The 144179-nt window shown below is 29.5% G+C and overlaps 14 protein-coding genes and 1 long non-coding RNA gene across 23 annotated transcripts in view; 9 read left to right on the forward strand and 6 right to left on the reverse strand.

Moving 5' to 3' along the window:
- Window positions 1-1642: 1642 nt before the first annotated feature.
- On the reverse strand, window positions 1643-40215 carry LOC108568137 (sodium-dependent serotonin transporter). Of its 5 annotated transcripts, none has more exons than XM_017929072.1 (11): window positions 34634-35572; window positions 17582-18852; window positions 4616-5061; window positions 4218-4558; window positions 3935-4157; window positions 3715-3872; window positions 3058-3312; window positions 2770-3000; window positions 2508-2708; window positions 2408-2428; window positions 1643-2349 (listed from the first exon to the last, which is right to left on the reverse strand). In XM_017929072.1, the coding sequence occupies exons 2-11, from the start codon at window positions 18844-18846 to the stop codon at window positions 1717-1719; spliced, it is 3774 nt and encodes a 1257-aa protein (XP_017784561.1). In that variant the 5' UTR covers window positions 18847-18852; window positions 34634-35572; the 3' UTR covers window positions 1643-1716. The 5 variants fall into 5 exon arrangements, with proteins under 5 accessions (XP_017784561.1, XP_017784558.1, XP_017784560.1 ...); XM_017929069.1 differs by lacking the exon at window positions 34634-35572 and adding an exon at window positions 22066-22187; XM_017929071.1 differs by lacking the exon at window positions 34634-35572 and adding an exon at window positions 18912-18935.
- Window positions 9743-12762, forward strand: LOC108568138 (early nodulin-75-like). Of its 2 annotated transcripts, none has more exons than XM_017929074.1 (2): window positions 9743-9961; window positions 11714-12762. In XM_017929074.1, the coding sequence occupies exons 1-2, from the start codon at window positions 9889-9891 to the stop codon at window positions 12235-12237; spliced, it is 597 nt and encodes a 198-aa protein (XP_017784563.1). In that variant the 5' UTR covers window positions 9743-9888; the 3' UTR covers window positions 12238-12762. The 2 variants fall into 2 exon arrangements, with proteins under 2 accessions (XP_017784563.1, XP_017784564.1); XM_017929075.1 differs by lacking the exon at window positions 9743-9961 and adding an exon at window positions 11561-11670 and having other exon boundaries at window positions 11722-12762.
- Window positions 13021-27616, forward strand: LOC108568140. Its single transcript, XR_001891285.1, has 3 exons — window positions 13021-13108; window positions 20519-20578; window positions 27399-27616. It is a non-coding gene; the product is annotated as an uncharacterized LOC108568140 (long non-coding RNA).
- A 4136-nt stretch (window positions 40216-44351) lies between the features above and the next one.
- On the reverse strand, window positions 44352-47287 carry LOC108568143 (acetyl-CoA acetyltransferase, mitochondrial). 2 transcript variants are annotated; one of them, XM_017929079.1, is made up of 3 exons: window positions 47095-47287; window positions 45457-46667; window positions 44352-44667 (listed from the first exon to the last, which is right to left on the reverse strand). In XM_017929079.1, exons 1-3 carry the CDS (start codon window positions 47119-47121, stop codon window positions 44379-44381), a joined length of 1527 nt encoding a protein of 508 aa, XP_017784568.1. In that variant the 5' UTR covers window positions 47122-47287; the 3' UTR covers window positions 44352-44378. The 2 variants fall into 2 exon arrangements, with proteins under 2 accessions (XP_017784568.1, XP_017784569.1); XM_017929080.1 differs by lacking the exon at window positions 44352-44667 and having other exon boundaries at window positions 45310-46667; window positions 47095-47284.
- Window positions 47288-49844: 2557 nt separating this feature from the next.
- On the forward strand, window positions 49845-50343 carry LOC108568149. The gene is made up of 2 exons (XM_017929088.1): window positions 49845-50160; window positions 50233-50343. Exons 1-2 carry the CDS (start codon window positions 49931-49933, stop codon window positions 50327-50329), a joined length of 327 nt encoding a protein of 108 aa, XP_017784577.1. The 5' UTR covers window positions 49845-49930; the 3' UTR covers window positions 50330-50343.
- An 86-nt stretch (window positions 50344-50429) lies between these two features.
- LOC108568147 (baculoviral IAP repeat-containing protein 7-B-like) lies at window positions 50430-54511 on the forward strand. Its single transcript, XM_017929087.1, has 3 exons — window positions 50430-50516; window positions 50619-51535; window positions 53827-54511. The coding sequence occupies exons 2-3, from the start codon at window positions 50627-50629 to the stop codon at window positions 54358-54360; spliced, it is 1443 nt and encodes a 480-aa protein (XP_017784576.1). The 5' UTR covers window positions 50430-50516; window positions 50619-50626; the 3' UTR covers window positions 54361-54511.
- Window positions 54512-86904: 32393 nt separating this feature from the next.
- Window positions 86905-94252, forward strand: LOC108568142 (putative inhibitor of apoptosis). 2 transcript variants are annotated; one of them, XM_017929078.1, is made up of 2 exons: window positions 86905-86988; window positions 92867-94252. In XM_017929078.1, exon 2 carries the CDS (start codon window positions 92919-92921, stop codon window positions 93966-93968), a length of 1050 nt encoding a protein of 349 aa, XP_017784567.1. In that variant the 5' UTR covers window positions 86905-86988; window positions 92867-92918; the 3' UTR covers window positions 93969-94252. The 2 variants fall into 2 exon arrangements, with proteins under 2 accessions (XP_017784567.1, XP_017784566.1); XM_017929077.1 differs by lacking the exon at window positions 86905-86988 and adding an exon at window positions 91494-91721.
- A 1949-nt stretch (window positions 94253-96201) lies between these two features.
- On the reverse strand, window positions 96202-96951 carry LOC108568136 (putative SERF-like protein). The gene is made up of 2 exons (XM_017929068.1): window positions 96805-96951; window positions 96202-96461 (listed from the first exon to the last, which is right to left on the reverse strand). Exon 2 carries the CDS (start codon window positions 96454-96456, stop codon window positions 96268-96270), a length of 189 nt encoding a protein of 62 aa, XP_017784557.1. The 5' UTR covers window positions 96457-96461; window positions 96805-96951; the 3' UTR covers window positions 96202-96267.
- Window positions 96468-100514, forward strand: LOC108568133 (protein inturned). The gene is made up of 7 exons (XM_017929066.1): window positions 96468-96752; window positions 97583-98858; window positions 98911-99186; window positions 99237-99758; window positions 99816-100085; window positions 100138-100277; window positions 100329-100514. The coding sequence occupies exons 1-7, from the start codon at window positions 96619-96621 to the stop codon at window positions 100441-100443; spliced, it is 2733 nt and encodes a 910-aa protein (XP_017784555.1). The 5' UTR covers window positions 96468-96618; the 3' UTR covers window positions 100444-100514.
- A 450-nt stretch (window positions 100515-100964) lies between these two features.
- LOC108568135 (F-box only protein 6-like) lies at window positions 100965-102312 on the reverse strand. The gene is made up of 3 exons (XM_017929067.1): window positions 102157-102312; window positions 101256-102000; window positions 100965-101199 (listed from the first exon to the last, which is right to left on the reverse strand). Exons 2-3 carry the CDS (start codon window positions 101988-101990, stop codon window positions 101035-101037), a joined length of 900 nt encoding a protein of 299 aa, XP_017784556.1. The 5' UTR covers window positions 101991-102000; window positions 102157-102312; the 3' UTR covers window positions 100965-101034.
- Window positions 102313-103558: 1246 nt separating this feature from the next.
- Window positions 103559-106813, reverse strand: LOC108568150 (DNA repair and recombination protein RAD54-like). Its single transcript, XM_017929089.1, has 9 exons — window positions 106613-106813; window positions 106372-106542; window positions 106118-106311; window positions 106002-106068; window positions 105728-105946; window positions 105442-105665; window positions 105225-105385; window positions 104391-105172; window positions 103559-104314 (listed from the first exon to the last, which is right to left on the reverse strand). The coding sequence occupies exons 1-9, from the start codon at window positions 106613-106615 to the stop codon at window positions 103898-103900; spliced, it is 2238 nt and encodes a 745-aa protein (XP_017784578.1). The 5' UTR covers window positions 106616-106813; the 3' UTR covers window positions 103559-103897.
- Window positions 106814-107427: 614 nt separating this feature from the next.
- Window positions 107428-108520, forward strand: LOC108568116 (dnaJ homolog subfamily C member 25 homolog). Its single transcript, XM_017929042.1, has one exon. It carries the CDS (start codon window positions 107516-107518, stop codon window positions 108518-108520), a length of 1005 nt encoding a protein of 334 aa, XP_017784531.1. The 5' UTR covers window positions 107428-107515.
- A 56-nt stretch (window positions 108521-108576) lies between these two features.
- LOC108568121 (EP300-interacting inhibitor of differentiation 3) lies at window positions 108577-109862 on the reverse strand. The gene is made up of 5 exons (XM_017929049.1): window positions 109619-109862; window positions 109328-109560; window positions 108859-109276; window positions 108692-108807; window positions 108577-108641 (listed from the first exon to the last, which is right to left on the reverse strand). The coding sequence occupies exons 1-5, from the start codon at window positions 109719-109721 to the stop codon at window positions 108591-108593; spliced, it is 921 nt and encodes a 306-aa protein (XP_017784538.1). The 5' UTR covers window positions 109722-109862; the 3' UTR covers window positions 108577-108590.
- Window positions 109863-110172: 310 nt separating this feature from the next.
- On the forward strand, window positions 110173-111743 carry LOC108568119 (DALR anticodon-binding domain-containing protein 3). 2 transcript variants are annotated; one of them, XM_017929047.1, is made up of 6 exons: window positions 110490-110571; window positions 110637-110914; window positions 110973-111151; window positions 111208-111341; window positions 111394-111561; window positions 111612-111743. In XM_017929047.1, exons 1-6 carry the CDS (start codon window positions 110569-110571, stop codon window positions 111729-111731), a joined length of 882 nt encoding a protein of 293 aa, XP_017784536.1. In that variant the 5' UTR covers window positions 110490-110568; the 3' UTR covers window positions 111732-111743. The 2 variants fall into 2 exon arrangements, with proteins under 2 accessions (XP_017784535.1, XP_017784536.1); XM_017929046.1 differs by having other exon boundaries at window positions 110173-110914.
- Window positions 111744-125377: 13634 nt separating this feature from the next.
- Window positions 125378-144179, forward strand: part of LOC108568128 (max dimerization protein 1-like) — a 181175-nt gene continuing 162373 nt past the window's right edge. Inside the window, exons 1-3 of the mRNA XM_017929060.1 lie at window positions 125378-125641; window positions 125872-125965; window positions 126301-126330. Of these exons, the coding sequence (XP_017784549.1) occupies window positions 125575-125641; window positions 125872-125965; window positions 126301-126330 (191 nt within the window). The 5' untranslated portion in view covers window positions 125378-125574. The remainder of the gene's footprint in view (window positions 125642-125871; window positions 125966-126300; window positions 126331-144179) is intronic.

Consider the following 144179-nt stretch of genomic DNA (forward strand, 5'->3'; position numbering starts at 1 on the left):
TGGCCAAAGGATAACAATTATAATAAATTTGACCTTTCCAAGAAGTTGTAAGCATGGCAAACCCAGATTACTGGAACATTTCGTTGGTTACTTGTATATGTTTCTAAATGGAAAGATAAATGCGATGTCCTATGCATTATAACAAAATATCAATATTATAAAATTGCAAAACTGTATTTTCATATCTCTAACAATGTCTGCATATGCAATCATAATTTTTTTCATTTTTTTTGTCACAATCACACTTGAATCTATAGTCCGCGGTACATTTAACCAATTATTATGATTTGGACTTTATTGTATTTATTTGCCATATTGATTATTAATCTATTCGATATAACATTTAGAAAATCAGTTCGCTTTTGACACTAGAAACTTGCTTCTCAATGGCAGCGTTCCTTTTGTATCATTTTATTTTTTGAAGATCCAATGGCTTGAAACGCTTCAATCTTATTGTTGTGAAGCTGTTATCCAAAAGGTTGACCGCCAACACATTCACATGCGAATCAAGCCTGTCCGTGAATTTCTTGGAGAAATTTTTGGCAACTTATTCCACTATATTTATTCCAAAGTCTTGATGCAGTTTCCTATTAGTGATGTACACCTACAATTTTTCTAGATAAAATTTTATTTGTTTCATCTGTATTAAAGATAAAAAAATTATGATATTGAAATAAAATAAAGAGAAATGAAAAAAGTTTCAAACATACTACATGGGTATGGTAGTAAATGATAACTTTTGTTTTTTTTTTTCGAGGCGCCCCAACTTAAATTAGTTTATCTCAGAACGAACTTTATGTTAATATATCAGAATATTCGCGGTGCTCTTCTAGTACAGCTACGGTGCACAATTTGGAAACCCTTGTATTAAGTGAGTATTTTAAAGTTAAAAATAATTTAAAATAAATCATCAGAGATGTGTACATATTCGACAGGCGGGCGAATAGTTACGTATTCATTTACTACGAGTTCCACGCAATGTTTAACTGTCTTCAAATTTGTATTTATATATTTCAATACATTATATAAATACAATATGTATACAGTGAAAACTTACTTAACGTGCACCTTGCATAGCGAGCATTCCTCTTAACGAGCAAAATGAATTGTAAGAAAAATGACTCGCTTAACGAGCGACATTTCGGATAACGATGAGAACAGAAGTCCCGGATTGCGCGCTCGCTACATCAGTTTTAAAACTTATGTATACATATGTGGATTTTTTAATATGTTTCACTATACAAGTATTTCACTATAAGAGTAAAAATCCGGAAATTTTGGAACGGATTAAACTTGTTAAGCGAGGTTCCACTGTATTTGTATCATGATTTAAATACATTATAACGTGTTTGGTTGCCTACATCGTACATCTTTGAACTTGAATATTTGTAATATATCGTAGAAATGATACATTACGATACGGTTTCAGTTAATCATGTCATTTGACTCTTGATGTTTACTTGAAACATTACACTATAATATAAATATGAGATGAGATCCATGAAATGTTAATTAAAATATTAATTACTTATGGGTGATTTATATTTATTTATAAAATCAGTTCTTTAAAAAAAATATATACACATAACATAATGAATAAACAATGATATAAAGCACTTAACATATGGTTTACAATGTATATGTACATAAATATAAGAAATAAATAGAATTCTATTTATAGTTCTTTTGGTTACATAAGTAAAGATAACTTAGGAACTATATCACAGTTGAAACGTTATTATCTTTATTGTCTCCTAAGTTAAGTACCAAGGAAGTTTCTCCGATCGGCGCTGCAGAGTCAACCAGATTCTCTGCACTTAGGGAACTTAATGTTTGGTCGTTTGTTAAAGGGCGTCGTACTGTGCTTCGGCGGAAGCTGCTGCGAAGAATACAAGCTACATCGGCGGCTGTAAGACCCGTACTGGAAGTGGCTATAGTGGCCAGTTCTCTTTGGAGCGTACTTGGGCACGCGTCAGGTACAGTAATTGCAACATCTCGTTGATTCTGATTCATTTCAACAAGTACATCATTGTAATCTGGCGGCGGCGGCTGTTGGCTTTCAACTTGTGAACTCGTTGTCGGCCTCGTCCTCGAACCACTACTCTCACCCAAAGCATTTGCAATCCTTCTCACACTGCGCCTTATACTTTGCCTCAAGAGCTTTGCAATCCTGGCCCCTGTTGCTGTTGTATAAGATGGTGGAGGTGTATACTTTGGGGGAGGATCTTCTGCTGGGATAGTTCCCAGATTGCTGTTGCCATTGTTGTTCAGAGATGCCGCCGCAGCTTCCTGTATAGCAATGTCATCCATGTGCTCTCCAAGAGGTGGTCGATACAACAACTGGATGCGCTGTGAAATTAACATCTATGAATCATGCCCTAACAAAACGGAATTCGTTAATACTAACATAATGGTCTTGCTCGTAATCCTCAATTAAGAAAGCAATATCAAAGTAAAAATTTCAAATTAAATTTTAGGATTGGAGCAACAATGAATCAATTACTTACTTCTAAGATATCGTTCGGACCGTTATTCAAATATCTGTAGCTCTGAATGACGGCTATAAAGGGAACTGCCAGAATAGGAAGTAGCTGCAGCAAAGAACCAATTTGACGAGCCCACAGGGGCCAATATTCCAAAACCAGACCGTGATGCCAAACGAAAAGTTCTCTGAAGTTACCGTTCTTGAAAAATGTTATGCACCAAACCTATAACATATTGTTCTAAGTTATACTACTGCTATTTGTTTATTAAAATTTAATAACATACCATTAGAATTACAGGAAGAATTACATTCCAAGTGAACGAGAGCAAAGCCGGAGCCCATCCCATTAGGCAGCTAGCGGTATTCGAGTTGAATATGGCAGTGACTATGGTGTCTCCGCTATACGGACGACCACGCACCATGAAAACAGCTAAAATTTGTAGTAAGATTATCAGAATGAGCCACCAAACACCACCAACGGTTAAATCCAGGAAATAAACAACGTATATTCCAAACTGAAATAAAAATATTATTAAAATAATGCAAACTATATGCTAATCTGACTTTATTACCTCTGTGGTCATAGGTAAGCCAAGCACAAACCCACAAGCGCAGCTGAAGAAAGTTATTGTGGTCTCCCACGACTTAAGTACTTTCGCCTTAATAGCCATAATTCCAGTAATAACGCAGTGCCAAATGGCCAGCTGTTGTGCAATTCCGAACAGAATCAGAATGAAGTAGAATAGAACAGTCCAAAATGGAGAAATCTTTTCGGCACCCAAAATCGCGAAAGTTGCTGGAATCAATTCTGTTGCAAAACGCAATACCTGAAATTGGACATAAAAAATTAGATAACAAAATAATTCAAAATATTTGTAAATATATAGTTATACAGATACTATTTATTTTTATGAACAGGTACCTAGAATATACCACTAATATGATAACATAAAAATAAATTAAATAGCAAAATATAACATTATATCCTCTTGTATGTAAATAAAAAAGTTAAGACAATATTAATTAACTACAATAGTTTAAATAATATATCTCAAACTCAAAGACATATATTTTCAATTATTTGTAAGAGTTGTCTAATATTGGACAACAAGCATTTGACTAGAAGGATTAACATTTATTCTATCCATTTCGATTTTCTTAAAAAATAAAAGTGATCCAAATTTGGCATTTTCTATATTTGAAAATTTAAATTGAAAGACAATAATGACCTGATATCCACTTTCTGCGGAAGGATCAACCCCGGGTCTCGTTACTCTGTCCCCAACGATAAACGAGTTATGCACCATGTATTTAACTGGAGTGGCGGCTAAGTTAGGCGGTAATGGATCCTTGGCATGTCTCAGGAATGTATACGTGTTTATCCCTTCTGAGGAATCGAATGCGGAATTAAAGTATAAATCCTTCTTCTGCAATCCAACTCAAACTTACCGAAAGAATCTGGATGATACGTGTATCCATTCGCTTTGAGTATTTGAACACATGTATTGGCTAGAAACGCGACTAACAATAAAATTGTTATAGTTATAACAGCTATAAGACTAGAATCCCGTTGTAACAGGTGTTTATTCTTGTTGTGCGACGCTATTTGCATGACGGCAGCACCCAGAAGACCCCAAGTCAAAAACACTTCCTGGCACGCAGCCATCCAACTCTGAAATCATAATATTACCATCGTTGAAACCATTACACCGACAAATATTGATACACGCACCTTCGAGTTTACGAAAAATTCGTTCCAGGAAGTTTCTGGAAAGATGATATTCATCAAGTCCGGCGGCATCATTCCAAGAAGCTTTGCAGCAAGGACAAACATTCCGAAGATCGGAAGCAGAGTAAAGACGTAAATCACTTTGCCATAAGATCGTAATCCCTTGCTGAGAGAAACGAAGACAATCATCCATACAACCGCAAGGTTGAACGCCGGTTGGAATTTTATCGTTCCAGTCGGATTGCCAGATGCCAAATAGTGTCTCTGAAGAACGATCCCCGATAAATAATCCGGAACGGTTTCCGATAATTTGTATGTACCGTTCAGTAATAAATGCGAATTCGCTGCAAGAAATCATAGAAATTATAAATTATGCATTAATGGTTGACAGTTGCATTTACCATTTCTGTAGAAATTTACGGGCTCTGCCCATCTGTATCGTTCGAATTTTGTGATGAATGAGTCTCTGAAGTAAACGAACATCCAGCTAACGCCGATGATGCTGTAGACACCGCTCAGGATGTTAAAAAATAGTAGGGAAACGCCAACCCCTTGGAACATCGGCGAAATCTTCCACATGTCTATGACACCAGATCCGAGCTGCTGGCCTAGGCATAATTGCAGTGTAAACAGTGGCAATCCGATGAATAGACTGACTATGAGGAACTGGAAAATGAAATTCGCCCCAAAGTGGATTGACAGCGTTGCGAAACGTGAAATATTGAAGATTCCCAAAGTGCAACCCACGTAGGCTAATGTAGAACTCAAACTATGGGGCCACTGTCCTAAAGGACTCTCAACCTCTGGCATTTCGTTGCTACTTGTACGCTGCACTCTCTCACATGATCTGAAAAAATATACAATTTCAAATTAAATATGTATTCTACTACCAGCATATTTCATTTTAGAAATTCACAAATAATAACTGTATGTCGTATTAAGGTGACATTTCTATTAATAATACGATTGTAATACGAAGTGTCTTATACAAAATGCTTTAAATATATTTTTACAATTTCTAAATCAAATAACAATAAATTAAAATTTACAAATATTAATTATATTACAGTTATTTATTATGATGACATAACTATAAACAATATGATTGCATAATTTACGAAATTAAATTTATTTTTGCTTAATTGTGCATTTTTTTTTCAATTTCTTTGGATTTTCCACACTTAATGGCCTATTGAAATGACAGATCTTAGAAGTACAATAGATGGAAACTCTCACTTAAATTGTTGTCACTTCAGTAACAATAGTCAAAATTTCATTTCGGAAATACCTGCAAAAGTTTCTCAGAGCCATTAAGGAATAATAAAGATGTCGTTTTGTAACGATTTGGTATTAATTTGCTGGTTTTTCGTTCCAATGTGGAACAATTTTTTGTTTACTCTTTGGTCACGTAATATGGTTATTATTTTTGTGTATAACTATTTTATATGAGTTTACACAAGGTTTTCGATATAACAAATAACGTTAAACTAGGAATGAACACACTTTACATATTTCTTATTTAGTTTTATTATAAAAATAAAAGAAGATAAATTATCAAAATTTTCCTATATAATTTTGATAATTAATTCGTTAACTCTGGAATTCAGAAATATGATTGTTTTGTAGAATATAAAATAAATTTACTTTTAATAAATATATAAAAACACTTATAAAATATATCAAATAAATCTTATTTAATAAAATTGTTTTAGTAAATAAATTAATATTATTACAAACATAAATTTGATTTGTCAAAACAAAAATATTTTTAAATACAGATATAATAGTAGATAGAAAATTATCTTGTGTTATATTATTAAATCAAGGTAAACTGAAAATTTGATATTGAAGCAATTTGACGAATGTTCTATTAATGTATTTAGCAATCTAAAGAAATAAAAAACGTTCAGTTTGAATTTAGTACAGTGAAAATATAATCGCATATTATAATTGAAACTATAATCGAAATATTGCCGAAAACGGACGTCAAATAAAAAATGACTGGGCATCTTAATTATCTTAGTTCTACTTGACCTTGTACTTTTTTATGATTGAATTGAATACAGTTACGTAAAAAAGCATATATAATTAATGTAAGAACGTAAAGGAAAAAGTACTCTGATGTGTGTAGAAGTATAACGGAATTTTTTAGCATTTTTTTTTTCACGAAACAATAATTGCGGAGTTTCCTGACACGTCTGAATATCCGATTGTTAAATCACCATCTTACAATAAATGAATTGGATAATTATATTAGTTACATTATGGATTAATATTAAATTATATTACTTAAAGTATTCATATTTATTTTTAAGATTATTTTCTTTTATGAACAAAAAACTCAAATTTTTCACAGAACGTAAAACGCATTTATTTAAGGATGCAATTTGCATATTGTAAAACCTTCGCTTAGTCATTGAACGTACTCAATTCATAAACGTTGTTCATTTTCTTGCGACTAATTAGGACGTTGTTTAAGTGATTATATTGTTAATTAAAACGCAGCTGAGTAAAAATAAAAACTACTTTCATCAACTTCTAAAACTTAATCGAGATTGAACTTTCCGTGAGCAATTTTCCGGATTGGCAGAGCACGAAGATTTTTTTTTTGAATTACCTGGAAACAATTACAGGAGAGAGAAAAAAGGTGGCATGCCGGGAATATTAATTTTGCACGTTGTTCGGGCAATATGAATACAAACATTGGCCAGTACTAATCAATACGTTTTTGTTGCTCTTATCACACGGAATTGCGTGTCGAAACACATAAAAGAATAAAAAAGTAAATACTTAATGTGGTTTTAAATACATGTATATTCCTACTCATATGTTCTGGGTTTCGTGTACACAAAATGCATGTTAAATCTGTGTATCGAGTGAGTTATATGTTGAATAAATTATTTAAAGCATTGAACTTGAGTTGAATTCGTAGTTAACTTACATATTAGTATTTGAAAGAATCCAATTTGTACGCCCTTCGGATCGTTTATAGAAATAAAATTGTGTTCACTATATGTTCTTAGTAGGAATAGTTTGCGCACTTGATGTTCACCGGTTCAGACGGTCTAGTATAGTGTCATCGCCAAGAACTTGAAGATCACCGGCTCCGGCTGGTTGCCCCAGAAGAGAAGGAAACTCAGCGTAACCGTTACCATTCAGATCGGTGACCTAACAACTACTAACAGCAACTCCTCATAACTACAATGTACCCTTAATATTACTATTTTATTGATCCCCAAAGGTTTTTTTAAACAAAAAATTATAATAATATATTTATTTGTCACAAATTCGACTAAAGAACTATCGACCTAAGTCTTTCTGCCCGATAATTATATTTTGAAAAAATAAAACTAAATTGTTGCTCTAAACATAAAGAAATATTTATAAATCAATAAATAAAATAATTATGTTATCATAAATATCATTCAATTTAATATGAAATATACTCATGTATAACCTCAACTGCTATCACCCATTATACTATAGTCAACTATATATATTGTTTAATTTTCATAATTTGTCTGGCGTTAATTTAAGTAATTTATTATATTTTCAAAAGGATTTTAACTTCGATAATGTTAATTGATCATAATTAAAAATAAATTCTAACAAAATACTATACAATATTACTTTTCGTTAAATGATCTGTTTTTGCTATTATATAGTCAAGTTCCTTTTTTGTGCTGTTTAATTTGTATCTAGTCCCTCGATTAATCCGGTTTCAAAAAGTCCGGGATATTGGCGAAACTGATTACTCAAACTATGCGAGGTATTGTTGTAAAATTTGTCACATTCTCATTGTTATTAAATTTCAAAATCAGCAAATAATTTAGCAACAATAAATAAAATAATAACATGTAAATATTACATATCACTATATTTTTATACATATCAATAGTTTATAGATTTCTATTTTCTTGTAAATTAATGCATTCATATTTTTTCTATCAAACCAACTGATAAATAATATATCAGAAATTAAATCTGACAAATTATCGTTGTACACATTTTGGAGTTCACAATATAGTGCTTAATACTCGCATTGTACATTCATGTGTTTTTATTAATAATGTTTATAAAACTACCTTAAAAAACGACTTTGGACCAATGGTTGATAAACTCCATGAAAGCGTATGGGTCGTAGATTATAAAACACCTCGTAGTCATACATTTTTGTGGAGCTTAAATATTTACGATTTGTAAACCTGATAGATATTGCTTTTAAAAAAATGCAGCACCTTCACGAACTGGCTCATGTATGTAGACGGATATAGCTTATTTATTTCCCTTTTTATCAGTGTTTTCCTTTTTAATGCTAATGAGCTGCGCAGAGTGGGTGCATGCATATGTATAAAAATAAATAAGTTTAACAACATACACGCGAATCTTATGAATAAAAACTAAATTCTTACTTTAAAATTCATAATAGATGTGACTGTTATATTGCACTGTTGTTCTCATAAAATAATACTAACTACTAATTACATTTCACAATTTTGGATTATCAATTAATTGCAAAAAATAACATCAAATCATTAGATTTTGCTTTGTTGAAGGTTAACAATTTGGAACGATGACGCACAGGCTGCAAAACAATTCACATTGACGTAAAAGTGTTAATTTATTGTTTCAATGATATTTTTTAAGCATGCTAAACTTATTTCTAAGAAGATTTTCTCTTAATAATGACAGTTATTGTTTTACTTATTCAAGTCTTTATTTTCTTTAACTAAAGTATAGAATAAAAAGTATGAAATAATAATAGGTTTAGTTAACATTAGGCTAGGGTCGTAAAATGAAACCCTTGATATGATAGTTGTTCCTCCCATAACAACCAACGATGAATAAAAACTTTCAACTTCTCAAATTGAGACCTACAAGAGGATAAATATTCTTAAGTACAATAGTATTTATGTTATCTATTGGATACAAACTTTCTAAAAAAATCAAAAACGAAGTAAAATAACAATTTTTGTTACTCTTACATTTCTCATTTAAAATGTATATATTAAATTACTATTAAGATATGTTGTAGTTAACTTTGCAGTTAAACTTATGACTTAGTAACTAATTTAATTAGAAACATGTCAAAAAAAGGTAAATATCGAAGAAGGTAAACAGAAAGCATTCTCTCAAAAAAGTAAATAAACTATAAGTAAAAAAACGTTTCGTGATCTCCCTGAATTTCAATGAGAGTAGTACATATTTCAAAATTATACATATTTTCTTTGAATGATATTAAATAACAATTTAAATACTTATTTTATTATATATTGACGATTTGGCACGATTTTTACCTTGCAGTTTCCATAACTGCAATATCATTATATAACTTTACGCGATTTTCTCGTGCAATTGCGAGCATAGAATAAATTGGATAAGATGCAATCTGTCAATTTGACATAAAGTGATCTTTGAACTTTTAGCATTTACATAAAAAATACACTGCGCACCTTAGAATCGGTTACATAAGTCAAAGCTCGTGCGCTTGCAGTAATTTCTTTAGGATCAGTATGTGTAACGTTTACGGTTGAGCTACCAATTACTTCGTACACATGAGAGAGCATTAATTTATCGATTGAAGTACGAAACCGAAAACTCATACATTATAAATATTTTATAAATATTTATTTAACTTTTCCAATTTAATCAAGTAGAAAACTGTACGTGGTAAATGCACGTATTTAATAGTGCAACGCTGCATTGGATATTAGAAAGGGATTTGCGAAAACCGTTTTCCTTGTATGGTAAGTAAAGGACGATCGCATAAAATCAGATCGAAAATGTCTGATGCATATGTAATACGTACAACTTCCATCCAGGTTTTTTGTGTTTTTACCTCCAGCAAATGTTAATTCACTATCTCGGATACGCAAAGAAACGGAGTATGTACAAGGAGGAAATGCGTGTTGCAGATTTCAATTAACGTTAGGTTTCCTTTTGCAGCTATTCTTTTACGTTTTGTTTGATACTCTTTTTTCCTTGTATTTCTTCAGTCATTGAAGTTCAATTAACATTATCATCCTGTTGTTTTCCGCGTACCTATTTTCTTTTATGGTTATGGCGAAAATAGCTGAAACTAAGTGCCGTATATCCTTTGATAAATATGTAGTATTCAGTGTACAGTATAATATGTGCACTCGTGTACTAAGATTAAACAAATAAATGAAGAAACAGTAATTTCCTTAGGGTACATATAATGTACATAGATGACACGTATCGTATTACTCTTTAACGACTCTAAATTACATTGCATAATGCAGCCAACTTGTAATTAGCTTAATTGCAATTCGTTTCATTAACATTATTAATAGTGATTTATTTTATATGTATATTAGATTGTATATTACATTTGTTCAAAGATCGACAAGCAGACTATTCAACCACATGCAAATAGTCATAATTATAGTATAATGTTATTTGATATTCGATATATTGTATTTAGTTAATCAAATGGAAATTAAGTATAATTCTAACTAAATAGTTCTTTAATAATATCTATATATATATTTATATTGTTTTGTTTAGCAATTTAACATTATGTTAATTGTTATTTTATATTTTGATCAAGAAATGACTATGATAAGCGAGTTGACACTATTCTACCCAAATGACAAATAATGAAAATATTTGTAAACATTTTGTAACGTGGTAAAGTAGACAACGCTGCAACTACGTTCCACGGTGCAACTATGCTTCCAAAATTTTGGGGAGACCGAATCGAACCGCGAAGGAAGACGGGTCGAGGTCTCCAGTTGAGAAGATATATATTTGTGTGCTCCAAAAGGATGGTGTTGGTGCTCTAGAGGAGCCAAGGCCCACAATCGGAGAAGAAGTTTGATGATCATAAGGAAGCAGTTATCAGAGTTCTTCCTCTCAATAAAAGGAAGTAGAAGATTTGTTAATTTGTATTTCGTACACGAATCACCCGTCGTATTAGAATTTCGAAGAATATAAATATTGTATTTTGTATTCGGTCAAATCTAGAGTTTTTCTATAATCAACGCTCTTCTGGTTCTAATGAATTAACTATATTAGAAAATAAATATTATGTTAGAAAATAAAAATTAATAATCCATAATACAAGCATATATTTGAATCATGACTAAAAGCAATTTAGATGATTCATAAATATGACATTATTTGACATTTTAAATTATCATGTGTACTAATCATCATATTATGACATCATGTTTTAAAATTCTGTATGAGCATTTTTCATAAAGTATCTAAATATAAATATATAAATTACTAATGTTCTATCTGATTATGCTGATGCAAAATTAATTTAATCCATGTTTTCTAATTTTTTCATACTCTATTTGAGATTATTGGATCGTTTTTGTTTTAATAAATTGTTAAGTTGGTGACATTGAAAAACAAATGCATTTTTTACTGAATTGTCAATGCAATGGCGGCGCTTCCACCCCCGTTAAATGTGAATCCAGTAATTAAGGTATGATACAAATGATAAATTATGAACAATTCGTGTATTTTAGAGTTTCAGTTAGCCAGATGGACTCTGCTTTTATGGGGTATACATCGTGGTTCCAAGAGACAGAGGAAACTCGCAAAGAAGGAAGTGAAAATAAGAGAAGCGTATTTAAAGAAGAAGAAGATCCGAGATGAGCAAATGGCGATTCAAAAGAGCATTAGCTCAGCAAGGGATATTGCCTTGTTGGCGGCGCTGGCGGAACCACCGATTGATTACATGCGCTACTATTCACCACCAGGCAGTACCGCACCTAAGGCTGCACCTCCACCTGAACACCACCCGCAGCATGAAGTTATACATGAAGTTGTGCCAAAACCTGTTGAAGCACCACCAACCAAAGAAGATTCTCACGATGAACATGCTGCTCAACATTCTGATGAACATGTTGATGAAGAGGATGCCCATGATTTCGAAGTAATTGAAGAAAATATTCGAGAAGACGAACAGGAACATGAACATGCACCTGTTCATGAGCATGGAGACGAGCATAAAAAACCACCTTGCAAGCCCAAGAACAAGGAAGATTAATCCTTTTGTCTGTTTATTCTTTTGCCAATAATAACTTTCATCACCATCAAAATGCAAATGATTCACTTTGACTTGAACGCGTTACGCAAGAAGAAGTAAAGTATAAAATGTATAAACGCGTGCAGGGCAGACAAAATCCGAATTTGCTCCACTTGGTTGATTTCCGTAATCACCGGCCTGTGTTTCCGGCCCACTTAGCTGTGCCGTACTTTCCACGTGGCACATCTAATAACGCAAAGATTTCCCTTTTCTCCTTCTAACCATTTTTCTTTGGCCCATTGGGATTTTGTTTTTAGGTGATCATTTACTTGTTAATAGTGCTCTCGACCCAGATTCCATCTGTTTACGTAACGCTACCAGACGGTATGGGAACCAGGGATTCGTAAAAAGGAAAGTATAATGGTATTGTGTTCTGGATTATTTCTTTAGTTGATTAATGACGACTCATTGAGGAAATAATTATCGCACGGTGTTTTAATGGATTGCTATTTATGCGACCTCGTCGAATATCAATATTTGTGAGAAATGCCAACAACATGCAACGAGAAAAATGTAGTTGTTATGTCAAATGTTAGTTGCTTAGGTTAATTAACTTGTAGTTTGTATACACATATTTAATATTTAAAGTTTAAAAACCTAAACCACCAACGTAACTAAATAATATGTAATTTGTAATTTTTATCAACACAAATAGCTTAAAGAGAGTTATCACCAATCTTATAAGGCAAAATAGAAGCAATTTTATTGACATGTCAAAAAAGTTATGCAACATACATAGCTTATGTATTGGTTGGTCGACTACCTTTTGAAAATGTAGAACAAATAGAATGGTACTTCCATATAACTGATATTTGAGGAAAAATCTTAGCTCGTAAGTAGTAAGAAATACAGATACCTTAATAATCAGACTCAAATATTCATGACCTTACAAATTGCAACTATATCACATCGTAACAAATGCAATAAGTACCAACAATACTGATATCAACAGGTTAGATATTTAAAATCTTAATTAACTTTGTGTAACATAAAAATCTGTATTACGTCGTAATTATCTACTTGAACCAGACGTAGTGACATAAACTTTGATTGCTACATATATCAGTCCATCTGTTCCTTAAAGAAAATAATATTTACTTGCAATAAAAAAGTCAGTACGTATCTTTTGTCTTCACTTACAATACAAATGCATCTACCACTTCACTTCTACTATCAGTGACCTCTACAAGATAATTATTAACTACATGATCACGTGAGTAGTGCTGTTGACTCATCTTCTATAACTACTTAATTCAGAATTTAATAGCGGCTTCGCATTTTTGACTTAATATAATTGCACCTTTATTTCTATTATTGGACAAATAATTTATAAATATATTTAATAAGTACAAAAATTAACAAATTCACTTATTTGATGTAGTTGCACCCATTATATGAATAATTTGAAGAAAAAAAATAATAGTTTTTTTTTATTAACAAAATTATAAACAAAAAACTGTAATAATAATACTAAAGATGTGATAAAAACGTTAATCTGATGTAAATTTAAATATTAATTAACTTTCATTTCTCAGGAAAAAAGCGGTGAGGCCATCATCGTCTTAAATAAAACAAAAAAAAAGTTAGAGAACGGTACTTGATGGTATGAATACTTTCAACGAGTATATATTAAGAATATGGTAAAATGTATGAGCACAGAATTAATTATACATCATAACAAGCCTTGTAAATACTGATGTGATCTTTTTACTTGAATATATGAAAATTTCAAAATAAGAATAAATATTTATTGAAACAATTAATAAAAAATAAAAGATATTTATATAATTATAACCAAATAAATAAAGTAATTAACTGCCCTTGAAAAATATAATCCAAATATTTCTCATTTTCTTATACGTATTATACGAAAAGTTTACTTCTCATTATATCTACTATATATAATGTGAGTTTATATTCGATTACTGTTATAAACAATATGATTTTCTATTAACACTAAATAGAGCAAAATGCTATTGAACTAGGCCTTTCCATCAATACAATTATCCTATATAACTACACTTTAAGTAGAAAAACTATATGTATTTATCAAAACTTTCATTGTTTTAATGGCATTTCGGTGGAATAATTATATAAACATATAATAAATATATAATAATACCTACAAATAAAAAAATCCTTATATGAAAATTATGTATAATTTAATGAAGAAATACCACAATAATAAAATATTAATTGCTTGTACAAATAAAGCATTAAATTAATTTGGAATGAAATCACAGAATATAATTACGTTCTACTAATTGAATGAAGGTTCGTATCTAAAGTATTTATTAACTACATCATGCTTTAACCTTTTTTTCTTAGTGATAGATCGATAAAGAGTAAGCACGATTAAAGGAGAATGAACAAAAAAAATACTGCTGTGAATGTCTAGGGTCAACACAAATATTTGCGTGTTTAACAGTGGCACAAATTAAGGCCACCCTTATTTTTAGAATCTCTTGCATGACTAACACTTCTCTTCCAAGAAATTATTTATTCTTACAAAATATAATTATATCTTATAGATTTGACTTATTAAACTTATAACTTATCTAAATTGAAATTAAATAGGATAATAAAATATATTTTTATATTTTCTGCTGGTTTCATTTATCTTATGGATTGTTTGTAAAGGTACAAGAAAGAACCTTTAACGACATTCTCATTGTTAAGAGTACAATACAATCTTGTAAGGATCAAAATCTTACAAATGGAATACATTAGGGTCAAGAGATTAGTAAAGGGTGAACACGAAAGTACATTTCATATAAGAGGACAAATAACAATAAGAAAATATTTTGTTAGAACATACATGTTTCTTTTTATATAGTTTTTAATAAAAATAAGTAGGTCTAATTAATATAATATTGATAGATATTATAATAAATAATAAATATATTTTCAAAATTGTATTAAAAACGTAGACAAATATTTGACTAGTCTGAAGTATTTGTAACCTTTAAATAATGAATCATGAAATGCCAATTTACTTTAATATCACTTGAAAGTGGATTTTAACAAATTATTACATCATAATTAACAATTGCAATGCTAAAGAGTTTAATGAATTTAATTTCTCCTTGCAATAGCGCTTGTTTTAACTAACATCAGTTATTGTAATTAACAGGATTTCTTGAAGTGCTAAAACAATGATTTAATGTTAAAGCGACTAGCGCACCTTGTTCCGTGCAGACCATAAAAAATAAATGTGAAGGACTTTGATTTTGCACATAAACGATATAAATTTAGGTAGGTTCGCTTTTTTTTCTATTACTTTCGAACTTAATTTCAACAATTATATACTATTCAAATTGCAATTAAATTCACCCAAAATCTGTATCAAATTTAATTTAAATTAATCTGACATTGTTTTTTTTAGTGTTTTAAAATTTGCTACATTTTTTTCGTAAGTCCTTGGATTACCTATAACCATTCAGTGTAACATTTTAATTGGTCATACGGTCAAGGATTTGCTATAAGATTAGCACATATTTCGGTAAACAATAATATTGTTTTGCTATTTATAAAACTTGACTATTTACATCTACTTATAATATAAAAACCGCTTTATGTAGAAACACTCTTCCCTATCCAATTTCATTCTTTTTATAACGTAAATAGATTTTCTTTTTAAAAATTAAATGAAAGGTTAAATCAAAAATATCTATTGATATAATAGATTACTAAATGAATTTTGTTTGAAAATAGTTACATTATTAAACTTTCAAACTAATTTTTTATACATGCTATTTTTAGATTAATTGATTAAATAAATAATAAATCAATTAAGATAATTCTATTTCATTAAGAACTTGGATATTTATAAGTTTTAAAACGTAAATACATTATATAATTTCAGTTTTAATTGCAAATTAGATTTTTGTGACTTCTAGACCACTGTTTCTCAACCTTTTGACCCGCTCGATCAAATATTGTTTAGAGTTTTAGAGTAATGCGACTTATAGTTTATAAAATATAATTTGATGCTTTGAATCTAAATGACAAAATGTCTTTTTGTGACCCATTAAACATAGCTTCAGAAACTTTTCAAGACTAGATGTACATTATAAATTAATATTTAAAGCTATTTAATCTAATATAGAATTCACAATATAGTATTTCAATCATTTGTCCAGATATATAATTATTTTCCCGAAATAACTATTTACTAACCGTGACGTGAGACATAAATCGATATATACTATGTACATATTTAGCAAATTGTGCTGTATCAGATAGCATGATAACAAATTATAGTTAGTTCGCTTGTTAAGACATTTATGTATTAGTGTATATGCATAATTACAAAATGTTTTGTCTCGTTTGGACTGTTCATAGATTTGCTATTAGGTCAATTGTATTCCTTCGAAATGTTGAACTAATTTGAATATATGCAAAATTAATGCTTTTCCAGCGACAACGATATATCGACCCGAACGAATTTAACATAACAATGCTATTCTTACTGTAAAAGTTACGCGCAAACGTTTTATATTATCTATTCAGTGCACAGTGTACATTTTATCTTTCTATTACATTTATTCTAAAATGTAATTTTATATGAGGTGGAATGAAAACAAAGCCTTTGAGGGTTGGGTATCCGCCTGCTTGAGTACATGGCTTCGGAAATACACACCATGGATAAATCTATGTAATCCATACACTTAGACTGTTGTATCATTTATATACATCTGTTATTAATAGCTTTATATTATGCTTGAAGAAAACCATTTTAGTTTTGTTCAATTAATACTAAAAATTCTGCTATTATCTTTTAATCCTTGTATAACAATTTTATGAATCTTCGAATTTATATTAGGTAAAACAATTTTAACATAAATGTATGTAGCTACTATTTGTTTGCGTGTTGTATTTTTTACCGTGAAATAAAAACGCCAATAAAAATCATAATTATAAATATCTTTTCTGGTGAGTGGCATTCATAATTAATATATAATATTTTTATTATGAAATATGGAGAAATCTATAACAATTTGGATAGAATATTAAGAATACATTGATGGAAATCATATTAAACAGGATAAGATCCGTTCGTAACAACCGCGTTATAAGTGAGGTAACTGTAGAATTGAATGTAAGGATATTAACCTCATCCAAGGGTAAGTGCAAACTAAAATTTGCATTCAGTATAATACCAAAATAGATTTACTATGATTTATTCATTTCGCATCTGCTATTTAAATCATGTTTAAATTAATTGTAATGCGATGTTTTTGCGTACTATTATCTAATGCATATTATTAAATTTTGTATAGTTAAATATTTTAATAAGACATACCTTCTAGGGTTGTTGTTGTTGGTCTCATCCTGATTGTTATTATAATTGGATGTCGGTGTTGGAGTGTAACTAGGTGTCGTATCTACACTGGAGGGAATGCTAGAAACGCTGCTCGATAAACTTCTGGGTCTTCGAGATCTGGAGGAAGCAGAGCTGCTTCGAGCGCGACCCGTTGGATCTCTGGAGGTCCGATCTGTGGACCGAGACCTCGTTACTTGTCCAGAAGATATCCTTGATGGTGCGCTAATAGGTCTCGAAGAGCCTGAAGTAGTCACATTTAGGAAGTGAACGTCTTCCGGTTCGAGATTGTCCATCGCGGACGTTTGTGGTGCATCTTCTGTCGGAGGGTCGCTGCTGGAATTGGAGGGTATCGCGAATGGTTGAAGGCGTCGCATCGACCTGCGCAACCACGTGGGTCGTTTGGTGTCCTCAACTCCCGTTGCCATGCCTTCCTCGACCACAACAACTGCAGGTGGACTTTCGACGACAACTCTTTCAGCGTTTTCAACTTCGTTCAGCCAACTCCAGTCGATGGCTTCGTCGCCATCTGCCGCGGATGTCCGGTCGTTACTGCTGGGGTTGTCGACACATCCAGATGGGTGCAATACCGGTGCTCTTTCCTCACCACCGCTGAACTTAATTGCTCCAATTGTAGCTCTGCACGCATGGTTTCTAGTTAGACCAACGGCCCGTGACCCGCATGAAGACAATGGCCTTCTCGTATCACTTTCCGTCTTATTCAATTCGTTGCTTATGTAACCCAGATTGCAGTACGACAAAGGTGTCTTCTGCAATGCTCCGCGCCCAAGGTCGTTGCCTATCAAAGGCAGATGCGGGGTTGAAAAACTGTTGTTTCCCAAACTCAAACTCCTCCCATGTAAGTCGAACTCCATCAGCGAAGTGTTGCTTCCAAAGGAATCGTCGAAAGTCTTCAAATACTCGTCCAGATCATTCAAGCATTCCTCCACGCTCAAAGATTCATTTCTACCCTCCAATTCCTCCAAGCTTATTTGCCTGCTCAGTCTATACCCGTCGTTATTCTTCGTTACAAAATCGTCACTGAATCCACTATTATTATTAAATCTAGATTCACAATCACTATCATCTCCGCTCTCCTTCAAGCACTCGTTCAACACCTCGTCCAACTTCAAAAGCACATTCAAAGCCTCCACATTATCAGTACTATCACATCTTTGCAAACTTCCTTCCCCATTCCAGCAAATCAAATCAATCCCCTCGGCGCCTACATCTTCCGGGCTTGCCATCTTACCCTGCAAACAAGGAAACAAATTAAAGCATTTTGTTATTGAATCTTATGAATAATTAATACCCGACACATGTAATTCAACCTTGATGCAAGAGATATTAAATAGTTATAGAACGTGAATATGAAAGTAAAATACATTCATGAGCGTCGGTTTAAAATTTAACGGCACATGCGCATTGCTTTTGCTCCTCCAAATAGTTTAGCAAATTGCTTGCAATCGTGAATTATTGTTTTATTACTATTTTCATATCGGCACGTTTCGCATTGCTGCAATTCAAATTTCACAAGATTTGTTGTTTCCACTTGGATTCAAACGATTTCAATTAAATACTGCCACCTCGTGTATAGAATGCATGTATTAAATAGAATAATCATGATGTCATTTTTCTATAGAAACGACATTTCTTTGAAGTTATGTAAGTTGTAATATAATATTTGATAATAATTATTATCGAATGGTTAAATTAATACACTTTCATTCATATCTTAACTCAATACAAAATTCATTAAAAAAATATAAATAAAATATTAGAAACTATTATTAATTTAAAAAATCAGGCAACTTATTTCTATATATGTGCTAATAAAGATGTTTATTTATTTATTCTTTTAAATATTAATGGCAATATTTGCAGCGAAAGTGTTATTGCATTTGATGCGTGCAAAAATATTCGTTTCTAATTAACAAGTCCAACAACTCTTGTAGAGTAACCAGTTTAATTGTGAGCATTAAAAATACATCACTAATTACTAGAAAAGCACCTTCCATAATTGTAAAATAAAAAATAAACATTCTTGCGTTTCTACGATGCTTGGAAAAGTCGTGTTCCTTGCAATATTTTGTTTGGTTTTGCACCCGTGGGTGAGAGTACAGGAAAATGAAGAATGGAAACGGCATGAAAGCTTCGAGTTTTGCATGATGCACATCAGAACAATACTGGGAGAGGTCGTATTGTCTCTTATTGTTTCCGGATAAGGCTACAGTTTATGTGGGTCAAACTCACGTACGGACGCGTTTCTGAAATGGTCCGAAACGGGGGAAAGGTCTATCATACAGTTTCAATAAGTTTGTATCGTTCTATTATTTGATTTTACAAAATACATGACAAATCTGAACGAATATAATTTAAGAAATGAAGACTATTATTATAGATAATTAAAAAACAATTGCATAGTTAAATTTAAATGCTCTCTGCAATTGAATATAATTGAAGTAATTTTTTTTTATGAAAGTAGGTGGCCTTATTCTCAAACCTTGGTATACATTTTTTTCTCTTCGTTATTTATCGTATATTTTTTAAATCCGCAGCATTCAAAACCCTTTAAATTATGTCTATCTGCGACATTAATATATAGTGTAAATTATGTTGCATTTATTCAAGTAAATTCTATATAAAAAAAACTATAAATACATTATTTTTAATCTATATCTATAAAATTTATAAAATGCATAATTATAATGACGATGATAAATATAAAAAATGAATGAAGCGATAGAAGTTAATTTATAGTGTTATAGTATATTCTGTGAATATACTAATAATCAGTTAAATGAAATGACTTCGTTAAATACACTTTATAAGCATCACTGTTGTAATAAATTAACACGTTTTATCGAAGTACTAACATTGTATTTATTATGAGACCTAATTATATTCTACTTTTTGCAGCAAACAAGTCATCTTCAATATAACTCTACTTAATTGTGCATTAACGGATCTGTAATAAAGGTAAGTTGTTAACATCGCATTATTTCACTTAATGCGATCTACATTATGTTTTTAATATAAACATCTGATACATTTAATATAATTTATTTTATATTTTCACAAACAAAATACACAAAAATAACTACAGTTTAGAAATACAGTTTTTCTTAAAAGGTTTTACTTGTAATTGACTAGCAAATCTAATGTATTTGATGTTAGGACTTGTTATTCTACTAGAGTTTACTATTTTTCGTGGTAAAGTATACTCGTCCTGGTAATAGTTGTATAAATATTTTATTTTTATTTACTTTTACACATTACTCAACTAGCTTGAACATCTTAAAAGTCGTTAATAATTATTATTCATCTATAGATGCATGAATAATCGACCATCAAGAAGAATATTCAATATTTCTAGATTTTCACTAATTCTTATTTTCTTATTTTAATGAATGGATTAGGAAATTGAACTTTTGAATAAACCAAACGAAATCTAACATCTTGATTTTCTTTTGAATTAAGAATAGTATGCTGCTTAAAATAGCTTTCCGGTTTTTTTTTATATATTTTTCTTTTGTTATTTCTACAAAGATAATATATAATATATCCATTCAATATAGCCGTATAAGTTTTCCCATACATTTATATGTACTTCTATATATGTTAAAACCGGTTATTACCGGTACTGGAAACAACGGTCATGTGGTTTTGAAAAAAGTTGCGTTACTTTATATCAGTGAGAAACATTTAACTTGTTTCAAAAGGAATAATATAAATATGTATTTGAATATTATGTATTTATGATGCAACTCGGCGTGTTCCAAATGTAATTACTGGCATAGGGTAACAGTAAACATTGCTCTCCTTAGGTCTGGAATTAACATGAAACTTCGATTGGAAGCAGCGAACTGGAGTATGTTTACGATGTAAAATGTTCGCGGAGATACCGAAGAATGCCGCAAACCGAACGGATATAACTGGCCCATAACATACTTAAGTTTGATTTATATCCTACATGCATTGCATGCAGATTAAGCTAGTAGCTGAAGCGAATTATAGCTGCATCTAAGCCGACGTTGTATCCTTTTATATTTTTTTTGTACTTATACCACTTTTTCTGCATTGAAAGCTAATGTAAATCAGGCCACGGCATTACCGATATCATTAATAACAGTACACTCCATTGACAAATGTGAGCTACTCAATCCTCAAAGATATACTTAAAAAAGCATTACCGAACTTGGACCGATGTGAAGAATAAAGACTTATCATCTTATTTTGTGCAATAAAAAAGTAGGGTTTCAATTTTATCATCAAAAAAATCGAAAACCGTTTTCTAAATTATTAAAACAATATTTCAATTCCGACAAGAAAAAAAAACCTTTTTCCTTATCTAACAAATCTATTACAAAGATAATAAACAACACATAATCCCTGATCATTGCTGTTTCAACTAAGATAATTATTAGGTGTGTACAAGGAACTAAAATTATTAATAATTAAATCACCTTGAATAAATGCGCAATTGCATCCATTACCTAATAAGGCAAAGGTTTCAATACGTGCACTTTACTTGTTTTGTATGTTGTTGTTGTGTACGTACTGATTTCTGTGTGCACGATTCTGAAAGGCTGCAGATAAACAGAGACGATTGTCTAATACAAGCACGTTGCTGCGCTATTATTAAAAGCTATAGTTATGAATTATTGATACTACTGTTGCAGTTTCCGGAAGTGCGCACTGAGCTCTTTGTTTCCACTGACGCTTCCTGTTTCTCGGTTGCTTCTAATCCGACAACTCGAAACTTACAATTAGAATTCAGATGGAGGATATTATGCAACGTTAAAAATATTATTAATATCACATTTTTTTGCCTTTCTTCTATTTTAAGTTGAGCGTGAGTTGAAGGCTACTGTTAATGTTTATTTTTGTATTTTAATGAATGCGGATTACATTTAGAGTAGGATTTACGCATATTGCAACATACAGGAAGAAATATGAATATATTATATGTCGCATAACAAACATAAATAAAATGTAACTCTTTTTTTTATCTTCCGCTCACTATCAATGCAGGAAGCAGCCTTTTGTTGAAATGATTTCAATGAACATTTATATCAGAGTTATAGAATTTATTTTGTGAAATTATCCGACATCACTTGTATATCCTTTTGAGTTATGAGTTTAAGGAGTTCGTGACGCGAATTTGAAAGAGTCATTGGGGAAACCTTACAACATGACAAATCGATACTATGAATTATAAATTCTTAGGGGAACACTTATGAATTTGAGTTAATTGACATTATATATCATTTATTTTATGTTATATTTTAAATTAATTTATACTTACATGGAAATTATAAGATATATAATATGTTTTTCTTCAATTAAAAAAGATATTTTTGACTAGAACATTTTCATCAACTGACCTCGTTTAACAGTCATGAACCATAAAGTAGACAAATTTCTACATTAAAAAAACAAATATAAAAACAATATTTATATAACTATTATTCAATATAAACCTATACAGAGATGCTTTACATGTTTCGTAGCTTTTGTTTTGAAAAATCTGGCTTACTTCTTGACTCTCAATCGACATCATCGCTAAACTGTTTAATCTATCCTGAGTCATTGTCGATCTTAGATAGTTTTTTACAAGTTTTTATCTAGAATCTCCCTCGAGAAGCAACGCTTAGTAGAATTGTTAAATATATTCGAATGGCAATAAATAGGTTTGGAAATGCTGTAGTTCTGTTCTTTTCAGATAAAAATTGAATCATTTTAAAAGATCGTTGGAAATATTTTCAGCTTTTTATTTTGAAATTCCGTAGATATTTATAAATGTTCTGTGAGTGTTTTTGCCTGAACTAAAATTTGTTTAAATTCAGTGTTTCTGTATTTGGTCAACCAACTCACAAGTTTATTAAATGACAAAAGTGCTAATATGAATTACTTTAAAGTTCCTTGCTTACAAAATTAAAAAGTAAATCATACCAAAAAACCCAAGACACTAAAAATTTTATAATCCTTCTTAAGTTAAGTTTTCAATTGATTCTGCTTCACTTTTTTTGTGGATCTTTGGAGATATTTATTTTTGTAACATTGTATGTACTATTTTTAAATATATAAATCTTGATGTGCTACGGAGCCCCTTCATGAGCTCAGGTGCAATCGCTCAAATCAGCTCAAATCCGGCCCTGACTATATGAAAAAATATATAAACTAAGCAGTGCAAATGAAATTACTATACAACTAAAATATACTTAATATTTCATACTTTTATTTATATTCATAAAATGAGTTACTTATATATAATATATATTTCCGACTGTTTGTTTATAATTATGATAATCTTATTTGGTTGTATGAAAAGAAATGAAATGAAAAGAACGAGTAGTGTACACGTTAATTAAGTTGATTACTTTAGAATCTGCAAGTCACGTTATTCACGTTATTATGGAGTATTATATAATAATATATAAGCATTGGAGAAAGTAGCTTACAGATATTCCATTTGTTTTATATTGATTACAGTCACATTAAAACATATTTCTTAAGAATTCAATTAATATTCAATTATTATTAAGACTTTAAAATTTTCTTAATCAACATATAATACTATTAAAAAAGTGTTTAGATAATAAATTAATCAGAACGTAAAAAAATATAGAATAACATGAAAATGTTTCCATAATATACAAATATAATCTAAATTTTCTTAGTCAATTGTACACTTTTGTTAGTACATATATGTTGCAACTTATATAATAAATTTGTTATTATGTTTAGGATATTTTTTATGATTGTAAAGCGAAACTCAAGTATTGAGTGAATACAAAGATTTAATATAAAAAATAGATCATAAAAGCTCAAAGGCACGTTATAAAAAAAGGATACATAAGTATCTCCGAATAGAGACAATAGAAGAAAGTATGAAAAGAAACAGTAGCAGGTACTAAGAGAGGCTTGAATTCCACGCCTTTTTTTGTATCTATAAATCTACATTTGCTTTTAAAACTACTTCAAAAACCCAACGACTGAAACGTTTTGAACAACTCGATCCAATCTTTCAAAATTGATTAACACAACCTGTATACTTACAATGACACTAAAGATAATTTAATAAATACTTATCTAAAAATAAATTTAAAATTTTATTTAACAAAACAAAACACTCTCACTTGAATGTCGATTTTCTTTGCATTGTCATGTATATACTACAAATATAATTATTTGATTTAATCAAATCCATTATTATATATTTTTGTCATATTTTTTCATATTTATTTTTCAATTTAAATAATTTTTTTTTTTGCTGAAAAATGTTTATTTAAAATAATTATTAGTTACAGAAATACCTTGCGTTATGCAGATGATCGTTTCCGCTAATTTCCCGCACTGTTTTAATCCGGATTAGTCATACATACAAAAATAATCCGTACAAAAAGAAACTTGACTGTATAAAGCGAAAACACCGATTATTTATGTATAAAATATGAATAGTTCTATGTTTTTAGAATATAATATTTTTCTCTATTTAATTAATTTAGTTTGTTTTGAAATATTCAAGTCTTTCCGTATTGAACGATTCCACACTATGCGAGTTGTTGATGTATACATCATTTTATATTGAATGTAGTCTGTGTAAAATACTTATTTTCAATATATTTCATCAACAGTTTCATTGAAAAAAAAAAACAAATGTATATATGTTTTTAATTATACAGTGGAACCTCGCATAACGAGCATTTCGCTAAACGAGCAAAATAAATTGTAAGAAAAATGACGCATTATCTTATATTAGTTTATATGAGAAAAATTATTGGAACGGCTTATGCTCATTAATTTATATAAGGCATTTGTGTGTAAACAATAATAAAATGCATGATCAATTATTAACAAAGTGTTATATAACATACGGTGTTCATTACAGAAATTTCTTTATAAAGATTTTGACGTAAATGTAAATGTCGTATCGTAAAACGAGAATTTTATCATGAAAGCAGAATTTATTGCGTAAATATTTTACGTTCAGAATTCGCGCTCTTGCACGCATGAACAATCGATGATTCTATCGTCCACCTTACACATCCAACGCGATAAAAATCGAACCGAAGTCAGGTATTTATAAATAATTGATTATTAAATGGTTGTTTTCCATATATTTAATACTCGTAAAGTGAAAATACTTTATTTTGTAAATAATTAATTAGCCCATAGTCATTATATTAATGTGGCATTTCTACACAATGAAATAATGGAGATTTGTAAGTCTATTAGTTGTAACTATAAATAAGTATCTGTTGAAATATCTAAATAAAATCTAAGCAATCGACGTTTAATTACGAAGTACCAAATTTTTACGTGGTAAAAAATAAACTACGTAAAATCAAACAATTTCATAATATTTGTTGATTTAAATACTTTAAATTTACTAAATACTTGTATACAAATAATTTTATAGCTTAAAATCAAACTAAAATTGGGATATTGTAATGTCTGGGATATTGTTATTCTCTGGTTTTTTTTTCGGATTTTTCGTAGGTTTATTTCGTGTAACTATAATAATCATTTATTAACAAATTGAACAGTGACTGTACATTATATAAAACAAATATATTTTTTAATATCTCTAAAGAAATAATTCACTTTCTTTAGTTATTTATATTTTTTAAAACCAAATAAGCGTTGATAGAATCTACTAAGAACTGCTTTCATTCCACATGATTTTTTTCTTCTTATTTTGTAATTTAAACATATCTGAAACGGTCTATTTATATAAATGTACAGTGTTTGGCATGTGTCTGATGGTTCTTACACATTTAGTTAATTGCAGGCCTCCATCTCCGCATGGGGCCAAAAAAGATTTATAAATATTTAGAACACAAATTTAGTATGCATACGAAGACATAAATCATGCAATTCAAACACTCATGTTGTCGGTATTTTTTTTATTTATCTCTTTTTCATTCCAAGATAAATTTACATCTGGTTTAGATCATTAAGAAGCTAATACGATGAAGGATAACTTCACCGAAAATGGATACACGCGTTGGATTTCATCCGTGTTCATGCATCGCTGCAATTTTTCCCATAACAAAAAAAAACTAACAAACTTTTCAGATAATCCAATGATAGACAATGATAACCTTGTGTAAATATTGCACAGCAATTATCTGGTAATTGCACACGCATCAAGTCCACTGGGAATATTATATAAATGTAGCTTAGTATGTCACAGTAATACAATTAAATTTGAATTGAACACACGATTGATTGACAAATTGTCTTAACGTGCAATGCATTAAATGCATTTCGATCTAATTTAAAAGAAATAACATCTACATAATTAATCATAGCATTATAATTTCATATAATTATAATTGACTGAAATCAATTCAATTATTCTAAATAAGCATACACAATTTATTTGAATGGAGATACTTCAATGATTTACAAACTATAACATTATTAATGATTGCATTATAATTACATATTTATAATTGACTTTATTAATCTAAGAAATAAACAGAAGTGATTTGAATTGAGAGACTCGTTGTATTAAACATCATGATCTTAATATATGCGTGTTATGTCCATCATTTTACTGCTATAGTTTAAACTATAATTTACAATTACGAGTGACCACATGATTAATACTTTAATCGATTTCAATAATGTATTTTCATTCAAATTAAAATCTAATCATTATTTTACAAACATGATTTACTTATTAGATAAACAAATTTTATAATCTGAAATAAAGAATTAATTGACTGAAACACATTTTTTACTGTTTTGAAAATAATTTTTTTTATGTGTTATTATTAACTTACAGATATCTTGGGATAACACCATTTTATTAGTCTCAAAATGATGATGCATCTGACCTTGTGCGACCAAGAATAACCTGAACACGTATACATGACCAAAAAAACTTTAAGAATTTCCGTTATGAGTCGACTCTGCAATTGGCATAATTACCACTACCTGATAGGAAAACCAATTTCAACAGAAATAAGATCAGCATTAAGTTTGTCTTTGAAGTTAAAAATTGAACAGACACAATTATAATATGATTACATAGAGAAACTTTTCTACAGCAAGAAAACTTGATTCATATTTCTGTAGTAAGGAAGAAAGAAATATGAATAATAAATGTATAATATGAATTATTAGATTTAAATATATTAATGTAATTTAATTGTATAATCAAAATAAAATAAGTTATGAATTTTCAGTAAAACATGTAATATTTCTCTATTGTAGCAAATTTATTTCAAAACTTGTAAATATAAATTATTTTTAGGTGTTGGTGGATATCTATAATATATTTATAGAACTATAAGGAAAAAACATTTGCATATTTTCAATGATTGTTATTGTTGTAGATATGTTGCAATTTTTATTTCACCATAAACACTTGTAACTGTAAACAAAACTATGAGTCACATGTACAATTAAATTCGATATACTCGGTTTAATTTAAAATTTTCGTGCATTAAAATTTTCAACTTGTTTTCAGTTTTATATATCATAAAGCCTTATCACAATTCTTTTCTGAGTGTAAATATTGCAAGAATTACTTTTTTAATTAATGAGAATGTGGAAACGTCTACAAATGAAATTATTCATTTCTTTCATTAAGAAATAAACTTCACTTCATAAGAATTGAATAATTTCGTCATCTATAACAGGGGTAGATCGCGATTAATTGGAAAGGTCGATTACAAGAACAAACAAGTTGGCCACTCCTGTTCTATAAGAACTAAATTTACTTGAAGCATGAATTAAGAAATGTCAAATTGAAGTAAACCAACTAAAACCAATACATTTTTACTTTTACATAAAGCAGGATTCTTGTCCAATAATTAAACTTAACAACCAATAATCAATCAAGTGAGATATTTAAGTATACAATTAGATAGAAGATTAACCTTGAAGAAGTATGCAGACAAAAACCCGAAGAACTGGAAATACAATTTAAAATAATGTATTGGATTCTACATGAAAACCAACAATATATTTTAGGTTAAGGCTTAGGTTAAGCCGATAGGCTTATAAATTGCATCCTTTGCCAATCTGGATCAAATTTGACCAGATCCAAATATGCTTAATATAACAACTATAATAACGAAATTTATAAATAAATGGTGTCAAGTTTTAAAAATGATTGCATTCAGTATCCTTGATAGAAATAATACTAACCATAAAACAAACCAATAATAATGTTCATCTATTGTGAACTTTTATTGTTTCCATTCTACTGTAATAATTAAAACCTATTACTGTAACATTTTATATAGAAAAAATAGCAATTACTCAATAAATTGTGTATAGAAAGCTTCTTTCACTTAAAACAATAAAGTTTAGCAATCATCATCATCGGTATATTAATAGCCATTCTATTCTGCCTCACCACATCTTTTAAATATTTTATTTTATATCAATTTATAAAAAAACAATTTATGAAATAATAACTTTGTTAAAACTTTTCGAAAATACAATTTTTATTATCCAAAATGTGTATGTTTGGATGACTAAAATCATATACTTCCAGTAAAAAAAGGTAAACATGTAAATAAAGTCATTAAAGACGAATTCGTAATCGCTCAGAAATTACACATCGTTGCTTTTTTCAGTGAAACACGCTTCCTTGAATTTTAATTGATCGTTATATTTCAAGAATCTCCGTTCTCACGCCCAATATAGAACGGCTTTATTTTCATTGAGCGCTTACAAAAATATAGGTATATATTTTTTTACGATCGGATAAAACCATTACGAATTCAAACGGGATCGAAAACTTAGAAATTGAAATAGTCGTTTTTATTAAAGCTTAAAAATAAATGACCAATTACCCCACTTTATTTAAAAGTCTCCAAACACGAACTCGAAACCGACATTGAAACCTTCAATATTTGAAAGTATCAGTACGCATTGACGCCAATAAAAAAAAATCAAGTTATTGTTGGCTTCGAAATGACATCACCGTCTCAAGAGATTAGACTTGAAATCTCCTTATTGCACACAGCGGCATTGCGTAACATTTCATGTTCATTTCTATCCTAATGCAAGTTGACGACATTTACATTTATGAAAATGTTATTTTATGCTATATATACGATTCTATGAATTATTCGGAGGAAAAACATATTTTGCTTGATACCTTTTTTTATTGCAATATGTTTTTTGTATGAAAACATTTTTGGTATATAAATAAAGTATTGATTGTTTTTCAAGTTTCGATTTGTTCGCGGTTTTGTAATAATCTCTTAAATTAAGCGTTAAGAAATCATGAATTATTCATTGAAAATTCTGTAATCCGTACGACGTGCTTTCACAAGAAATTTCTGGATGTGTTTGTCTATATTACAAAGGCAAATCCAGTAAAACTTATTCTCAAATTTTAATCCATGGTTTATTTTAAATAGAACGTTAAGTTGTTCATAGAATTAAATATTATATGTTAAATAAATAAAAAATATTTAATAAGTAATAATCAGTAAACTTATAAAATGTAAAACTGAAAAAAATAAGTGAATCTAAACAGAATACAAATTTTAATTTACAGTATTATTTTCAGACATGGTTACTTATTAATTGTAAGTTAAATAGAATTTTAAGATTTTTAAGAATAATTAAGCTATGTGTTATATGTCTTCATTTTTAAGTGAATTTCTAGACAGGTTAATGGAAAGTCCGAAAAAATATATGTGTGTGTGATACTCGGAAGATAATATCAACATATTTTGAATGGAAAGTCCAACAAACTTAGTCAAAGATTGAAAATAATATTTAGTATTGATAATTTATGAATCATTTTCGAATACAAACTTTAAGAAACACTTTTATATTTATTCATCATTCTTTAGAATACAAAAAATGATTTCAACTAATTTTTTTAAATAATTATTGATCAATGATTAAATGTCAATTTCTTATTCGTAAATTATGTTGAATATGAAGTGAATAGTTGAAGTTTTTTCAGAAGGAAAAAATAATTTACGAGCTAATTGCAAGAATAAAAACAGTAATTTGAACTATCTATCAAACTCATGTGAATGAATGAATCCAGTGACACGTATTTCTTGCGAATATACTATTTGTATATACGTGTGTTACTTCACGTTGCGTAATTTAAATGAAACGTTGCTAATGCTGTGATGAAAGCGCTCACATATGTACACATAAGACACTGACTGGAGATAAATGGGCATCTTTGACCGTCCCCAGGAAATATATTAAGTCCGTAAAAACTTTCCTTAATGAAAACTAATTTGGTCTGATTAAAAATGTAGGTTATGAATAAACTGGATGAGTCAATAGGCACATTTAGACAGTTCACTATGACACAAATAACATGAAACCACTTGGGATCAGCGCAACCGTGACAAATTTAATTAGCTCAAGAAATCTAGTTAAATAAAATGCTTTTGCAGATAACAGTAATTACTATGATTGAGTAACACATTCCCATTGTTTATTTTCGAAATGCTCTCAATGAATCTTAAGACAGGTTTTTTTTCTCACGATAAAACTGGAACTTCGAATGCGGAAATTCTAATCTTGACCTCTCCAAGTTCCGGTCCAACTTTCACGCAAAATTTCTACTCCGCTTTGGAAATTATTCCGCGATTTTCTTTCACGTAGTAAACGCATACTCAATTCTCATTCGAATTTAATTATTGAACTCGTAGGACTCGCTCAAGGATTTTGCGTTATTGTAGTCTAATAATTATTAATTAACGAATTACAATTTTTAAAACAGAAAAAAATGCATTCACCTTGAGCTTATGGAAAACCAATCGTGGACTACTTTGTGTGTCCGGACGAAATTGCATTAATTAGTACGTTTGTGTTCGATTGTGTTAACATTTTTTTTTCTGTTTATTCGTTAAAGTGGTGTTTGCTAACAATACTCACTTTTCAACAGTCGAAGCATAAGTGTTTTCATTTTCAGGCATTCGATAAAAGGTTCGAGATTTGAGTAAAGTGGATGGAACATTGATATTTTCGTTACATCTGCTTTCGGTCATTTCTTTTTTACTTTGTAGTTGTTTACATTCTGGCCTGTCAAGAACATGCACATTCGCTCAAGTATTTCTCCAATTTGCAAACTAATTGCAACTTCCTCACGGTGTTTACAGTTGATGTGTGAATTCAATTACTGTGCATTTATTAGAGCTATTTATACCTTGTCAACAAATTTCCCGTTCAATAAAATAAGCAGTATGACTAACACTAATCAAACTGGATATATTTTTTAATTCATTTTATTTTTGAAAGAAATAAAATATATTATAAATTTACTAATTTTAAATTACAACACTCGTAATTTTTTTTTACTTTCTTGATACAAAAGAATTACATTAGATTAGTTGTAAATTTGATAAACAAATTTATTGGAAAACTAACGCATCAGAGATAATTAACACACCGACGTGAGGCAACGAATATAAACAAATTGAGAAAGAGTAACGACAAAACAAATATTTGCTGACTGCATATAAACATAATGTAATAGACGTGTGATATAATACTTTAGCAAACCTTTAGCAAAATCGATAAGAGCCAACAGTTTATGCAATAGCACTTTATATTACACATTTTCAAATAAAAATAAAAAATTAAAAACAGAATGCGGTTAAAGTAGACCATTGAACATTGAACAATTTTAAAATATATTTTTTTTACAAATTTGAAGGGTCCCCAAATTGACAATTATTTTTTTGAGAAATTTCTAAAGAAAATAAAATATTCTTTATGAAGAAAACTAAAATCACAGCTATTTTTTAGAAATGTATTATAACCTGTATATAACCTGTATTGCGTCTCTAAAAGAAAACTGGTCCATTTAGGGTGACTGCTTTGAAAAGACGTTGAAACTTCAGGAATGATGATATTAAGATTTTAAATATATACAATGTTTCTAAAAAAATATTATAAACTATTTTTTTGTTTATATACTTTAATTGCAAAAGTTAATGAAACAAAAGTTATTTATATTTATTAGAGTAGAAATTAGTTCTCACTTTACAAATTTAAAAAAAATAGCAAAAACATTTATTTGTAAATAGAATATCTCATGAGCAATATAACTTTTATATTTATTATTATTTTAATTTGAATCAATAATTATGTAATCTAAAATATTAATTAAGTCAGAAAAAGCTAGTTCATTGACACATCCGTATTCATTAATTATTTTTGTATATTGTATATTTTTATAAAAAAATGTTCTGTATATATTCACATTGTTTAAATAGTCATATGCAATTCTTATCTGTTTTGTCACTATTCGTACTGCGCTGAAATCCACTAAAAACAAAATTGTTATTGCATGAATTTTTCAGCCTCAATTCTATTTATAGTTCTATGAAAATATTTTGAAAGCTTTAACAATTTCCGCAAATCACCAATAACAAACGTCACCACAAAATATGTCAACAAAAATTAAACTGCGAACTAAAAATATTATTTAAAGTATTTTATTGTTTTACATGTTCAAAAAAAACGAGATATATTTATTTTTAATATTCAATTATTTATATTATCAAAATTTAGGGAAAAAACAATGTCAAATATGATCATTCAATTTATAGATTTATATTTAGTTAACTTTCAAATAACAATGACACAAAAACAAACGTCACCACATAATATGTTAACAAATTAACAACAAAATTTTGTTTTTGAAAAATCACTAACCAAAAATATATTTTGCAATGGCTAACGATCAACAAGTTGTTGGTAAATTGAATAAAATGAATAACGATAAATATGATCCAGGCAACATAACATTTCGTTTGATATAAAATGAGTCAATGAGTACGTTAAATAGTTTGTTTACGCTTAGTTTATCAATGCAGTGTGTATTGCAATTATAATTTCACCTAGTTTCATACAATGCTGTTGCGATAAAACGTGTCGCTGCTAAATTGCGATTATATATGTTGCGAAAATTATAATGATAGTATCTAATTATTTGTGTGTAACATTACTATTAACTGAATATTATTTTCATTGGATAAATAGCTAAAAAATAAAAGTAATTATTTACTTCCACGTGTTAAATAAAATATTAAAAGTTAATAAATCACAGTTAAATGAAAATAATAGTATTCAATACCGATGTAATAATTCAATTTTTATTTTTTTTTAACTGTAATTGCTTTCGTAATATTAGTTTTATTATTAGAGTGTAATTATTTGAATGTTTTTGTTAAATGAAGATTTGAATAAATAGGTAAAAATAAAAATCATCTATTACATTTTATTTCTTTCACATAATAAACAAAGATTTAATTTTAATACCATTTATTTTCAACATAATGTAATACATACAAAGTAAGTGTATAATAAAAGTTTTATTTTTATAAATTTTATTATTTCAACATAGATTGCATAAGGCTGGAAATTATTTGATTTTAGTTTATTGTCCAATGCTAGAAACTTAAGTTAAAGTATGTAAACAATGCAACTTATATTGTTATAAAAATAGTTATTACTGCTTTATGCAACATTTTGCAATAAATATTATTATTGCTATACATAAAAATTACAATTATTTATATTGCGTAAATAGGTGAGTGTCACATTAAAGCTAAAATCATATTTTTTTTATTAATGTTATTTATATGATAAGTGTTTATAGTTGTAAATGAGAAACTCCTGTTTTGATTATTTGTGGTACGTGTAAATTCAAATAATTGTATCTAATTGTAGACTGAAGCATAATGTTGGTAATTTGCGACTATTTGTGTTGCATAATTAGGTGAAAAAAAAGTAAATAATTATTTTGTCTGTGACATTTAAACTAAAATCATATTTTTATTGTATTTTTATAATGCGTGCGTATTGGTTTAAACTAAGAACGTTCACTGTAATAGTACGGTTATTTGTTTTTGATAATTAGGTGAAAATAAAAGTAAATAATTATTTGTGTATGTGACATTTGAACTAAAATCATATTGTTATTGTAGTTATTTGTATGATACGTGCTTATTGTTGTAAACGAGAAACGATAAAGAAATAAGTATAAATAATGTAAATAAGTATGCGAGTAGTTACCTGTCTTTCGTAAATAATATGTTTACTTTATTTTCCTATTTTTTTCTTCTTCAAGGCATGTTATATTTATTATGCAGGCTTCGATTGATCCAAGAAGTGTATCCTAGCAACACAATCCACGGAACAACAAACACCAAACAGTTTTATTCGAATATTGAATGTTAACCACTGGATTTCCGTATGAAACACTGGACACGAGAACTAATTAAAACTGATGAAACTGCGGGACACGAAGAGGAGGAGGACTAAGGCATGAGTGCCGGAGTGCTGGAGTGCGCGCGAGGAAAGATAAAATGCATGGCCGTGGTGTGCTGCTTTGCTTGCTTGTATGTTGTAAGAGAGTATGGTTGGTGTCTACGGTGCTGCGTTTAAACGGGTATGTAGAATACATGTGGAGTGAGTGAACTAGCTGCTAGCCTGGGTAGCTGGTTTGGTCAAGTATTGTTATTGAAAGTATGCTCAGGACTGGCTGGGGATATCGGTTTGTACCTGTGTGTGTAGGTATACGTACACGTATATATGTATATTCGTATTTAAGTGTGTAAGCGTTTGCGTGTATCTGTGTTGGTCGAGAGAACCGCCGCTTGCTTGCTTGTCCGCCCAAGACAGCGTCCATGAACCTCTCCCATATGCCCCTAGGTGATTTATTTATACTCACCATCGAGACCCATCGGGGAGGAGGCTGCAGCTAAGGGCATTCCACTTGTTGTAAAAACACACTCTAGCATCTCTCGGTTTAGCGCTGAAGGCCCAACGCAGACGTCTCGTGCCAGATTTACCTGCCAGCCCTATTCTAGGAACTACCATGAGCATCCCTCTCAAAATAAAAGCATCCAAAGTCGCAGCGAAATTAACCACTTCTAATACGTTCTTAATTGCCGCAATTACATTAGCTTACAAGTATTTAGCCTAAATGTAACGTCTAGACAGGTATATAGAATTTCTCCAAAGTTACCAGATGAAAACGGAGTTTTTTTTTTGCTTATGACAAATATTAAATTCTAGAATTTGCTCAAACATCTATGAAATTGAACAATGTTAGATTATTAACATAAACATAATCTAACCATTTCAATACATTAGTATATTATAATTGTTTATTTATATAATAAAATTAGCAGTTTTTTTATTTGTTAAGAATTATAATAAATATTGTTATAAATTTGAAACTATTTTTTTGTCATCAATAAATCTTAATAATAAAATAATTAATTGCAATAATTCGTTTTTATGTCATACTTATATCAGTATTCTTTTATGTAATTTTAAAGTTGTTCCAATAAATATAGTTGTTAATAGTATTTAATAGAGTAATTTAAAATTGCTTCATACAAATTTGTTTACTGAAAATTTACTTTATATGTAATGTAACTATTACAATAAATGTTATTATTAGACAAGCAAAGTACTGGTACAAAAAGACTTTGGTCAATAGCATTTTGTCCCCAATAAAATTAAAATAAACTATAATAAAATAATAATTAAAAAGTAATAATGTTTTCAAGGAAATAGCATTAGCCTAAATCCAATGTCTAGACGGGTGAAAAGAATACCTCCAAAGCTACCAGTTGAAAATGAAGAAACAATTTAGCGCAAGCCTCATTAATTTAGTTTTATTGGACGTTGCACAAACAATTATGAAACTGGTTCCGAGTGAATCCAATCATGATAATTAAAGGATCTATGTTTCTCCTTTTTTTTTCTTTCATTGTAATTAATTTTAACAATCTAGTGAATGATGAATAAAATTAATATTCTTTATTCTGTGAATTTTATATAATTCATATTGTTAAAATTAGACTTACGCATTACTCTTTTACTATTTTTACATAATATATTATTGTTATAAATATGTCAAGATATTTGTTCTTGATTTAATTTAAAAACAATACTTTCAAAGCAATATATTAACTAAAATTTATGCATCTATATAATTTAAAAAACATCTAGATAATTACTCGCAAATTCTTCATACATTAAGAATCATTAAAAAATCAACATACTTATAATTTGTCCATTTTTTTCAAAATAAAAAAGACAGTACAATTATGTAAATACATTCATTTCTGATTTCATACTTTGTACCTTATTATTCATACTGTTAAAATTAGAATCATTTATTCTATTTTTTTTAATAAAGTTATTTTTATGTACAGGAAAAATGTCAACAAATAAATTTACCTCGTGAATATGAAATCATATTATTTTTATTTAATAAAGAGTATGATTTTCTAAACACAAAAGAATTTATTTGAATCAAAATTAAATGTAAAGTAAACCATATAATTTGAATAATCTAGAAAGTTAAGAATATTAGATTAATTCTACGTTATTTATATGCGTAAAACTAGAAACGTACGGATTATTCTGTTACTATAATAATGTTATCTTTATAAACAGGATATCTCAAATGTGTCAACAAATACGTTTTTAAATTCTCTGAAAAATAATATTTTCGTATAAATATTGAGAACTAAATATTTATTTTATTCCAAATTTATAAGTAAGTGTGATTTGTTCAAAAGGTAATTGACTACTAAAATTATTACAAATAAATAAATCACTCTAACTACTAATTATTAATATTATATAAATAAGTATCTCATATTTATTTATATTAAATAGGAAACAAATATATGGACTATTCATGTTGGTATATAATTTGTATTCACTATAGTCCGGTTAGAAAATTTCAAAAACAAACCAAATAGCAAAATGAAACTAAATTTAAAAAATATGATCGGCTTTTTCCTTTATACAATTAGTCTCATTTTGTACGGTCTATTTTTATAGGTTTCAAATAGTCCAGGAGTCCATAGTTTTGGAGAAACCTTTTATCCACACTATAAGACATGTTGAGCATATATGCATGATTTTTAATAACGAGAAAGTATAAAACTAAAATGAACCGAAAATTTTATTGTATATATATAATATAAAACTTATAATGAAATTTAACTATAGGAGATGTAAAAACCGCTAAGAATGAAATAATTTAAATATAAATGTTTGAAAAACACAAGATGATATATTTTTTGTGATAATAATATACAACAAAACTTGTCAGTTAACAACGTTGAGGAAGTTATCGCAAACTTTATCCACGTAATATATTATACTATAGGTTCAAAAGCTTATAACTGCTGATTTTTGATACTTACTTTTAACAAGAGGTTATAATTTATAATTCCCAATGTAAAAAAAGTAATATGAATTTATTTAAAAAGAATAAAATAATATAAATAAAACTAATAATAATGAATTGGCGGAAAGACTTAGGTCGATAGCCCTTTGGTTGCATTACAACTAATAAATATTATTATTATTATTAATGCTATTGACTCGAAGAGTATATTTATCGCAATCACGTGGAAACAGAAGCAAACATTTCAGGTGGAACAATAAGGAAACAAACCAGACATAATAAATTAATAAAAGCAAGACAATGCAAAAATAACAAAATTAAACAAATAAAGTGATTGTAAAAAATACTCGTCTATATGAAAATATCTATGGAAATGTAAATAACATCATTATTTATTTAATTTTAAATATTTGCGTAGATAATTGAAAAATAACTATAACATTGAAATATCATCTTTCCCGTTTATAAAAGTTGTGTTAAATAAAAACTGTATATATTTTTTATTTCTTAATAAATTCCCGTTTTACCAATTACTAATTTTTCGAATTCGTCACTATAATGTTGATATATTAAAGTCCTATATTAATTCTTTAATAATACTAAATAAAATTTATTTTATAATAATATTTTTTTATTATTTTATTTAGGAATTTACAAAGGTTTCCTAAAAACTTCTGTTTTGATAAATATTACAAAAAGAAATGTTAAAAACTTGTTTTAAAACATCTAATTAATTTTAAACAGTTAGTTTCAATGAAAATACAAGTTTTAATATAAAGTTGCAAAAGTACATAACCAGTTTTTTAATTCCGCGAATATGATGATTTTGTTACCAATTTCTCTAAAACATTTTATTTGTACTTCTACTTTTTTAATAATAATGCAAGTTTTCACTTCATCTAAAATTAAAGACGACCTGCATCAAGATAACAAAATCAAGTTTTTACAGGATAGAATCTACTAAATTCTAGTCACATTAAATCCACTATGACTAGTTGTTTATTCGAAGATTTAGTGAATAATATACATATACTTATGGCTGTAAATTATTTAGGTTGGTACACCTATCAGAACAGCTGATTGTATTTTTTAACAATATTTATTTGTAATAATATATTTATTTTTCTCATTTTACATGTTTTTTCAAATAATAAATTGTAAATATAGCTTTTAATTATTATGATTACGAGTAATTTCTGCTTATTCACTTGTAATTCACTTTCTATTTGACCTATAGATCAAACTCACAACTTTTGTATATGATTTGGTTATCCAGCAACTGTATAAACTATTGTTGTTATTTCAGTTTGTCAATGTCATCTGATACCACAATTACCAACTACATGTCATTGATGATATGTAGTTGGTACCACAATTGAAGTAGTTGTCAAATAGAAAATACTTCGATTATTAAGCATAGTATGGATAAATCATTCGAATATTTTATTTTAGTGAGCAAACAATTGCAATTAAACAGAGATAGCATATAATAACATTATTATAAATAGTAAAATCATTTACTGAAAATATAATTAATTATATTTAGATTATAAAATATTTGATTAATAATTAGTTATTCTAACTGGATATATGTACACAATTTTTGTAACATTTAAATTAATTATAATACAGGTAATCATTATTATTAGTTATTAATAACTTTAAATAATGGTTCATATATCACAAATCGAAACTATAAAACCAAATATAGAACATGTTATCGTTTGCAATGATTAATATTTAGTTATCGTAATACAGTTGTAAGAATGTTATCTACACTTTTCAAACTAGTTTTTTAACAAATTCGCCTTTTATGTTACGTGTAATACGTGCAACACGGCACGTTAGAAATAAAAGATTCTCTGAAATCTTTCCACATGTGTTTTTTTCTTAATTTAACGGCGGTTTTCAAAAATCTTTCAAGCTGTATTTATAGATGCAATTTAATACAATATTACAAAATTTTACATTATATAATTTAAAATCATAAATACCTAAAGAGACAAATCTGTTTTATCTAATAAAAAAAATAGTATTTCGTTGTTAACTTCAATATAACTTCAATATAACCATTTTTCGGATATTTCAGTGTAGAATTGTCTGTAAAGAAAATACACAGCAAAAAGTAATAGCAAATAAATGAAAACTGAACTTTTGTATGCCTAAATATTAGGTTATAAAAATAAAAGTATATTAATATTATAACTCATAAAATATGTAAACAAATAGTTGTATTGATAGTTATTATCAATTTTTTGGTTAAATAATGCGAATGTTAGTTCATAAATTATAAGTGTGGGTTTTATATATTTTTTGTGAAAGTAACGATTTTTTAGTAGTGGGCGTAAATATAATCATAGACTTATACCTTGCACCTACCTGAAATTGAGAATCCGCACATGGTCGGACTCTTTGATTCATAGAAGCGAGAACACGAGTATACGAAAATAAACGTTAGACGAGAATAACAATTGCCGGGTTTCCTCTTCGGTTGATTTAGAATGAAGGAAATAAGGCGCGACACATCCTGTTCCGAGTTCAGATCCGAAAATAGGTATTTCGCTTTTGAAGGCATCTAATGGAAATCATTTACAGGATGTTGTTTCTTGTGAATTCTTACAGCTGCATGCGATGAATTCGAAAAGAAGTATAGAGAGAACAAAAAAAATGTGATTCACTATTGCGCAGAACGACGACAGTCTGTTACCATCCGCGTGCGTCAGGTCAAAGACCCATTTGCTTTTAACACTTTGCATGGGCTTGGTGACCACCTCTGAGGACGTAATCGAACAGAAAAATACATATTTTAGCAGGCGTGACCACTAAAACGCTTCATTATTTTTGTTACCGTAAACATAATCGTTGTATTCATGCTTTGTTGCTATCATATAGTTTAAAATGTAGCAGGTTTAAACCAATATTTACTTTTTTACTTGCAAATTTAGAGATAATGATTTTAGTTTTTCTAATTAGTGGTGTAATTTTACCAAAAAAATCCTTTACTTTTGAATGATAAGACCAAGTATTGGGGGGAACATTTTATGAGATTAGTTTTAGGGAAACAAATATATAAAGGACGCAGTAGCGTAGCAATGTGATAATCACGAGCCAAATGAGTAAACTGTATATGAAGTACTGAAACGTTATCCTGTAGATAAAAAGGACAATAGAAAATTTTCATAAAGTTATTATTGTAGTAATTAATATCAAAATTCAATACAGCAGATTAGACAACAAAATATCTAAAAACTTCACAGGAATCGCATTTTCGTACGTTTGTAACATTTCTTTATAATAGTAATGAAATATCTTCTGCTTAACTGCCACTCCTTTCTAAATTCATATTTAATTATGGCTTCCAAATGTAATTTTCAGAAAAAGGTTGTTTCCGTTTTTCGGGAACAGTCTGAAAAAAATAGAAAATAAGGATTTTCTACTTAACTGCCATTCCTTTCAAAATGGAAATATGCTTTCAAATTTAAATTTTCAGAAAATTATTTTATTTGCTAGAAAAATCTAAGAATTTCCCAGGCTTTGCATCGCTTGTTCCATTTCTTGATAATACTTAAAAAAATCCGTCTTCCATCAATTTGATGATACATTAATATATATTTATATTCACTCCGTCACTCATGTTGCGCTATGTATGACTATCTAGACATTTTCAGCAGGGCTCTTTGCTCCAAGAAGGTCGATCTCTAGTTTAAATGAATCTTTTGGGTATTTTTTTTTAGTGATGGAATTAGGACAAAAAAATAAGAACTGTCGTTGATATTCAATACTATTATAATTTCATTTTTTATGGCAACTTTTATGTAAAATATTTTTATTATAGTATAATATGGCATGGTTAACGCAAAAAAACATGAGGGCCATAGTATGCGCAAAATAGCAAAAAGATCTTCAACATTTGTTTATGTAAATGTGATTTTGTTTACAATTTTTGATCTTACCAAAAATTAAATCCTTTTATTTTGACTTTTTAATAAATTAAACCTATAGAATAAACAATTAAACGTGCCGGACTTATAGTTTTATTTTTTTTAACAGAAAGAACAAATGTGCTTTTGTCTGTAATTATTTATGTAATTTTACAGACATTAGAATTAATATTTTGTTTGACCAAATAGTGAATATATACACTAGACGACAACATCAACAATCTTTCGGAAGAAAAAAACACCTAACTAATACAAAATACTTACATTCTTCTGACGAAAGTTGATCCATAAATTGTTCTCATTACTGTGCAGGGCTACGCAAACGATTTCAGTAAGTGTGCCACATTCGATTTACTAAGGACATTTCAAGGTTGCTATCATCTGCAGAAAAATCCTGAGGTCAAACATTTTATTACACATCTTAAATCATTTTAAATCTCCTTAAACCCCAAGTTTTTTTTTGCTGGATTGAAATCGTCGTAAACAATTTTCTTTATTTACCAACAAATTATTGAGTTTGTATATATGTTTATATTATTTTACAAATAAAAGTACGTTTTTATTATTATACACAAAATTGTAGCAAAATTGACAAAATAAAACAATATTTTTTCCAATAATGATATTTTAAATTATTTTTTGCATAGAGTAACGTAATTTTATATTTAAAATACAAAAAAAGATACTAATAGAGAGAAATCATATTATTATCATAATGGAATCTGGTTTGTTAAAAATCTGGTTTAGTCAAAAACTGATTAAAAAAAATATTTTGAAAATAAATCTTAGCAAGTTTGAAATATTGTAATTGTTTTCATTATAAAATAAATAAATATATCATAGATTTTTATAAATTCTTCATCTAACTATTATTTATATAAGATTATTATATATATTTTATATAAATTAACAATTTTTTTATTTTTTTTTATTTTATTAACAAGTATATTATATCTTTTAAATTTATTTAATAAACCTTTTTTTGTATAAACTTTTATATGTGACTTATAATATAACAATTTTGGGAGAAAAGGCTCTTCCACTTAAAGTAATTTATTTATTTCAGAAAATTAATAATCTAAATTAAAATAGACCAAAGTTTCATTAAAACATTTAATTAATTGTATGTATGAATATTTATATTTTTTGGTGTATTTGAATCATCAAAACACGACGGAGTCTGACGAAATTGTTCAATGCATGAGTTAAGTATTTAGTTATAAACTTAACCCTACGTGCATCATGTGCGTAAGATGAGAAAAATGTTATTTATCTTACCTTGTATATATGAACAACATTTCAGATAAAAAGATATAAATATGGACAATAATATTGAAGTAATTCACAATTTTATTTATATGCAAAATTATATAACAAAAAATATGAACCAAAAACATGAGAAAAGATTACCAAAGGTTACCATAATTAGTATTTTCTCATGTTATTGATTAAAAGAAATCTTTGAACTCATTAATGTTTGTATAAAAAAATAATTTATATAAAAACTGAACATAGACACATTCATTTTAGAATAAACAAATGTAAACTCATATTTTACCGATAATTTTCTAAAATTATCTTGCTCTAAAGAAAAAAATGTTCTGTTCATTTTATTTTAGTTATTACTAATATATTTTTCAAATGAACTCAGTTTCTGAAAGAAATGTTTCATCGAATTCTCAAAAATAATCTTATTTTATTTTTTTTATTTCCAATCATGAGAAAATACCGCAGACCTTGCACCAAAATATGCCGACAGCCTTCCAACATACTTGGCGTTTATAATTTAACGTAATCAACAATAAAAAAAAATGGCAAAAGTATACGTGCGAATGATCATGTTGAAATTCATCTACCTTCATTAATAAAGCGTACGTGCTTAATAGTGCTTTGCAAAAGTACAATATCATTAAGGATATTGCAAATGTTGTTTCAAAATTAGCATTAATAATGAAATCAACTTATGATATAGATTTTTTTTATAAAAATTTAGTTTCAATTACTTATTAGATTTCAAAATTTCGTCAATTAAATTAAAGTAAATACTATATTATACAGTGGAACTTAACGAGCGCCTCTCATAACGAGCAAAATAAATTGTAACAAAATTGACTCGCTTAAAGAGCGGCGTTCCACATGATGTGTGACGAGAAGAAAATATGTACCGGAGTGTGCGCCTGCTATATCATTTACCAAACTTATGTTCAAATATATTATGTGTTTAATAACTTTTGCAAAAATGTCACCGAAGAAAAAAACGCAAGAAGACAGCTATAAAAGAATAAAAAAGTGTAACAATCTTATTAACTGTAAACAAATTTAACAAATAAAATTATATAAATTGGATTATCGCCTATGCTAATAACAAAAATGCAATAACAAAAACAATAACAACACGAACATGAATCCACACATCGCAATTAGCATAAAATACAAAGTATTTATTTAAAAAATACATTTTGCTGAATAGTGATATTTTTTCTAATAGAATATCTTGGTAATATTCGAATGAATAATTATTACACTTATTAAAGTATAAAAATATGAAATTTTCTTATACATTTTTACAAAATGTTATTATAATTTTAATATATAATAAATTTAAAATTCATTCTTCAACGTATTTAAAGGCTCAACCAGGATATGATACATTCAAGTCTTATTGCTGCATTCCTCTGTACTTCTCAATGTCATTCAACGATTTTACCAGAAGCTCTTCATTGAGACGATGTTTGCAAAGGAACTGTCCATTCAAAAACACCACTGGAATCTCATACCGGTACAGGCGGAGGTAACGTACGTTTTCTTTCTTAGAAATATCCACTGTCTCGAAATTGAATCGGTCCCAATAAGGTTGCAGCTGCATTTTCAACTCGTCGCAAAGAGGACACGGATCTCTCGTATACAATGTTAATTTCGGTTTTTCATCCTTACCAAGAGTCTCTTCTCTGAAATAATGAATTAAAAATAATTTTTATAATTACATATCATATATGTTCAATTGTAGTGATAATACAAAACAATGCTATAAGAATAAACATTTCAACGTAAGAAATTGTATAATTGCAAATACTGACACAGTGAACAATATTAAAAATTATAGAAAATTGATAAAGACAAGATTTTTCAAATTATGTAATGCAAGTTATAAACTTCAAAATCGAGTTATTAAATATTATTGTATTAAATTTTATAAGTACTTTTTATAAATAATACAGAAAATAAGCAATTATAATGTTATTTTAGAAAACGAATGAATCAAATGAATAAATTAATTAGAACTTTTTGTTGTTTATGTTTAATCAAATGTCTGTGTATAAAGCATTTTAAATCTTGTTATGCAAATATTAGTTTACTGTGTACTTTCGGTTGCATAAGTTATTTACTAAATATTTATATAAAATTTGAAAGTCACATTTTCAGATAGGAATTATATGATAATCATTGTTTATTTAAATCAGTAAAGTTGTTTTCATAAATACAAAACAAGATCTGGCGTGACTTATAATCAGGAGAAGGTCATGGATATCTTACATAATAAATTATGAGTTTCAAGCAAAATGACTTAGCCAGAAAATAGTTTGCAATGATTTCGCTATAGATAAAAACAGATTTATTTGTACATATTTAAAATAGATTGGGCATTAGACTTGACATTGACATATAGTGTAATATATAATATTATTAATATATAATATTAATCACGTAACAAATTGCAGGTGGATTAGAGCACTTACAATTTTTCAATCATGATGGACGAAGCTCCACCACCTCCGTTGCAGATCGAAGCTACACCCTTTTGACCGGGCTTAAGGGCATGCACCAAGTGAGCAACGATTCTAGCACCAGACATACCAATGGGGTGGCCCAAACTGACAGCACCACCATGAATATTTACTTTGCTTGGGTCGATGTCGAGGACTTTTTGGTTAGCCAAGACGACAACGCTGAAAGCTTCGTTGATTTCCCACATAGCAACATCATCTTTATTTACTCCAGCTTTCTGCAGGAGGGTTGGAATTCCCTTAGCTGGCGCAATTGGGAAATCAATTGGTTCGGTGGCGGAGTCTTGGAATCCGACGATGCGAGCCAAAGGTTTGGCATTCAACCTTTGGGCATGTTCTGGAGTAGTCATGATCAAAGCACATGCACCATCGTTCAACGTCGATGCGTTTCCGGCGGTAACGGTGCCGTTTTCCCTTTGGAATACGGTAGCCAGTTTTGAGAATTTGGAAAAATCGATCCTCTTATATTCTTCATCGGCTTCAAACATTTTGTCAGGTTGTCCCCTTTTCTGTGGTACTGGTACAGGCAACAATTCATCAGCAAATGCGTTGATTTTATAGGCTTCCTCGCTCTTCTTGTAACTGCTCATGGCGAAATCGTCTTGGTCTTGACGTGTAATTCCTAGTTTCTTAGCAGTGTTTTCGCCGCAGTTGCCCATGTGGAATTTGTTGTAGACATCAGTCAGACCATCGAAAACGATACCGTCGATTAACTTGACGCCACCATATGGAGTAGCACCGCGCTTCAAGTAATATGGTACGTTGGACATGGATTCCATACCACCAGCCAAACAAACATTTTGATGTCCAGCCTGGATGCTTTGAGCGGCGAACATTATACTCTTCATACCAGATGCGCATACTTTATTAATAGTGGTGCAAATTGTGGTTGTTGGTAAACCCGCAAAGAGCGTGGCCTGTCTAGCTGGGGCTTGACCTACGCCTCCTTGACATACGTTGCCCATGAATACCTCTTTGATTTCTTCTTTTGGGATTCCGGCCCTTTCGATGGCTCCTTTGATTGCGATGGAGCCCAATTGTGTGGCAGAAAGTGAAGAGATTGATCCCATGAAGGACCCCATTGGGGTACGGTTAGCAGCGATAATGACGACTTCATTTAGGGAGGGCTTAGAGCTATAGCTTCTTGAGCTAATATTGAAAATCTAAAAAAAAAAGAAAACCATATCATAAATTATTATATAATAAATTATTTCACTATAAAAAGCAAATATGTTAAATGTAAATATGATTGCATAACCAACTACCCAAATAAAAAAGTGTAAATCACAATTGTAATAGGATATTAAGAATAATTAACATATAATATTGAGTTCAAGCATATGTTTTCAATAATACGGATTCCTTTAACACAATAAATACATTGAGTTATTGACATTGAGGTCACTTGATCATTTATATACAGATTATACTAGAATTAACAGTTAGTAGGGTTTAATAAATTAATTATAATCCCGTAATCTGACATGAAAATAATAAATAATAGTTAGTAGTAGTAATAATAAAATTGTACAATTCAATATAATATAGTTAAAACTGAAAATATAGTAAGTTTAACAAAAAGACTTGTACCTTCGTGGTTACACGTTGCGATGCCATTTTTTGTTCTTTTTCTTTCAACTACTGGTATCGATCTGTTGCCACCAGATAAGCAAATCGTATACTGAATTCAAATTAACAAAGTAGTCGAACGAGAAGTTCTTGTGGACTTTGACCAACCAGCGCGCACAGATTATTGAATTAAACGCTCATAACCTAAAAACAGGTATAATTTAAAGTTTTCATTTAATATACAGACACAGATTCATTATGTAACATAAATATTCATATATTATTTTACGTTCCATAAAAATATGAATGCAGTATAATTTTGCATTAAAATCTTGTTTTTTTAATAGTAAAAAGATTTATTTTAATTTTTTATTGATATAAATCTCTTTGGCCCTTTTTCTACCACTTTTCGGGTTTATCAGCCCCCACAAATTTAGTTGATTTTTAAGGATCTAACCAACGACTTTTGGTATCGGATTTGGTATGTTGGTTGCCAATAATGGTTTAGTTGATTATATATTTGTAAAAATAAAAATTATATTTATTGTTTAACTTAACGAGCGACGTTTCGCATAACGTGTAACGATGAGAAGAGAAGTCCCGGATTGCGCGTCTGCTATATCATTTTTAATAATTGTATACACATATTATGTGTATTTTTGAATATATTAACCATCTTCGATCTTCTTTGTCATTTTTGTTTAAAGCGGACTATACTTTGCAAATATAATTTGTGTTTGCTGTAAATGCAAAACACAAATGTATTGTTTCCAACCATTATTACAATATATAAACACACTTTGTACGCTTTTATATATAAACAAATATTAAAAGTATAAAGAGACCTCCAACAAGTCCCCGAATTGATACAAGTAATAAAAACAAATATAAACCTAAATAATTCACCGTGTGTGAATTGGAAAACAGTTCCTAGTGGTCATTCTAGTTGCATCTTAGTGTTTCGAAACTTGTGTTCAGACACTCTATTTGTGATTTCTTTGTGCAAAATTTCATAACACTTGCATGTCTCCGAATAAAAAGGCAAAGTGGAAAACTGTTTCACTATACGAGTAAAAATCGGGAAATTTTGGAACGGATTAAACTCGTTAAGCGAGGTTGCACTGTACATGGATTTTCAATGGGAACTGCAGTTAATTCAACAAAGAGTCGCATTTGACCACCATGGTATATTGATGTCCACAATAATAAAGGTATTATTTAACGAAATTTTGATGAATTAAATGAAAATTGCTGATTTTTATAAGTATTAACAAAGTTAAATAAGATTTTATTGATATCTTGTTAAACATATGTACAATACAAGAAGTGTATATGTTAAATACTAATAGTTTACTAATAAACAGAGTTGAATAAAGATCCCTTATGCATTCTTATTACTCTTTCATGAACCCGTACTATTTTTAAAATTTGTACTCTAAATGTACTTCAATCTTCACTACCATCAGGTTTGATCATTTCAGAGCAAACTAATTATTAATTCAGCATGATAAAAATAAATTCTGAAAAATTAGTACACAAAATAAAGTTTTATACATAAATCATCGTTTTTTCCTTACATACAATCAAGTGTCTTTTTATACGGTTTTCGTCTCTGAAAGTTGCACACCAAAAAGTCGACATTTTACAAAAAATTAAGGAGGATTTATCTGGCTCCTGCATTAAATCACATTCTTCAAATATCTGAGCCAATTCGCTCATATTTTATAATTTGCAAAAATGCCTTAATTTTCCGAAAGCATTGTTTCTTAATAAATTGTCTGAACTTATGCCAAGCAGGCATATTTTCCCACAAAACAAGATGCAATCTGAAAATATTCTAACAACAGAATTTGAATATTTGAAAATATTTTTTTATAAAGCGAGTTTTATAGACGAATGGTAAAATTATTTTGTCGATCTCCAAAAAAATGAAGTTCTTCAACTGTACGTCAAAACAATCTCTTCGATTTCTATATCATCTTTTGATTATTGAATATAATACTTATGAAAAGATAAATAAAAGTTGAAATTTTGTTTAAATTTGGTATACTATAACTAGTGTTTGGTGAAAATAAGATTTTTTTTCCTAAAAAAATAAAGAAATAGATGCTAAATATTAATATAGGCAACCCATAAATCAGTTTATTTCTTTTAAAATTATTGGTTTATTGGAAGTAAGGTATTTTAATACATCATCATACATATAAGCACTAATAGCGTTTTTTTTCTAAATAAATATACCTACAGTGTTCTACTGTAGCTACTTGAAGTATTTTAATTACTTAAAAAATGCTATAACATTTGTTTGTAGTTTACATTATTTAGTTTAGAAAAACTGTAGTGTGTTTGTAGTGACGTTTGAAATGCCGACTGCATCGAAATTCCGACAACCATAATCCCGACTATATCAAAATCCCGACTGTATCAAAATACAGACTATATCAAAAAATATCTACAATAACATTTTTAAATTAATCCGTAGTGTAGTGACTTTTAAATTGTTATTAATAATAAATAATAACAATTAATAATCTAATTGTATTTGAGATTATTTTATAATGTCAACAAAATCAAATAAATTAATAATAATTTATTGATACAGTCGGGATTATAGTTATCGAGATTTTGATATAGTCGAGATTTCAAACATCGGGATTTCGATACATTCGGTATTTCGAACGTCGGGATTTCAATAGACGGTCTTTCCGTTGTCGGGCTTACGATATAGACCCATATTTATGAGTTATACTACAACAATCTTGTTTATAAGTTGGTCAAAGTGGTAAAATAAAAACAAATGAAATCATAACGTATTGAATTCAAAACTGTAATCATATTTAGAAGTAACAGATTGAAAATGAGCACTACGAACAATACTTCAGAAGCTTTAGATGTTTTCACTGACAAATTAATGTTAGAAATAGAAAAGCTAAGGTCGAAGATTATACAGGGTATGGAATACTTAGAGCCTAAAAATCTCTTGGAGATTGTACACACTGATTTAGAAGTACTTATGTATGGAGTGAAATACGAAATTAGCAAAATGAAACATAATGTTTTAGAGCCTACCGAAAATAAAGGAAATATGTAAGTTAAAATAAGTTGAACTTAAAATTAAATTTTATGAAAATTTAAAATAATTAATAATTATTTTTTTAGGGAATTAAATGAACTTGAAAAGGCAAGAGCGATTATTAAATTATTAAGTCTGACTAACAAACTGTCAGAACATGTTCAACGCAGTCTTGAACCATGATCATATGTTTATCTTCTTCTCATCATATGTTCAATATTTGTATTTTTGTATATATATTTTTTTGTTATTTTGGTACCCCTGATTAGATCTGTCAAAATTATGTGTTGAGCCAACAAAATATGGGTACATATTGTAGTACCAAAATATGATTAAATTAAATGTATCTTTAAAAGTACGTTGAAATCATGTGAGTATCAGTGTTTCTTATATTGTAACAACCGAAGACATCGTTGTTATCTACTCGATAAATAGTGACATAACCTATACTAATTATATTTTTGTAAACAAGTTGCAACAATGAATATCGAGGAGAACAGACTAAGTACATTTAACGATTGGCCGATGGAAGCAGTCGTCAATTCTGCCAGAATCGCAAAGGCAGGATTCTATTTTACAAAGCATGAAAATGTTGTGGAGTGCTTCTCTTGTCATTTGAAAATTGGAGAATGGTCATATGGTGATCAAGTTATGGCTAAACATCGAACCCTCAGCCCCACATGCCCCTTTGTGCTAGACCCCAATACCTCTGGAAACGTACCAAACATATCAACAAATCCGAGCCCTGTAACCACTGAAGACATGAGAGTTGAAGCAATTAGACTTAGGACCTTTGATAATTGGCCAGCCACTGATATAGTTTCACCTGATAGTTTAGCCAAAGCAGGATTTTATTATTTGCATACAGAGGATTTGACAAAATGTGCTTATTGTAATGGAGTTGTTGGGTCATGGGAAGCTGGTGATAATCCAGATCAGGAACATAAAACTCTCTTCCCAGAATGCACATTTGTGACTACAATATTAAATCCCCGATTGGAGCAGAGATTGGAAAATCCAAGTGCAGCATATTCCAATATTAATATTGTAGCAGAGGGCAATTTGGCTGACCTTGGTGTACATGCTCATAAGGGACCTAAGAAACCAAAATATGGAACGATTGAATCAAGGCTGAATACATTTACAAACTGGCCTCAGGATTTGATTCAAACCCCAGACATTCTTGCACAGGCTGGTTTCTATTATGAGGGTTCTGGGGATCAAGTGAGATGTTTTCATTGTGACGGAGGATTGAAGCATTGGGATCCACATGATGAACCTTGGACAGAGCATGCAAGATGGTTTCCAAGCTGCGGATTTGTTATGATGCTGAAAGGACAAGATTTTATACTAGCTTGTGCACCAGAACTAGATGGAAATACCAGACAGGTTAGTGAAGTTTTAATTAAAATATAAAAATAGCAATTCATAACATATCAAAATCAGAAATTCTTTAAGTAGACAACCTGTTTCACTTTAGTACATGAAAAGTTGACTAAGTTAAATTATCATTTTATTCCTTAGAATTTTCTATTTTTCTAATAAAAATAGAAAATGACCAAGAATAAAGAAATTTAATTAAAATATCACGGATTATTAACTAAATCATGAATATTGGAAAAAATAATTAATGGTAAATAGTTATCATTCACTCGTAATTCACACAATTGGAAAACATCTTACATAAGCATAAGGAAAATAGAGTACAACTAATTATGCTAATAAAGCAAGAAAACATATTTTCTTATAATGACTGAAAATTATATGTACATTGTGAGAGTAAATACTGAAAACATTCCTAACGATTATGCTACTAGGCAACCGGATTTACATAACTGTTTTTTACGTGCCTATATACGTGTTAATATAGAACTAACAAAAGTAAACTGTAAAGTAAGAGAATATGAAAGAAGATCATAACTAAATTAAAGCTTTTACATATTGTATCAATAAATGTACGTATAGCGTAGGTGGGATTAAACCATATGTTTCATCTTGATTGTCTCATACTTGTAACATGACCTTATCCAATATGCTTACATTTTAAAACAGATCACTTTGTTCGTAAATGCATTGAACTTTGAATCTTAGTACTTTGTTCAGAATTCTTAGACATGACTTCCATTAAACATATTGACTAATTGATGACTAAATTATTACTCGTACAGAGTTTTTTCAACAGAAAATCGAATGTTATAGCTCATAACGAATTGTTTGAAATACCTGAGTTTAAGTGACTTTGAAATTCTTAATTTTAGAGAATATTTAATTAATATATCATTTATTATTATTTTTATTTGAAAATTGACTTTATCATTATTGTTAAATATCTCTAACATTATTAGCAATAAATTTGATGAGTATATTAATATTATTTTTTTGTTATAAACAAAAATATTATATAATGTATGTACTTACTCATCAATTACCTAACGTCAACAAAGTTAAAAATTATTAAATCATAATCGATGTTGATGAACAGATATAAAAAATATATTTAATGTTATTTCATTAAATGTTTATACAAATATCTCAGTAGCATTTTATCTATATTTTCATATTAATATTTTTCATCCAAGAAAACGGTATAATACGGAACAAATGTTGAATAAAATCCGATTAACATGAATAATCGCAGTAATGGTAATTTAATTGATTTTTAAGCAGTCGAATCTCCCGACATCGGGAATGTTATCTTTTGAAGCTGCTTTGAATGAATAATAATTAAACAATTTTGAAATGCATTTGTGTGGCCGGACCGGTGCTTGTCTGTAACTTTATAAGCCGGTTAGCCTTGCCTTCGGAATACCCCGAAAGGTTTCTTCTTCGGCCGGGCCACCATCGAATTCGTATTTCTTAGAAAAAAAGCTGCATTCACCGTTTACACTGAAGAACCCGAAGGTGGTTTTTGGATTTTTACGACCAGAACGAAATTAAATAAAATATGAAATATATCCGATAATTTAATCGGATTGAAAAAAAAAAGTTTATACGAATATTCTCCATTCGTATTTGTCTGCATAAAGTTTTATAGCAATACAAAAAAAAACTAAAATATATGTATTAGAGGAATACTTTTGTTTTATCGTACCTCTTTGTTGTATATTTGTACGGGTTAAAAATAATGTTCCATTCATGAAACTTAATCTGCTGTATTGGCATGGATATACAAAGAGCGAGGAGCGTTATCTTTACACTGAAGTGTGTGTGGGCTTGTGAGCACATGGTACATGGAAGTGAATAAAATAACAGGAAATGCCCTTCGTCGTTCAGTAATCTTCCTTCCTCTCGTAATGTTTAAAGACCCATTGAAGAATATAAGAATAATAAACCATTGAGAAGTTTTTGTTTGGGTGCAGCCCCGGACGTGAGCTTCTAATGTGAAAGACAGTTTCGGTCGAATTGCTTTTAATCCTATTGTAAACAACAACCAGTATTCTGTGGTAAAATAGCGTAAATTAGGTTATTGCGCAGATTTCAATGAAACTCCTTGAATAATTGCAATATTAAAATAAACAACGAGGATAGAGTATGTTTGTATTGTACTAGCATTTTTTTGTTTTACTTTTATCTGTTCCAATAGTTATAACATGAATAATTTGGGTCAATGATAATGATGCACAGTATGACTGAGCATGAGTGTTTTGAAGTAAATCGCATTATTTTTCTCCTATTTGCAGGAATTGGATACGAGGTTGGCAGCGAAAGAGAAAAGGTCTATAGAACAGGAAGTGCAGAATCAGCTGCTGCTTCCACCTGCAATAGCAGCACTAAATATAGGTATACATGTTGGAAGGGTTAAGTTGGCCATTAGAGAAAAGATAGGTCGCACTGGTTCTGGTTTCACGAGCAGAGACGCTTTGATCGAGTCAGCGTTGAATTTGCAATGCTATGAGGAGGATTTGGATGGAGATGAGGAAATGTCCAGACGCGTGTCTGCAACGCTGAATCACGTTATCGAAAATAGCCTGGAGCAGAAAAAGGAAACCCGTCCACCAGACGAAGCAGCAAAGGAACCGAAAATTTCTTTAGAGGAAGAGAACAGGCTGCTGAAAGAAGCGCGTCTTTGTAAAATTTGCATGGATTGCGAAGTCGGCATTGTTTTTCTTCCATGCGCCCATTTAGCCACATGCATTAATTGCGCTCCTAATCTTGGTGATTGCCCAGTTTGCAGGTCAGCAATCAAAGCAACTGTAAGAACATTCTTGTCGTAGAGAGAAAAGAGAAACCTTCGAATATCAAACTAGAAACATAGAATTCTGATAAAGTTTATTACCAATGTATTTATTTATTTTTTTTTGACGTACCGTGTGTAAGCGTTGTGTTTTACATACACCTATCGTTACATCATTTAGTCTTTTTTTTTATTATTGCTTTGTTGTTTATATATTTATATTTTTAATTTTAAATGAAATTGAAATATATTTTTAAAGTAATCTCTTTTACTATCTCGATATTTTATATATTGTTTATCCTGGCTGAATTAAATAAAATTAAGTCTCATATGGATTAATTCTGAAGCTTTTGTAATGTATACATAATAAATATATTTAATATTGGTGCTATTGCTAAGATGGACGTTTTTAAATCATTGGAAAGTTTACTAATAAAAGGTAAGTCAAGTGTATTCACTAATTTGTAGTTCAGTTTCTTTAATATTTACGATAATACCCTAAATACAAATGGTATGGCACAATGGAGGACTGTGTGTTTTGGATATTGTTGAGTGAGTTTTTCACATCAGCCGGCGCACATTTGGAATCGGCAGATGTTAGAACAGCAGGTGTATGAAACTTCCAGGTGCTATAACATCTGATGACTACTTCTTTAACATTGCACACGTACAGACAGACTTGGTTCGAGTCCGTCTTTCTGTTCGGACTGCTGTTATACCATTTTTGGAGCACGCGCTACATTTCTCAAAGGCCCTTGCCTCGCTTCTTCCTTGGAACTCGGCTCGATCGGAATTCAACCAGTTTTCTTAACTGTTATAACTAACTTAAGGCGACCGCCGCGCTATAAAACTTTTCTAGAAATTTCAAACCACACTTCAACTATTCCGATCGAACACATTCCCATTAATTTAACGCTAATAATAATTATATTTTTATGCAACTAAAATTATAAATAATACATATCTTTATTTTATAATAAAATCTTTTAAAAATATAAATAAAAGCATCGTTCAGCAGAAATGATTAACATTTTGTTGTATAAATAGATATCAAGCTTTTTTTGTATTAACCGGGTTTTTCTATTATCCTTGCTTTAACGTTTCCGAATTACCACTGATAATAGGCATTTTACTGTAGGTAAAAACAAATATTTTCCTACTAAAAATAATATACAAAATATGATTAATTTCAAAGAAATAAATTAATCATGGTTCAGCAAATGGGAAAGTTAGCGGAAGATTCCATGCTTATTTAGAAATTGTTTACTGCTGCAATGGAAAGACGGCAACTCAAATAATATGATGTAATTGATTCGAACAAACACGCAATTTCTTCGGATAATTAAATATAACAATTTGAAAGAACAACCTTGCATTAACATTTAAATAAATACTGTTTACTCTTATAATAAAAAAAAACATAATATTGAACTTGTATGGCTTTTTGAGTTATTTTTTATTACATATAACATAAACCGATTTGTTAGGTCTAGACTACTCATAAAAATGAGTAATATTGTTCCCAATAAAGGACTGTTTCCATAGTCGATTCATTACCGTAAACTTGGTTACAATAGGCGTTCATTTAAAATCTGAGCATTAAAATCTATCGACGTTTGGTAAAAGTAATACCGGACATAATTGCAAATAATTGCATTAAAAAAATAATTCATTTTCATTTGATGTGTGTTGAATTATCATGATGTCTTAAATGTTACCTGGAATCGTTATTAGAAAGTCGAATAAGAAAACTTCAGAATATTTTAAATGTCATGTGCTGGCCAAGTATCCATGACTTCATATAAGTATAATAGGTGAAATCGACGAAATTGCGAGAACTATATAAGCATTATAAACTTTTTATTATGTAGCACATCAAAAATAAGCAAACATAAAAAACTAAATAAGCTTCATTTTAAAGGCTCCTTTCCAAATATACCCCAAATGTTTTAGTAAAGAAAACAGGAGGAAATAGTTTTATACTTTTAGAAGTACAGCAATTCCTCGCATAGTGCGGGTAATTGGTTCCACCATCAAAATTTAGTTTGTTTTGAAGTTTTCAAAACGGACTAGTGAATCCGAACTGATCGACTATTCTACTCCTGGAGGACGCGACCCCCACTTTAAGAATCACTGATGTAGAGCAGGGGTTTCCAAACTTTTTAGGTTTGCGGCGCCCTTAATATATCTATACTCTGTCTTAGGGCGAACTTTTATGTTAATAGTAGTTTTCTTCAATTTTCGCGGCACACCCTATATAGCAGCTGCGATTCTAACCGTAATAGTAAATAAAAATACCGTATGTTAACGTTATGTACGTTTTAGAAAATGTGCTTATATATAAAAAATACTGTGCGAGTAATTCTACCGCAATAAAAAAATTATATTCGTTTAAAGTCTACAATGATGTTATTTAATATTAAAAAAAATAAACCACGTATTATTCTATAGTAGCAAATGTTTCAAATGTAAATATTTATAGAAAGGTAACAAACCTACCAATATATATTTATTAAATTTTGAACATACGAAAGAGCGATAGTCAAGAAAATTGTACAAAACTAGTTACGTTTTTTTTTTGTAGTTTTAATATATATCGAATGTTATAATTACTTTTCACACCAAAAATGACAAAACTAATATAAAGATTTTACTGAAAACTTTTAAGCGTCCCTGGTAAAGTATACTCAAAGGATTTGTTAAAGGAAACAGTTGTTTATATTAAATAGCAATCGTATTTTTATGTATATCCTAGACATAACAAATCCTTTTAGGTTATATGCAATTAGATAAATACAATTGCAACGGATGTGCAATATACATATCGAATTAACTTATTTACTTTGAAAATAGCGGTGATTCATTAACGTCTACTTTTAATGAAAGATAAATTTGTATGGCGCCAAGTATATGTAGACGCATGAAGCGGCAAACAATTTTTATCTCTGATAGTACTCAGAATAGCTTACATCTCTGATCACCGTACCTATACGTGATTATATTTAACATTCCACGAATTCTTCACAGCATTAGAAGGTTTGTCGGCGTCTAAATACCTGCATAAAAAAAATAACCGAAGAGACCTTCCAGGAATCTGGCCCTAGATATCTCAAAACATCCCCCGGGGCTCAAGTATCGGTTAGAAGACCTACCCCAAAATAATTATCTACTATTCCCATCCTCAAATATTTGAATTTTTGACATTGGATGCATCTACAAATATAGATTTTTTTTTAAATCAAATACATATTTTACAGAAAAATATAATTCAACGATTTTTTTTATTGTTCGAGAACAACACATTTGCCAGGCATCTGTCGATTTCAGTACTCTAACATTCCATTGATAAATTTCTGAGAAATCCTCTCTTGACTACCTGCACATAAAATAGGCCTATTGCATTCCTTCTAATGCAGTCTCACAGTTCTTCGATTCGTTATTATATAATATATAACATTCGTTTCATTGCGGTTCTCACTAAACTGTTGTTTGTAGAAAAAATAGCATTTTGCCATGTTTTCGCAATAAAACCATAAACTATGCATTTTTAAATGTGACTGATGTAAAATTAAAGGCGTGCAATTGTTATTGTATGTAAATTATAGCATTTCATAAAACGTTTACTTCTATACCGATAATAGTAATAACAATATTGAGTATAATAATTGAAAATATAAGTACATACATAATATGCCTATTGCGACGGAAATAAAAACTTCTAGAATACAGTAAAATAAACAACTACGTAATACACATGCAATTGCTAAAATGTATTAGATTTCGTAGAATTGTGTGTTTGTTTATACATTATTATTTCATCTTATTTCATAACATCTTTAAGTCATTGAAGTTATGCGAAGCTAGTTTACTTTATCTCGTATTTACAATACCCTGGGTTTAGATAAAAAAAAATGTACTATATACAAAATATGTTTACCTAGAACGAAATTAAATAACAAAAATCCTAAATTTCATTAAATTTGTTAGACAGCTAAAAGCGAAGTAATTATAAATGTATGTAATTACGGAATACGAAAAATACTGATTGCGTAACTTATTAAATAAATTTAATGACACATTCATAAAATGTTAATCATAGCACTCTTTCACAAACGACCTTCAGTTCACTGTAGCAAAAAATTATTAACAAAAAAAAATAACGAAATACGTGTTTGTAAATGTATTCCGTATTGCAAAAAGTCATAATTTTTAAGTATCTTCATTTGGCTATTATTTTCTTTAAATCTATATTTAAAAATATATTCTAAATTTTATTTTCATCAAAATTCTTGTGCAGTGATATTTTTAATAAATTAATTTGTGCTAGATTTTATTATCTTATATTTTTCACTAATATTTATATTTTTGTTGAAATTATCAAATAATTGGATAGTGAAATATATAAATTATTTTATAATTACATAATGAGTAAAGACATATATACAATGACTAAGCCTTAATAATCTTTAAAAATATTTGCATTTAGTCATTATTTGACGTGTTTATCGATTATATACATAAATATTTTCAAACAATAATTTCTTGAGGTTGGAAACGGTTGTAGATAACATTGACATAAATAATGCATGCCTTTCCCTTAAACATTGTACATATTTAGTAAAGAAAAATGTACAATTACTTTTGTAATTCTGCACTTATTCAGTCTGTATAACATAAATTCACAACATTTTCCATCAATAATCTAAGAAATGTTACGCGAAAATTGGTCTAGTATTAAATAATAGTATTAGCAATAGTCTAAATATTTACCCATTTAATTAATTATGTGTTATTACCTTCCGTACAAAATAAACGAGGTTTTCCATGAAAGTTTAAGGATTTACGAAGAGTTCCGTTGTAGGAAAAGTTTGGGAAACAATTTATTTTTAAATATTTCGAAACATATATTTAAATTAATATTCAAGTTGACATGACATGAATGTGCTTATACCACAAAATAGAGCACATTTTGAATATTTTTTCTTTGGAAAATTCTCATCAATTATACTTGAGCACAAATTATACCATTCACGTTACATTTTAATTTAACGAAGTACTCTAAGTGGATAATTAATAAACCACTGCACTTAAAATATATTTTTATTCATTTATATGTCGTACATAAAGAGTAATATCCTGAAGATAAATTGTAGGTGGTTCTAATTTAAAAGATGTAAGTAGAAAGAAAAAAAATGTTGTCTCGTTCATGAATTATTTTGTAGATTACAAACTGTTATTAAAGATACTACTTTAATCCTTTCTTGTGATTTATCCATTCAGCAAATATAACTTTTATATATTATTATATTCAAATATTGAGAACCATTCCTTTTAGCCAATGGTTTTTGCAATTTTCAAAAAAACGTCACTTTGATGAAGGAAATAGTACCAAAGGTAGAAACCTGTAAATTGACTGGAAAACAAAATGTCACATACGCTGTATATTATACCTTTTTCAGGTAAATATCTTACACCTGTAACAGTGTTTTCGTTGTGTAATAATTAACAATTACAAAATACTTAAATTATGAGAAACATGAAAATACACGTCAGACTTTGAAATTGGAATTGATGAAACAACTATGTAATGAAATATATGAAAATAGGATTGATCATAGATGTTTTAACTAGACAGTATAAGTACCAAACGTTTCTAGTTGGATTAATGTTTAAAAATTGCTAAATAACTGTATTTAAACCTGTATACTATTTAATATATTGGAACCTTGTTCTTTAGTTCTTAAATGCTGTTCAAACAACCTTAAAATGAATAAGCTCTTCTTAAAGTCCAGATGATTGCATATTTGTTACTTTATTATAATAATTCGTGCATTGGATTTTTTTTCCGAGAACCGAATCTATCGAAAATTGAATTTCATAATAATTTCCTGTTCCAAATAATTTCCTGTGCTATGATAATTATGATATTTTATTTTAAATATTTGTAACAAAAACTTATATGGAACTTTCTTAAAATGATTCTTCTGTTCACTTGCTGACAATGAAGTTTACAAATAAATAAATAAATTGCTTATTTATTGTTGTTTGTCAGTCATTTCATTTTAGTGTCGTTTGAAGCATCATTGTTTCCGTTAATTTACATTTTATTTTGTCGTTAAATGCAATCCATCAAATTTTGTCAATGATATTTTTGCTTCAAGATAATTTGTATTATTTATTTACTAAATAATAATAATATAACAGATAGCCCTTTGGTATTATTAATATAACATATGCAATGGGTAATAGTCGTAATAATCTAATAATAATAGTAATAACAATGACATATGATTCAGTTTAACAGTAATGTGTGAACATTAAACAATATATTGATAACCTACATTAAAAATAATAAAAGAGGCGGCAATAAAAGATTAGGACCAAAATGTATTGATAATTAATAATAAGTAAGTTGTATGTAAAGTATTATATCAATTAATGTATATAATACAGTAATATCTCGTATAGTGCGGATTCTATAGTGAATCCGCACTATACGAGATAATACGGATTGAAAATTAATTAAATTTTAATTGACCAAAATTAACATCTAATAAATTATTTTTTACATAAGTAATCATTTATTTTCTCTATACAGTCATGCCTCTTTTTGACAACAATGCCGCCTTTTGGATTTGGAGAATTATAAAAATTTTCAACGATATAAAATGATGGCGGATGTTGAATTCTTATATATATTTGTTTTCATTGATAAAACCCGTACTGTGCGAGGTATTACTGTATTTAAATAATAATCTGAACAAGAATATTGTCATATTATCAATTATGTATTTTGTAAACAAATTTTTGTTATTCTATTTTTTATAAATATTTATTTTTTATTTTATAATAATAATCAAAGAACTATTGATCACCGGTCTTTCCGGCCAGAAAAAACAAAAATCAAATCGAAGTAAATATAAATTGAAAACTATAAATCCTGAAAACAAAGAAACAACAGTTGTGGTCAACCATTATTAACCAATATTGGTAATATTGTTGCACAAATACTTTATTATTTCTATTTGTTATATAGTATGTAAGTACATAGAAATCTATAACAAGTCAGAAATTTTCCCCTTTCGAAAAATTCCACGATTAATCAATGACTATTGTAATTTTTTATCAGTTTGTATTGACTATTGTCATATACAAATTAAAAAGTGAATACCAGCTAATTCGATAATAACTATAAATATGTACATCTATCTAGACATAAAGATTGGGGAAAGTTATGTACAATCGACCAAATATTTTACTTAATTTCTATATGTTTCTTAGAAAATGTATTATAGACCAAAAAGTTGTCTTATAGTATATATTAAAGTGTTTATTATTGTAAACTGATCACTGTTTAAAATCAATTACGCAATGCGTAAAGGCAGTATGCAAATACTAATAAAATAATTGTATTTATAAATGTCGTAGTTATCGCTGTTCATACATGTAATACATATTAAATAGTCTTATAAACTACATCAAAACAATTTTAATTGCTCTGACTCATTGGTTGCGAGGAAGAAAATAATTGTTTCATCTTCAAAAGAAAAAACTGCATTGACGGAATCAAATAATAGATCAATCATAATCACAAGCAGACTATTAAAACCCAAACAAATTACATAATAATTGTACATAAAAAAAAAATGTTTGTTATTTCGTACGACTTGGAAATTCCGAAACGAAATGCGCCACGACTGACGCGCGGTGCAGTATAAAAAGAAAACGTCTTGGATTTTATGGCGCTTCTCATAAGCAATATTTCTTTTAATTTTATGCTTATAATACTGCGTATAATCGATTTTCAAATGTGCGCAGTGCGTCAAAGAATGTATAATTTGAATTCTAAAAACGGCCGACACGTGTATTTGTTTTCATTTTCCTGTTTTCTCGGTACGGGATGAAAATAAAAAATAATACACACAATGAAGGAGCATAAATCACGTGGTCTAGCTATAAGAACTGAAAGATCGTTATGAGAAATAGCGTTTCCGGTTTTAAAATTTCGAGACCTTTATCGTTTTGTAAACATTGGTTTAACGAGAATTCTGCGTTCGAGAAAACCGACTATTATTGCATATAATGCTAAAAAAGATTGTGTAATGAAATCGATATGATTAGAGATTTGTCATGGGAGAATTATAAAAATCATGTTGATTCTTCGAGTGTAATGGGATTAAACGTCGTTGAATTCACAAATATAACTGAATCATGTTTGGGCGGATTGAAAATAGCACGTGATGAGCACGTTTTGGACATCGCCCAAAAAACTGTTACTTCCATTTTTGCAAGTCAGAAAAATTTGCATGAGGCACCTTTACAGACTTTTATTTATGTTTTGTTATGGTCTATAAACTTTCCACAGTGGATGGTTCCAACTGGATTCACACTTGTAGTCAACAAGTGTTTGTCACATGTTCCTTTGTTTCTTAAAATAATAATACGGATACACGTTTGTTACAAGTTTAAATAAAATACAGGGGAGTTTCAAGACAAAAACTCGAAAGTCAATCAAAGTATCGCGTCTCCTTCTGTCAACATTTTAATGGCTAAATAATCAGAGATTGATTTAATGATAAAAAACAATGATTACAATTTGTAATTTTGTATGTATAATAAGATTAACTGATTGAATTAACTAATTTCAAAAGGTATATATCATGTTGTTTTTCATATCATATGAAACGTATATTCTGATAAACCAAATTATTATTTGCACAGTTTAAAAATAGCAAGTGATTTTTTACTTGCTTTATTTTCCAATCAGAATATTTTCAATTTTTAATGGTTGGAACAACAGTCTTATTTATGATTAGTTATGGTCTATAAACCTCCACAGTCTTCCAACTGCTTTGGAAATTGTAGTATTGGTTTATTATATATCCCTTTGTTTTGAATAGAGGATTGAAACAAGTACATCAATATCTAGTATAGTACAGTTTTGATCAGTCCGGATTAGGGTATCCAAATTTACCATGATTTTTGTTTACGGTAACTGTTTTTAGTAAAAACCGTTTAACCGGTAAATTTAATAAAATGAAGTGAATTTAAATGTACATGTAGTAGTCCAATTGTATCTAAGTAAGTCAGTCTTGTTCCGATTATCGTTGTTCCAACGACAGCTATACCATCTTCAGACAAAATGCCAGAATCCTTGCATAGAGTAGTGTTTTTGCAGTATTATTTTGAATAACATCGGCATTAAGTAATTTATAATAATGTACTTAAAGCTTCTACAACCAATTATATAAGTAGATATTATCATCCTAAATTCAATTAGCGTAGATCGACGAAATAATTTTCCAATAATCGGATTTTATAATTGATGAAACATTCAAATGCAAATTCATTTACCAGTTAACCGATTACCGGTAATAAAACAGGATTAACTATAGTACAGTTTAAAAATTTTAAAACAAAAAAATGATAACAATTCAGTTTTGAAACTCGTATAAAATCTCAAAAGTTGAATAAACCTTAAAATGTAACTTTTCAGAAAATTAAACAAATAGACAAAAATGATATTAATATCAAGTTTATTATGGATGCTAGTCGCTATCTTTTTTACCTATAACATTAAATGTGTTTAAATAATTTGATATAAATAATCTCAATTATATGAAATCAAATTAAGACAAGGTATTCCTCTCAGTTTGATATACGAGTGCTTTGGATGATAAACACAAAAACCATTACAATTGTTCACAATAGAGACTATATTTATGTAATATATTGTAATTATTGTTAAGTCTGGAACAAATTAATACAATTAACACTATTAAATATGGTTCGAAAGTCGAACTTTTTTCTCGAAGTTTTATATTTCTCAAACACTACAGTCCGGTTAAAAATTCATCTTAAAAAAAAACGCAATTGGGCGGAAAGACTGAGGTTGGTAGCCCTTTTGTTAAGTTTTCTTTATTAGATTTATAATAGTAAATCAAATAAAGAGAGAAAACCTAACCAAAAGGATATTTTTAGAATAATTTAATTTTTTAAATTTACCAATTATTTATTTGTTTATAATTAGCTTTTTTGGGATATTATGGTATATTTTTTTAAATTCTACTTTAGTTGTTTTTCGTTCTTTCTATGTTATTCCAAACCCTATTTGTTTGAATTAACAATCTTTTTATTTCATGTGAAACGAAACCAACCAATTTATTATATTACTAAATGCATGTGTTGAAAAATGAACGTGCATTTTAAATACGAACCTAGACTATACAAGAGTTAAATTATGAAAACTTTAATGTATAAGCAAACAATAAGCAATATGTTATATAAACAGCAATTCAATTAATGATTATTGCCTACACGTGCCGTTTTCTTTAGCTTAGAAACGTGAAACGTTCTTTAATAATGTTATCAAATAAAATAGTTTATTTTTATATAACTTTGTTTGAAGAAATTATCTTTCCATATATTAATTATAGTTTTCGGAACGATATTTCTTGGGTCCAATATTTTTTTTAAATAAGAATTTAAAGTTTATATCAATTATATATTTTTGATATTGTCCGTGACCTTTTGTCATCTTTCTTTACGATTCCGCACTTATAGAACTTCTGTTCCTGATCAGCAAAAAACTGAACAAAATTCAATTTCAGGTTATCATAATTAGTCAAAGTTTTACTAATCAAAAAATTTTGCAAACTTCGAAATTGTAATTTGATGGTATAAAATGCGATGTTATTTCTCAATCATTATCCAATAATTTTTCACATGTTACCATAGATGTTTGAGAATTTGTTTTTTTTTTGTGGAATACGATTTGTCAATTCTATCTATTTTTATTTGATTACTTCTTATAGTTTCATTAGTTCTAACTAAAAATACACATTTGTAATCCCACCTACTTTGATTCAATTCAGCTTTCAACGTGGCTCATAATTGTTTTCGATTGATGTTATTATAGACGATCTATTTTTCATCACCAGTAATGATTTGTTTAAAAAATAAAGGATTTCATTGCGTTTGAGATGGATATTTCAAATATTGATTTGTTGTGTTAATTCCAAGACATTTCCACAGTTCCACTGTATATGATTACGAAATCAATAAGTAAAGGTGTGTTGTTATTATTTTCAAATATAATACATAAAATATAATCTATTTTATCATATTGTGTTTTTTAAATAGTAATATTGAAATGTAATTTCTTTGATACACTTGTGCTAATAAATCTGTTAACAATAAGGTAAGGTTGCTAAGATAATTATTTTATATACTTTGCCAAATTCTTCGCAGAATTTCACATAATGCATATAATTCCTTCATTATACCATCAATTACCGCTAAAAATATACAGTTAATTATTATAGAGGTATGAAACATATTATACAAATACCTTAAAGTGTATTTCCTACTTTGAAAATTATAATGTATATGAAAGCAAATACTTTTAAACTGCTATTACACTTACTAGTAACTATAAAAAATATACTATTACATTCCATTTGCACTTAATCTCAAGTTGTTTTTGTTAGCCACGTAGGGACTGTTGTCCTTTGTATCGGTTTCTTAAGGTTCAGAATGATTTAGAAATCACTTCAAATCAAACAGCGTGGGAGAACTTGTAGGCAATTGAAAACGTGTCCTTTACTTTTCAATGCACAACATAAATGGCAAATAATATATGAAGACTATTTGGCATATAAACTGGTATAATATGGTATTCCATATATTCAGGATTGTTCCGACTAGTTTATCATTTTGTCGCAATTATTTAGGAATAATTAAAATTTACTGAATATACTAGAACAATAAAAAAATGTAGTAACTACAATTAAATTAAATATTGAGGAAAAGCATGGTAAGAAATATATACCTAAAGAAACAAAAAGCTTTTTAGAAAATTGAAAAATGATGGTAGTATTAATCTTAATACACTGATACAAGAGTTTATAAAATTGTATGACCGATATTTTTCTTACATTGAGTTATGGGAAAATAGTATTGTTGGAGGAAAAGAACTTAGTGTGAAATTAAAGCAAGCTTCAGATGAAAAATATAATTTAACTCTTGTAAGTAGTACTGCTGTTTGTCGGAAGTGGTGATTGCATTAAGATTTGTACATAGAAAGTTTACGATAATTATAAATATCAATATTACTTTGTAGCAGTTGACTTTTTGTTTTTAGTTGTACTGCGACCCAATTGTTAATACAAAATTTCAATTACATTTGAGTTAAATTACTCAAATGTGTTCAGTATTTTCTTAATTATACCATTCTTGCTGAATTTGCCTTTTTACAGATTTGATAGTAACGAAAAAAAAAATATTTTTTGTATATATATTGCAAATATATTGCTTAATGTATTTCTAAATCAAATTGATCGCTTGTTGAGCAATCTAATTATATGAGACTACAAACATTGCATGTATTTTGCAACTGAACTAGAGGAAATAAGTGATTAAATTTCCTTTGTTACATATATATATAAGCTACAGCAATTAAATCAATTGTATTGCATGGTAAATATGAAAAAAATGTATAACAAACAAATATTTCCCAATAAATTGTCGAATATCATTTTCTATTTAAATAAACTAGTTTAATTCTTAAAGAGTTGCCATATTTTCAAATGTAATGTAATCAACATATAAGTTCATACTGATGAATTTGTTGGTAAAGTTTCTTCCACAGTACATGGCTAGATAGTTTAGTGCTTTACATGGTTACCGAAGGAGTTGGAAATGCAACAGGATGTTACATCTAGTTCTTTATGGAGCTAACACGACCATGAAAGAATGTTGTTGATGGCTCATAGTATTCTGTGCAAGGAATTTAAAAAAAAATCGTGTACATATATATATTGTTTTAACAAATAGTAAATCTCTTGTGGATGGAAAAGATAAAATGAACCTAATAAAAATAAAGTATATACACGGAATGATAAATGTTTTTTGTGTTTCAGTTTTCAAACGGAGAAAAAAAAATACTATAAATATTTCTTTACATGAATCTTGTAGCGCACACATTTTTTAAAATAAAACTTTTTTTACTTAATCATATCGTTTATTTAAGTGTTTGATAAAATTCTGTTCTAAAGCATTAACATTGAAACCAAACCATATTTGATATTTAGAAACTGTAATTTTATTTTTTAGAAATAAACATGTTTGTCAAATTTCATATAAATTAATAAAATATACTAAAAAAAAAGAAGCAATAACCACAAATCTCGTTATCTTTAGTATATTATTGCATAATACCGCTTATCTGATAACAATTTGTAAACAAGTATCAATGCGTAATATGAAGACTAACAGGTGGTCTATTGCGTAAATTTATCCTATAATATTATTATAGTCCATCCACTGTATAATTGGCAACGAAAAAGTGCGTGTGCGTTGTACAAACATTTGATGATCACTTTCTGGCCGGATATTGTAAATTACCATCATTACCAACAACTAATTGACTTGTAAATAAAGCGCAGCAATTACGAAGCTTTTGTTAATTTCATTTCTGTCCACCAACGGAGACAGAATACTTAAGGTTCAAATTATTTCCTGCGCCCACAACATTGAAATATAATACACAAAAACCTTTTCTATCGAATCATTGACAGATTTACATTGTTATGCTATAAGTATATTTAAAATAATTCTAATAAATAATCTATTGAATAAATATTATTAGACTCATTCAAAATTTAAAATCTATTACTTATTAATAATTATACACAAATTTTAGAGTAAATAATTATTTTACTTTTGAACTTCAAAGGATTGAAATTATTTAATGTGTAAATGGAATTTTCTCTACAACCGAGTTAAGTTAAGTTAAAATAAACAATATCTTAAAATATTAAAGATTTTTTTTGTTGTTTTTCGGTTGATGTTAAATGGAAAAACTTTTCAATGGATTAGTTTATCAAATACTGTTGACATTATCAATAGGAGGCTTATAGGTCTATATTATTATTATTTTTTTTGACAAGTTTTCCTGGTTTAGTTATTATTACATTTTTTTCAACATTTCATTGAGCTGCAAAGTAGGGTTTGTCTGTTTTTAAAACCCGGTTTCTGAAAACTGTTTATTAAAAAAATATAATTTGAAAACTGGACTTAAAAGATAAAAATAAATTAATTATTTGATTAAAACATAAACATTTTGACACAAATTCTCCTGTGGCATATAACGGGAATATTGTTAAATACTAAGCTACATGAAACAAACAGAAAATAGCGATGGAATTAAATCTTATTCTTAACTGCCCAACAATATCTTTAAAAAAATGCGATGAAAAAATCTATTTATAAATATCTTCAAGAATCTGAAATAGTGATTTTGTCCTGCCCTAAAACACAAAAAAAAAGAGTTAGTATTAGTGTACAAACAGAAGATCTGTAGACATTCTTTCTTTTAAAATGATTTTCTGAGAAAAATTAGGAATAAATTTTTTGTTACTTGTTTATATACGACATGTTTTAGTTTTATGTAATATTGTCTAATTTGTGAAGTTTTATTTTCTGAGAAAAAGAAAATAAGTTGTAAAAATCTTTTCTTTTTATATTTTTTTTTTGTGAAAATTCGAAAACTGTTTTTAACCGGTTTTATTGGAAAGTTAAGATTCGAAAACCGGTTTTCTTAAGTCGGCTTTTGTATAAATCCTACTGGAAAGTATAGCCTGTATTGAATAGTCGGGTGATCAATACAACTCCTTTCAATGGTTTTCCTTTTATAAAATCATATTCTGACGTCTTCTTTGGCTTTTTTTGACTACTTATATATGTTGTAATTTCCTTTGAGAACCAATTTGCAATGTTTCAACTTCATCTGTTGAGACTTGAGCTGGTAAATGTTTAAAAATTGTTCTGAAATAATCTGCAAACATTTCTGTTTAATCACGTGGTAATCTAGCCTAATTTCCATCAGCTAAAAGGGATTTTATATGCGTTTGTTTCAGATATTTTGTAGGCTTACCCAAGGAATCTGTATGCGATGTGTGTATTTAAAAATATGTTGTTCTTTATACAGCTTCATGAGTCAACATAACCAGAAAAATGTAGCCTTAATTTAGAATATGTACGATAAAGAAAACAAATAAAAATACTGCCAAAAATAAAAACTTATATATACATTTTCAAACTATTCTAAACAAGATCGATATTTCATGCATTAAATTATAGTTTTTCATTACGATATAATGTACAGTGGAACCCCGAATAACAAACATAACAAATTGTAACAAAAGTAACACTCTTAACGACCGACTTTTCGCATGAGTAACGAAGAGATGAGAAGTCCCGGATTGTACATCATTTGATTTTTTTGTGCAAAATTTAAAAACCTCGAAGAAAAAGCCGCGAAAGGCTGCCATAAGAGATTAAAAAAAGAGAATTATATTTTTTTCCGCATGGAACGCATTGTCGTATTTTACAAAAAATTATATGGGAAAAATGATTTGCTTAATGAGTGTTTCGCGATACGAGTAGGAGTCTGGAACGTACTATACTCGTTAAGCGAGGTACCAGTGTATTTAAACCTATTAAAAGAAATAACATATACATTTCATTCTTATATAACATATAACTCTTTATTGCATTTTACTAAAAAAAATATGCAGAGGTTTATATGAGTATTATTGCTTAATTATTATTTGTTGTATGAAAAATGTATTCAACAATTCATTTAAATATAAAAAGTTTAATTTTTATTAATTTTTAGTATAATATTTCTATTCCTCATAGAATATCTCCATTTTTTGTGTATTTTACGTTTATTTATATTTTATTTTTATTACATATATTAACTGACATTGTCAAAATATGAAAATTGTATCTTTTGGAAAAAAAATAGTACTCATTTTGTAAAATATTATTTATTGTTTTTTTTAAATTAACAATATTCTATTGTCCCAAGCGCTTATAGTTATTTCTTAATTAATAAGTAAATACTTAAGTCGCATAAAAAGTCGTCTTGCACAAGGAATAATAAAGATAAATTTGTTTAAAGAAATAATTATATTTATTTAATAAATAATAAAAGGCACTTCTTATCGCAGCGCCGCAATAAATATTTGCACGAATGCGAATGCAAGCGCTGCATTACAAAAAGATCTATTGGCCTCCGTGCTGATATTTAACTGTCAACGGAAACGGCGCAATTGTTTAACTGTACCGGAAATATAATGGGTACAGCAATTAGAAAGGAGATCTGAAGGAGGAGACTATAATTGGCTTAGATAAATATCGTGAAACCATCGAGGAGCCGAAAACAAAAGCTTTTCAACCATGGGATTTTATGCATCATGCATTCACCCACGCTATATATTTGCAATTTAATGTGATATTTCCTTCCATATAGGAAGGATAAGAATATTAGCTTAAATAATTGTATGTATAATTTGTTTTTAAGAAAATCTAAAGACAAATAATATTTTTAATAAATAAGAAACTAACCTATACCTGTTAGCAATACGTCGCAACGAACCTACTTTTAATTGACAAAATAAATTTTCAACTTACTTACGTATTACAGTATGAAAATTTTAAAACAATGTAAATTTTAATGAAGCAAAATTTAAAAAAAAACACAAAACAAAATTATTTTGTATACAACAATGATAGTTTTCCAATGTCAAGTCTCTTTTTGTACGGTTTATTTTTATATGTATTTAATTCCTCGATCAATACGATTTTAAACATGCTGATGCAGTCTCCAAATGAATTTAGTGAATTTGCTTCAGATTGATTACCAAACGAATTTATAATATATTATTTTCTATCACATAACTTAAATTTTCAAATAAAAATAACGTAGTTTGAATAATTCCAATCGTATTGTTGTAAAAGCGTTGCAAAACAAAGAAGTAAACTAGTACATTTATATATAAATCGAGCATATCTTATATTTTCCGGCAAATATGATAACCTATTTAGCGTTGTTAACAGAAAGGTCTTGGTTTATTCACTGTATGTATCGTTCTCATGCAATTTAAATTAAATCGTTGTTGGATTTTTTATATCGTAATTTACAATATATTCAATGTGAACAATAAGTAAATTTAATCGTGAATGACATTAAATGGATAAACTTTCCTGGTTTGATATTTGATATCCTCAATTCAATTTTCAATTTTAAAATTCTTTATTCAGTGTAGATGCATATACAATGGTGTTATTATTAAGGGGTGGCGTACATGTGAGCTTGAGCTCATTTAGCCAGATTTGATATCCTTTTCAAACAATAAATTTATAAGTCCACATACTAATTATAAAATGATTCTTTTTGCATCTATTACATTATATATTTTTAGGAATCTATTAAACTATTAAATATTTAATGAATGACAAAAAGGAACAAAGACATGAAACACAAAAATAAATAGAAAATTGTATTGGGGTATTAACTTTATACTTTGTTGCATTTTAGTAAATCCGTATAGTTTTGAATATGATTCTTCCTTGCACTTTATTGTATATCCTTGATCCCTTTTGTATATTACCCTTATATATTAAATCATCTAAATATTTCCATTAGTTGCCATTTCTTTAGTGTTTTTTTTTATAGGAAATCAATACTAATATTTCAGTAATAACATTTTCATTTAGAATAAGTAAAAAACATTAATCTCCAATTCGGAAAATAATCCGTTATACTATGGGTTCTCAAACTTTTTCGGTTTACTTAAATATCAGAATTTTTCCGCGGATCCCCAGTCAAAGCATTGGTCTATCTCAGATCGAACTTTATTTTATTTTAATGGTAGTTGATCATTTTAAATGTCCATTTAAAATTATATTTAGCATAGTTACATCAAATTTTAACAAAAAATAAGCATGATATATACTTCAACATATATTAATTTTGATACTGAAATAAAAGGAAGAACTTCTATTTATAAGTTTCCGTTATCAATTCAAATAAAATTCAGTTTAAAACCACGTTAAGTGCGCGTTTCTATATTTTGACACCATTTTTTTGCAGCTGATGTGACCGATTTAATTTTTTGATAAGGCTTATCTTTTATGTAATTTACTTTTATCTTTTAATTAATAGAATTTCTAATATTCCCGTTCACAAGGAACAAAATTTACTATTTATTGTAGTAAAAAAATAACTTTATGTGATTTTTATTTTTTTTTATTTCAAATTAAACAACAAAGAAGAAATTATTTACATGATAATTGAAATTAATTAATAAAGTATTCATTTCGTATTATTTATAGTGCATGTCGGTAATAATATAATTGAAATAAATTAAAGACATGTCTGTGACTCAATCGTAAAGCGTTTCTAAGTAGGAAGTACCGAGAAGTGTATTTATTCATTTAATTTAAATGCAGTTCCAGTGTTTAAATTGCATTTCAATGTCATTGTTTCATTTATTTTTAGCGTCACACTTAGTCGTGAAATTCCCAATGAAATACTGTTTGCATTTCTTCGAATTTTAGTGAAAATTTACTATCTCAGAGATAAGATTTTATTAATATGTACAAATTGCATAGAAGTTTTATAATAGCAAAACAAATATTAAATTGTCCTGTCCAGGGCTCTGTCTATTTTAAGAATTATTATGTAAAGACATAGGCTAATTTTAGTATGTACAATCTAATAATTTATTTATTTGCAGAAATATTCTGTTCTCTGTCTATGTTATCACTATATTATATTTTAACATGTTGTCCCTTGTTGCTAACTTTGAATATTTGTTAATATCCTATTATATAATATTAATTTTATCTATTTTTAGAACTCGATGCTACAACAATAAAATACACTACTTATTCTTTTTCTACTTTTTTAATTTAATTTATATTTCATGTTATTCGTTTTGCTGCTTTTATTTCTCAGAAGTTTGTTAAGAAAGAAATATGTTTATTGGATAATGATCAATATTTAACGACTATTTACTAATTTATTTATTTCAAGTTTGTAACATATTTAAATTTATTTACTTTGAAAATCCATTCAAATTTTCAACACTTCTCTATAAATATATATGAATTCATTATCAAAATCTATATCAAACAATATAATATAACGATTTATAACAGATAATTTAGTGTTTACTTTTAATGTTTATTATTTTAATAATAGCAAACTTTGCTAATTAATGTAATTTCTTCGACTAATACAAATTATTTTGAAATATACATGGATAAAAGATCAAATAATAAATTTATATAATAGTTACAATCGTGTATCTTTTATCCAAGTCTTTCGATATTCTCATATCCAAGCTCACTTTAAATTTAGTATTGTTTATTTATATAATTCAATGTTACTCTGTTTTCATTTGTAGACATACGAACGTTATATAATAAAAGCAATGCATGCGTGTATTTATTGATATGATTATGATCCAACGAATATTCAGTTCGTTGACCCGAAAGTGCAACTTTTACTTTCAACATCTCACGATTTCTCTTCGAATTTCGCTCGTTAATAAAAGCTTACGCGTCTTTGTTTACGGTATACTATTTGTGCAATGCTCAACCCGGCTTTTCAATTTCTCTACCCCTTTTTTACATTCCGTAATAACGCGAGTCGTGCAAGAATTCGTTGCATTGTGTGCGGTTTCGATTGAAATAATCAGGCAATAATGAGATTCGTTATGTACAGCACATGACTTTTGATTAACTTTATAAATCATGTGATGATATGCGTCCTATGATTCACTATGAAGCAATTCACAGACCAGCAATTATTCATGATCTTTTGATGTAAATACCGAAAATTTCTGCATCCGCTTCCTTCGTTCACAGTGCACTGATAACTCTGGTGCACTATGACTATTGCATAAAGTTGATTATATTTAGAACGTGACCGCAAAAAGATGAAATACTATTGTGGGCGTCATGGATTTATATGTGAATTCCCAGAAGTATTTAATTGCAAGAGCTTTTTTTCTTTCTCTTCTCAAAACTATTCATGTTATTCGATAGTGCTGCGTAAATGTATACGATTACGACATATTTTCGTTCTCGTTTCATTTCAGTCGAAAACCTCATGGTTAAAGCATCATGCTGAGTTGACGTGTTAAATTCCGTAAAATTTGTTTTTCTTGTACGTGACAGGTGTAGGAAAAACTTAAAATACACACAAAACAACAGTTCATGGCTCATGCTATAATTGCAAGTCGGCATCAACAAAATTTCAATCAATATTAAAAAGGACGCAGATGTTTTTTTAATGAAATACTTTCATTTATTTCAAGTCCACTCTTGGAAACTTTAACAATTTTAATAATTATTACATAATAAAATTTAACAGGTTTGTAGTGTTAAAAATAATAATAGAAATATTGATGTGCATATGTACATATGATACATAAATATTTGTACTTATTTCGTATGTTAACTGAGCGATTATTATAGTCATATACTATAACTCTTCTTCTTATTTCAGTTTTTTGATTTTAAAAGCATTTAAAATTTTGAAAAGTAGCTGATAATTTATTTTAAAAGCAAAGTGCTAATTAGCCAAAAAAGACTTATATTTTTTTTATAATATATAAAACGCCTAATATATTATACTCATATTTGGTTATGGATTAATAATATAAATTTTATAAGAGTAAAAATGGTAATTATTAGATATTTTACACTATAATATGTGCAATTTTGTATAATAATAGTTTTATTAAAAAAAAATGTAATTTGAATGCTTATTTAAGGAAATTGGTTCATTAGAAAGGCCATAGTTATATTATAATATAGATATTTAATTATTTAATTCAGGATTTCCCCAATTATGTTCCTTTGAACAATCCGCGGAAAGTTAATAGGTGTTCCGTGAAAACCTGGAAAGAAATAATAACTAAATAAATGATCAATGTTTTTCTATTATTTTTTTTTTATTTATGTATTATTATCTACCCTATAAAATAAATAAGAATTTACGAAGGAAACGTTGCAGAGGAAACGTTAGGGAAACTCTGATCTAATTTATCTTTAGTATAATTAAATAAAACGTACAAATCTAAAAATATATTTTTTCGGTGATTAATGAACATTTACAGTTTAAATATAAAAAGACGTATAATAGAAAAACAGTTCTTATGTAATCATAAAATATATAAAAAGTCTTACAGATTTCTTTATATTGCTCAAATTCTAAAAATAAGCTTTTTAATCTAATATTGTCAATATTTTAAATGCATTAATGTGTTGTAAGCAATGTATTGATATGGACCCAATACAGTATCGAATTCAACAGCAAAGCGTTGGTTCCAACGCTTCCGTTCTGGTAATATGGACGTCGAAGATGAAACACGCCATGTTGATAAAACATGGTCGAGTCGGACCGGCATGGGAGCACATTTCATTTCCCAGGAACTGAAGATTAGCCAGAAAATCGTTTTGAAACAATTGCATAAGGCAAGTCTTCAGAAGAAACTCGATGTATGGGACAAAACGCTCAAAACTTTTTACTTCACCCAATATAACGACTAGGTAGTCGCAATATAGTAGCAACGCTGCTCTCTTTGATCCCCGAAATTCAAATTTGCCACAATTGATTCCCCTTAATTGGGACACCGGTTAATGGGGACAGCCGGTTATTAGGCACAAATCCAAATGAAAGGAAACATAACCGAGGAATTAACAAAACCCTTTTTCGGGTCAATATTCCGTTTAATCGTGACAGTAAACGTGTGTGAATTGACGTGGCGCCAAAGTTTCACACGTGGATATTTTGCGCTGAAGCGGGGGTTCTATTTGATATCTATTTGTGTATAAGAGTATGACAGAAGTCCTATGTCAGCAATAATTATTTGCGTAACTACAATATCGCAAAAGCAGAAGGCAAACCATTTTGGACAATTGTACCAGCCGCTTATTCGGGACAAAATGTACTAGATTAAGCTTAATGAATCACCTGTATATTTTATTTTTATAAAAAAATATTACTGAGCCAAATACTATTTTGCTGTGGTGACAAAAAGAAGATCTGCAACAACAAATCAATATTATTTCCGGCGTGATGGCCCCATGATTAGTGTATTTATATGAATCTTCATATTAACACCCACTTTTAGACAATTATCGCCTACTTACCTAGTATATAAGTTTTTTTTTTTAATTTAGATATATATTCACTCTTTGTTTGCTGGCTAAATGAGCAGCAGCTGACAATAAAGTATTAGTTTTTACACATGTATTATTGTATAAAAGTTTAGACCCCATTTTTTTTTATTGACATTTCATTCTGAATAACAAGTTTCAGAAATATCACGTCGATTATTATTTTGCAATATTATTTATATATAATATTTTACAGAAATTATTCTGTAAATTCAATGTATTGATAAAACTGGTAATACATATATAAAGTTCAAAGAGAATATACTAATAATCCATTCATTTACTACTGCTAGTTTAGGATTTATGGATTTGTAAACTTTCTCTCACTATTTAGTATGTACTTAATAATTTCATTTCACCAAATATGCTGAACAAATTATAATACGAATGACTTGTTATAGCTTACTCAAAAGAGTGTACAGTTTTAATTAATTTACAGTAATTGCATTAAGATTGATCGTTGTTATAATGATTGCTTCACAAATAGTAGATCTGTTATTAATTCCCGAGAATATTGTTCAGCTTCGAAAAGAAATGGGAACAAGAGTCGAAGTGAAAGGCACAGAAACACTTGGAATTGAACGAAACCCGCAATTGTAAGTGATCTCTCTTTGATCATGGTTTATTATAAAATGCGAATGAAATCATTTTAATAATATTTATGTAAAACAGTAAACTCGTAAGTTTGTTTCCATGTTTCTTGTGTAAATTTTATTATCTTCATAAAAAAAACATTATTTAGAAAGCAACAAAACCAACAAGATTACATATAATTAAATTAAATGGAAAATTTTATTTAATTACACATTATTATAAAATGGCGATTCAAGATGTAAAATGTTTTTCATTTTTGTTTATAATATTATAATAATAAATTATTATAACTAATTTTGATACTTTCAAAAACATTTCTCGTGAATTATCGAAGATAAAACGAAAATACACAAATCACAGTAGTTACCACTGTAAGAGGCGCAATTGAAGACCACTTCGAATGTAATCTTAATTACAAAATAAAATAATAAAACGTTTGTAATACTTTATTTATGAAGATGACCTTTAGATTACTTTGTTCCAAAGGTATTCTTTAAATAAAAAAAATAATTCTAGATAAATATGATTTTATCTAGATTTTTTCATTTATCAAAATGTTTACGTATTTTTTCCTTATTATATGTCACCACAATCTATATCCAATAAGTGTTTATTATCTATAAGATCGTGGAGATGTATTTAATTAATTGGTGACTTTGGTCATTAGCTCTTTGGGAGAGGCTTGTGGCGCCAAGTTTGCCAGTGAAATTAATTTTCCACTCCTGAAAAAAATCTACATATATTTCTGAAAATATTTTTTTAATACCAATATATTTACTTACATATTTAAGACATACGATATTTTGCTTTTAAAATTAATAAAGAAAGATTCTATAATAAAATTTTCATTTGTTATATAGTTAAAGACAATAATTGTAATATGTTTCTTGCATATAATTCAATTGGATTTATAGAAAATTAGTTCTTAAATTGATAAATGTGTTTTTGTTACTTTTGATATTCATTATAATCTTTATTTGTGCGTCTATTAATATAACTAATCTATAATTTATAGACTATAAAATACATAAAAACATCAGGTTTGAATAATCGATGCACATTACCGTTTTAATTTCCAACGTTAATATAGCTTCATTAAACCACTGCAAATAGAATGCAGGTATGAATAGTAGTCATGGAAACGAGAGCCGTATCCATAGCAACGAACCATATTAAAACTGAATAGACCGGAAATATAATTAATTAAAATTAAATTTATAGGAAAATCAATGTTCGGCAATTACGTTTAATATGGTCTGTGCCGTCGAAATCAAATGGATATATGCGAATGGATTATCATCGAATATAAATAAATCTTGTGATTTAAAGCACATATAAATAAATACCGAACGAGGAGACTGTCAGCACTGTCTAAAATGTTTATTTTCACTGCTGACATATCGAGCATATGATTTTGTCGCTGCATCAACAATTATGAACTCCGCCATTGGCATATGCCTTCCTAGAATATATTCCTCGTATAATTCGATTTGCAACCGAGAATCCATCGTATATTACGAAACCTCGTATGAGATTTCAGATATACTTGAAGTAGAATTTTCAATGAGTTACTAAAATTAGCAAACACTCCGCACAGTTCTCGGAATAGGGGTTACAAAAATTATGCATATCGTATAACTGCACAACAGATGTTGTATTCATTGGCATTTTTCAATTGAATTTCTATTCCAAGAAAGCCAACAGCATTAAAAGCTAATTATATATCTTCAGTTTTTGTATGGTTAGTAGTTTTGTAATTACTATTTTTTAGAATATTCCGTTGATTATAAAAATAAATGTTATGTTTTCCTTATTTAAGTTATTATTTTTTTTTATAAAATATGATCATAGAAATACTTTTAGCATATAAAATATACATATAGAGTAAATTTTATTATTACAATCAGATTTTCGGTAAAAAAATTATATGGTGTGAAAATTTATTGATACATAACATATTTAATTGTATATGAAGCAGAAAAAAACAAGTTTTAAAAGAGAAAGAAATAATTATTTATTGTATACTGGAATATGCTGCAAATAAAATAGGATAACAACTATTTTATTTGCAGCATATTCCAATTCCAGTATTTTTTAACAAAACAATTTTATTTTTTTCCAAAGAAAACCAAATTATATTAAAACAGTTAAAAATACTTCTTTTGAAAGAAAAGGTCTATAGCCGTGTTTAAGGAGGTGAAAATACGACATGTCTTCGGATTTAAAAAAAAAATGATATTACAAATTCCGATAAGTAAAATTGATTGTGCGATTTATTTATATGTATGATAACAACTATTTTATTTGCAGCATATTCCAATTCCAGTATTTTTTAACAAAACAATTTTATTTTTTTCCAAAGAAAACCAAATTATATTAAAACAGTTAAAAATACTTGTTTTGAAAGAAAAGGTCTATAGCCGTGTTTAAGGAGGTGAAAATACGACATGTCGGATTTAAAAAAAAAATGATATTACAAATTCCGATAAGTAAAATTGATTTCTTGAAACATGCTTCAAAATACGAATTGCAATGAACCACAAAGTACATGTTTCTTTAACAATAAGAGGATTTCTATTATTCAAGACTATAACAAAATAAAAGTTTGTACTAAAGATTAGGTATGCACGTAGAGTTAAAAATAGTTTACATTCATTAAATGTTATTTACACAAAATTAGTAAATATTTTTAAATATAACAATTAAAGAAAGCATATTTTCATCCCTGGGATAAAACAATAGATATTGTATTAATATTTTCATTGGAACACTGTTAATAAATTGACTTTATGCTTCGAAATATAAGTAAAAAAAATAATGTAATTTTATATCGTTATTGCAAATTTTATGATAAAAAAAGTTTATCAATGCTTTCCTAGAACAGATATTATATGTCAATAATTTCCGTGATAAATGGATTTGTAGTATCATTTTAGCACTTGAAATAAAAAAATAAGACGTATTCGAATTCACGTAAATAAAAAAAATATTTTGAACAGTCAGAAAACTTTTACAAAATATATTATGGTATTATTATATGAACTGTATTTACTATAGGTAGACACTTGCACGCAATGCTAATTTAAGAAATTTGGCACCCATAAACATATGTATCCTTCTTTATAAGAAATAATAATAATATATACTAAATGTAATACAACTATTGAAACAAAAACATTAGAATAATATTGATATAAATAGATTCCATTCATTAAACAAATGATGCACCATTCAAGGTATTGTAAAACTGATTCAATAAATCTCCGAATAATATGAAATTAATGATGATAAGAAATCTAATTTGTCAGCTTCATTCATTAATCAATGAATTTTGGATACTGCGAACTGAACCTTACTACTCACAGTTTTTTTTCCCATATCAATGAATAATCTTTACACAGAATTGCAATTTCGTACACGAAAAATAAATTATCATAAATTTTACTGTCGATATAACACGCTACTTTAGAATCACTCAAATAAAAAAAATGCAAATACGATCTCGTATTTATATAATACGAGTCGCTATAAAGCGATTAGAAAACTCGTATAAAACCGTATATGTTATATCCTTTTTCTGAGTTTGTATTATAATGTTAGATTAACATTATCTTATAAAATCCAATAAATTAAAGGTATGCGGGTTGGTTAAAAGCTTTGCGAGAAATAGGAATTATATTATTTTTTTAATATATTTACTTATTTTTAGTAAACAGTGCATTTTTTAAAATGTAATATTCATATACAGCAATACCGCGCATAGTGTGTGTAATCCGTTGAAACCGGCCTAATCGAGCAAATACATATAAATAAATCGCACAAGAATGATATACATATATAAATAATTTTGTTTAGAAAATTTTTAGGATTAATTTTTATTTTGCTGATTTTTGTTTTAAATTTTCAAACCGGACTGATTAAAACCGCACTATGCAAGGTTATTTATGTACTTATAAATGCATGAAAGTATTGAAGTATTTGTCTCATTATTATTATGTGCAATTAGAGATGTTCTTTGTGTATATAAAGAGTAACGAACTCAAACATTGCGGGAATTCCAGTGATAGCGTAAGTTTCTTGATTAGAAACCCGACATAACTAATAAAGGCTTTGAATATATTTTATATATTGAAATAATATGCATTATAGTCATCGTCTGTTTCCTATCAATTTTTTATTTAAGGATTAACCATCATTATCGAAAAAAAGATAGGACATTCCAATGATTTAAATATAACAAAACAATTAATGATTAAAACTCTATTGTCATAATATTCTATCAATGGAAACGGCTATTGTTTCATAATTTATAGTCCAATTTAAGGAGACACAATACGTCATGCTCGGAAAACCATAGTTCCGCCCTTAGTAACTTCATACATATATGCAGAATCTAGTATAAAGTAATAAACGGGAAGTAATGTATACTTTTATTCCATATTTATTTTATTTGAACATTATGGAATAGTAATTTCCATTTAATTCAAATATTAAATGGAATTTACTATACCGTAGATCACGTAATAATCAGCTGATATGGTTATTATAAAACCTATTATTAATTGAATATCTTCAAATCTCTATTTTTTAATAACTTAACTAATATTCAATTAATATATAGCCTCTTAGAGTTTATAAGTCAAACTTATTTAACAATTTTGAAAGTTTTTGGTCATTAGCAGCTTCGGTGTCTTAAATATTTGTACTGATCGTGTAATTATTTCGATTTTTATGGGCAATATAATATTTATTAAACTTAATATAAATGCATACCAAATTTAAGAATATTTATTTAATTTTAAATAAGTTAGTTGCTTAAAAAAATTCTAGATGTTTACGATTTCTCTGCATATGGTCATATGGTCATTCTAATCTAAGTATACTTTATAATTAAATGATACAATTTATGCCATCGGATACACCTTCGTTTATGCTTGTAGACATTATATACCAACTAATTACAAACAAGTTCTAATCTATAGGAATTTAAAACTTACCAGAAATGTATCCAAACCAATGACAGACGATCAATTTTATTTAATTAATTTTAACTTGATAAACGAGGTCTTGCAATATGAGTATTATCTATACGCTTTGTATGCCAAGCGTCATGTGATCACAAGCCTCTCGGGATTGTGGTTATTCGTCTCGCATGATATACGAGTGCTTTGGATTACAAGCACGTTTCCAGAACGAATTATGCTCGCAAACCAAGGTTCCACTGTAATATATTGCTACTAATATTAAATAATATTTAATAACAATAAGTCAACGAATTAACGATGGTTTAAGACAGGAAGCACATCACTGATCAAAGCCGAACAATTCGAGGTATTCTTGTATAGCAAATCTAGATCTATTTAATAACTAAGAAACTTAAATTAGTAACAGATACCATATGATAATTGTTATCAGCGTTAATGATATTATTATATAAAGAAGACTTATTATATTTGTAGCAGTATCTAGTACAGTAGTTCTCAACCTTTTAGTAATCGCAGTCCCCTTAAAATTATAAAATACTTATGCGGTCAGCAACGACAATCTCAAACAACCAACGACCTCCCCCATCAAGTAATGTAATAATCATTACTATTTTAAATTTATTTACATATTGCAGTGACAAAAAATTTCAAATGTAATAATAATTTATAAATAAATTGAAAAGCAGAACTTTATTTCTATATACATAATCAGTGAGTAATACTTACTTTAAAATAACGATCCACAAATTTGTCTATTCGGATTTCATTTGCATTATTCAATGGTATTCCCATTCAAGTTGTTTTATTTGAAAATTAACCATAATAGAAAATCCCTTTTCGCAGTTTCATCGTTGGTATTATATTATCCCTGTTATTATAAGGATCTCGAATACATACTTTTCTGCTATCAAGTTCATTATTTGGAAAATATGTATTATTTTTTTCAATTACATGAGATTGAATTAAATAATGTGTATGTTCTTTATCAAATTTACAATGATCTGTAATCATTTGAGAATATTTTGGAAACATTTCAAAATATTCGATTGTATTTTTTGAATACATTGACGAAGTTTCATTTTCATCGCTTCTATTTTTATTTCGCATGGTAAAAAAATGTGGTGCTGATTTCCTTGCATAGATAAATTTAGTTAGTTTGGATTAGAGATATCTGGCATGTTAAAAAGTTTCCTAATCCATTTTTTGTTCAAATAGCCAAATTTGATTTTTAATCATTTAGCAATATTTCATGACAATGCGTTACACATGCGCGAAATAGATGTAATTAGAATATTTCTTGAAAATAAAGCAAATTAATTTTCGCTGCTCCCCTAAATACTTTTCGTGTCCCGCGGTTAAGAATTGCTGATCTAGTACATAATTACATTTTCATATTTGATTTAGTAAAAGTATGCAAAAAATAATAATTCCATAAGAACGGGACCACCATAGTTTATCTTACAAAATCGCTTTGCTGAATTAATTTTTATTAAAGTATTAGCTAATGTCTTTTTCTAATTTTTCTATTTGTTAAGCGAGTCATTTTTCTTACAATTTATTTTGCTCGTTATGCGAGGTGTTCGTTAAGGTTCAACTGTATTATAATTATATAGTGTATAGTTTTACTACGCAATAAGATTTTATTTAAAATATGTAATATCTAAGAACTGTGATTAATAAGTTTAAAAATTAACCAGAAGCAATTAATCACGCTTCATGGTAATTGAATAACCATCATAAATAAATTTTATCCTTGCTATATGAATAACGATGTTTATTATAAGTTTTTTAAACTTATTACCTTGTCTTATAATATAATTGTATTCATGAATAATATAAATGTAGATAATGTTATTACAATGATGAAAATAGTACATTGAGTTTTCAATTAAAATTTTTAAAAATATTATATAAATTGCTATATAATAACAATGTGAACATTCACCAAAAAAATCTCGATTCCATAGTTACATTACAATATATATTAGACTCTGATCCACTGGAATGAGAAATTGAATACATGGTTGAGTAAGAAAGAAAACCATATACAGGTATCCCCCGATTTACGAACTCCCGGACTTACAAACGAAATTCTAAAAGATCTAACTTGATATAAGGTGATATATAGCGATAAAAAAATAACTGTTCAAATTAAAATAGAAAATTTCTTTAACAAAATATAATATTTTTGGAAGATGTACTATCTGTTTTACTTGTATTTTTTATTATATAATTGTGATGTCTACATACATACAAATAAGTAAGTATTTTGTTTATTTTAATCTATTTTTTCAAAATTATGCAGTCAGTTATACGGAATTTAACATATATAAAAGTAAAAACCACGATAAAATGTGGTAAGATCAGTATATTTAAAAAAAAATCCCCCGATTTACGAACAAATTCAACTTACATACAACCGTTTGGAACACATTAAATATATATGAGCTATATGGTATATGCATTAAATTTATAAAAGCTATTATTTCTTTTAATTTATTCTTCTTTACAAAGAATTATTCCTTTTGTTGTCATTATATAAATTCGTTCACATAATTAAATTTTGTTTATTTCAATATTTTCAATACGAGCTTAATTTCTTAATGTTTTCTGTTCTCTTGTCAGTACATTTTTAGTTATATAAAAATACAACAAAATATAAAAATAATCAGAGGATATAAATTAGTTTTCATCATAGATGTATTGTTTCCATTTACCGTAAAAAGATTTAAATAAATTAGTTTTTCAAATAATTTTGTAAAGAAAATATATTTTTATAAAAATCTAATACTTCGAATATTTGTACATGGTCAGAAGCAATTGAAAGAACATTTAACTGCATGCAAGGCCGTAAAAAATTTAAGCAGTTTCCAACCCGTGGTTATTGTTGAAATTCCCCAAGCGAGTTTTTATTTCATCTTTGCTGCAATTACACTTGAACTGGTATCGTCATCCACTTTAAAAATCCAAGCATTACAGTCATTCCAGACTAAGTTTAAAAAAAAATAAATTAAACCACTAATTTACTGCTACAACAAAACGTTTATTTAAAACTAAAAAATATATTAACAAAATTGAATAAACATATTATTGTTGACATTCTAATGAATTAAATAATCAACATGTGAAAGGTTTAAGTTAATGTGAATTCCTATTGAAGAAATATTTTAGGGCCATTCATGTTGGGCTACGAGGAAACCTCACGTAACGGTGTTCTAACCTTGAACTATCATTAATAATGTGAACACCCTACTTCAGTTTCAAACTGCTAAAGCATACAATTTTTAAAGAATGTCTGAGTTTATGCCAACAAGAACATAATGCATTTAGAAATCAACAATTATATTATTTTTTATGTATAAATCTGGCGTAAAGTGATTATTTTACTAATTTTCTTTTTATACATATAATCAAATAAGTAATAATATAAATATTATTATCTAAACAATTTAAATAATAAAGGTCAATTTAATTGTTAACTAATAATAACAGGTAACGATAAAATTACTTTTGTTGTAACATTATTATTAATAAATATAATTAATAACAATTGACGTTTTTTCCATAATAGAATAGAATTGTATTCAATTATTTCTATACATTAGAAAAAGAAGTAAATCTCTATTATCTTTATGTTTTCCCACAACGCTCTTTAACTAAGCCACTGTAATGTGCATAATGTGGAAACTGTGTAAAATTTAATTACAGTTGTTAATGCTCATTAATAACAACTAAGAAAATTCTAATTTATATTCGTACTCCAAACCAATATGAATTATTGTTTCATTGGTTTGGAAGAACACGAATTTACGATTTTTTTATTATATAAAAAGGGGGTTTCGTGACCTTGGCCACATTTAAATCGCTCAATGAAAATAGTAACTACAAAGGACAGTTGTGTTGGCCATAATCGTATTAATGACGTTTTCTTCTACTGCGTGAACTGAGCGTCTGTAATTCGACGACTATTAAACTTCAAAGATAGAAAAAAGCGACAACCTACAAAAGGTATAATGTATAACGAGAGACGTGTGAGAGCGTACTTTCTCATCATGTATGAAATTGTGCGTGCTTTCCGAGCACTTCCTGTCCTTTTAAAATATGTATTTCATAATTTCGTTCTCCGGCGTCTCCAGTCTATGAGAACTGGTAGTACTCGATGGGCACATAGAGTTGAGATCTCTCTGGATTCATGAATTAAATAACCTCCGCTGCCCGCGTACTTCACTTCTACTATGATTCATAAGACGTAGGCTGAAGAATTCAACAGGTAAGGCGGAGAGGAGACCGGCTTGAAAGGATCAGAGAGAGTGAGAGAGCTATCCGCACAGTGGCGTAGCAATAAAATCGTGTCCACACCTCAAACAGCATTTTACTATTTATTATTACTGTATTTTACTGTATCAACATGAAGAATAATAAATAAGTATTTTTATAATAAGATTATCTCGAATAAACAATATTCTAGATATTTTATATTGAGCAATATTTAGGATATGTTCTTTTTCTTTTTGTGTTCTTACTCTAAATATTGGATATTGAGAAATATTTAGAATGTGCTCTTCAAGAATTTCAGTTTTTTAAATTGATAATAAAATAAAACAAACAATTCAATGAATTTATTATTGATTCTTTTAAAATCTCGGAAATCGTTTCGTCTAAATTAATAATTTGTATTTAATTATTTTATAGTTTGGTTATTCTTTTCATAAATGTAATTGATGATATATATAATAATTCATTGAACACCGATCTAAATAATCTTGTAATTGTTTTTAATGCTACATATGGATGCATAGCTGATTTTTTCTTATTGTGGCTGAGGGCACGCCACCTTTGTCCACTATTTACGCTTGTGGAGGAAGAGCAGTCTGCAACGGGAAACTCCGCGCACTTGCACAGTCAAACCCAGCCGAGTACAGACCACTAATATTATATTCTCCACATATGGTACTACTTCCCAGCGCATCCACTGATCCTGCAAAAAAAAAATAAGTGTACACGCGAAAAAGGACAATTGTATTACCAGCACGTATCCAGCATTTTACGTAAGTACTGCCGCTCATTCCCTATTCAAGGATTTATTCGATTTATACATAGTTACCGTTCGCAATAATTATTAGTACTTTTAAAATTATTAATATACGGCAATTTGCATGGAAACGTCCGCTCCCGAAAAGGCCACACTTGAATGCAGTCGTCCTTGCTGCAGCGCTGTGCATCCACCTTTTGTTTATTTATAAATATTTAAATAACCATTTTTCACAAGATCATTTCTCAACACCTTCGAACGCAAATGTTGGAACGGCAATTGCGAAAACTGCAATTGCATCAAGTCAGAAAGTTTTTGAAACTACGTGCAGCGCACTTTCTACACAACGATTGGAAATTGTCGACGTGAGCAAACCGAATTCCTTTATGGTTCTCACTCTTAAAGAAAGATCATTAAAGACCCACATTTCAATTTAATAAAATATTAAAAATAACATATTTTGTTCTATAAAGCGGTATAGACCATCAATAATATATTTTCTAATGATTTGATTTTACTTGTTATTAACAAAAAAATATTTAATTTATTGCAGAAAGGATTTCGTTGCCGTGGTCAAAAAGTTAACAAAGTGTACAAAATTTGAATATAACTTTTTTTAATTGATAATTATGAAGTAATTTTACTCACAAAATAACTGATAAAGCTGATGAAATGTATTATTAGAAATTGTATTTTGTTTGTAAGTTATTGAAGGACAAGTTTTATTTAATAGTCGATTGTGCGAAATATTAAAACAATATCATAAAGTAGCAAAACAAAACAAAAACATTGCTCGAGATTTTCTATTTACCAAGCATTGTACATCGCGACGTAATAACATCTTATCAAAACGGTAATTAATTTTACTCAAGAGTTAAGGTTTTCTGGGAATCAGGATGTCGTGAGTTTCCCACAAGTCAGCATGTAAACAATATATACACACACATATTTATACGTATTTATACGTTTGTGTAAGTAACCTCGAAATATAAATATATTATCAGCTTACAAATCCTTGTTTGATGTTACACTCTAATCTCGATCGAGAATGCAAAAGAAAACAAAATCGCATATGCAAATGTCGCAAACTCGCATTTAGAGTTGTTGATGTACGTTAAAATGTTCCATTTCCATTGTTTATCCAGTGACAGTGTTTTTGGTCACGGACCGTTCGCCTAAAAATACCCGAGACCACAAAGAGTTTTGCACACTCCTTTTTTTCCTGCTCCTTCGAGCAGTATGTTTACTCGTATGTTTGCTTTCGCCCAGCTTATGTAGGATAAAGGTTGCACATTTGCATTGCAACGACATTGAAAAACATTCTTTATGTGAATGGCTCATGACGCATAACAAGAAGTCAATGATAATCTAATCGAGTAAGAAGGTGTTTTTCATTCATGCCATTTTCTCATAATTATATCGAGAGGAAACTGGAAAGGCGGGCAGAGGGAAGAACAAAATTACCGTGTACCGACCGGCGTAACATTCACGGTTAACCGGAATTGCAACGTTTTTTTTTTTTTCAGGATCGTATGTAAAGTTTGTCGTTGGTGATTTTTTTAATGCTTTATAAATATTGAATACTGTATAATTGAATAAATACATTCAAAGTTAAATTCGTTAGGTGTCCTTGAACCTTCAGTTCGTATTATTTCGCTTTACATGAGATAACTACATAATATATTTGTATGATGAATGAAAAAGAATAAATGAAATGATTTGCTTTCAGTTACTTCTTTTTTTTACAGAATGCAAAAGTGGTGTGCGACATAATTTTCAGCATGTAATTACCATCGCACTGTATTCTTGTATTGTTTCGCCGTTGATCGGGTGGGCGAGGTAAATAATATAATAAGAAAACCGTGGGACCAAAAACGATGTAGGTGGCAACAAGTCTTCGTTCTACTCTTACCTCGTCTTATGATAACAATAACAACAACGACGCCCCGAATAACTCATCGCAATTACCAGGCGGCCTCATGAAAGGCGCTCTTCGTATTGAGCAAATCGAAATCCTCTGACCATCATTATTGCTACATGCTGCTTCTGCGTCGTCTTCTCTTTTGCTCTGTTACAAATGAGGTCATCTGCGAAATTTATCATCTCCCAAATAACAGAACAGCCAAGTCGCACGTGACCCTCGACGAAACGATCACTGTTTCAATAGGTATCCTTCAAAATTACTGTTCACGAAGAAGATTGTTTAAAGTGAAAACAATGTGAAACAATGAAACAGGTTTTGGTGGTACCCAAACCATTAGACAATAGATTCGTAAACGTACGGAATTTTACCAGTGCTCATTAAAAAAAAACAATTACACAGTATTGTTTTTGATTATATGTTCATTTAATGCAAAACTATGATTCGAATTTATTTCATTTCTATTAGCATAAAAATGCAAATATTATTTTTACATAACACATTTTCGTATCGACTCAAAATTTAAGGAAGTTTTGCTCACAGCAAATAATCAAAATATATTTAATTTTACGACGATTTTAGATTAAATGCAGTACTCTTCGTTAAATTCAATTAGGTAGTTAATTCATAAAAAAGCAGCGATGCGGAAGTCTGCGAAATTGATATCTGCAGACGTCGTCTCATCCACCGCGCCAAACGTTCCATATTATTTCGTAAGCTGTGAAAGATAGACGCCACCCGGCGTTCTAAGAATATTGAAATTAACGTATTTCACTGAAAAAAAACAAGATATATTATGATAACAAGTATATAGATAAGACCCAAACAACGTATTTTCAATAATAAGTAAGTTCCATGACATCGGGTTGAATGCAGTTTCATCCAATATTTAATCAAAACCTTTTACGTGATATGTAAGCATAAAGAGTTAACTTTCATTTTTGTGCCGTCTGCAATGTTTATATTTATTAGTTTGATTGTTTCTGTTTTTACAATGTACAAATATTAGTATAAGGATTTATGTTGGCAACGGGAGCAAACTCTTGTTTGTTTCTTTTCTGTTAATTTTATTTAATTTAAGAAATATTATTTTTTTGCTAAGAGGCATACATAAACAGATAAATAAATGCAATAATTTATCATTTTGTTTGCAATATGTTACACATTTAATTTTAGTAGATAACCAATCTACATTTATGAATGTTTATAGTAAATAAAAATTAATATTTTGTGCTTTAAATTATTATAGATATCATTGTAAATGATAATTTTATTGGATTGATCGTATCGATGTAGAAGTTTGTTGTTTAAGCTAGTGAACCTTGAGCGAAAGTCACGTTGTTCAATAACCTCCATTGATTAAAGTTTAATATATTTCTTTTTATAAAGAAAACATGATTAAAATATAAATAAAATAATCATTTTCCGAAGAGAATTGCAAGGAACGACCACCCTGTATAATGGCTAGACTAGTAGAAATTCCCAGGAAAATAGAATCAATTGCAAATTCCCCTCGTCAAGACAATGCGGCGGCATTGCCAGTTTGGTGTAAAGGCCGACCGATGCGCAAGATTAGAATCGAAATTAGATTGGTTCGGATCGTTTTTCATTGAGTTCAATTTTAATGCGGGAGAAAATTAAAAGGCGGCGGGACCGGAAAGAGCTTAGAAAGAGATAGCGGAGGCGAAAAAAGTAATCGAAAGACAGAGAACCAGTATTCTCTGTGAGGCATTTTAACGCCTAGGAGAGCGACAATGTGGCAACGTTGTCCAACGCAACTTTAGATTGCTTTGAGGAGGGGAACTCGTCGGCCACGGCGAGGTCGCGAGCTGAGGAATTAGTGCTTCTGCACTGGGAAAAGGCGTCGTTGGTGCCAACTGTGAAAAATATTTTATATTTTCAAAAACAAACAATATATAAATTGAATACAATTGTTATTCACTTATCAGTTCGGTTCATTCATTACATCCAAAGTTCATATCTTTGCTTATTCCGCAGGAAGCGGGAACGCGTAAATATCAACAATAATCAATGTTTTAAATCGCGTTTTGTGCGGAAGTATATTATCTAACATAATTGCAAAAAGCAGTAAAGAAAATGTCATAAATCTTAGAAACAATGCGTTAGTAAATATAAAACGTGTTGACAACAATACATTTAAACAACATTTGAAATGTAAAGGATCGTAAATTTCAAATAATATGTTTCTAAATTTAAAAAAAAAAGAAATTTGGTTATATTGTGATTAATTGTTCTTTGATGTCGCACTTCAAGAAATGTAAAATTTATAACCTAAAAATTATGTAATGTTATTGTTTTTAAATTTTATTATTTTTTTAAATGTTTAACACTCTGTATATGTAGCCATGAGAATGTTATGTCTCGGGAAAGTAAAGCGTTGGAAACACCCAACGATTGGTGAATACACAAAGCTGGGTGCACACTAGCTGTACTGAACATAGCTCGAATAAGCAGTATCCTTGATGTGATTCGTTCTTACCTACTACGACAGTTGGTAGTTTCGTTGGAATAGCGCGCATGTGTATCCGGCTTGACGACGATCGTGTATCGTCAGCATTCCAGTTTCTCTCAGATTCTTGTGTAGCGAGGTTGTGGGTTGGGTTGAGTCTTGTTGCGGGGTTATGTGAGCAGTACTCGTGTAAATAAATATACACATGTATATTTATATTTATTTAAATTATAAAAAGTAAACAACATACGTTGGCATTGATAAACGAAATATAAAAAGTATACTTTCGAGTGAATTTGGAAAGCAGACAAAATTGGGCCACGATATTGTGCGCGCGTTGACAACAGCTGCAAATAAGGTATAGATCGCCTGTATTTTTATTTTATTTTTTTTACATTTCGTTATTTTATTTTCGCTCTAATTTGTTATTGCGGTTATGGGTATTTTTGTAGTTGCGTACAGTTAAAATATCACCAAATGAATTCTTGTAATCTAATCGCGGTAGGAAAAGCATATGGAATCACAATCAGCCCACACGGGTCGTTTGGTTATAAACCAACGTTTTACTTAGCTGTGGACGATTCTGACCATTAAAATAAATAAATGAAGTCTAGTAGTTTCGCGAGCGGAAATATGGCGGAGAATGGAATGTCTCGGGTCTCCATTGGTCCATCCGTGGAGCGCTGGAAATCCTCCGTTAATCGTGCTCCATGAATGGAATCTAAAAACGAAAGAAAATTCCTATATCCATCTACCATAGACTTATTCCATAGCAACAGAGACAATACACGCGCAAAAAAAAAACCATCGGTCAAAACCACTGATGATTGCGTCTATTCATAATATTGATTTTTTTTTGTTACTGGCGCTGCCGTAGCAAAACAAAAAACATGCGTTTTGTTGTTGAATAGTTCCCAGGATGGTTGCCCAACAAACATCCAGTCTGACCCTCCTTCCCTCTCTCTCTCTCTCTCCCTCGCACTCTACGCAGAGTGGAATTCATTGCGTTCTTTTTCTCTTTTCTTTTTTTTTTTGTTGTATCCGGCGTTCGGTCATTGATGCGATCTCTGTGGAATGTGGTAGGGCAGCTCTCTCGTCCTCAAGGGGCTTACGGGGAATGGGAGAGAATGGAATGTTCCAAGTCGTGAATGATTTTATAATATAGCTACGTCTCGCTTCTACATGGAGCAGCAGTGACTCAAAAGCGAAACACAAGTTTATAAAATATTATTTTGTCTCGACAAATCCATTATTATTTAATAGGTCTATTCCAAATTATTCGTAATGAAATAAGTAATTGAATAATAAATACACAAAAAAAAAACAATTATTTGAGTGAACTCTGGTGATTATTGTAGGCCACCAAATGAACTAAGAAGTAATGAATGTTTTAATTGAAATCAAAACTAGCTTTTGTTATGTTTCACAATAAACAATTTCGCATGCATTTTTTTAACGTCAACAAAATGATGATGCTTATACTTTTTTTATAATTTGTTACAGATTGTGAAGCACGTAAGGTTTTGCTGTGAATATTGGAAGAAGAGTGTTGACGATGACAAATGTTTTGCGATTACCCCTTGATTATGCGATTCCTGCAAATATAGTCAATCACAATAGAGTCGTGGCGGACAATGGAAGGCCAATGCGGAGCGAAGAGAATCGCCTGCAGTCCTTTAAAAACTGGCCACTCAGCTTCATACAACCAAGGGAACTAGCGGCCAACGGTTTCTATTACACCCAGATCCAAGACGTGGTGAGGTGCGCTTTCTGCAACCTCGAGATCAGTAAATGGGAACGTGGAGATATACCAAAAAATGACCACATGAAATACTCACCGATCTGTCCACTGCTGAATAACCAGGAATGTGGAAACATTAAGATGGACCACAGCGAAGGCTTGGAATGCGACAGTTCAGCTGCAAATATACAACCCGGAGAAGACACCTGCGGTAAATTTGGTATCAAATTGTGTCCCAACGCATACCCAGAGAGCAGACGTTCGCTTAGTAAATTAGGAATTAATATAAATCAAAGCCCAAAATTCCCAAATTACGTCACCTATGAACAGAGGTTTAAAACTTATCTCCATTGGCCAATATCCATGAAGCAGAAGCCTGCTGAAATGGCGGAAGCCGGCTTTTTCTACACCGGTGAAAGCGACAGAACGATTTGCTTCTTTTGCGGTAACGGTTTGAATTTTTGGGAGCCGAACGATGATCCGTGGGATCAGCACGCCAAATGGAACCCGAATTGTTCATATTTAAGGCTGCATAAGTCGCCAGAATTCATTGCAAATGCCTCCAATGATTCGAATGCTAGTGGCGAGCAAGCTGAGGCTGCTGATGTAAGTGTTCCTACCACATCTAGTGATTCGACTACGGCAGAGGCTCTCAAAGATAAATGCAATGTAGCCGAACTGAAACCAACCAAAGAAATTGCAGACGAGACAAAACTGTGTAAAGTCTGCTTGGCGCAGGAGATTGGTGTGGCGTTTTTGCCATGTGGACATTTGGTATGTTGCGTAAGTTGTGCGCCGGGCCAGAGCAAATGCCCGATCTGCAGACAAACATTGAAAGCAACATTGAAAACTTTCTTCACATAACTTGCAATTATCGACATCTCACCATCGATGTTATACAACTTTTAAATTTGTTTCTATACAATAGTTCTAGTCAATGATAACATTTAAAAACAGCATTTCACATTTTGTACATTAATTAATATCGTGAATTAGTCTTCCATTTTCCCCAGTTTTGTGACACAAATATTAAAAAAAATATTAAAAATCTGCCTCAAAATAATCTGATACAAAAGTTTTGACGAGGGAAATAAAATATTTTTTTACATGAAAAAATTATAGAAATTGAATTTAATAAGTTTTCAAGTACAAACAATTAATTTTAAATATTGTACAATTTTGTTTATTACAAACTTATGATATAAACATAAATAAAATTACATTTATTTTTTTATTAATCTGAATATATTTGTTTTATTAACTTGTATTTATTTATTTATTTATATTTGATTTAATTTTTATTGTAGATATGTATGTTAAGATTTTTACTTTTAGGTTTTTTTTTAATGTTTGTGTATGGGGCTCAGGAACATATAATTCAAAAAAGAGCAAATGTCTTTTGCATGAATGCATTTATCTGTAGCCCTGCTTGTATATATAAATATATTATAGTTTTTATATTTGTTATAATCATGATTACTAAAACATATGTAATCACATATCTAATATCTATTTGTATATACGTATGTATATATCACTTTATAAACTATTAGAAATAAACGTAATTTAGATTGGCAAATGCAACACAGAGTACATTTACAAATTGTATTTGATTCATTGAACATTACAATTATATAAATCATAAATATTACATTCATATAATAAAAATATATAATCCTACATTTATAGATTTAGACTACAGCAAAGTCTGAATAAATCAATTTAAATCAAAACATTTATTAGTCTGTAACATTTTACACGTAATTCCTTTTCATCCTTGCAATTATAATAACATTAAACTAATTTTCAATTATTTACGGTATAAAATTATATTTCAAAACGTTAAATAATGCATATATCATCTATAGTCAGCGTATATTGATTTAGACATATCGATAAAAGACAATATTTGTAATCTGCACTATATTCGGTATTTCAAAATATAAACGGAGTAATGGATAATCCGTTATTGAAAAAGTGATATATCCCGTTACAAATAATTGTTTTCGTGATTAAAGTAAAATTGAAATTCAGTAAAGGCTATTTTTATACAATTTTCCTTAATTGAGGTATGTCACCAGCATTACTTAAATGCTAAAGATCACATAAAACATGGTGCAAATATATTTGTGGATATGGATAAGTAGTAATTGGAAACCGTTGTACTTCAGTGGTATCACAGGTTAGTACAATATATTTTGCACTAAAATGTGTCCGATATCTTTGTTTTTTAAAGATCATTCAGAGTGAGCTATTGAAATGAAAACTGAGTCAATTTAAAGTATAATACGTTATTTTTTACAAACCTTCTCATCACTTTAATTGATATTATTAGTAAACGTAAAAATTTCTTGCTAGAATCTCTTTATTTAGTATATGAATAAACTATTATTAGATGTACATGTATTTTTTTAATATTTTGTGATCAAATTGTTATGAAAAAAATTGTGATATTATTTATTTTACCCTCTAATTTTTATTGTCATGTAAGCAATAATTGTAGACTTTCAACTAAAATTTGTGGTTGTGTAATGGTATAGCAGTTTTTTTAATGAATATAATATTTAGTTGAAATTTTCTCTACTGTATTTCCTAAAATTACTGTTAAATATTTAAATAAACATGTGTATGAAGAAAAAATATATAATTTTTAAAAACTTATTTTATATTCTTGTTTTAATAAATAAATTTACAATAAAAATCTGTTAAATTTTGTTGTTCGATATTTGAAGTTGTAAGTAATCAGTCTATCAGCCGGATGTCTAGTTCCAAAATATAAGAATCTTTTGATTCTGAAATATGTTAAAAATATATATTTCCTTTATTATTAGACTAGACCACAATAATACTTTCAGAACTCCATTTGCTTGCATTGAATGTTATAATCATTAAGTTTTATTGAAATAACAGATTTAGTAATGAATCTAATCTAACTTTAAATACATATGTTTGGAAATGTATTCTTTTAACTTTCACAATTTAAAACTAATTACAGTGTAATAAAATGAAAAATAAAATAAACAAAGTTTATTTTGCAACTGAACTTTGCATTCAGGCATATTATAAATCCTAAATTAATGTAAAATGTACATAATAATTCGAAGGGGTAGCGTTATATTGTTATGTAAATAAAAGAAAGAAACATACTTAGAAACGAAACTAATTAGGATTTATTCTTTGATTTCTCTTTTTCCATTTCTTTCTTTATCTGTTTGTCCCTCATAACCTGGGCGTCTCGCTCTTTACGTTGTGTCAACGTTAATCCATCTGTTGACTGCTTGCTCTTATTCAATTCTTGTTGTTTCTTCATGTTTTTGGCCCTGGCCAAGTCTCTTTGATTGCCGCGAGTCATTTTACCTGTAAAAAAGAAAAATGTCTTTGAAGTTGTTCGAGATGCCTAAAGATGGCAACGAGGAAAGTTAAACACATGCTAAATATGGCGCACAGGGTGTTGTAAACAAAGAATGTTCATTGTTTTTTACAGTTCGCACAGAGCTGAAGCAGTAAAGTGACTATGGAGGAAGAACAATATCTACTACAACACCCTAGGGACAGGAATCATAGCCACGAACAGGAGCAAAGTGTATCCGAGGAGGAATGGTCTGAGGTGTCGTCGGATTGCAGTTCTTACTATTCAGACACTGACAGGTAAATTTGGTTGTGGCAACAAACCCTTATTTATACTGATATTTGTACTCACTTGTATGACTCCTTTAGTAACTGATAATTTCGACGAATCCCTTTGAAAACCGATAATTCTTGCCGCTGCAACAATCACAATAAGTATGTTTCGTCCGAGCGATGTCTCCTTTAGAGTACAATGGCCTTCGCAATGCTGGCAACTGTCTAACCAAATTCTTATGCAACTTGTACAACTAATTTTTCTTAATATTTATATTCAGATTTACATCTATTCCACAACAACAAAGTAGAAATCGTTATTTACTCTCGGGTTCAATAAATTGTATATAAATCATTCCTTAAAATTGTGTAATCATATCGCGTAGAGGGCGCTTCAATATTGTAATAAAATATATATATTTGAAGAACATCGACATTCTTGGATAATTGGCTAAAGTTGTAGGCGTCGCAGGTGTTAATAATAAGATTCTAAAATTGGCCATTCTATTGACACAATTTACATATCCATATGAATGCAAATCACATATTTCTAATTCAATAGAATCTATATGGATATAGATCCAACTCTACATTGTAATTAATATTTATTTAACTGAATTCCAGGAACTAAAAAACCTAATTTGCACTTTCTTTAAATTCTTTCTTATAATTACTGAGATTTGCACATAATATAATTAATTCAATAAAAGGAATTATATTTACCATTATTTGCTGCAACATTTATATTATTTCGTCAATATTGTAGTATTAGTATCAAATATTTTTATATATTTTTCCTATTTAAAAGCCTTTGTAGATGTTTATTCTAAATCCTAAAATCTTTAATTTCTTTTCAGTTCGGTTCCTGAATGGGAGTCATCAATTGATGAAAGTGGTCAATTGCTTTTTATTGATTGCCATCCTTCGGTAACTCAAACACACGTTGATACGGAAAGCAGCAGCAACGTAAAGCCTCCTCTGGTTAAAAACCAAACACGTAAAAGTACCAGAAGCAAATTCCTTCGATTGATTAGGAGACGGGAGAGCAAAAGACGTAGTAAACGTGTTATGAAACATGAATCCTCTCAGGAAAACAAAGTGACGTTCCATGATTCCGGTGACGGCGAAATAAAGGTGGTCACCGTTAGAGTCAATGAAGAAGGAGTTAAATTTAAATTGGGCAGGAGGGTGAAATTGGTGGAGACAATGCTTGGAATTATCGTTGGTACATTCACTGATGGAAACCGCGTTATGGTATCAGGCTTTACTCCTGATAGCGAACATGATAAAAGCATTAAAATAGGAGATTGGTTAAAATCCGTGAATAATATTGATGTTAATGTGCATAATTTGAATACAATTTTAAACCAATTGAGTGGTCACGAGGCTGTTGATTTGACGTTGCAAAGAGTTACTGGGGTTGAAGTAACTAAGCAACCCCCAAGCAACGAGCTGAGCAACCAAAGTAATTTTGTTAAATCGTTGACTGGAAGTACTAATGAGGAATTATTAAATTTACTGTTGGACCAACCCGTGGGCATTTTATATTTAGACACAGAAATCCTTAGCGAAAACGGGCCAGAATTTCAAGGTGTTCTTTACTGTTACCCTACGCCTTTAGCGAAGAACACTCTCTGCTTATGTCGAGGTGTCTTCATAACGATCTCCCATTTGATCGATGAAATCACTAAAACGAAACCTCTAGTAACTACTGTTCAAATCGATAAACGATTGGCTCATGTAGTTTATAATATCATAGACTCGAAAATACTGTTTCTGATGCTACCCGACAATCGACTAACAGCGAAAGAAATCGTTTTAGTTAATGACGAAATTGTCAGAATGCTTGTATTTATTTACGAATCAATAGACAAATGTTTTACGGAGCAGAATACTTCAGAGTTGGATCACTTTTTTTCGCGATTTTTCGCCAGAATCCTGTCAAGCGGACTTTGGTCGAAAGCGGAACAAAGCATTGTCTTAAGCAATTTTAAGAACAAGGCGAATACTCAAGCACCTTACCAGTTCGAGGAACTTTTACCTATGGCTCATCATATAATTTTACCGAATGAGGCGCAAATGCAAATTGATGATGCATTAACGGAATTGGAGGCTTCGGATTATAGGGAATGGGTATGTTGTATAAAAGAAACTGAGACATGAATCAAAGACTATTTTATTTTAGAATGAAGATCCTTTAGATTGTCAAAGGCTTTTCACTATACTCGGCAGCGCTCTCTACCATTCTGGATATCTTTTGGCATCACATTTAATCCACGGCGATTTAGTAGATGTTAATTGCTATTGCCGTCAACAAGGTCTCTTTCATTTATCTCGAACTGAACCACTGCGTTCAATGATACATTGGCGAGAATGTTTCCCTTATTCCTGTAACAGAATTGAAGATGTTATCGTCCCTTCGGACTCACGAAGATATTTGTTAATAGTTGGAGCTGGAAAAGTAAACTGATTTCGGTATTTTTCTTAAATAACACATCTAATATTTCTCAGGACCTTTTAGTTGTAGTTATGGAAGCCGGCGGTTGCACAGAGCCCGCTGAGGATAATCTACCTCCTGATGCATTTTACGTGGAAGAAGCTCAGGCGACTTTGGCACATCTGAAGGAACTGGGTATTTCGGAACTTGCTGAAAGATGGACATGCAGCAATCCTGGAACGCAAGTGACGGTCCCGCAAGCTCCAACCAATGTTAAAAAGAAAACAGATTTCTTTTTTAACAAATCAAATTCACCTATAAGTACACCCGTCAACATGCAAAATAAGAAACAAGAAGTGACTTCCATTCTAAAACGTCGCAGTTCTGATCAAGGACCCTTAACTCAAAGTGGATCATTATTTTCGATCCCTGATGATTCTGAACTGGTATCAGAAGATTCTATAAGTCAAGGTGGGTACAGTGAACGAAGTGAAGTAAGTGATGAACCTGTATTAGGAAGACGAGCTCTAAGAGAAAAAAATCGGAATAATTTCGATGGATCAGATGATGACGACTCCGATATTGATGATTACAGAGTAAATACATTTTTATTTAATTAAGTTATCTTTTTATATATTTACTATTTTTTATAGGATGGAAGCCAAATAAGTATGAGTAGCTATGATTTATCTGAATTGAGACAGTCTTTGTTGAATGATACTGGAGACATACAGCCAATGCAGTTAACTGCAGGAAAAGAACTGGTTTTATACCATTACGTTCATTTAGATTCTACTGAAGGAATTTTTCTAAGTCCTCCCGAGTGTACAGTTAATTCGAATACACTGGATAGCGTTTTGAGTAACTTTCGTGAAAGTTGTCAACACATACACAAACTATTTGAAAATACTCTGAGATTTAAGGTAGTACCATAATTTAATTTTACATCTATAAATTCATAATATTTGCTTTAAGAATCTTACACCGCAAGATATGGCAAACTCAGTAATGAATAAAAGTTTAATTGCCATTAAAGAATATGGCGTACTTTTTGAGACAGATTATTTAGATGACAATGCTCGGAAGACCTGCAAACACACTTTCTGGGTTATTGGGTATGAAATATAAGAAGATATTTAACAAATGTAATTGTGATTATTTTTTAGGAGATTATTTCATATGCCACATCCAAGAGAAATTTACGTTTGCTATAAAGACTCAGTTCCACAAAATTTAGTTGAAATCGCTTTCAAACTGGGAATTTCCATGATTGTTCAATAAATAATTTTGCTTGCAATGCAAAATTCCGTCCACTTAATCTAATATAATTATTATTATTTATAGACAATATATTTTTTATATATTAATTAAATAATACAATTAATAGCTTTATTCTACCATTCCATTATATTTTACAATAATGGAAAATTACATTAAGAATTGAATGAATTTCCAAAATTATTGATATATCAGTTATTTGCAATTAAATTAATATTCTTCCTAACATTTTTATATTGACTGTTAGGATTTTTTTATGAATAAATCAATAAACATAATCTATTTGAACTATACACATGACAATTATAAAATTATTTCTGAAAGATAATTTGTAAAAGATTTTCTTACAAATGTAAAATGTATTTTAATTCAAAGTATTTAAAAAGATTACAATGAACAAAATTAGGAAGAAATTTAGTATACAAATATCGATTATATTGAATTATAGTATATTTTTAGAAAAACAAAAAATAGTTATAATAAATAATTATTTTCTTTATAATTTAATACAATAATAAAGCATTATTAAATAAACATATCTCACTTAAAAAATATTATTTTTAAATATCAATAAACATATAACTGGACATGAGTTTAGGAACATTGTTTCTGATCTTGAATAGTATCAAACAATATTTTTACAACAGCTCCAGCCATTTTACTGCCATAGTGACCTGCCCAGAATAAAGAATCTTTTCCTTCATGTTCAAAGATAATTTTAGCAATATTTTTGGGATAATTTTTAACTGTAGTTTCCAACTAAAAAAAAATGCAAATAAATACAAGTATATTAAAAAAAAAACATCATCAATCACTTTTTTCCATGCTGGATTACTCCACTGTTGAATTGTATATTTGACAATTTCATTCTTATGAACTGAACCATCATCAGTAACTAATTTGATTGTCATACTATAAGTACAACCACAATCATATCGACCACACACCCATTCACTAACATAAATATGAGGTTTAAAATCATTTAAAATCTGTTTTAACATGGGGTTGGATATTTTTATGACCTGCTCTTTATTGCATTTCTCAAAAGAGGTAACGAAGCAACTTTGATGACCATTGAAATCATCAATATCCAAAGGCAATGGGTCACATCCAACTGGTGGATTCTCTATAATCCAATGATTACTAAATTTCTTGTTAATCTTCCAGTTTTCATAAATATCCTGGCCATTGCCATTCTTAATAAAATTGTTGTCAAAGAAATCAAGACCTAGTGCTGCATAATACACAAACCAAGGAACCTTTTTAGGCTTCTGTTTCTTCTCTCGTTTGAATTTTAGTATCCAAACTATATCAGATTTAATCCACTTATTCCAATTGACGCACACCTCACTGCATTTCAATAAATCTTTTGTAGGCACAAAACTCAGGATTTGTATTAGAATCTCTTCAGGCATATAGTATTGTAACAATTTATAACCATTTAATGCAATGTCATCCTCCATTTCAGGTTGCACAATATTATGCTTGGTAATTGGTGTTTCAGGGTTCACTGGTTGCTGCGTACTTGCAGCGCTATTTACTAAACCCATTGCTGATTTGCTTGAATAAATTGTATCGACGATAAAAATAAAGTCTGACTAATATCACACTACAAACTTTTACTTAAAACTATTAAGGAAATAATCCATACAATTGACTTTACTGTTTATAAAATATGTTGTATATATTTTTTTCAATCAATATTTTTCTACATACCACTTTCCTTTCTATAAAGATTGTTGCAATAAGTAGTGTCTATTGGTGTGCATCAACCAGACTATAAAATTGACAGATTTCGTGATGAAAATATTTTTATTTTAAAATCTCCTGACAATAGAAACAGGACCACGAGCAACTTATGTTTAGCCCATATATATAACAAAATGCTACTGTTTATTTATTAAACTATTAAATGCGTTGGAAATAGTTAAAAAATAATAATTACAAGCAATATATTTTCTATAACTACAATTATTACGCTAATTATACAAATAAAAACCTGAACTCTATAGACGAGTCGCCCCTGATCAGTAGTTGCACAATATTGTAAACTGAACTAGAATTATTTTAGTATTTTGCAGTATCTTGTTATTCAGAAGTCCTAAGTAACGATGATAGGTTTGAAATAAATCTTTCATATGCACTTAGCGACTGCGTTACGCATCAATTCTCGTGTCAAATTCTTTCATTCTTTTGTTTTTCAAAATGTAAGCATCATAGCCCGATCTTTTAATAAAATTTAAAATCAGTCTATAAACGCTGACGACGCTGACGTCCTCTATACTCAACAGAACCTCCATGGAGGTCGGAAGGGGAGCCTTGTTAGCCTTTAATTCTCTCATAAAATCATCTATGTACCTTCGATTGTTTGTACATTGTAAACAAATGATTTACGGTGGCCAAGGATCCACAGTCACAGTTTGGAGAATCCAAAAGATTCATCCTGAACAGATGAGCTGCAGATCTGTCATGTCCTGTCCGCAGTCTTGTAAAAGTAAACACCAGCAAACCAGAGTTTCATAAACCATGGTTTATAACTCACTTCTGCATTCCAACGAAATATCTGATGCTGTTGATACTAGACAACTTCTCATACACCTGTTGACACTTTACAATTTCTTGTCTACGCGTCATCTGCAGATCTGTGAAAGAGACGTCTTGGTTCCTCACATCAAGTGTATTTCCCTGGTCGACCAAACTATCCACTGGATGGATTGGATAGTACAAATTCAATGATACCTATAAGAGAATCAGCAATGTTGTCCTCCGAACAAACGGCTATAGCCGGATCACCTTCCGAATCAACCCCCATCACGGCGGTGTCGGAATGACCCACCCACAAAAGAAAAAAAACTTACTCCAAAACTAAAACTATATGGGTAATAAATAAGTTGCTCTTGGTCCTGTTTCTATTGTCAGGAGATTTTAAAATAAAAATATTTTCATTACGAAATCTATCAATTTTATAGTCTGTGTGATGCACCAACACACTACTTATTGCAACAATCTTTATAGAAAGAAAAGTGGTATGTAGATAAATATTGATTGGAAAAAATATATACAACATATTTTATAAACAGTAAAGTCAATTGTATGGATTAAAACTAAATAATAAAACTATATATACATGTATATGAAAAGGAAGGATATTCGTTGAATACCAACAAATTGCACAATTCGTTTAAGAAACAATTGAAAATCAATAATGGTTAGTAACGATTGGAGCATTTAAAGAATATCAACAAAAAAATGTCAGTTGCATTTTATTTTTGAGAGAGAAAAAGTTTAGCTCCGAGTCAGCTGGCAAAGAATGGATCTCCGAAAACAAAGAGATTCAAACCACCATCAGTTCTCAACATATCCAATGACAGAACTAAAAGAATTATGTGAGTGTTTGTAATTGGAATTCATGTATTCAGATTGAGGAAACTATTGAATACTTGCATATAACATTGAATCATAAATCGTATTCCTCGCTTGTCGCTTCGCTGCCCTCATCATCAACTTTAACGGATTTCACCTCGACCTTCGCCGATTTCTGATGGAACACGAACGAAATGTGTTTGGCCAAATCCCAGATTTCCTTCAATACAATATCGGCCAAAGACTTCTTGTCCCAAGCGTGATACCAGTTGCTCAAATCAGAGGTGCAATCGGCATTCTCAGGTGGATTTGTCATCTGGATATTAGTGATGCACCTCTTGCATTTCAACCTGTCGTGCGTATCCGAATTTGTCTTCTCCAGGATGAACAGCTCCCTCAGTTCGGAGGCGGTGAAATGCCTCATCGTTTCCTCGTTGTTGTCCACCACAGTCGAACTCAGAGCTTTCTTGTGAGCTTGTCTCTGAAATATTTTTTCCTCGATCGTTCCAGTCTAAAATAAAAAAAATCAAAGAGTACGTAGCAACCAAGATATTCACGTTAATCAAGTAGATGAAGTGTAAACTTACCGCAAGGAATCTGTAGATGAAACAGGGTTTCTTCTGACCATCCCTCCAGACGCGCGCCATCGCCTGATCATCATTCGCAGGATTCCAATCGGGATCGAACATGACCAGTCTATTGGCCCCGATCAAATTTAAACCACACCCACCGGCCTTCGAGCTGAGCATAAAAATCCATTCGGGCGATTCCGGTTTGTTGAAACTCTCCACGACCTTCGCCCTCTTCTTAATGGTCATCGTCCCGTCCAGCCGCACGTACTTGAAGCTCCGCTTCATGCACAACTTCTCGAACAGATCCAGAGTCTGCGTATAATTCGATACGAGCACGATTTTATCGTCGTAGTTCGTTTTCAGATTGACGAGAAGACAGTCAAGCAGCATCACCTTCCCGGAGAATTCGGGCCGAACATCGCCTGCTGGTGGCAGTAAATGTCTGCTCTTCTCAAACCCTTCCGCTCCCTCCCTGATTTTATCCGCCACCAGTTCCGGATGATTGCAAAGCTTCTTCAGACTTGTGATCCCCGCCAACGTACTCAGCGAGTTCTTCGACTCGCCGTCATTCTCTCGCACCGTCCTCCTCACAGACTCTGAATTGATGTAGTTCATATAAATCTCACGCTGCATCGGCGTCAACGTGCAGCACACGATCATCTCGAACTTTACAGGTAAATACTTTGTTAGCAGAGCACTAGTCCTTCGAATTAGACACCTATTAACGATATTCGAGAGCTCTAACAGACAACGTTGAGCCTCCCTCCTCTCAGAAACCGAGGCACAAGCATCCTGACCTAAAATTAAAACATTACAAATTGCAAATCCACAGAGCGAGAATACGAATACCTTTGATAATGTAATTTTCGAATTTCTTCCTGAATTCCTGCGCACTGCCAAGCAGCCCTTCGTTCACGAAATGTATCAAGCTGAAGTACTCGGTTAGATCGTTCTGAATGGGCGTTCCGCTGAGAAGGACACGCCTCTTGCATTTTAACGCCATCAACGCCCTTAAAAAAAAATAAAAAATACAATCAAGATTTCATATAAAAATTAAATGATTTACCTATAAGTTTGATTCTCGCAATTTTTGAGACGGTGTCCCTCATCGCACATCACCATCCCGACTTCTCTTGAATGCAAAATCTCCGCGTGCATCCGAAACGTCTCGTACGAAATGATGAGCAACGATATAGCAGTTCTTCCCTGCCCTTGCATGAATTGCGTTAAATTCTTTTTAGCATCTCCGCTTCCATCCATCATCAGAGAACAAAGACGACCACCCAACCACTGAAAATTTAGCAATTGTTTTGAACTAAAAACAATAATTCACAATTAAGCTTGCAGCACACCTTCGTGATTTCGTTACTCCAATTCTTTACTAAAGAACTAGGACACACTATAATAGCCTTGTCTATAGTAGGTTTACATTCAGGACTTTGTTGTAACAGAGTCCAGAGCAGCGTAATACATTGCAACGTTTTTCCTAAACCCATCTCATCGGCCATTATGCAACCAAACGTACCATCGATTTGCACGCCGGTCACACAATCGTACATAAATTTTACACCCTGTAATATTATTTATAATAGCATTAATTGTTTTCTTCTAAAATACAATATGTACCTGCCGCTGATGTGGTCTTAATATATTCCCAAGCACAGGATCCACCACAACATGTACTAGAATTTTGCTACAAAAATAAAATTTAGTAAAATTTACGTACAAATAATCAGACATACTCCTTATTTATCATCTTGTCCTTCTCAGACATCTCTGGAGGATTGTAGAGGATCAAAGCATTTGGTATACCAGGATCATAGAGTGGTCTCCGAGGTTGTGATTTCCTCATACCCAAATTTTTCATTGAATGACATCCAATGTAATTGGGAATTGGTACTTTGAATGGTTTCTTCAACTTCTGGATGATTTCCTCCTAAAAATCAATCAATCCAATAAAAGTCTGAATACATGAATTTCAATCACAAACACTCACATAATTTGTGGTGAACATTTCCTGCACTGCATCAGGTTCTTTTGCACTTGTATCTTCTGTGCATTTTCTTTTAGTTCTGCCATTGGATATGTTGAGAACTGAAGGTGGATTGAATCTCTTTGTATTCGGAGATCCATTCTTTGCCAACTGACTTGGAGCTAAACTTTTTCTCTACCAAAAATAAAGTGCAAACAATTGACGTTTTTGTTGATTTTCTTTAAATACTCCAATCGTTACAAACCATTGTTGATCTTCAATTGTTACTTAAGCGAATTGTGCAATCTGTTGGCATTCAACGAATATCCTTCCTTTTCTTGGGTATTTCGGTTTGCTTCGAATCGAGTTTAGCTGTGCGAGATTAAATCTTACTGGAATTAACAATAATCAACGAAATTTACTAAAAAACGAACACGTTCAAACATGGAACAAACTAAACACAACAATCAATGTCACCAACTAAACAAGTAATAATAATAAAGTAACGTGATGAGGATTTGAAAATTTAAAATCCCAAGTTACCAACTGTAACAAACTCAATTTCTAGATGGCGCTAATTAAAATTTTGCACACACTGCTAACTTCTACTCAAAATATGTTCTGCTGTTTCTTCCCCTCTAAAGAGAGTGGAAGTATGCAACTTAACTCGCTCCGTGTGGTGCATGTAGCCAGTCTATGCATAATTACTTTTTTTCTTTTTAGGCCCAATTTGTACTCCTTTTCTGATTTATCGGCCACCACAAGTTTTGTTGATTTTAGGGAATCGAACTTTTGTATCAGATTTTTGTAATACTGGCGAAATTAGGATTAGTTATGATTAAAGTATTAGAATTAGTTTAGCTAGAAGCACATAGAAGCGCTTAAAAAAATCCTACATACAGTCTGAAGTTGGTCTTTTATACAATTTTGTGATTTAAAAAATATGTCTTTTATTTTTTAATTTATAAATACTTCCTTAAAGTAATGATAGTCTCTGATAATTCAATTGCAAAGACTATTTATTTAATTGAAAATGACATGTTTCAAGAAAATAAAAATTGACAGCAGACAGCACATGTCATTAGTAAAATTTCTCTGATATGCCATGAGTGTCTAGCAAGTTATTTTTCTTCAGACGTGGCTCAACATCTGAGTAAACTGTGCCAAAATGATACTTCGGTTTTTAAGTATATCTTTAGTATTAATTATTGTAAGTTCGTTGTGCGAGGCGCAATTACTTGAGGGTTTATATTGTGGTAAAAGCAATTGTTATGATGTTATTGGTGTACCTAGAGATGCCAGCAAATCGGAAATTGCAAAAAATTATCGAAAACTAGCCAGGCAATTCCATCCTGATTTGCACAGAGAAGTAGAAGCAAAGGCAATTGCTGAGGAGCAATTCAAGACTATAGCCACTGCCTATGAAATATTGAAAGATGATGAATCCAGAGCTGATTATGATTACATGCTTGATAATCCAGATGCCTACTATGCCCATTATTATCGATATTATAGAAGAAGGGTAGCTCCAAAAGTGGATGTCCGTGTGGTGATTATAACAACAATAACTGTGATTTCTTTAGTACAGTATTTTGGTGCAAGGCAACGTTACTATTCAGCAATCAAGTATTTTATCACTGTTCCAAAGTATCGCAACAAGGCATTAGACATAGCTAAAGCTGATGGCCTATTGGTTGTCGATAAGAAGAGTAAAAAATCTAAATCTGAAATTAAGGAAGAAACAGAGAAGATAATTCAGAGTGTCATAGAAGATAAGATGGATATTAAAGGAGCCTATGCAAAACCAAGTGTGTATGATGTCCTATGGATTCAACTTGTATTTTCTCCATACACAATTTCCAAGTGGATTTATTTACGTATGATGTACTTTGTGAAATTCACATTTCTTAAGCAGGAATATACATTGGAATACAAATTATATTTGATAAGGAAGTATTTGAAAATGGGTCAACATCAATTTGATAGTATTGAAGATCACCAGAAGCAAGACTATTTGCATCAAGAGCTATGGGATAAAGAGAAATTTGATATTTGGAAGAAACAGGAAGAGGAAGATATGAAAATACAGATGGCAGAGAGCAATAGATATAAGCAGTATCGAAGATTCATGAAGAAGAATGGTATTCCAAGAATGACTTTTGATGATTCATAACAATAATTTATATTTTATTTATTTTTATTTATTAAATAAATAATTAAAAATGAAAACTTAATATTATTTCTTACAAATTGTTCTTTACTTCCTGTAGATAACCTATTTCTTGTGAATGTTCCTAAAAAGTATTCAAATTAAAAGTTTTCACAAAACTAACATTTTACATACCCTCCATTTCTCCATTGTTATAGAGCTGATCATTTGAATGTTATGTCCTTTTGAGTTACGGAAAGCTTTCAAGTATTTTTTATGTATTGGTTCTAATGTAGGTTCATCATTATCATCTGAAAAAAAGTAGTTAATATATAATTGTTAATTTATATATTGTCCATTACCTAGATTTAGTTTAGCCTTTCCGTCTCGAATAAGGAATGAAGTATAAAAAATATTTTCAACAGTTTTACCAAAATCATCTGTATCAATTACATATCTATAATACAGTATTGGTTGGTTATTGTTCTTTTCATAATTTAATTTCAAGACTTCTAACAGGAAATCAACAATGTCATCAATACTTTGTTCATCTTCCTTAACATTTTTTACTTTAAGTAATGTTTTCTTGACAACCGTCTTCTGTGACTGCTTTTCTATTCTTGGTTTACTTTTCTTAATAATCTGTTCTTTGTTTAAAGTATATGTACCATATAATGATGCAAATATAGGAACTTTGTGATAAATTGTTTTGGCATCTTCTAGCAGATTCAGTAAGCTTGACTCATGAAAATCATCTTCATTTTCATTACATTTGGAAATCTAAAATAAACCAGTCTATGGAAGATAAAAGAAACATAACATTATATTTACTATTTTTTCAGCGAATTCTCTCGGATCATAGACATTACTTTGAAAGGATGTCACACTATCTAAAGCTTTATTTACTACACTGCTTGCAGAGTTTAATAATTTCACATCCAGTATTGTTTCATCAGAATTATCCAGCCGTTTATGTACTGAGTATGTCTTTTCAAGAACATCCAAACCTTGCAAAACTTGATTTACTTCAATGACTGCATTTAATCCAAAATCAGCATTTTCCTCTATAATAAACATATATAGAATAGGTTCTATTCATGAATTTTAAAATTGTAAACATACCAATTATTCCCACACGATCCAATAAATTTTTCAAACCGATTTTCTTCGCAATTCTTGAATTTGTATCATTGATGTTTTCTGTGTCCACCTCCATATTTACCATTTCTTGATATATAACTCAAACTGACTCAAACGATATGAAATATTTCTATTGACATTCAAAGGCTTCGAATTATCGAATAAATAAACACAAATACAAACAACGACTATAGTATATGACCATATTCACACAAAATTAACCAAATTACACAAATATTTTTCAGTTCTAAATAATATGAGACGCAGCCGCTAGGAGGTAGCATATGATGATACAAATGTACATCATTGTGTTATTAACTAAGAAATATAGCAATTGAAAAGTATTAATTTTCTAATTGTGATATATGGTCCAATTTTATTTACTTATAAAGTAATTTATTTTATACCACCAATGTTGGTTGCATATCAATAATTTAGTCGTAGCTTTGGTACTGAAATCAATGTTGCATTCTATGGTTGCATTCAGTTGCATTGGTGTATATCATGTGTATCATCTGTTTAGTATATTTTAATATCAACAATTGACTTCAGTAAATTTTATTATTTACATCTATAAATTTATTAACTTTATTAAGGTAAATTGAGCAACAGTAGTACAATAAATATGGAAATAGAACTAAATAAACCAGATTTATCTCAATTAGAAGGTTTCTTAACCTCACTTACTTTTAATTTAGTTGAAACTTACAATATTGACCATAATATCATAAGAAAACACACAAAGAAATTGACAACATTAGGAGATATCAGTTTTCCAGTGAATATAAAGAGCTGGTTTCATTTATTAAAGGAGAAAGCATCAATTGAAGTTCAGACAATATTCAATTACTCAAAAACTATTTCCACAACTGAAGATCTAATAAACTTAAGTAAATTGTGGAATTACCCAATAAACAAAGCAGTTAATGTGAATGGTAATTGTCATATATACTTAGATAAACCAGTTGCATTCAAAAAAACAATTGTTGATGTTTTAAAGGAAGCAAGTAAATATGGATCATACAATATGAATAAATCATTAACTTTGACCACAGATGTTGTGAATGATGATAATCTGTTATTAACAGAATTAAGAGTTTTACTATTAATGAAAGTGGCAAATAACTTTTTAATCTTCAATAACTGTAGTAAAACAAATGGAGAAATTATAAAGTTATGTAGTAAATCATTGGTGAATGATGATGTCATTGTGTGTGGTCCAATTCTAAATTCAAAAGGTTCAAAGGATACTGAAACAACTTCAAAAGTTTATTATGAGTGAGTATCATGGCTTAATATTTGAATTCTTATTAACGTTTTTTTGTTTTTTTTTCAGTCAACGGACTTTAGATATGAGGTTAATGGCTGAACACAAGTATGGGTTAAGAATAACATCTAAACCTGGATGGGAAGAGTTTTTTGCTAAACTTGGATCTGCAGCTGTAATCATAGAAATGTTACAGAATAGACCCAACAATTGCACAACAATAGACATCAATAATCATTACATAAAAAGTATTAATGTGATGATTTTTTTTTAAAGTTGAACTAATTTAAAGTTCTGTTTACAGACGCATCTTTTATCCTTTATAATTGTGCAAGGTTATCAACATTATTGAAAGAATTCGAAAAACGAGTGTCTGAGAATGTATATCCACCTTTAATTGATATTGATGAGATTAATTTTAGTTTACTTGAACAGCCAGTATGTTTATTGTTATGTTATATTTTGTGTTTTATTATTATTTTGATTGTAGGAAGAATGGGAGTTATTATATGTTTATATTCTGCAATTTCCTGTACTTTTGAAGAATTGCATCAAAGATATTGATACTTGCAAGATTAATGTTCATTATTTGGTAGCACACTTGGGTTCAATGACGTCTGTATTTAGTGGCTATTACAGAAGAATTAAAATTTTGATTGTATGTCATCAACTATATATTTATATAAAATTTATAACATTTTGTTTTAGGAACCTAGGGATTACCTTTTCAATGTTCTGCATGCAAGAATTTATTTGCTGAAAGCACTTGAACAAGTTTTTCACAATGGATTAAAGTTATTGGATATTGAACCAGTGAAACAAATGTGATATATAATTATATGCAACTATTTTATGAAATATATGTATGTTTATAATATTCAACATTTATTTTTACCTTCAGTAAATAAAACACGTCAATTATATAATTAGAAAATGGCTTCAAATTTGTCGAAATTTGTAAAAATGCAATCGGCTTCCAATTTCATTTGCTAAAAATACTTCTAATTATAGATCAACGAAACAAAGCCAATATTGAATATTAATAATATAGACATGTGTTTTGATACTATTTTAATTTGTTAAAATTATATCAAAACAACGAAAGTAGATGAAAGAAATTTATAGAGATTATTAATTACTTATTTACAATGAATTCTCAAGTTCAACAAGTTTAATTTAATTGAAATACTACGTCACTATAAAATAAGATTATAAAGTTTGGAAATGATTGTTAAAATGATTTCTTGAATGCAAACGGTATCTTTCTGCTAGTTTTTAAATTTATATTTGATATTAAACGTTGTTATTGATCTTCCAGGGTATTACAACAAGTCCAAGGATAATTGACGTATTTATCATAATATGAAATATGTACTTTTTATATATTGCTAATCTCTTTATTTAGATAGCTACTAATGCACCATTTTGCAATAACAGTGTATGTTCAAATTTTTTAAACATAAGAATATTAAATGAGTAATTTCTCTGAAGGATATTACAAAAAATACTTTTATAAATAAGTTTACAGATGATATTTATTATTTTCAAGGTCTTATTTATATAAAATTGCGCCTATTGAATAGTGTTTACTTTTTGAACTCAATCCAAAACATATCTTCATTAAAACCTGCTCTGATGTTTACCGGTTAAAACGATTTTAAATTATTCCTGTGCAATTTTCTAAGTCCTGGCAATTGCATATAGAAATCTATTATTACACCTGCCTACCGTGGTACTAGCCAACTTTGTAAATGAACCTGAACGAACGTGCAGCATTTTCATTTTCTAACAAAGAATATTTAAACAGTATTAGTTCCAAAAATAATAATGTGTAACTTCCTATTGATTATTGAACTATTTTAAATCAATGGAAACTATCGATGAGTAACAATTTACATTTTCAAATTAAACCAAGAAGAATGTATTAATAAACAGTTTTATTTAATTAAATTAAAAAAAACTATTTATATTCAGTTAATTGTACGGTATTTATGTTCCAGTTAAAATTATATTTAGTAAAATAAACATACATACGGAACTGGTGAGTTTTTTTTATTAAAATTTCTGCTCGGAGAAACAAAACAAACAAGTATCACGTCTATGTGTAATATGTTATGGAAACCAGATCCCGACATTTAATGTATTTGCTCCGTTTTTTATCTAGTTATCCTTATCGTTTTATTAATTGCATATGTGCAGCATTAATTAATTTCCATTGCGCTCTGAACATTATTTTAATATTTATTGCCACAAAAAGATAAGTTTAAACATACACTCGATTTTATAATGGAAAGCATCAATATTAACACATTGGGTACTGAAGAATATAATTAAATAAGACTCGGCAGAATGCATTTACTTATCTCGTGTTATGGACAACGTATCGTGGAATTACAGTTTTATAAATTTTCATATATTTTTTGAAGTAGTAACTATAATATATGTATACAGCCGTGAATCATAATTTCTTTTATGGGATAATAACAATTTGATTCATTACTATTTTTTACTCCTTTAATTTGTCTACATTTTCTTTGATTTAGAAATATTGTTATCAAAACTATAATTTGTTTGTAACATAATTAGGCTTTAAAAAAAATATATAATATACGTCAATTAAAAGATAATTAATGATGATTATTTCAATCTTTTAACAGAATTATCTCTAATTACAATAGAATACAATTCAAATCAAAATAATTAATATCTTAAGTTTTCTCAAGATCAATATTTATCAACGAACAATAAAACAGTCATAAACATATGTCCCTTTACGCTGGGCAGGAAACTCATTAGACAACTGAGCCAAATATCAACAATACACCGATTGAGATTTCTTTTGAGAGCTAAATTTCTTAATAAACTTTAATTAAAGTTGTTAGTCTAAATAAAACTTAATATCATACTTAATAATGATCTAATTTATTGATAAAAAAATAAATTGTAAGTAAGACCTTGGAAAGGCCTTGGAAAGATAAGTTTCAAGCTCTAAAACGATTGTTTGCATGAATATCTAGAATCGAAAAAGGAAAGTAATCCAACTAATCATGTGAGTCAGGAATACTATCACCAAAATCATCATGTCTTCTTTCTCCAGATTTTTTAGAGCAGACTACTTATGCATATCAGCACAAAGACTTTTTGAATTGACTATTGAATTTTTTGAATATTTGAATTCCTGAAACCTGTATAAAATTGTTGTTTTGAAATAACAAATATCAATATCAGAATTATTTTCTAATTCACAATCTAAAACATATTTCATCAGACTTGGAAGGAGAATCAAAGTTTCTCTAAATCTTGAGCAAAAAATAATATTTTATTTTCGAATGAAACGTGGTCATTTGTTCATCAGAGACGCACTCAAAGGGCCAAATAGTAGTTTGCCAACTACTGCGCTAGACTAAATACACTTCTACGGATGCACAATCATGATAGTGAAATAGTTGGCCACAAATATGGGATTCGGTCGGCCCCCACGGCTTCTAATGTACGGGGCCACTGTGAGTAATATATTTTTGTTCAATCTAATATAAATTTAAACTAACTTAACCGTATGATGTATAATAACAGGATATAATAGTTTGCACCACAGTAGTAGTAAACATGGTATTTGGCACTTTCATCTATGTGCCAAGTCCATCCAACTATAAGTAAACGAAATATTGCGTGTGCCGAAACCTTAAGTTAACTTCAATCCTTTATCACCACTGGTGTCCTCAATCTCTAGATAATGATTTCCACCAAGATATTACACAAAATCTCACACGCAATTTTCAATCACGTTTTTTCTTTATGCAATTGAACAGTATATATTATAATTCTATTATAAATCAAGTAAAAAAAAAGAAATGATTTTTTGTATAATTAATTATATTTTCTGAATAAAATTATAACAAAAATGTATATTTGAACAACATTTAATTAAAATTTAATACACTTATGACTATATTTCATTAATCAATTTAATATTAAACGAAAAAACACATCGAATATTTGCATAATTAGAATTTAATTTGTCGGATTTTAATTTATTATCCAATTAAACTTTACATTAATGACAAAAAATAATTACACAATATATTAGAACTTTGGTAATAAATCTTAAAAGCAAAACATTAATAATTACTAATTTAAATGCATTTTGATAGTTTATGTCATGTGCTTAATGTGCTCTACGATATAAGAATATTTTAAGATGAAAAAAAAGCGCACACAACGTTTAATTAAAGAATATTCAATTTTATAATTTCATTAATATTAAATTTTATTTATTCGTGATAAATTTTATTTATTCGTGATAAATTTTATCCTCTTGAAGGTTGCAAGCATAAAAAGTTGATACGAAAAATGTATTTTTGAATTAACTTCTCATTCGTCACGATTAAAATGTTGTAAAAAATATTTTAGATTTAAAATTTAAATTCGTTTTTCTATGTTATTTGAAATAATGCGACTTTGTTAACGAAATAAAAAAAACATTGAATACCCACAGTTCAAAAATCGTTAGAAAAATGAGTAAATGTTATGATAATGCTTTTGAAATAGTTCTAATTTGCATGGAGGTTGTTGAAAATGCGTTCTAAAATCGTAAATTTACAAATAAAAATATATGAATTTTTTTTTGTATCTTATTTTTATAAAAGTATTTCATAAATATTATAGAAGTATGTTGTTAATGCACCTGTATGTAGAATATCGATTTGAAATAAAATTAATACATTTTATGCAACCTTGTAACATAAAGATACCGTAATAAAAAAAATGTATAATGTGATCGTCGTTATTATCAGAAAAAGGTTGCATATGGACTATGCTTTGAAAAAAATAAACGCCAATAGAACATTTGGTGGGATTTAGGTTTTGGACTTTCAGCCACAATGACTATATCCCGAAGTGCCTCTTTATTAACATCGGTATCGCGTTTCAATTCTGAATTGCCCTGATCGATAAATTCAATTGTTGCCGACAGGTTCTAACTCGGTATCATGTATAATTCATGATAGCATTGTTTCGTAACTTAAATAATAAAAACATATAATTCTAAATGAAACTAAAATAAACAAAATAAAACGGTCTTAATATTTAGATGAATTTACATTTCTAAATGAAACTAAAATCAATAAAAATTTTAAATATAAAAAAAAGTCAACTGCTGTAATGTATATAATTTTATATTGCTTTGTTAAGAACAATACTACTCTTTTAAAGACGTATTTTAAAAGTAATCCAATACCTCTCATAGTGCGGGTAATCAATTTTGTTTTGTTTGAAAACGAACAAATCGAGGAACTAAATATGTACAAAAATAAATTGCATAAAAAGAGACTTGAAGAAATATGAATGGTAATAGAGACCAATTGACTTCGGAATTCATTTTGCACGAAAAATGGTTGGTTCCTTAGTATTACTAAATATAGTCTGTAGTAAATTTCTTTGTTAACATCACAAATAATGCAAGCAGATAATAACTATCTATGAAGAAATGGAAACTTTTTGTGTATTGTGTGTTTGTGGGCCATTGTTACGTTATTTAATTTGGTGTGGGTGCAGTTTAAATATTTGCGTGATGTTATGAAACACTGCCTTGATACAATATATGTGATCTAATAATAATTGTCGGTCGCTCATTAGCCTTTACTCTTTTTTTTTTCTGATGATTACGTGACCGAGTGATTGGACACATTCACACAGACACATCTACACGGACCAAATAATCAAATCGTTTCGCAACAGCGCAATTTTGTGACAAATGAAATGATTAATTGTGCTTTCTTTAGGAACGAAAACTCATTTCAATATAAGATTAGTATTATCTGCGTGCAGCTAATTACTCATATTCGATATGTTCTCAACCCGCTGGACCGAATATATTACCAAACAGTGTTAATGATTTCTATGATTAGTTTATTTACTTTCCTTGCTTGGTTGTGTATATTTCATGACATTTTACTAAATAGTGTTGAATTATATGTTATTTACATTTTTATATTTGATTCTGAAATGGGTGTATTATCATAACCAAAAATACCAAATTAAAAAAAAAGATAACTAGGTCATATGATCAGATTTTAGCGGTAATTGGTATGGATATTTTTCTTTAGAAGTATGTTACATTAAAAGTAAAAAGTTTCAAACAATGAAACGTTTTAGACGTTTAGTAATTAATCCAAAAACCCTATTTTGTTATCTTCTACTGTTTAATTTGATGACTTTATATATTATATCATTCGAAGACTTCGAGTATCATCATGTATCATTATATTTGTCATACCTCGGTTAACGAATATGATGTTTTAGTACATCATATTCGTTTTGAGAGGTGACATTAATTGAGGTATGACTCTATAAGCAAGGTATAAAAAAACATAGATGAAGTCTCTTTGAATACACTGAATTATTTTTTCAAATAAACAAATACATTGTAACTAATCATGAATCATGGTCTAATAAACACTATACTACAAGCATCTCAAAAACATAATAAACAAAACCATCAAGTCCGAATTCCGTAGGAACATTTAATCATCATAAATAAAGCCTCAATAACCACCAATCAATAAGAAGAAAGGGCAAGCACAAGTCTTGCTCAACTAACATTAGAACAAACTCAAATGAAAATGATTAAAAAGGATATTACTGTAAAAATGACTTTTTTTATGTCGTGTAATTTTATTCACAATCTGTTCATCAATGTGAACATTGAGTAAATTTAAGATCGCGATTGACATTAATGCATAATCTTTCCCGGTTGATAGATATCATATCATTATGATGATTTGATTTTTAATTTGCTGGTTGACTGTCGTCTTGTAGGTTAACTTCAGTAGTATATTGATGCTCTGCGATTCCGCTATTTCCTTTGAACGATGGGGCTATTGCTGCTAGCACCGAGTAATCATGGCATTAGACGAAAGTCCCATAATTGCATCTCAACACCTTCAAGAAGAGTTTAACCAGTCGAAATCGGTGCATGTTACATTTACCTTCAAATGAGATACCTGTTCTCCATTCAAACTCAACAACAAAGTAGTTCCAGCATCTTCAAGAGTGAGATATTTGGGAATGCACCTAGACGAGGGACTGACTTGGAAGGACCATATCCAGGTAAAGAGTGAAAAACTAATTTTAGAAAGTATTGGTTGCTGCGCACAACTTCGCAGTTGACTTTGGAGAACAAGTTGCTAGTGTACAAAGTCATAATAAAACCAGTTTGGACATAATGTATCCAATTATGGGGAACAGTAAGCTCAACTAATATTTAAAAAAATAAATATTCCAATCTAAATGTATTAGAAGAATCGCGGGTGCATCTTGATATACCAATAAGAGACTGCACCAGGAGTTTGGAATAAAAACAGAGACAACACGAAGATTAACCATTCGGCTATTAGTCGCCCTTTGATAAAATATAAACAATAAATTAATTTAACCAAGTAAATAGTTAATGAATAACAGTATTAATATTTATTATGTCGATAATTTAAATACTACATATAACGATTTTTTTTCCTAATCATGGATCCTGATAATCAAATCAACAGGAAGAAAAATGGTAATAATATTAGTTAGATTGATTGTAAATTGTTTCACCTAGTAATTACCTAATAATAGATATAATTGATAAATATAATTGAGCTATCTATGAAAAAATAAATGAATAGAATAGATTTTATTAGAATGAGATTCTTAACAATTTGCATTTTCATTTGCAACTTGGAATATTTAACGGTTATTCTTAGTTTATAAATATAAATAGAATACATACAGTAGGCATAGTTGTAGGAGGAAACAACTTAAAAACATTGAAATGATATCTTTATATTGTCACCAATTTCATTTACATGTAACAAATCTTGGAAAGAAACATTACATATTTATGTACGCTTGTAGTAGGATTTATATTTCCTGTTGGCCAAAAAAAATAACAAACAGTTGACGAAAAAAATGTAACATGTCAAGTGTTAACACACACTAAAATAAATGACAGACTTTTTGTAGCCCACATTCAGATTTATCGCCATAATATTTTATATTATATTTGTAAATTTACAAAAAAAACTTGATTCTGTTTTAATATTTGCATTGAAGTTAAAAGTAATTTTCAACATTTTTAATTTGTAAATTTATTCTTCCTTAGGTCTGCTTCCAATATTACTAAATTTACATTTGCTGTATAGTTTTCACAGCGGTTTCTGCCTAATAATTTCCATGCACTCTGTCTTGTAACATATATATTTATTGCCTCCCGCTAATATTTACTTCATTAAGCTTTATTATACAAGTATGTGTGCATTTCAAACAAAAATTGAGGTAAGCTAGATGAACATGCCTTCGAGGTTGCTAAAAGTTTGCTATTCAAATAGTTGAGCAGTTGTTAATAATCCATGCAGCTCCGAGTAAATTTGTGCACGGAAGTTATGCACAATTCACGGAGCAACAGACTTTAGCACCAACATATCGTGCGAGTTTTGCACAACTCATATAACTCGTCCATAATACTGTAAATTTCTTACTCTCGATATAAAACAAATGTATATATACAAATTATTTAACAAATTGAGATTTTTGAAAATAATCTTTATAATAACAAGAATATACAATAATTTTCATATTATTATTTCATATTTATAAATTATAATTTGAATACGATGATTAATTATGTTTTGTGCGTGGAAAAATAAATAGAAGTAATGCAAAAAATACATTATATTTTCATATAATATTTATGTTATTATGAAATTCTGGTGTGGAGATTCTACTTTGTTTTAATTTTCTTTATGAATCAAAAGTGTTGATAGCTGAAGGCTACCACCGTTAGAAAAATAATAATGATAATGAACGAATATAAATTACACACGGATATCACATTTTATGTCTTATACAAACAAAACAATAAAGAATGATCTATGTTCATTTATCATGCCAGCAAAAAATGTTATTTAATCTTTTCCCGACAATGGAGTAATTGTTAGACTGCTATTGCGCAACTTATTCATAGAAACCTTCTTCTTAGATTTCTTTTAAATGTATGGAAACATGTAGCTTAATTAATAATAAATGAGTATAAGTGTTTTTATATTGAAATACTTACATTAATTATCTAAATTGTTATTTTTTTGTCTATTAATTAATTTATATTTGATTTCTATTATTTAGATATTTTTCTAATAAAATTTAGAGTAATTTTATGGAATATATTCTGAGGTTTAACAAAGATTAAACCCAAAATATAAGTAGAAAAATATATTACTGTAGACATGAATCAACAGTTTTCGTAATAATTCCATTCAGCGGAAAAAATAATCAGTTTATACATTTTTATTTTAATAAAAAAATATTGCTACAGTTATAGAGAATATATAAAAGTAAATAAAAATAAATACATAAGGATAATATTTCGCACTTTTTGAAACCTAATTTTGAAAACTAATCGAGGACTTTAGAAAAGCGTAAAATAAATAGCACAAAGAGAGGCTTGACAGTATAATGATTAAATGATATCATTATACTGTCAAGCCTCTCTTTGTGCTATTTATTTTACGCTTTTCTTAAATTAAATTTAATTAAAGTTTAGTTTATTTTGAATTGTACCATAACTCACTAATCGAAGCTGCACTATGCGAAATATTGCTGTAATATTATTTTTTTTCAATAATTAGTATACATTAAATGTTATTGCATTTATATATCTATTTTCAATATAATATGTAGTACCATTAATGAATCCTTTTGATCTATGCATATAAATAGTAATTGTAATAATAATATTTATCGCACATAAAATTATATAATGGGCTATTGCTCTCAGTATTACTGACCTGCAATTATAATATTTATTTACAATATATTGCATTTAATGAAAATGCAGTAGTTTAATAGATTTATGTGCATGTTTTATGTGACTAATATAACATTGTATTCCTTAAAATGTGTTACTTTAATTACATAAATCAGGATGATTGTGTTTTTTTTGAAGATGATTTACATATTTTTCATTGTTAACATGTTAATAACATATTCATGAACTTAAATTATTTAGTTATACAGTGGAACCTCGCTTAACGAGCGCCACGCATAACGAGAATTTCGCTTAACGAGTAAAATAAATAAGAAAAATGACTCGCTTAACAAGCGACGTCTCGCATAACGAGTGACGAGGAGAAGAGAAGTACATCCGGGACATCATTTTCAAAACTTCTTCATACAAATTATGTGTATTTTTGAATATATTAACCATTTTCGATTTTTTTTTGATCATCTTTGTTTATAACGGATTATATTTTGCAAATATAATTTGTGTTTGTTGTAAAATCACAACAAAAATGTATTGTGTCCAACCATTATTATAATATATAAAAAAAAACTATGGACGCTTTTTTATATAAACAAATATTAAAAATATAAAGAGACTCCAGATCGATACAAGCAATAAAAACAAATTGAGTCAGTTCCTGGTATTAGTAGTCATTCTAGTTGCATCTTAGTGTTGTTTGTGGTCACACATATTTCTAAACTTGACATGTTATTTTTGTTTAATTTTGTGCAAATTTTTTATAACTCTTGCATGTCTGCGAATAAAAAGACAAATAATAAAAATAACCATAGATATGAAAAGAACAATCAATAAAAAGCAAGACCAAGTTATATTTTTTTTCCGACATGGAACTCATTATCGTATTATTAGTTTATATGGAGAACATTGTTTGACTATACGAGTAAAAAATCGGAAATTTTGGAACGGATTATGCTCGTTAAGCGAGGTTCCACGATATAAATTTTAGATAAATTTCTGAATTTTATTAAAATTAAAAATTCAATTTTTGTTATTTTCTCTCTGCATTTTTATATCATACTTTAATATTCAAATGGTCTCTTTTCAATTGAAATTTTCAAAATAACACATGTATAGTGAATATCAGTGTTTTCACTTTTTATGTAAGTCTTATAAGCAACGTTCCACTTATTTTACTACCCAATTATACCGAAGTTCTAGAAATCTCCTTATCTTGCGCTTTGTCTTCTTTACTTGTATGCTTGTTATATTTTTACGACTACGCGAAATAGAATACCTTTTGTATTTCCAAATCAGATTATTTCCATCTTGATTATGTAATATAGTGAAAAAATAAATATAAAATAAATTACAGAAAATTGTAAATATTCATCAATTGTATTTTTTCTATATAATTTACCTATTTAAATTTTTAACATTTTAAGACAGGAACTTCTTTAATTTAGTGTTCATTATATTTGTCTTTGTTGATAACAAGGTTTTCTAATTGTTTCACTGAAAAAAAATAATAACTTCAATAAATGCATTCAATAAATTTGATGTTATTGTCTGCTTCTACTACAACTTCTGATCGAAAACGCTAAACTCCATTTAAATATTTCTTACTGACTTCTTTTCAAGAACTATCAATATTTTCGGACAAGCTAACTACATAGTTGCATAGTCGTGTAAATTATAGAAGTGTATTTTGTATATTTATTACTAACAAAAAAATAAGTAACATGCATAAGTAGACTTACGAACTAGTTCCGTTCCAAAGGGTTATTCGTAAGCCGCATTTCTTCGTAAGTCGGGGGAATTTGAAAAATTTTAAAATATCTTGCCACAAATATATTAAAATAAATAAATACTTTTCGGTGTAGACATCATAATTATTTAACAAAAAAAACAACAAAAGAAACAAATGCAACAAAACAGATAGTACATCTTCCAAAAATATTATATTTTATTAAAGAAATTATCAATTTTTGTTTGGGTTAGTTAGAGCTTTTAGAATTTTGTTCATAAATCCGGGAGTTCTTAAGTCGGAAGCTACCTGTATTGTATATGTAGGTATTATTTATAAAACTAAAAACACTACAAGAAAATTCATAATTCACATTTTTTAAGCATTTATATAAATTAAATGATCTCCCACGATGTTTAGGTTGAGTGATGTATATATTAGCTTAAGTTACAGTATTTCAGTTGTTAGTTTGTATATGTATAGTAATATTTGTACATTTGCTGCTTGTTTAATGTAGTGAGATTTTAACTATACAGAGGATAATTTGAAGATGCATATTCCATATTTAGTAAATTCAGTGTAATGGTATAAGCTATGTTATTACATTTTTAGATTCACCCCAACTTTGCACGTGTTAAGAATTATTAAATTGTGTTTATGTTCTCCGGATCTGAAATGATTCAATTAAAGGAATATTTTTGAAACATTTTAAAATTAAATTTTCAATATGGTTTTAAAATTTTACAATATTGTTTTTTGTTATCTTACCTGAGATATATTAAAGAAATGCCCTCTATAGGTAAATATTAATAATCCGTACAAGAATAGAATTATGTTAGATTTTGAAAATATTTATGTTTTTGAAACTTATCATAGTAAATTATCTTGTTATCTACAATCACACAAACCTTATATTATTGATATTGTCCAAGTAATAAATAATTATTATTTAGTCTTGTGTAATTAATTTATCATTAATGTTATTTTATAATTTGAGGATCAAAGAAGTTTAATATTAAATCTCACAACTTTGCGGACATTGCAAAAAATATTTTTTTTATTATAAACCATAAAATGTCACATACGCCTATATTCAAAATGTACATAAAATTATTAATGTGTTTTCCAAACATTTTATTTAGAAAGTGGTTTTCGTTTATTTAAGAATATAGTGTTTAATATAGTGTGAAATGATTATTTGATGAGCAATAAAAACACATCTTTAAAATTATATTTTTGAATGACCTGAATTATTATCTGCGAAAAGAATAAATATATGTATTTGTATTCTTGGCCAAAACATATTTTTCTTTTGGTTACATTTATAAAGATTATTACAATTTACAAAATAATTCTGCCCAAAATATTAGATTATTTATATCTTAAAATAAAAAAAATATTTTATTGTTTTGTTCCTGTTACAATATTACTAGAAATTTTACTTATTCTGCAAAACACATGTTGATTTATTTCAGGCATAATATCTTCAAGGTTAATTGCAAGATTATTAAACTTAGTTTACAGTGTTATGTTATAATGATAATTTTTAATAGATATTTTCTTTTTTGTCAAATCTCAGCAGTTTGTTTTGTCTGTAACTTTTATAAAATATACTGTATACATTTTAGCATTTCTCATATTTCTATTTTAGTTTATACTTATCTTATTTATATATAGTTATTAATCAAACTATAAATCTAAAATTATTTGAGTTATTATTATATCAAACATTTTTTTCACAAATAAAAAAAATATGCTTATTAACTTTTGTGTATTAATAACTATTTTATAAGATAAAATATAAAAGTTAAGTATGAATGTTATTATTTGGAAACGATATGAATGAGCAGCAATTCCAAACCTATGACTAATATATTACAATGTTTGATGGTTTAACTGTGGTCATGTTTTACATAGTTTTGTTAGCTCAGTTGATAAGATAAGACTGTTTTCACATTAAGAACATAGATTTTTCCTCAATTGATACTAGAAATTTAAACGACTAATGGATTCTCTGAAAATTTTAATAGACTGAATAAGAATAATATCCATCCAAGTCAGTGTTTCTCAACCCATAACAATATTATTTCTGAAAAATTATTATAAAAATATTTGCAAACGCAAATTTAATATAATTTAAAAAATATAAATCAAATTTGAGACTTTTGTATAAACTAATTTGAGAAAGAGGGAATATATAATAGTGAATCGATGAATCTGCAAAATATTTGCTTTCCTTTAGTAAAAATATATATTTGACAATCAAGAATTAATGTTTTTGCTGAAACAGATTCGTTAAATTGTTTATGGATTAAGTATTGTCTTATAATTGATTGTTGAAACTGCAAAATATTTCTAATATATTTGAAGCATCATTCTTAGCAGAATTCGTGTGCTTGAGTTACCGCATTCATCAGCGGATAACGAAGAATTTGAGGAACGCAAGGTGCTGTCGTTTATTTCTTCGAAATTTAAAAGGACGTATGGCTAATGTGTGAGAACCGAAAGCAAGAATGAAAGGCAGACGAGTAGTATTCTGTTCCAAAAGTAGTATAACAGGTATGCGGGTGGGGTTTGCGAGGGTAGTTGGCTGATGTTGAAGGAAGAGACAGAGGTATGCTCGAGCCCGTGTGTGTGCATGTATCTGCATTCGTAGTCGTGCGTGCGTCTGTGAGTATGTGTGTATATATATATATATGTATGTATGGAGTGGTGTGAACGTGTTGTAAACAGAACCAGCTGTTCCTGGCTCGCTGTCTTCGCGGAGTCCGGTTTCGTAGGTGCTCGTTGTTCAGCGCACTGGACTGCGCACGCACGGTACCACCACCACCACCAGCATCGTTGCTGCCACCACCATCATCATCGTCGCCACCTCCACCAGCGTTGCACCCGCCGCCGTCTCCCGCCGCCCCCGCTGCCACCACCGCCGCCGCCCGGAGCGGAAAATACGCGTCCGAGTTGTTCGATATTCGCCAGTGTGTTCCCAGAGTGCGCGGGCCGTGCTGCGAGTCGCTGGTTCGATCGGGTTGCCTTTGTCTCTCTCTCCCAACCGTCAGTCAGTCCTCGAAGTGCGAACGGTTTGAACGACGTCAGCGCAGAGTACATACACCTAGCATATACAATTGAAAACAATCCCGCAAGAACGGAACATGATGAATTTGGAAAGTATTGATGCGCTCCTCCAGGCCGCGGAATATTTGGAGAGGCGAGATAGAGGTGGGCGGAAAATGCGCGGAAACCACGCGAAAATATCTATTTATATACGTACATATACAACTATCCATCAGCTGATTTCTCACGTACTTAGTTCTATCAATTCTTTTCAAACTACTTATTAACCTTATTAACTTCCAAACCTCCTCAACCGCATCCCTCCGTTTAAAAGTACTTTCAATTTCTTTGTCTTATTATATTTTTTTTTGTTTTTTTATGTATTACCATCGCAGAGGCAGACCATGGTTATGCTTCAACTCTACCAATGCACGAGGATCTCAGAAACGCTACGAAAAGGCCAAAGACGAAAAAATCTCAGGGAAACAGGTGAGCAATATAATCAGTTCATCAAACGGTGCAGTTTTCGATTTGGAAAACGTGCGAACGTCGAAACAAATCGGAGATGTGCGTTTACGTTTTTGTGCGATTTTTTCTTGTTTGTTCATGTTGTTCCCCTTTGTTCGTTTCCTTCTTTCAATCGAGGTTCTCTCGCGCCTTCCGCTGCAAGCAAAATTGGATCAACGTAAAAATACACCACGTGCGGATCGCACTCATAATAAATATCGCCGCCACCGCCAAAAACAAAACCCATCTCCAATTGCCAATTGGTATTGTTATTTTCGTTGCCGGTTACTAATCGCTGCTTTCTTTTTTACTTACAGGACATCTCATAACGAATTGGAAAAGAATAGGTGAGTGAGCCGCAACGGCTGCTAGGATTACGCGCACACACACGTAAGCTCTCTACCCCTAAAACAAAAACGCACAAACACACAAACGCATAAATATTGGATTAAGTTTTTTTTCGATCATTGCGAAACGAAACAAATGATATTGAATACAAAAGAAAGAGAAGGAGCTTTCTAGTGGAGTGGAGCTAAATTAGTGTGTGCAGTGAGTGAGTGTGTGTATATGTGTGTGCCGAAGTTCGCATGAAGGTGACGCGGTGCAGTCTAGTGCAGTAAAACAAGGCCGAGCCTTGCTTGGCAACAGGCAATCATTTCGTTGCACAGTTACACTTTGTGCAAACGATCTTTTTTCTTCTTCTCTGCTGTCCACCCATTCCTCTTTCTGTCTTTCTGCCTATTTCGTTTGTTCGTCTGCCTGTCTCTGTTTTTTTTTTATCCATCTTCACGCAACACGCATTATTCTCGCCAATCGGTGGATGCACACGCCAGGAACATAAGAGTACGATAATGATATGCACGGGAACGAGCGCAACTGGAATTAGGATAATAAACCTCGATTAGAAAGGCTCCCTCCTTCCACCCTTCACTTCCCTTTCCCCCCTTTGCCAGATGATGATAATTACCACGCGCGGATTTGCGTAACCAACTCGCCTGACTGCGACCAATTCTGCGTCGCTGATTGATTAATGGGGAAGGCGCAGGGGTTGCCTTAATTAAGACAACTCTCTGTAACATCATAAACATAGGTAATGGCGATCGTTACGCAATCGATGCGAATTAGCTTCGGTCGCCGCCGTCGATTACGCAACAGCCGTGCGAATTTCGAGTTCATATATATACATATACGCACGTTTCCGGTCTTGCCATTTCTCTTTCGCAAATCACATTTTAATATCTCGAGATCATCTTCATTATCCATTATTTCAATCCAAATCAAACGATGACTGGACACTATTCATGTTACAATGAAACAATTATCTGTCATATTTTTTCAGTAACTCCATGTACATAACGCATATATTATAACGTATATACAAAATTCATAACATAAATATGATATTCATTAGTTTCTGAAGTTATTTTTTAATTTTGAATTAGGTTTTATCTGTTGTTTTAATACATTGGTTTGATGAACATGTCGGATGAAAGACATGCTTCTTTATGCTTATAAATCTTTCCTTTTTTAGTTTTTAACGATGAGTTGAAAATAAAATATTTGTCAATATTAATTATAAATTGAAAATATTTCTTTAAATTTTAATTAACTGAGGCAAATTTCATTTTGTTTTAATAAATTCTCAGTATTTTTCGAATTTTACTGACATATTACGAAAGTGTAGTAAAATAAGTTTTCACATAAAAAAATAAATTTTTAATGTGCCAACGAATAATTATTATTAATTTACAGACAAAAGATCAAAGTTTTTTTAAAGCGTCAGTTACATAATAGAACACAACAATTAACTAATAATTGCTTTAAAGCTGAACAGTTTTCATGTGAAATCGTTTAAACAATGTGTTGTTAAATATGTGAGGTCACAGTCACAGATGTGCTCTTATCATATTCATAAGCAGCTGTACTATTCCTGATTACGTGACAATTCTATTGCACAAACAGCATGCATCGGCTCTGATAACAGTTGTATGATTTTATTACTACGAAAATAAATATTATAGTCTAAATGTGGATAATATCGTACGATATTTTATATTATAAAATTTGCGTAAGCATTAAAAACAAAATGAATCGAAGAAGAAAAAAAAGTAGCAATTTATTTATGTAAAAGTTTATTGACTTGCAAAATGAATTGCGTCGGTAATAGAACAAATGGAAACAAGTACAAATAAAAAATGCGAAGGAAAGGCGTAGTTGAGCATTTCATATATTAATCATTGTGTCCATAAATCATTTTATTGTAAAAGGAAGGAAAAATAAAGTGAATTTTCCAAGTGAAAAAAAAAGCAAAATTATTCTAGGCTCTCGACTTGCCAACGGTTGCATCACGTTAGCTGTCGTACAATTTATATGCGTCCGCAAAGATTAAAAAAGCCGATTATATAATTTTAAAAACAAAATTACTTCTCTTTCTCTCTCTCTTCCGTTTATAAATTATTTTAGTGTCTACGTGATTATTGTTTTGTTCAATTTCATATATTTATCATTTATCGATTTATCATTGCAATGAACAAAAAAAAAAATGAATGCAATCGTTATCGAATCTGATATGAATCAGCTTGTTTTGTAATTAATTATGTTTGAGATTAAATGCATTAATAGATTGAAATATCGTTTGCAAAATGTTATTTTGCTTATTGAGTACACAGCTTGGTCAAGCAATTGAACTTTGGGATTTTATATCAGGAATGGTCAGTTACAACATGATTACATCATTTACTTAGAAAATATAAAGAATACGTATTTCTCACAAGGAAGTAAATATTGTTTTGTCATTTAATCAACGATAATTAAGCAATTACATTTAGTAATTAATAGTTAAACAACGTGCGTTGCGGATAGAACTTGAATGGGTAATCTTTAACCTTTGTTAACTATGACTGTTAAAAGTATGTATTTTTTCATATCTACTACTACGAAATTTACTATTTTTAGTAATTACTCATTTGTAAATGATAATTTATATTTTATAATAAAATAAAGAATTCTATTATTTTCACACAATTTGTGTTGTATGAAAAAAAAAACACATAACACACACTTATGTATTCGGAATGCTAAGTGCGATTGCATTAATTACCGTGTTTATTTCCGTTATCATTTTACAGTAATTATTTGAGTAATACTAAACGTCACTAGAGAACCGTTTTTGTTGTCTTTTTTTTCTTAGCATAAAGCATTACATTGTGATGTACGATTTCCTTAAATTAAACCATCAATTAAATGGAGTGAGGAATAATTTATAATTAATTGTAAATTTCAAAGCGTTGAATTAATGAAATGGTACTTCCGTTTGTAGAAGTTCCAAGAAACATCAACTTATGCAATTTTGAAGTATTTCAACTAAGATTGATACTACAGAGTACATTCTTAAACCTGTTTGACATATCATTTCCATCCGGCACATAAATATATACAAATATTTGTAGAAATATTGTTTTTGTATAGAAATTGGAAATGAAATTATAATTTAAAATTATTATAAAGCAATGCTGAACTGCTGTCGAACACGTATCATCCATTTTGTTTTCGTATTTGTATAATCGGTTTTCTTATCATAAAAACGAAATTTTAGATGATACTAACTTATTTTTCTTTAAAATAAGATTTATAAATATGAAATACATAAAGTAATTTAAATGTAGTTCTTTTAATTGAATTTTTAACATGTACTTCAATATCTCGTATAAGTCCGGTTTCCTTGAGCAAAATATAAATAAATTCTTAATAAAAAAATAGTACACAAAATTATTTTGTATTGTAACGTAATAGATATTTTTATTTGTACTTGAATGAAATTGTTTTGTTAGAAACTTTATTGAATCAATTTAATATAATAAACGGTTTTAGTTAATGCTTTTACAGAGATTAATGGTTTGAGGATTCACTGAACTAATTAGTGTTGGAATTTCATTTTACTCATTGGGAATTTCAAATGACATACAATCACCATTGCGTTATCAATTTTCGTTCGTTCCGTTTCGAGAAGTTTATAATTAAATGAAAATTAGGCGCGCTGCGAATTATAGAGATTTGTAATTATTAAATTTGTAGTAAATTGACGAAACAAATAAAACCAGTCCCGATGAGAACGTCGGTATGATATTACCAACAAGCTTCCGGCATTGTTCAAGTTAATTCATTTTTATAGGAAAACTACGGAGAATGAAATTAGTGGTTACTGTAGTAGAGAAAGAGTAAGAATATGGAATTTCCATTTTCTTGCTATTAACATAATTGTATTAATAGAATTCTACTATTTCTCAGAACGTTGCGATATGCCAGACGATTTTATGTTACAAAACATGACAAATTGTAAACATTGATATAAATTCAAAATATAATTTATGTAACATATATAAATTATGTATATTGATTTTAGTATATCAGCATTTAATAAAAAATCTTTATTGATTTCAAAGAAAATGATTTAACAGGGGAGAAAGACAGATGGTCAGTAGTTCTTTGCAGAAGTTGACTTAATTTTAGTTTTATTAAAATAATAATATTTATTGCAACAAATTGCCAAAATAAAAACTTAATGCAATAACACAGTAACAAAAATAAAACTCTATTGAGTTTTTATTTTATAATTTATTGTAGCATCAAATATTATTCTTATTTGGTATTTAACATTTTCAACTATTTTTCAGTTAAAAGTATTCTGTAATATATTGTACATTAATAATATTATGAAGATAAATAAACAAGCAATCATCAAATCTTTTTTTTAAGAAATTGGCTTATTTTGAAGTCAATAAAAATAGTTACGAAACATATCAACAGTAGCATATGTTAAATGTACTTGAAACGAATAAACTATAAGATAATATCTGAAGGATCGCGATTGCTTTTTTCGTCTCTGTAGTCTATTAAGTGGTTGGCTAGAAACTTTGTTTGCAGACCGAACGGATGCGATTTATAGACTTGCTGACTTTGTTTTCACATTACTTACAGCATCGCAATATGAACTGAATATATCATTTTACTATTTTATTGCTTAAATATTATAAATTATTATATTAATAACAAAAAAAAAACATTACAAGAAGCCTTGCAATATTATATGTACTTTAAACAAAAAAGGTTATAATCAAATTTGTAATTACTCAATAGGTTCTCAACCCAAGGTCTTTCCGCTGGAAATGTTGAACCATATGTAGAAATACATTTTGCATATTTTATATTCATATAATAATATATTATGTCTTTTTAAATTCGCATAAAGAAATCAAGTATTCAATTTATTTGGTTGATCTATACGAGAGGATGCTTTTTATGTGCGTTGTTAGATTCATTTAAATGAATTAAGAATTTAGTTGGTTTAATTACGCTTAGAATATGATTTGGAGTGACGGATTGGGCTTGATTCTTTCAAATGATGCCTCAATTATGTAAATGAGCAGCTGCACACATAAATATGATCGGCAGATCAAAGTTCTACGCCTGTATCGTATATATGTATATATACATGTGTGTATGTGTATGCGTTTAAGAGTTATAAACGTAATAGTCGCAAAGTGGGTGCTGGATATGTACGGCCTATTCTCACATGGAAAACCTTAATTTGAATCAATTGTTCGACGTGTGTCATAAACGTGATGTGCCAGTGCACTTTTTTAAACAGAATCCAATGGACGAATATATGCGGTATACATAATAAAAAATGTAAGAATTGTAAAAGATTTTCATAAATTTTGAATCATTAAACACGTGACTCCTTAATTAATGTATAATTTAAGGATATTTTTGTCCAAAGAAATAACAATTATATAAAAATAAATGTTCGTTTCATAAGTTAATAAATTTATTAAATGTACATTTTAATGTAATTTAAAACCAATTACGCAGTATGGATAACATTTTATATAAATATTATGAATATAAGACCATTAATGATTAAATATTGTATTATTTCCTGAATATTACTAATTCCGAGCAAAATACTAAAGTTAGAGAGTAATTCTTACAATTTTAGGATATTATTGAATTTTATATTTTTTTTGTACACATTCACTTTTAGGTTACGAAAAAATGTGAAAGTCGAGTTGAAGTAAAAAATCTTAAAATAATTCATAAAAGTTCCGAAAATTTACTAGATTTTCTTTTATCTCTGCAATAGTACACAACGCGTAAAAAGACGCAATGTCACAATTCGCTACGCTTACTATTGATTTCACAGTGACGTCGTTACAGACGCAGCAGCGTTCTTTATTTCATTTGCAGAAGCACGCATTACAGAGCAATTATGCCCTTGTATACGTATACAAACTACATCATGTCGCGTTGTCTTTATTCATAGCATTAAGCCATGTTCAGCTTTCGGACGTCGAAGCTTTTGAACCGGAATTAAGTGTTTCTTAAACTAACATCGTTAAGAATTAATTAGCTCGAAACTTTTGACATGTCACGTACTTTCCTGTTCCCTTGCACAATCTCCACTCATCAGATTACAAGAAAAAAAATACGTTGCTAAACTCATGTTCATATGCATCAACAAGACCTGCTTTATTATGTTCAGTAATTGGCGAAGGTTGCAGCAATGACGCATGGAACGTTTGTTAATTAAAATTGGTTTCAGTTAAAAAATGACTTATTTTGTTTTATAATTGTTGAAATACTTGGCATGCAAAAAAATACGCATGCGCCAGCGTATTTTTTTTTGCATGCGTTCATGCTTGATTTAAGTAATGTAAATGTTAACTAAGTACTTCAAACTAATGGCTTTAAATCCGCTGCCATAAAAATTGCATCTCGATGTTTAGTGTGCACTACAACCGTATTCCATTCGTTATAAACGGAACGCATTGTGCCGTCTCACCGGAATCGAACCATTTACTTTGTCGATGCAAATCCTGATTGCTTTCCTTTTGCTTCACATTCGTTCGCCCGCTGCGATTTCTATTTGTATTTTCTGGAGATGATCACGACGATGACGGAGGAAACGAGAAGTAGCAATTTTACGTAAAAGCATTGGATGGATTGTGCATTACATGCGCTTCTAACAAACACTATGATTTGCATAGCAAACATTTGGAGCATTAGGGAAATTAGCTGAAATTTTATAACCGGAGCGTTATTACAGCGCAACCCTCGTAATTATCTTAATTTACAATAGAACGCAAAACAATAACTGCTCCTCTAAGTATTAAGGCAAGCACTGGAATTCCATTCGCCTGCATTACCGTATTCCAACGATATCCAACTCGACGAAAAAATAAAACACGGAAAAAGTAGAGAAGCGAGCGAAACAAAACAACAGTAATGTCTCGAAAGGAATTTCTAATGTTATTCAGTGGAATCTTGGATGGTAAAAAGAAACGCAACAACTAAAAGCGTTCTTTTGATCTTTTATTGTTCTAGTAATGATCCATTGATTTGCAGTTCGAAAAAAAATACATGTATATAGAAAGTTGTTTTCAAGCTTTCAAATGTCGTCCAAAATGCTATAATTATGTAAGTCCCGTGCGCAATTACTCCATGCTCTTTTAATGGAAATTTTATATTTAAATTTTCGACAGTAACTTAATACATTCACCGAAGTTTGTACTTCAAAGAAATCATAATAATTGCAATTAAGATCGATGAATACCATTTTGTGTAGAAATCATGTGTACGGTATTACCGTTGCAGATTTGACGTTACGTGTTGTTTGATTGCAGCCATGAACGATAACAAGTCGTAATGAATTTTTAAGTAATAGAATTGGATCAATTTAGTTATAAAGGGGTGATCATTTGATCCTTTCTAGTCGCAATAGATTTCGCTAAATTGATTCAGCAATTTCTTGTATCAATTAATAACATGTCTGCTTCGTGACAAATTTGTTGCACGTGCCGTTGTATGCTCATCCGCATTGGGCTGTTCCCTACAACAAAGTCCGCGTTTCGAACATTTAAGTTACAAAGATAATGATCGCAACGTAATTTACTTCAAATTTAATGGAAACATCAAAACAAGTGAATGCGCAAGTTCTTAAAGAATAGTTATACAAAAAAAGATAACATAGCATTAGCATGACAATAACATTTTTTGTTATTTATAGACTTGCAGACTGATTGGAAAGCGGATCAATCGATAATTATTGAATTAATTATCGCAAATGATTGATGTTACTCACTGTAAAACGAAATATGTTTCTAGACGTGTTTACAGAAAGTTATAAAGTGTAAATTTTGTTTTGCGGCTATTTTATTTAATGAAGACAATGAAATCGAGTTAATGCGAAAGGCGCAAAGTGTACGTTAAATTGATTGATGTTACATACAGAGTGACGAAGCACGAGGTCGATCGAAGTCCTCAATTATTTAATTTTCTGATAATTCATGGAAACATTGACACTCGTCACATGGTACTTTTTTTTATTAATAACTTTAAGTTACTCAAAATAAAAGTAGTTGATTACTAAGTAGTTTCAACTAATAAAGGGTACTTATTCCCTTTATTAGTTGAAACAATTCTATAGTTTGGATCTTATTTATTTTTTCATTATTTTCTTAACATCTGTTGATTATATAATATTTTAGTTTCACTTGAGAAAGTAAAGTTCTAAATGTTTTATCCAACTGACCTATTCTAACTCATCTTAATATGCTTCAGTCAGATCTGTTTTATTACGATCATGAATTTCTAATGTGTAACAATAACTCATATTTCTAAGACGCATCGGGCGCATGCGCAATTCAAGTTGCAATGTTTTTGACGCATTAATTCTTCGCAAAATTTGTGACGTTTCTATTTTTAGGACCAATCGGATGCGTTTGTTGATGATATAACAAAGTTGTATTAACAAATAATGTTAAAGTATACATTACTTGGAATAATACAATAATTTTGTTCTTATTTTCATCCATTATTTGATTACCATCTGGCTGATGTATTTTCGTTTCACTTGAGAAAATAAAAATCGAAATGTCGAAACCAACTGACCCATCCTAACTGTAAATTTGTTTGTGCAGCGGCGAACTACACGCTAAAATCACAATCACGGAAGACGGAATTTATGTATTCCGAACGCGTAACGCGAAACCGAAATTTTGCGCTACCAGTCATTCCCCGCTCCCCCGACCACAGCTCTTCCTCTATTTCACCAGAGCTATAAACATTTACGTATAATTTATTTTTATATGCATGGGTTATAAATATAGTTTTGGGTCATTCGTATGCACCACTTCCAAACGTATTACCGCACATGCACATACATACAGGAAATAATACAAAACTATGCACCAAGAGGTGAATTACAATTCAGATTTTAATTAATTCAACGTCGTTTTTTCTGTTCTGTTCTTTTCGTTATATATATTGTGTGTGTTGATGAAGTAGTTAACAGGAAGAGAAATGTGTAAAACCGTTAGGTAATGAAAGAGATTCATAGATGTATAACATACACAGAGCACGCTCATTTTATTCTATTGTTGTTTGAAGTGCAACCGGTGCGCAAGGAAAAAAATATAAATAACAATCTATAGAGTAAAATAGAAAGTGTAAAATTGTATTACACGCAACAAATTTGTTTAATTCTTGTTATTTGGTGCAAGCACACACAGTCAATTCGCGACTTCAATGCACAAACAACTCCAGCGAGAAGGCAATGACCCCTATTGCCTTTTATTAGCGCTATTGGGGTCATCTATATTTTTAAACCTCGAACACAGCAATGTTTATATTATGGAAAGTACAATTGATACACTATAAACGGAACAAACTTAGACGCATATCTGAAAAACATAAATTAAATGAGAGATTAATACGAAATTTGTCGACATAATTTAATATATATTTGTATAATGCTAAATTTGAATGAAAAACAGAAGTTAATATATCTTACCTATCTTCTTGCATTATGTGAAACAATGTGCACCATTATATGTACGTGTGTTAGATATATAACGAAATTAGTCGACATGTGAGATAAGTATTATTGAAATTTCTGTTAAATCTAGTTACATTATCTATCATTACAATATGTTTATATTCAAAGTGTTTAATTTATCACGAATTGAGTCAACTTGGGCTAAATAACTTCAGGAGAATGTTTAAATAAGTGCAAGTGCAATTATTGCTACATCCATACAGTGAAATGAACTCAGCACATTACAATTAGGAATTAAGTTTGCTGTGGCCTTAAGAAATAATTCAATTTCGAAGAGACCTATAATATTTATGGCCCTAACTTGGTGAAGTTTTGTTTCGACAATTACACAGTTCCAACTATAAATTGCAACTAGTAAATTCCGATATTCCATTTAATCGATACTTATAATTTCATAATTATTTATCAGTAACATCTACTTGAGGCTGTGCGTGCATGGTGGAATCTTGAGCCATTGAACCATTTTTTGTATATAATATAGTGTTTGTTATTAACTAGTATTAACCATAATATGCGTGTAGTCTTGACGGTATTGTTTATATCAAAATATTCTCTATTAGCCCCAGTCGTTTTTAATCCTGACGCATTAACATATATGAAATTTATCCAGTAAGTTGATGTAAAAGCACAACATATTTCTATCGTCAAAATTATAACGACAAAAACGAATGTCTACAAAAGTAACATTACAAAATTTGTTTAACCCTTTTGTTACATCCACAATTTGCATAACACAGCACATAAATGTTTAGTAGTTGTATGTCATTAGTAATTATGGTTTCCTCTGCTAGTGAAAGAGTACTAGTAGCTGCAATTACATATTGCTATCACCAATTTAAATATTGTTATGGGACAAAAATAAGTCCTACGATATTTATGAGTGTGGATGCAGTAGCACTACATCTATTTTCAAGTAGTGTTCATTGATTATATATATTTTAGTATTTTTTTTTTAATTGAACCTAATTTGTGTATTTAATGTGCGTTTGACATCACATGAAACATATTCAAAAATACACATAATATGTGTACACAAGTTTTAAAAATAATGTAGCAGGCGAGCAATCCGGGACTTCTCTTCTCATCACTCGTTATGCGAAACGTCGCTCGTTAAGCGAGTCATAGTTCTTAGAATTTATTTTGCTCGTTAAGCGAAATGTTCGTTATGCAAGGTTCGACTGTATTTGAAATTACATATTTTGGTATCTACAATTTGATTTTATGTGTAACTGACACGTCATGTGAACATTAATTATTACGAGTTTCGCAAACCAGCAAAAAATGCGTATCTTTTTTACCGTGTATTGTAAATTGTATATGACACATGTCATGTTCATTTGCTGTGGGGCATATTTCTTTCCTCAAAGTAAATTTGACACGAGTTTTCGGTTTCGTTGACTTTAATTCGCCATTTGCTGAGCCAAAGTTGTAAGTGTTTTAATTGTATTTATAGTTTATAAAATTGCACATCTTGATTATTATGAAATCATTATTGTTTGCTTTGATATTGATGTGATATTTTTTACATATACAAAAATATAATTATCTTTGTTTGTATATTACCAGAATTTGACAAATACTTTATTTAGTTGCTTAAATTATATTATTTTTTTATAGTAAAACGGAAAACAATTGATTTGAATCTAAATTATTAATTGATATTGTATAAGTGAGAAAATAAATGAGGCATTATTGAATATATGAATAAGTAAATAATTAATGCTTTATAATACGATTTTTTTCTTTTGAAACAGGAACTCAATATTAGTTTTTTTAATGTATTCTTTATAATCAGGATGTGAAGTGCTAAGATGACACCGCTCGAGAAAATTGATCGCATCAATTTGGCTTCATCTTTCGTTTGGAAAAAAAAATAAGGGAACGAAAATAATATAGAAATTGATTTATCACCGTCCCTTTTGTTCGGCGCAAATAAAATTCACCCCTTTTCAACAACCATAATTCCGTTAATATTAACGCCACATATTATTTTTTTGTTGTAATGTTAATTTTAATGTATGCTTTCCACGCACGCACAAAAGGACTGCGGCGCGTGGGAGCGAGATGGTGTGATAAAACGCGATTGCTGTCCTTGAACGGACGAATCTACTGGTGCAAGTATTGTTCTTTCGCGATTCGTTAATGACATCATTTACCTAGGTCGAAAATAATATAATTATATGTGCTTCCTTTCGAAAACACGTGATTATTTTTTAATTTGTTCTATTTGGAGCATAGTTCGTTACAAAATCAACTAATGAGTGTACTCATATTTATATTGGTCATATCTTGAATATATCTGTAGTGTGACGTTCTGTCAACCTAAAAATACAAATGTTGACTAGTTTTTTTTAATTTTCTCTATTTAGCAATAATTGTTTAGCAATTCTTTTTATTTTTGTAAAATTAACTAATGATTAGTATTTGTAAAGTTTGAGTCGAGTTGAACTTCCATATTTGTAAAATGTGACTTTTCGATCTGTTAAGCTAAAAACATAAATATGGACTCAAGCGTGTTATCTAACACACGTATAGAAATGGAAATGTGCACACTCGTGCACATGCAATATCACGTTTGGTATGACCAACTCCATATACCTATCTGGATATATATCGAACTGAGCGCAACATAAGGTCTGTGCGAGAACATTTGCAAAATTGTATAAATTCCATTTTTTTTACTAATGAATATTCATGAAAATAATAGATACCATTTCATGCAATGTTTATATATATACTTTATAAAAAATATATATATATATAATTGTTACCAAATATTCCTAAGAATTTTAATATTAATAATCTACTAATATCAACATTTTATTTTTAATTAAAAGTAAATTGTAGAAGTGCAGTTATGTAAAACAAAATCGCAATTTATGAAATCATTTTGCAACAAATGAATTGGGGAATGTTCGACAATGTTCAACAATTTACTATATTAACTATTTAATAGAATAATAATATTGCATATAACAAAACTTGCAAAATATATAGAGAAAGTGAATATTAAAAAAAAAATAATTTCCAACAGAAATACGTCATCTAGAATCTAGAGTGAATGATTTAGCGAGGATTGGAAAGTATATGGCGTACGTATAATTTAAGATGATCAACACTCTTGAATCATCATAAGAATATATTACTTTTTTTTATTGAGAAATTATTTTTTATAAGTAAGAATATAATATAATAGATAACTGTATTCCGAAATACCCATGTCCAATATTTTAATATTGTATTTCTCGACATGTATATTTTTTTTTTTATTTGAATCTCTATTTCATTTTTTTTTTTTCAAAATTATAAGAAAATGTTGATTAGTTCTTTCTTTTTTTGGTAATTGCTGGCTATATAAACTTTCGTAACATTAAATGGATACTACATTTAATTAATCTAACATACAGTATTTTTGCTTCGTAATACAGATATTTACTTATTAATGTTTGTTTAACTGGTTAAATACTATTAAAGCTATTTGCTTAGGCAAATATTAATTAATGCTATTTTCCTGAAACATCAATTTGCGAGACACATAAATAAACAGCTGCATGTTATAATTATTACGAAATGACTACGTCAAAGCCGATTTGTTATTGTATACAAAAAGTATTAAAATTCTTGATGAATGTTGCAAATGTCATTGTTATCTATTCATATCGAGGAGAGAAAACAATACTGTTATCGACATTATTTTGACCCCTCCGAGTAATGTGCTTACTGAGACTGTTTTAAGGCCATACACGCTCACACATACTTGTTATCATTTATCATTGGCTTAGTTGATGCAGCCTATCCAGAAATGCATACAGAATTGCCAGGACTCATTATCTAATCAAGTTTGTTAACCTCCTAGTGGCGAAGGTCGGCCTTTTGAAAAGTGTACATAGCGCACCAAACTTATTATTGTGATGGATCGAATTGAGAGGCGACTCAAGAGGCCAAGATAAGATTAAGAATCTATATTTGCCGATGCACTTCTTTAATGCAAACAAATAACGCGGCAGAGTGCGGACTTCAACTTTGATCCTCTTGTGTTATGTACGTGTGTGTGTGTGTGCGAGATCTTTAAAAGCGAGCCATGGCTTACAACTATTTTATTGTCCTAGAGCAGGCTTACATAAACACGTATGCATATGTATGCTCATATACATGTGTACGTCTCTTAATATTTATAGAGATAGGTGACGTCAACGTAACCCTGAAAACAGCTGGATCTTGGCAACAATATGTAATTTTATATAGGCGCGTTATGCAATACTGCACGTACTCACTCACTCGCATGTGTGTATGTGTATGAGCGTGTGTTTGCATGCGATTTATAATTAGGTACCCCTTCTTCTTCCTCTGCCATTCGGATTTTTTCTTCGCGACAAGGTGATAACGATCACTTACTGTGTGTGCCTTAGAGAAATGAAAGTATTTTATTCATAATGAATGCATATTAGTGGGCTATACACAAGGTGAAATTGTCTACAGCCAATTTCGCGAATCATAGTAATTTTAAATGTATGCTATCTATTAATAAATACTATTTGTAGAAATCGTTTCTGCTATTGAAAATCCTAGATAATGGTTAAACTGAAAAATAATAATTGGAAATAAATTAATTCATGCTAGTTTATATTAATATTCAAATTCGTATAAAGTACGCAATCCAACTTTTTAATATTTAATTTTTACGGTAATGGGTTTTTGCAATTCAAAGTCTTGGATGATTTATAAAAATAATAATAATGAACAAGTAGAAGGAATCTTAATAATCATAGAGATGAAGTGATATTTTTATAGGTGAAATTAGTGACCATATTGTAAAAATTGACATATTCAGTTATAATTTTAAACTTGTACATGTGGCAATATTTTTATATATTTATCAAATAAGTTTTTATTATGCGTGAAATGTACATAATATTATTGCTTTTACTTGAAAAACATGTTTTTCGTATCAACCTTACCTGTTTTTTTAATGTCGTATTTAAGAAAAATCATATATTTAACACTAAACGTTTATTTATTATCTTATTTGAATTATAATGTGAACTACGAGGGAGAAAATAAAAAAAAATAAATGAAGTAAGTGAACAAAATACGAAAACGGTTTCCGTTTACGGTGGAAAGGAAGTTAAACTCACGTTAGCGTGTAATAGTGATTCAGAAATTTAAAAGTTTATTACAGTTTGAATTGTTCCATTATAAACGTGAAAACAGTGGAATTCGTTGTTTGTGGAGCATTGCACGAGGCCCCGGAGCCAGAGGTTTTCAAAGTATACTCACTCACTCATCCACCCATACAAACAGAAGCCCCCGGATCGAGAAGTTTTGCCTGCTCTTCCTCTCTCCTTCATAGTCCGCAGCATTTATCCATCAATGTCGCGAAAAATCTGGAGACGTGAATTGCAATTGGTGTTATTCATGGCTTCTCGTGTGCCCAATTCATTTCTAACGGAGGGTAACATCTTTCGTAGCTCACCCGGCGAACTTTTAACCCCTATTAATTAAATCACAACGCGTTAAATTAACTCGCTAATTCACGGCTTCGTCCCATCCAACTACCTTATACATACTTATTTTTTTGTTGCTTATTTTCTCTATATTGAATCAAATATACTTATCTTACTCTTCTATAAACAGATAGATGGTGCTGCCATCGAAACAATTCAGTATATATATAACTATAAAAACATAGGTTTGAATTTAAAAATTATAAATAAACTAATGTATTAAAATAGTCATTAATTTGTTTCACCTTTAATAATTGTGACAAATTGTAATTGAAAGTTTTCAAATAAAAATACAGATAATTTGAATAATATACAATTTGAAACTGCCTACTAATTAAATTTGCAAAGGGTTCCTCCTAAATAATGAAGGTCCAAAAGCGACGCGAAGTTAAATAGTTTGTTCCCTGCTTGGGACGAGATACATTTAAATTAAATTGCAAAACTAATTGACGCAATAAATATAAAACATTTTAGGAGTTAACGACATTTCGTAGAAACTTTATTTGCTGAACAATTGTAACTATACTAACGTAACATTAAATAAAAAAAAAATTCTTCTATCCATTGCTTAAGAAAAATATTGATTTATCCATCAAAAATCTACACTAATATGTATCTATTCTATTATTACATTTTTTCTGCTTCTTTGGGTTCTGATAAGCAATCAATTATAAGATCTCGGGGCGCGTCAATTCGAAAATGATGATCGTCTCTGTATTTGGAATTGAATGGGCAGACTATATCAGATTTACCGCATTGCGTTGAACATCAGAAGTAACACATTATTACATTGAACTTAAGTTGGAGTTGACATGGGATAAGAATCGTGGAGATATGTACTTTGAGATAGGCGAGGCAAAGGTTCGCAGCCATTGCAGCCAACCACACGACACGAAACAAAGACAAAGGCGAAGCCAGACAGGAAGGATGCTGGTGTGCGCAATTATAGATCAAAAACACGAGCGTAATTGTAAAATGCTGCACATATCTCTGGTTTCGCCTTATTATTTTGTTGTTGTTCTTTTTGAAGTGATCACCTCTATATAGATTTTAGATTTAGTTCCCCTGGGGTGTCCAAAAACAGTGAAAGTTAATATGAGGCCAGACCCACACACACACACAATCGAGTCCTTTTTTTTCTTCCGCAGTATACGTATGTGTTCTGATCGCAGAACCACCAATTACCCGCTCGTTTTGAAACCCACCTGGGCTAATTACACGTTATTTCGTATAAGATTATATGGATCGTTTATTAAAAAACAATTACGCATGTCGTAAATTTTCCATGTCTCGCTTTGCAATAAAAAAAGAAAAGAAATTGCTTCTTTATATTACAATAAAAACAATAATTATTAAAACATAATAGTTATTAAGTGTACATTAAATGGTGGAATAACGTCAAATTCTCATTCATAGCCATAAATAATATGCTTATTATTGTAAATTAAATTTTCTGTACTATTAAATTTTATATACATTGGGCTCATAAATAATTTTCATTTATTTCTTTTTAATTATGTACGTTTAGTGATTATATTGATTTAATGTTTGACTTCATTTATAGAATTACATAATAATAAATAAATATTAATTATTTGGTTAGTATTTTTATTAATGAATGGTATTAATAGAATTTGTAAAATACATAGTAAGTTTTTATGAATATTTTAGTTAGTATCAGAATGAATTTGCATTTTATAATTTTACTCGACACTACATACCAAAATGACGTGGCATTTTTAGATTAGATTGATACATATTGAAATTTTACAATTAATATATTATTAAACAGTTTTTTAAATTAATTTGTTTCTTCCTCTAAACCGTCAAGCCTTTTTGGGTAGTTTTTGTTTATGTGGTATTAAAAATCCTTCATTAGTTCGGTTTCAAACAGTGCAGGATATTGGTGAAATCGATTATATTCACTATGTGAGGTATTGCTGTAGCGACCCAATAAATTACAGTCATTAAAATATTAATATAAACTAAATATATTAATCTCTCAAAGTTCTAATAACTTTTTCAATTACCTCATCTGAAAAGTTGTTCTTAAAGCAACATTCAGAAAGAAATACTTGTATAGTTTTGATGTACTTGTTTACATTGAACGACATATGTCCAAACTAGATGTTATGTTTACCTTTTGTTATTTAAGTTTCATTTCGTTAAGTTTTATTCTTTAGTTTCATTTCGATTTGTCATATTGTCGTCTGCAAAAGTAACTTATTAGAACTAAATGGAATATATGTGTAATAATAATGAATGATTAGTTGTACTTATATGGTCGCAACAGCGTGTGTTTTCACTGAAACAAAAATCATACATATTGATTACTTAATTACTTGTTAAAAAATGCAATAAAGCGGTCTAGTGGAGATCGACGCGATATAAGCGTAGCCCAAGGCTAAATTTAACGGTTATGTAAGTCTCCTGTGGAAAATGAAACAACAAAATTGCAATGTCCGATGGGGCTCACTCTGATCACGTAATTCCCATTTTTGGTTGGTAAGTAGGTTTCGCAATTGCTTCGAGGAGTGACTCAACGAGACCTTCGCGAAATCATATCATATTGCTACCGATTATTCTGTTATATTTTGACAAAAATATGCAATAGCTTTTTAGTTTTTTTTTTAATTTAATCCAATAACAAATATTTAACCCATTTTAATAAGTAAAATATGTAATATATAAATGAACATTTCAATTTTTATATATTTATTAGAATAAAAAAGATTTTTTAAATGTTTTCAAAATCGTATCTGCTATAATTATTTAAAATATTTAATAATTCGTTTTG

Source organism: Nicrophorus vespilloides, unplaced genomic scaffold (assembly GCF_001412225.1).
Source record: "Nicrophorus vespilloides isolate i.1.1-1 unplaced genomic scaffold, Nicve_v1.0, whole genome shotgun sequence".
Classification (NCBI taxonomy): domain Eukaryota; kingdom Metazoa; phylum Arthropoda; class Insecta; order Coleoptera; family Silphidae; genus Nicrophorus; species Nicrophorus vespilloides.

Coding starts and splice junctions, on each gene's coding strand:
- LOC108568138 (XM_017929074.1), top strand. CDS start 9,889: ATGCACGTATTTAATAGTGCAACGCTGCATTGGATATTAGAAAGGGAT. Junction 9,962..11,713: donor AAAACCGTTTTCCTTGTATG/GTAAGTAAAGGA, acceptor CGTGTATTTTAG/AGTTTCAGTTAGCCAGATGG.
- LOC108568137 (XM_017929069.1), bottom strand. CDS start 22,092: ATGGATGCAATTGCGCATTTATTCAAG. Junction 3,873..3,934: donor GTATCATCCAGATTCTTTCG/GTAAGTTTGAGT, acceptor TCGATTCCTCAG/AAGGGATAAACACGTATACA. Junction 2,350..2,407: donor ATTACGAGCAAGACCATTAT/GTTAGTATTAAC, acceptor TTAATTTCACAG/CGCATCCAGTTGTTGTATCG.
- LOC108568143 (XM_017929079.1), bottom strand. CDS start 47,121: ATGGCATCGCAACGTGTAACCACGAAG. Junction 46,668..47,094: donor CGCAACGTGTAACCACGAAG/GTACAAGTCTTT, acceptor TTTTTTTTTTAG/ATTTTCAATATTAGCTCAAG. Junction 44,668..45,456: donor TCCATCATGATTGAAAAATT/GTAAGTGCTCTA, acceptor TCATTATTTCAG/AGAAGAGACTCTTGGTAAGG.
- LOC108568149 (XM_017929088.1), top strand. CDS start 49,931: ATGAGCACTACGAACAATACTTCAGAAGCTTTAGATGTTTTCACTGAC. Junction 50,161..50,232: donor ACCGAAAATAAAGGAAATAT/GTAAGTTAAAAT, acceptor TTATTTTTTTAG/GGAATTAAATGAACTTGAAA.
- LOC108568147 (XM_017929087.1), top strand. CDS start 50,627: ATGAATATCGAGGAGAACAGACTAAGTACATTTAACGATTGGCCGATG. Junction 51,536..53,826: donor TAGATGGAAATACCAGACAG/GTTAGTGAAGTT, acceptor TCCTATTTGCAG/GAATTGGATACGAGGTTGGC.
- LOC108568142 (XM_017929078.1), top strand. CDS start 92,919: ATGACAAATGTTTTGCGATTACCCCTTGATTATGCGATTCCTGCAAAT.
- LOC108568136 (XM_017929068.1), bottom strand. CDS start 96,456: ATGACTCGCGGCAATCAAAGAGACTTGGCCAGGGCCAAAAACATGAAG.
- LOC108568133 (XM_017929066.1), top strand. CDS start 96,619: ATGGAGGAAGAACAATATCTACTACAACACCCTAGGGACAGGAATCAT. Junction 99,759..99,815: donor CCGATATTGATGATTACAGA/GTAAATACATTT, acceptor TATTTTTTATAG/GATGGAAGCCAAATAAGTAT. Junction 100,278..100,328: donor CACACTTTCTGGGTTATTGG/GTATGAAATATA, acceptor ATTATTTTTTAG/GAGATTATTTCATATGCCAC.
- LOC108568135 (XM_017929067.1), bottom strand. CDS start 101,990: ATGGGTTTAGTAAATAGCGCTGCAAGTACGCAGCAACCAGTGAACCCT. Junction 101,200..101,255: donor GTAATCCAGCATGGAAAAAA/GTGATTGATGAT, acceptor ATTTTTTTTTAG/TTGGAAACTACAGTTAAAAA.
- LOC108568150 (XM_017929089.1), bottom strand. Junction 105,173..105,224: donor CGAAAATTACATTATCAAAG/GTATTCGTATTC, acceptor TTTTAATTTTAG/GTCAGGATGCTTGTGCCTCG. Junction 104,315..104,390: donor TCATCTACAGATTCCTTGCG/GTAAGTTTACAC, acceptor TTTTTATTTTAG/ACTGGAACGATCGAGGAAAA.
- LOC108568116 (XM_017929042.1), top strand. CDS start 107,516: ATGATACTTCGGTTTTTAAGTATATCTTTAGTATTAATTATTGTAAGT.
- LOC108568121 (XM_017929049.1), bottom strand. CDS start 109,721: ATGGTAAATATGGAGGTGGACACAGAAAACATCAATGATACAAATTCA. Junction 109,561..109,618: donor GGATCGTGTGGGAATAATTG/GTATGTTTACAA, acceptor TGTTTATTATAG/AGGAAAATGCTGATTTTGGA. Junction 109,277..109,327: donor GAGAATTCGCTGAAAAAATA/GTAAATATAATG, acceptor GGTTTATTTTAG/ATTTCCAAATGTAATGAAAA.
- LOC108568119 (XM_017929046.1), top strand. CDS start 110,262: ATGGAAATAGAACTAAATAAACCAGATTTATCTCAATTAGAAGGTTTC. Junction 111,342..111,393: donor TTAGTTTACTTGAACAGCCA/GTATGTTTATTG, acceptor TTTTGATTGTAG/GAAGAATGGGAGTTATTATA. Junction 111,562..111,611: donor GAAGAATTAAAATTTTGATT/GTATGTCATCAA, acceptor ATTTTGTTTTAG/GAACCTAGGGATTACCTTTT.